Below are 117,006 nucleotides of genomic sequence, written 5' to 3'. Positions count from 1 at the left end.
CTCCTGACCAGAGAAGCCTGCTGTGTGATTAACTCCTACTGCTTGAACTGCTTGCTCTTCCAAATGGCAAGTTACAGCCTATTCCATGGAGTTTAAAAATACTAGAAAGGTTGATTTGGGTGAGATTGATTTTGGTATCTGTTAAGGATGAAGATTTGAAAGGGAGAGAGACAGAGAAAGATCTTCCACCTGTTGGTCCACCCTCTAATTGACTAAAATAGCCAGGACCTGGAACTCAGTTTGGGTCTCCACATGTGTGGCAGGGACCCAAATACTTGGGTCCTTATCTGCTGCCTCCCAGGATGCACATCAGCAGGAAGCTGGAATTGGAAAAGGAACCAGGACTTGAACCCAACCTGGCACTGTTTATGGGTTGTAGCTGTCTTAAGTGGTGTCTGAAATGCCTTGCCAAACGCCCACCAATCATGAATCCTGAATAGAAAACTGTCAGCTAGCTACCAAGAATAGATGGTCTGCTCACCAGCCTTATAGGCGTTTTTCTTATGCGAACATCCAGATGTTCATGCTCTCATTTAAAATGGAGAAAGGCTATGGCAATTGGATTTCAGACTGACAGAGCTGCCATCCACTGGTTCATTTCCCAACTGGCTGCAGTGGCTGAGACTGAGCCAGGCTGAAGTTAGAAGCAGGGAACTCCACGTCTGACACAGGGGTGGCAGAGACCCAAGTATTAAGGCATTCCTGTGCTACCTCACAGGGTGTGCATCAGCAAGAAGCTGGAATTGGGAGCAGAGCTGGAACTTGAAACTAGGCATTCTACTCCCCACAGGATGCAGCTGTCCTAAGCAGCATCATAACGGCCACTGTCCTCCAACCCCCAGGCCCCAGCTAAGTTTTTTAGAAGAATGTCTCGGGGCCAGCTTTGTGGCAGAGAGGGTTTGGGCCACTGTCTGTGGTACCAGAATCCCGTGTTGGGGCCCTGCTTTGAGTCTTGGCTGCTCTGCTTCTGATTCAGTTACCTACTCATGTGCGTGGGAAAAGGAGTGGAAGGTTACCCACTTGTACCGTGCCCTGCCACCCACATTGTTAGACCCAGATGTAGTTCTGGGCTCCTTTCCGGCTTTTGCCTGGCCTCCAACCTGGCCATTGCAGCCATTCATGAATCAGCATAATGGAATCTCTCTTCCCTGTCTCTCACCATCCCTCCCTCCCTGTCTGATTCTCCCTCTTTGTAATTCTTTGAATTAAATAAATTAATTTTTTCAAAAAAGTGTCTCACATTGTATAACTATAGAGCAGGAGCTGCTAACACACCCAGTCCACATCAGCTGTGTGTGAAGGGTTCTTTGTGATCAAACCATTTGGGGCAGTCTTCCTGGTTGGAATGGAGGAAGATCTTCAGCAGGACCCCCAGGACAGTATTGATCCCTTATGACCATGTTCTTACTAAGCTAAAAATGACCACTGGAAGGAGTTCCTCCTGGCAACCCATCGGGAAGGACCTTAAGTATGTGCAGTACGTACTCTTCAAGCTTAGTGAAAACAGCAATCCTATTATTTTTCTTCCTTTCTGATGAACACCTTTTCTGTCTTCCCGGCCATAGCAACCAGTACCACACCTTATTCATTTAGCCCCAACATTGGTCTCTATGTATGTAAGCTACATGCACTGTTATTCAGTCTTCCTGGCCACTCTGAGAGGAATAACTCTATTTTACAGACAAAATAAAGGCTCAAAGTAACATGTCTGCACCTTTAAAATGTGAAGTGTACAGGCTAGAGGCTAGGAATGGCTGAACTCCACAGCCCACATGCTGTACCATCCTGGCGTGCTGTTGCTCACACCACAATCCTGAGTCCTCGTGACAGATCAGCCACCTCTTCTAACCGTTGTCCAAATGCTGTTACATCTCAAGACTGTTTTCTTCTTATAACTTTCCTCCATCATCACAGGCCAGACTCTAACTTGCAAGCCTGCTCTTCAAGGTCATTCTTGGTCCTATTTAACCTTTATTTTGGCTCCTAGAACATAATCTTCCACCATCCTCCTCATTATTCCCGGAATTGTGATCTTTTCACAGTCTGGGCACTCAGAGGTAAATGAGCCTAACCCCCATGAGGTGTTAGGGTCCAGTTCTGCAGCACCTCTTCCCTTGCCAGCTGTGATCCAGCAAGTACTCATCAGTCCTTTGTATCCAATGCTGTAAAAGTTTATTTTGGAATAGTTTTTACAGAACTGCAGCTTCACTCAGCTTTCTCCAATGTCAACATCCTACGTAGTGGTGCTACAATGATCAGAACTGATAGATTAACATGGGTGAAATAACACTGAACTACACTCCTTATCCAGATGACACCTGTTCTCAGCAGTAGTGTTTTTCTGTATACAGTTTCCTCCAATCTATGAGAGCTCCTTATGCACTCCTTGTCTTGAATGACCTTCAGATTGAAAGGCAGAGAAATATCACCCATCTGTTGGTTCACTCCTCAGTGCCAGCAACAGCTAGGGCTGAGCCAGGCCAGAGCTGGAGCCATTGGCTCCACAAGGTTCCCCTACCTGGGTGGCAAGGCCCCAACTCCTCAAGCCATCCCCTGCCGCCTCCAGGGGTTCACCCCAACAGGAAGCCAGAATTGGCTTTGGCGCTGGAGCTGACACCTGGCAGCTGGGACTGACCTCCAGTATAGGATGCAGGCACCCAATTGACATCTTAACTGCTGTGCTGATCATGCCTTGTAAAATATTTTTCAAAATGTGTAACTAAGTTCCTCATGATTAAAGAGGTTGAATTTCATGGAAATTAATGGAGGCTTTGTGCCCTTAGCCCATCCCATTATTGGTAATGAAGCTGATGTCCTGGCTAAGGTTATGTCTGCTGGGTTTCTGGGCTGGAAAGTCACTGTGGACCTGTTAACATGCAGACAACCCCTGCAAAGAGCTCCAAGGCCTCCTCCATTAAGCACTCATGGAATGAAAGCGTTTAAGTTACATTAGCAGCCTTGAATGTAGCAAGGTCTTACAAAGTAGGAAAGCCAATACTTAGAATGCAGGCCCAGCATGGTAGCCTAGCGGTTAAAGTCCTCACCTTGCACGTGCACTGGGATGCCATTTGGGTGCCGGTTCTAATCTCGGTGCCCCGCTTCCCATCCAGCTCCCTGTCTGTGGCCTGGGAAAGCAGTTGAGGACGGCCCAAAGCTTTGGGACCCTGCACCCGCCTGGGAGACCCGGAAGAGGTTCCTGGTCCCGGCATCGGATTGGCACGTACCGGCCCGTTGCGGCTCACTTGGGGAGTGAAACATCGGATGGAAGATCTTCCTCTCTGTCTCTCCTCCTCTCTGTATATCCGGCTTTCCAATAATAATAAAAATCTTTAAAAAAAATAATTTTTTAAAAATTATATATACCTGTTATTTAAGAAAAAGGATGCTGAGTTGCTAGAGGTTAACAGTTGGAAGTGTTGTAGTACAGCACGTTAGGTCGTTGTCTGACACGGCCATCCCATCTGGGCACCCATTGGTGTCCCTGCTGCTGCTCTTCTAATCCAGCTGTCTGCTCGTGGCCTGGGGAAAGCAAGCGAGGATAGCTCTAGTCCTTGGGCCCCTTACACCTTACACCCACAGAGGAGATCCAAACGAACTTCTGAATCCTGCCTGGTCCGGCCTGGGCTATTGTGGCCATCTGGGGCATGAACCAAAGGATGGATGTGCTCTCTGACTTTCCCTCTGTTAACTCTGACTTCCAGATAAATACCTGAAAAGTGTTGAGCGTAGTAATGTGGCACCGGGTTTTCACTGCTTTCCTGCTGGAAAGCCCAGGAGTTTCTGTGCCCTGCAGGACAAGCGTCCCTTTGGTAGCACGAATGTGGGAGTGCTGGGCTGGGATTCCTGCATCTGTGGACTCCCAAGCCAGCTTGATCTACTTCATGGCATATTCCCAAGAGGGTCACTACAGAGATTTCGGAGATGCCTGAACTATCCAACCTGTCCTGGATTGGGAAGGGCGGAGTCTGTGTTCCTGAAGCTCCCCTCACTGCCCAGCTCCCTACTAATGGCCTGGGCGAAGCAGCGAAGATGGCCCCTGCACCCACGGGGAGACCCGGATGAAGCTCCTGATTTTATCCTGGCCCCGGCCTGGACGTTGCGGCCATTTGGGAAGAGAACCAATGGACAAAAGATGTTGCTGTATCCGCCACTCTATGTAACTCTCAAATCTTTTTTAAAAATCTGAAAACGAGCTCGCCGCTCGCCCGCCCCCTGCCGGCTCCTGATAGGCTCTCGAGCCTGTCCATTTTGAAGAGCCGCGCAGGCGCAGAAAGGCTCGGGACCGGGCCCTGTATCCGCGACACGGAGCTCCGGGATCTGTCTGAAATGGTGAGTGTGCGTCCCGGGCCTGCGGCTCGCGGCTGCCCGCCCGCCCCGCAGCCCGCGCCTGCCCTTCCGTCGCCGGGGCTTCTCGGAGTTTCTGGTTGTAATCCGCGGCCGGGGCGGGGGCGGGCTGCAGGGCGGAACCCGGGCGACGCGGGCCTCGGGACCCCGGCCGAGGCGGAGCTGCGGGATCCCGCTGCCCGGAAGCGGCGGCTCGGCCCTCGGGGAGGGCCGGAGGAAGGGAGGCGGGCGGCCCGCGCCGGTCCACGCCGGGCCGCGCCGGTCCACGCCGCACCAGCCGGAGTGGCAGCGTTCCCTCAGGCGCCGCCGGGCGTCGCCTCCCTCCCCGCGGGTCTGTGAGGTGGACGCCGCCCCTGGCCGCGCCTGCCGTGTTTTAGTCTGAAAGCCGAGAGGCTGAAGTCGCCGTCCGGGGATCGGGGCGGATGGGGCCCCAGAACCACCGAGCCCGAGTCAGGAACGGGCAGGGGCCGCCCTCGCCTCCTACCTTCTCCCGTGGGCAGGCTGACCGCCAAGGCCGCATGGAGTTGTTGAAAGGACACACTAAAAGTTCAGGTATTATCTTCTCAAACATCAAGGAAAACAGTGCCACCCCTCCTCCCCCCCGGGCAGCCACTCTGGGGCACGTTCTGGCCTTTTCCCACCTCTTTCTGTTGTTGTTCTGTGACGCTAGCTTCTGCTGAATACACATTGGGGGTTCTGTGCTTTTGTTGCCACAGAGAATGTCTCCTCATCATGCGGAGCAAGTAATAATGCTTCAAGTAACGTCACTTCATCTTTCACGTTATTTACGGGGTTGTAGATTGGAAAGGCAGGCAGACAGGCTGACTTCCACAGCAGCCGGGGCTGGGACCAGGCTGGAGCCGGAGCCACGGATACAGTGCAGGTCTCCCCGGGATGGCAGGTGCACAAGGGCTTCATCCTTCACCTGCTGCCCGCCAGGGTACCGAGCGCAGGCGTGGGGCCAGACCCTGGGACAGGGCTGCTGCTTCGCACTTGACACCAAACCCCATCCCCAACTCAACTTTTTTCAACTGTTAAAAAAAAACAAAACTACTTTTTCACAGGGAATACTTGCACGTGTGGAAAAATCCCAGCAGTATAAAAGCATTGAAGTGAAAAAAGAAAAAGATTCCCCCTCCACCGTGAATGCTCAGCCTGAGTCTCAGGAATAACCGATTGTTTTCCTGTGTATCCATACAAGCACGTGTGTCGCTGTTTTTCTTATGGGAATGGCAGCTCAGTACAGTCTGTACTGTGCTCTTGTGTGTTTATATTCCTAAAAGCAACACATGTTTAGACATGCCTTTTAGCAGATTCCATAGAAAAGTGTATGGCCCCATCTTAGTACCCGAAGGTCACTGCTGTTGACAGTTGTCTTCCCTGCAGATTTGTTGGATATATAAGCACATGAATATGTAAGTTGTTGGTTGCATGAAACTGGTATAAACATATTTATGCCCACCAAGTTTACCTTAAAGTATGTGTATATATACACTTCATTCTGCTACATGTTCTGTTCATTTAAAATCATCAAACGTTTTCTAAATCTGCATACTAAATTTGTAGGTTTTTTTCAAGGCTGTATACAGTTCCCATGTGTGCATTCAATGTGTCCCATGTGTCCATTCACTGGTTCACTCCCTAAGTAGCTGCATTAGCCGGAGCTGAATTGACCAGAATCCAGGAACCAGGAGCCTCCTCCAGGTCTCCTACACAGGTACAGAGTCCCAAGGCTTTAGGCTGTCCTATACTGCTTTCCCAGGCCACAAGCAGGGAGCTGGATGGGAAGTAGAGCAGCTGGGACACAAACCAGCGCCCATATGGGATCCCAGTGCATGCAAGGCAAGGACTTTAGCCACTAGGCTACTCCAGTAATTGTATCTTTTAGGCGCTCAAACTAGCATTCCTATGGGATTTGGAAGCAGCACTTCAGGCACACACATTGTACTTGTTAGTGGGTACTGTCTGTTGGGACGCTGGTATCAAATCTTCCTTGGGCAGGTATTTGGTGCAGTGGGGAAGCCACCCTTCTCTCTTGTCAGAGTGCCTGGGTTTGCTCTGTGCACCCTCAGAGGGTAACAGGTGGGGCTGCATGACCGCCATGGGTACCTGGGCTGATTTCAGCTGCATCCTGGCCCATGAGTGAGCTAACACCTGGGAGCTCTGTCTATAGTCTCTAGAAAAGCTCTTCATTCTCACCATTTTACCTCACCCCAGGATTCCAGTAATTATTTAGTAAAGATGCTCCTGTAATGGTGCAGCCGTGTGTGTGTATGTTTGTGTGTGTGTTTGTTTGTGTCTGTGATTGACTATTTGGTTTGCATTTTTGTTTGGTTTTTAAATTATTTCCTAGGACAAATCTCAGAAGAAATTTAAGACAGATACTTTTATGATTCTTGCAATGTGTTGTCCCGAAATGTATTGCTGTGTGCCAGTCTTGCTGTTAACGGTGCCAGCATTTAAATAGTACACTCACCATTGCTACAATGTTTTGTGTATTATTTATAGGCAATAATGATCTTTTTCCTACTGATTTCTCTTGGGTATATTTTCTACTGGAAACCTTATTCCTTACTACCTATTATAGAGTCACCATTTTTTCTTAAACATTTTGGAGATGTTTGGAGTTAGTCTTCTGTCTGTTACCTTTTTGTAAGGTTTATTTATTTATTGGGAGTTACAGAGAGACAGAGATCTGTCGTCCTCTTGTTCGTTCCTAAATGACCACACCGGCTAACGGGAACCAGGGGGCTCTTGCTGTGGCACAGCAAGTAAAGCCACGGCCTGCGGTGCAACAGGTTCAAGTCCTGGTTGCTCCACTTCCAATGCAGCTCCCTGCCCGTGTTTCTGGGATAGTAGCAGTGATGACCCTGTCACTTTGACCCCTGCACCCACATAGGAGACCTGGAAGAAGTTCAACCTGAGTTCAACCTGGCCGTTGTGGAGAAGTGAACCTGTGGATGAAAGATCTTCTCTATCTCTCCCTTTCTCTTTCTTTAACTCTGCCTCTCAAATAAAGAAATCTTTAAAGCAAAACAAAGCAAGGGCTTGGCACGGTAACCTAGTAGCTACAGTCCTCGCCTTGCATGCACCAGGATCCCATTTGGGCACCAGTTCTTGTCCCAGCTGCTGCATTTCTCAGCCAGCTCCCTGCTTGTAGCCTGAGAAAGCAGTTGAGGATAGCCCAAAGCCTTGGGACACTGCACCCATGTGGGAGATCCGGAGGAGATTCCAGGCTCTTGGCTTTGGATCGGCTCAGCTCTGGCCATTTTGACCACACAGGGATCAGTGGACAGAGGATCTTCCTCTCTGTGTATCTGCTTTTCCAATAAAAATAAGTAAATCTTAAACAACAACAACAAAGAGCCAGGAGCATCATCCAGTTCTCCAATGGGCCATCTTGTGCTGTTTTTCCCACACCATTCACACAGAGCTAGATCAGAAGTAGAACAGCCAGGACTGGGACTGGCATCTGTATGGGATGTCAGTGCCATAGGCAGCAGCTCAGCCTGAGCATGCCAGCCCATTAGCTTTCACCTTTGATGCAAGCATTTCTCTATCCTGTTTTGTTCATTATTGTTTTATGTAGTTTTTATGCTTAGAAGCCTACTGTTCTCACAGTTCCTTTGCAAGTTACTTTAAGATGATTGTCCTTCCTGTGCTGAGCCAATAAATAACCCTGGCGCCTCACTGCTGCTGCCTTTTCCATCAGTTGATAATGTGCTCGCGAGAACCGGAGCACCAAGGCCTCCCCTGGTCCCTCAGCCCTGGCCTGGAGGGCATTTCTTTCTCATCTTTTAGTTCTTAGCTTGCACATCATATCATCAGGCGTTCCTGACCATACTAGCCAAAGTAGCCCACCCGCCTTGCTTCCCGGCCCCCTCCCAGGACCAACACAAGGATCTGAAGTCTCACCAGCTTGGAAGTGCCCTGGGGACTGGGGTCTCAGCTCTTGATCATGGTGCCTTCAGCCCTGCTGCTGACCCACTGTGTGGCTGTGGTAAACCCTCTGCCTTTCTGAATGTCCATTCCTCCTGCCATGCCAGTGATGACAGATGCGAGGTTTGGGTGAAGAGTTTGTGTCTGAAGGACGCAGCGTAAGAGCAGGAGTACTGCCTAGGTGCGTGTGTGTGCTAGCACGTCCTCCTGTGGTTGCTAAGTGCTTTTAAAAACATTATTTATTTGAAAGGCATGACGACAGACAGAGAGGCAGAGAAAAAGGTCTTCCATCCAGTGGCTTACCCTGTAGGGCCACAGAAGCCAAGTGTGGGGCAACTGAAGCCCATAGCCAGCAACTGCATCAGGCTGACTCATGGGTGGCAAGGGTGCAAGCCCTTGAGCCGTACCTGAAGCCTGCTTAGGCCTATTATTGGAAAGCTGAAGCAGAACAGCCGGGACTCAAACCAGCACGCCAATGTGAGGTGGGGGCTTACCGTGCTATGCTACCAATATTAGCCCTTGTGTTTACTTTTCAAGCAGTCAGATCTTTGAGGGCTAGCACAGTGGCATAACAGGCTAATCTTCTGCCTATGGCACTAGATCCTATGTGCTATCTTGTTCAAGTCCCAGTTGCTCCGCTTTTGACCTGGCTCCCTATATGTGTCCTGGGAAATCAGTGGAGGATGACTCAAATCCTTGGGCCCCTGTACCTACAGAAGAGCTCCTGGCTTTTTTTTTTTTTTTTTTTTTAATTGGAAAGTCAAGATGTACAGAGAGGAGAGATAGACAGGAAGATCTTCTGTCCGATGATTCACTCCCCAAGCAGCCACAACAACCAGGACTGAGCCGATCCGAAGCCAGGAGCCTGGAACCTCTTCTGGGTCTCCCACATGGGTGCAGGGTGCTAAGGCTTTGGTCCGTCCTCAACTGGTTTCCCTGGCTACAAGCAGGGAGCTATAAGGGAAGTTGATCAGCCGGGATACAAACCAGTGCCCATATGGAATCCCAGTGCGTGCGAGGTGAGATCTTTAGCCACTGGGATACCGTGCCGGGGCTATATGACACTTTGATGGTGGTGTAATGTAGTCTGGTTACTACTGTTGATGTGTGCATTGTACTCCTAGAAGCAGACATGTCACAGTTTTCTTGACATTTTCCCTCAGTTTGGGGCATTTTAATTCTTTTTTCTTTTCACTGTTGCACATGTCACTACAGCAAAAATCTTGCTTTTTTTTCATTTTTAAGAACTTCCAGGGCCAGTGGCGTGGCCTAGTGGCTAAAGTCCTCGCCCTGAACGCGCCGGGATCCCATAGGGGTGCTGGTTCTAATCCCGGCAGCTCCACTTCCCAACCAGCTCCCTGCTTGTGGCCTGGGAAAGCAGTTGAGGATGGCCCAAAGCCTTGGGACCCTGCACCCATGTGGGAGACCTGGAGGAGGTTCCTGGCTCCTGGCTTTGGATTGGCGCAGCACTGACCGTTGCGCTCACTTGGGGAGTGAATCATCAGACGGAGGATCTTCCTTTCTATCTCTCCTCCTCTATGTATATCCGGCCTTCCCAATAAAAATAAATAAATCTTTAAAAAAACAAAAAAAGAACTGTTCCCTAGGGATGCATTTTTAGAGGGTTACCAGGTTAGACTGAGTGATGTACAGCATTGACCACTATCCCACCTGACCCCTGAGGAGTGCCTAGCATGCAGTAGAAAGTCCCTGAACATCTGAATGTCCCAGGATCTCACAGGCCTGCCTTTGCTATCTGCAATCAAGCCAGGCTCCAGGCTTTGAAAGCTCAGGCCAGGCCCAGCATGATGGCCCAGTGACTAAATCCTTGCCTTGCATGTGCTGGGATCCCATATGGGTACTGGTTCATGTCCCAGCTTGTGGCCTGGGAAAGCAGCAGAGGATGCTCCAAAGCCTTGGGACCCTGCACCCACGTGGGAGATCTGGAAGAGCTCGTGGCTCCTGGCTTCAGATTGGCTCAGCTCCAGCCATTGCGGTCACTTGGGGAGTGAATCATCGAATGGAAGATCTTCTTCTCTGTCTCTCCTCCTCTCTGTATATCTGACTTTGTAATTAAAAAATAAATAAATCTTTAAAGAAAAAAGAAAGAAAGAAAGACATGGAGACAGGGGGGTTAGGTGCATGTGTAGGTGGATCCTGCCTGTAGAGAAAAAGAAGGGCTTGCGCGGCAGGGTGATGACCCCAGCATCCGGTCCCGTCTGTGTGTTCCAGGTGCCGGGATAGCCTGCTCTGACTGCTGGGAATCAGGATTGATGAGTCCCTCCCCTTGCCATGTTTTCTGTGGCTGTGTGCCATGTGTCACACTGTATCAGATGCCAGCTAATTAAGTCACCGAGTCTGTCCTCATGGGGTCGTTTTGTTTCCTTTGAAGTGTTTTTCTGTGTACTGTTTGGCCCACAGATGACAAAGTGTCTTTCCTGTTGGACAGCACTGTTGGGATGTTTTCAGGTCGTTAGAGTCCTGTTGCCCAGCTATGCCAAGTATGTGAGTCACAGAGGTGTATATACTCCTGGGAGTGGTGTTTCTATTCTGCCAACAAGCTAAGACAGTAAATAGGGGCCAGGAGCTGCCTTCCCTGAGCTGGAGGTGTGAGCACCTGCTCTTCCAGAGTGCGTGCGACGGAACTTCGAGGCGATGCCAGTGCCTGGATGTTCCTTGTTTGTTGTTGAAGACAAGCATGTGATTCATCTGCGTAGGGTGTGAGGAAGCTAATTAAGCCTCCCTAGCCTCTCTAACCACGGGCTTGTTGTTCTGGCAGGCAGAGGTGGAGGAGACACTGAAGCGACTTCAGAGCCAGAAGGGGGTGCAAGGGATCATCGTGGTGAACACAGAAGGTACGCCCTCACTCCAGCCATGCCCAAAGCCAAACACAGCATCCAGCTCATTTGCCTGATCTGACATGAAACATTCTATAATGATTACTGGGATTCTAAATTACAAAAAAAAAAAAGGAAAATTTACGAAGTCTCACTTCCCTCACAAATCAAGATTTTTGTTTTTTTAGTTTATGTTTTGTTTTTAAGTACTTATTTTTATTGGAAAGGCAGGATTACAGAGAAAAGGAGTTACAGAAAGCTTTTCCATCCACTGATTCACTCCCCAGATGGCTGCAATGGCCCGAGCTGTGTATATACACAGAGTCGCTGTATATATAAACTGTAGTTCCTTTCTCTACCACGTTTAGTGCAGTTTGCAGAAATTAGTATCTTTACCCTTCAACTTGCTCAAAAGGAAAGTCATGGTCAGGGTTTGGGCCGAGAGGTTAAGATCCGCCAGTGCAGAGTGTCTGGGTTCATGGCCTGGCTCCACTTCCCTTCCAGCTAGCAGCTGTTGTGCACTCATGGTCCAAGCACTTGAGTGCTTACCACCTAGCAGGGTGACCTGGGTGACCTGGGTGAAGTTCTGCACCCCTGGCTTTATCCTGGACCAGCCCTGGCTGCTGCAGCCATTTGGGGAGTGAATTAGTGGATGGAAGGTATCTGTGTCTCTCTGCTTTTCAAATACATTTTTAAAAGGAAACTCGTGTAAACATAAGCAAAAGAGTTAACAGCCATGATTATGTCCGTCAGTAGTGTGCCATGTGGTTACAAGGGCTGAAAAGACATGAAATACTGAAAAACATGGTTCAGGGACCTGGTGCAATGGCTCAGTTGGCTAATCCTCATCTTGCGAAGTGCTGGCATCCCATGTGGGCACCAGTTCATGTCTTAGCTGCCCTACTTCCGATCCAGCTCCCTGCCTGTGGTCTGGGAAAGCAGCAGAGGACGGCACAAAGTCTTGGGGACCCAGAAGAAGCTCCTGGCTCCTGGCTTCAGATCTGTGCCAGGCCTTAGGCTGGTGCTTTACAAATGTGCTGTGACATTTATCCCTTAAAGCAATCGTGGTGGGAGCATTTTATAATGGAGAAAATAGAGTCTAAAAGTGAAACCCACTTGCCATCAGAGAAGCAGGCACCTGGGATCTGGCCCCACATGGTGCTGGAACCAGCAGGCTTGGGTGCTGTGCTGCACCCTCAGACACCTATGGCCAGGCTGCCAGATAACATCCCGGGTTAGGAACCCAGCAGTCACAAGCTTGAGTCCCGCCTTTGCTTCTTTAGGTTAGTCACTGAAGCCTATAAATGGGGAAATAATTGCATTTATTCCAAGGGTGATAAAGATGAACTAAGGACCAACAGGAAGCATTTTAGAGAATTGTCACAGCTCTAGTTCATAGCCCAGAGGCATCCACTGAGAAGGGGTCTGACCAACCACACCTTCCCCAGCCTGTAGCCTCAGAGGCCACTACTGAGCGGCCGGGAAGGTTTCTGAACAGGCAACCGGCCCAGGACCCATCCAGGCTCCGATGCTGGCCCTAAGCTGAGGGGCTTCCTGTTAGCCAGCCCCTTACAGGTTGCAGCCCTGGCAGGTGAAGCTGCAGTACCACTTGCAAAATAGTTCTGGGCCTGGTGCCATGTGTTTCCAGGGCCCAGCATTGTGCCCTTGTCACAGCAAGGCACTTGTTAACTGCTAGCCTGCTGCCCCCAGATTGTACGTAGGGTTAGGAGTTTGGCCCAGAGGGACTCCAGCATCCAGCCTCATCTCCCTCTGCTCTGCCCTCAGGCATTCCCATCAAGAGCACCATGGACAACCCCACCACCACACAGTACGCCAACCTCATGCACAACTTCATCTTGAAGGCTCGGAGCACCGTGCGCGAAATTGACCCACAGAACGACCTCACCTTCCTTCGAATTCGCTCCAAGAAAAATGAGATTATGGTTGCACCAGGTAAGGGGTCTCTCTCTGCTGCCTATTTACATGCATGTTGTCAGTGGCTTACCGGGAGGACCTGGCATGTGGTGTCTCCAGAATATGAAGGAGAAGCTGGGTAGCTGGAGAAGCCATGAGTAGTTGTAAGCAGCCGCAAGGCCTCCCTGTGCAGCCAGCTTCCCTGCATATTTTCGCTCGCAGTGATGGGGCTGCAGAAGTTGTAGGCCATCTTGAGGGGGAGGCAGACATGCAAGCCTACCCACAAAGTCCCCTCCCCTTGATGTGAGAGCCTCCTGGGCCTTCAGGAGAGGGGCGCCATCAGGTCTGCAAAGGCGTCTGGGAAGAGCTGGCTTTTCAGGGTCCAGAAAAGAGTAAGGAGGAGGGAGATGGAGAGCCGTGTATAGGGGAAGAACTTGCCAGACTAAAGCAAAATGCAGAGCAGAGCTGCCTGGCCTGTTGTCCATGGAAGTGGTGATGTGCCTGCGTGACGTCCGTGCTTGTCCCTGCGGCCGGCCTGCGCACAGCACGGGGCCGATTGCTGTCTAGGTTCTCCACGCAGGATCTGGCTTGCACTTGGGCAGTGTGAGAGGCAAGCAGGGCCCGCCCTCAGGCCCTTGGGACAGGGGCAGGTGAGATGGGGCCCTAGGAGGAGTGCCTGAGGAGGAGGAGCAGCAGGAGGAGGTGTCAGCGCCCTCTGCTGCAGGGTCTTAGCTCACATTCTCCAGGGCTGTTTGGACCGATGTCTCTCCCATTTTCTTTCATAGCTGAGCTGCATAACTGTGAGTTAAGTGTGAGGAGATGATGCATTTGGAAGGGGGGGCAGTGCAGCTTTCTGGGGTGTCCACATATGTTGGAGGTTGAAGTGGGAGATGAACCTTGGGCCCAGATCAGAGGGGAGCAGCAGCATTGAGTCAGGTGCGTGCACTTGATGCCATAAGCAGAGGCTTTTAGAGCAGGAGCTGATAGGCCTGGTCAGGGTGGTTGGGAACCCTGAGTGCCCTGGGCTTGGCAACACAAATGGCACAGCATCAGGAGAGAATTTGCTAGGGCAGGGGGAGGGGGTCCCAGACACTCCCGGCAGCTGGCGGGCATTGGTTCTGTTCCAGCTGCCTGGCAGGAGCAAGCCACAAAGCCCGTTGGAGTGGTTCCAAGTCCCCCTGGCTCCCTCCCAGAGTGGGGAAGAGGATGAGGATGGCTTCAGAAAGGCTTCTTGCTGAGTGTGTCCGTGACCGCTCCTGTGATGGCTGCTGTCAGGGAAGAAGAGACGCCGAACCACAGCGTCTGCGTTCTTGGCTGCACTTGTGTTTGTTTTGTTTATTTTACTTTGTTTTGTTTTATTGCAAAGTCAGATATACAGAGGAGAGACAGATCTTCCGTCCATTGATTCACTCCCCAAGTGGCTGCAATGACTGGAGCTGTGCCAATCTGAAGCCAGGAGCCACGAGCTTCCTCAGGGTCTTTCATGTGGGTGCAGGGTCCCAAGGCTTTGGGCCATCCTCTGCTGCTTTTTCCTAGGCCACAGGCAGGGAGCTGGATGGGAAGCGGGAATTAGAACCGGTGCCCATATGGGATCCCAGCACATGTAAGGCGAGGACTTTAGCCACTAGGCTACTACACCAGGCCCTCTTGGCTGCACTTGTTAATGACAGATTGTGGGCACCCCAGGTCCAAGTCTGTAGAATGCCAACCTGAGGCCTGTCCCCCGGTCCCTTACCATCCCCCAACTGAGTGTTGGCTTGGATCGATGCAGACTTCCCTGGAATCAGATGTGGGCTGAATTCTAGTCTGGAGCCCCCATGCCATGTGACTGAGGGAGAGATCTGTGCTCCCCCGGGACCACCCAGGAGCTCAGATGCGGCAGGGACACGTTTTATCAGAGTGTGTTGCTTGGCCAGAAGCTTCTGATAATCTCTCCTCTGGACAGACAGGGCTGGGTGAAAGCTCCTGGCCGTCCATGTCCCCACCTTGGCCTTGAGGCAGTGCTGAGTCCAGAATAGGAAGCTTCCAAGTCAGGGGCCTCCTTGAGGGCACTGCCCAAGGGCGCCTCAGCCTCTGCAGTGGAGAGTGAGGGCCAGTCCGCAGCTGCACAGCCCACGAGCAGCGTGCACACGCTCCCTCGGGCTCCTATACAAACCCTAGCCTGTGAGGTGTGTGGTGTGTGGCTTGCCTTACACCCAGCGGGTGTTTCTTCAGGTCACCGTGCAGAGCTTCCTTGTACCTCTGTGATGCCGGGACACTGTCCTTGTCACCTGGCTGACCAGCTCTTGTCTGCACTTCACAATCCTGTCTCCCTCACCAGACAAGAAGCTGGGGAAGGCAGGGGTTCTAAGCGCATGGTGAGCATCAAAGACGTACTGAGTAAATCGATGAAGCTCTATCACCGACACCCCTCTGCGGTGGGGTCAGAGTGGGGTCAGGGATGTCCATGGGACTTGGTTTTTAAGGTGAAAACCAGTGATCTGAGACTTTGACACACCCACTTTGATGCCCAGAAAGAAGAATTTTAGTGCCGGAATTTTTGTGGTCAGCAGCCAGTGACCAGTAGGAGGCCTTAGAACTGGATAAGTGGGCATCACCTTGACCACAGGCTGTGATTACAGCCCCTCTGCGGTGAGCAGCCTGGAGCCTCCCGGCCTGGATGTGAGTTCAAGGCCCTTCCTCCCCGCCTTCCCAAGCCATGGTCAGCAAGTGGTCTCAGCGTGCCCCTCATCATGTGTCATGCCATGTTAGGCCTGCGCAGCCCACATGAAGAGATTTTCGGAGAAACTTTTGCTTTTTATTTTTAATTAAAGATTTATTTACTTGAAAGTTACAGAGAAAGAGAATGTGAGCTCTTCCATCCACTGGTTCTCCCCCAAAATGGGTCAGTCAAGCCAGGAGCTTCTTCTGGGTCTCCCACGTGATTGCAGGGTCCAAAGCATTTGGGCCGTCCTCGACTGTTTTCCCAGGCCACAGGCAGGGAGCTGGACGGGAAGTGGAGCAGGCAGCCAGGACTTTGCTCAGATGGGACTCCACCCAGCTGTGCTACAGCTTAGCACGTCATGCTGCCGCCATCTGCCACCATCCCTCGCCCCTTGAAGGAAGCAGCCTTCTCAGTGAGGAAGTGGCTGCTTCCCTCACCGATGAGTGACTGAACAATGCATTCACGTTCTAGTATGTTTTTTTGCTACTTCACATGGTGACTTGTGTTTTTTCTCTTTTACAGATAAAGACTATTTCCTGATTGTGATTCAGAATCCAACTGAATAAGCCTTCCCTTGGCTCTGCACCATTCCTTAATTTAATGCCCCTGTGAGTAATAGTGTTAATGGTGTCAGCCAGCTGGCCTGTAGAAATTGGCTTGGAACCCACTCACTCAAACCAATCCATGACCAAAGGTGGGCTGCCAGCTCGGCCCCCCTCCCCGCCCCCTGCACTGGCCACTCCTGGAGAGGCCCTTGTGACTCACTTCCGGTTGGGAGCGAGAGCTCGTGAGAATTCCAGACCCAGCTTCCTCCTGACCTTCAGATCACTCTGTCACCCTTGGAAAAGGCTGTTTTTCTTTAACTAAAAATAACTGAGATGCTTACCATGCTGTTGTGTTTTTAAACACCAGGTTGAAAGGGCCCCTCTCTCCCTGCATGCTCACATGGCCTGCAGGCCACTTCCCTCCTCCAGCCCTGAGTGGCTTGCTGTTCCTTGCACCTATGGCTGCATTGGCCACAGCTTGGCATGAGTTTGCTACCCTGATTGCTGGCTCCTTTTTTTTTTTTTTTTTAATATTTATTCATTTTATTACAGCCAGATATACACAGAGGAGGAGAGACAGAGAGGAAGATCTTCCGTCCGATGATTCACTCCCCAAGTGAGCCGCAACGGGCCGATGCGCTCCAATCCGATGCCGGGAACCTGGAACCTCTTCCGGGTCTCCCACGCGGGTGCAGGGTCCCAATGCATTGGGCCGTCCTCAACTGCTTTCCCAGGCCACAAGCAGGGAGCTGGATGGGAAGTGGAGCTGCCGGGAATAGAACCGGCGCCCATATGGGATCCCGGGGCTTTCAAGGTGAGGACTTTAGCCGCTAGGCCACGCCGCCGGGCCCGCTGGCTCCTTTTTAACATGTCCTACGGTGGCTGGAGGTTTCTGCCAACTAAGCCAGACTGGGGAAGGAGGTGGGTCTAGCTCCCTACCCAGAATGCAAACAGGAGCACAGATAGGGACATTTGTATGGCTCTCCCGAACCTGCAAGTACACCTCCCAGTGTTTTATTACAAAGCTTCTCAACACAGAGAAATAGAAATAACTGTGTATCTACATCTGAATTCCCCAGTAGCACCAAGCAGTCCTCGTCTTTTAAACATTAATTATCTGAAACCAGAAACAAAAGAGACCAGGATCACTCTCCCAGAATCCCACAGCCGGGCTGGGTCCTGCCTTCTGAGGGGCACATCAACAGGAAGCTGGGCTGAGGGTAGAGTCAGGGGCCTGTGCAGGCACTGGTAGGGATCACCGGCAGCCCAAGCTGCGGCTTAGTGCTGCCGCATACTCCCAACCCCTGCGAAGTGTGTTGCAGGCAACACAGGCCCCAGAACACTTCCACAGACACAGCCTTACCTAGCTGCTTACGCTTTTGAAGGGGAAAAATTGTGCAGAAACACATCTAAGCTACATTTACCATTTAAGTGTAAATGGTGACCTTTAACCTCAGCCCACTTCAAGATCACTTCATTCCAGAAGTCCTGCTGCTTCCTGGTCAGTTCAGTCTGCCCAACCCACTCCCCTTCCTGACTTCATCCATGTCAGATTTCTGCCCTGCCGGGATCTGCCTGCTGTCCTGAGTGGGAGGCTGCAGTTCCAGGCAGTGCCTTCTCCCTGCCAGCCGTGCCGCCTCTGTGCTGGCCCTGCAAGCTGGGGCAGCCAGTTCCTCACCAGGACCCCATAGATGTCTGCTGTGGTGTGTGCGTGGCCCTTGGTCTGCCCACCCTTTAGCACTGTTTCTGAGTATCCAAAGCTGTCATTCTTTCCACACCAAATTCAGGTTCTGCTCTATTGGTCAAATCCAGAAAGAGGAAATATGCGAATGGGCAGGCAGAAAGGCCCAAGCTGCCTAACACAGTGAGTGGCTGTGTCCAGGGCGAGCGCTCGACAGGACAGCCTGCTCAGCACGGTCAGGTGAGCTCAGCTCTGAGGCAGACTGACCCCCATCTCCCACCATCTGCATGTTGATTCTGCGGGGCTGGGTCCCCTGCCTGGGCACGGGGCTCTGCACCTGGTGTGCCAGGGGTGCTCCCTCCCTGGCTGGACAGTGCCCGCGGCACTGCTGGGCCCTTGGCCTTGTCCCTCGCTGTTAAGAGGTGGGTGAGAAGGCTTGTAGTTCACTTTGTCCTTGCAGCTGGCTCCTGGCACCAAGCCTGGTGTGTGCTTTAGTGCTGGACTCAGTGCTGGTGCGCCCTGCAGGAGCTGCAGACTCCCTCGGGCGGCTCCCACTGTCTCCCTCTTGACTCCACTCCCCTTCTGTGGGCAAGTGGCGGGTGAGGCACATCAGCAGCCTCTGGAAGTGCCCCTCTTCCCAGCCCCAGGCTCCCCGAGTTTCTGAACCCTGGGATATGGCCAGGGACTCAGTCCTGGGGCCTCAGCAGAAACCAAAATGAAAATTACTCCACTTGACCCAAATAGGAACTCACAAGCACAGGACCCCTAATGACTGCCTCAAAGCCCAGGTGAGATTTTCTGGTGTTTTCCAGTTCCTGGGTTAATTCTGGGTGGCGTAGTGTATCAGTTTCTCATAGATTATTTAGAGAAAACAAGGACAGCAGAATGCTGGCATGTGGTTGTTACGTGACAGTCATCTCCCTCCGCTTCCCTTTACTCACACCTGGCAGGTGTCCAGTGAAGGGCGGGTCCTGCTGGTCCATCTACACATCCAGGATATAGTGACGAGAGCTGGTGATGAGGCAGCCAATTTGAAACAACAAAACTACGTCTGGGCTCCACCCTGGACCAATGGATCAGAATCCCTGAACAGCATTAGTTTTATATTTGTTTCTTTGTTTTAAGTTTTCTTTGAAGGCAGTGAAAGAACTGTGGAGTGGGGGCCCTTCTGTGGAACTCAGGGGCCACCTGTAGGCCCCCGAGTGACTCCTCCCCTGGGGCAGGCACGCCCCAGCGCCAGTGGAGCTCAGATGAGGTGGCTCCTGCAGTCAGGAGGGGCGAACCCAAAGGGAGTGTTAGGGTCCCCTGTGGGTTTTGAACATGGGGAGTGAGGCATCACAGGAGCCTGGGGGTGGGCTGCTATTTAACTGGGTGGTGCTGACTGGAGAACTTGGGAGACAGGCAGGGCTCAGCGTGGGTTACTAAGACGCGGGATGTGATGGCAGCCACAGTCCTGCCAGCGCGCGGGGGACTCAAGGCTGTGAGCTGTCGGCCCAGGCTCGCCCTAGGCTTCAAGTGAAGTCACCTGTGTGGAAGTGAAGCGCGTGAGCCGGCCTTCAGCAGCACCTGGGACGGCAGAGGTGCTGGCTGGGGTGGGGCTGGTGCAGAAACTGCTCCAAGCAAAGTTTAGTTCAGGACAGAAAACCCAAATAGCAGAGGCTTAAAAGTTGCCATGGGGACAGGTGTTGTGTCCACTCTACTACTCCCTGCTGATGCGTCTGGGAGGCTGCAGGACGTGGTTCAAGTCCTTGGCCCCTGTACCCATGTGGGAGACCACAGGGAAGCTCCGGCTCCTGGTCTTGGCCCAACCCAGCCATGGCAGCCATCTGCGCAGTAAGCCAGCAGATGGAAGATGCTTTCTCTCTCTCCCTCTGTAACTGCCTTTCAAAGGCATAAGTGAATCTTTAAAAAAAAAAATCAAAAACATCTTGGCCTGGAATGGTGACCTCAGCCTCAGGGACCCAGCCGCCTTTAAACTTTGAGCTCTACTGCCTGCTGTGGCCCCACGATCACACAGCTGTTCAGGCAGCTGACACAGAGTGGGGGTGAGCGGAGGACACCCCTTCGCCTTTAAGGAGAGTTCCCAGAAGTCCCTGCAGCACGTTCCACTCAGGGATAATTGATCACCTGCGGCTCCCAGGGCGGGAAGCTGGGAAGTCACTCCCAGCCTCGTGCAAGCAGCCCAGCACTCGTGGTTCTGTGCAGCGCAGTGGGGTGCTGGGGCCCCAAGGAGGATACCCAAGGAGCTGGTGAGCAGCCAGAGGGGTGGGCTCAGGAGAGACCCAGGGAGGGGGCCGGCCTGGGGGGCTTAGGGACAGGAACCGATGCCACTGCCGCAGCAATGAGCATGGCGTGGACGAGGGCCCTGCTGGGCTTCGGCGAGTGGGCCTCGGGTATGAGCCAGGCGTGGCGAACTCAGCGGTGAGGGGGTGCAGGGTGCTGGGCCGGTGCCTGCCATGCTGGCCAGGTGCGGGGTGTGGAGAGACCTGCTGCCGTGGGCAGGCCGAGGGCTGGTGGGGGGAGCTCTCAGGTGTGCCGTGGTCGGGGTGGGGGCAGGTAGGGAGCGCTGGGGGCATTGAGTTGGGGTTAACTTAGGGACTAGCGGCGGTTACTGTGCCTGGGCCAGCTTCTGCTGGTGAGGGGGTACAGGCTGGTGAGGCAGAGAAGGGTGGGAGGAGACGAAGGCAACTTGGGGTGCACCTGAAAGACCTTGGGGCCAGCCCAAGTGAGGGGACTCGGCGTGTGTGCAGTGGTGTTCGCCGGAGGCACAGGCCAGGGTGTACAGCTGGAGGATCCTAAAGCTCGGGGTGACCCTCGTCTAAGGGAGAAAACTCAGACCCTGAGACTTGTATGGGAGACCTGGAGGTGCAGAGTTGGGAGTCACTTCCTGCTGGGGACACTGGGAGGGCCATGGGCATGACCTCTGGGTGGGGGGCGAGGGGCAGGGAGTCTCCCCGGTGCTGGGGGTGACAGGCCAGCTGCGCTCAAGGATTAGCCCAACTCTGCAGGGCGCTCAGGGCAAGGCAGGGCCATGTGGGTGTTGGTCTTGACCTCTGCCTGCTAGGTGAAGCCAGGCAATCTAGGGAGCCAGGAGCACAGACTGGCGTCCTTGGGGATTTTCAGCTGCAGCCACCTTAGGGGAAGTCCCACTTGGAGCCCATAAAGAGGACTAGCCCCTCCTGACCCAGCGACTCTAACTCGGGCTCACCCTCCTGACTCCTGTCAGCTGTGGCCACTTTCCAGCAAACAAGCGCTGCTGTCCATTGGTGCGGCCGGTTCGGAGCCTGCCTGTGTCCCGCAGAATCCTCGGCCTCAGGCTCTTACACCAGCGCCATTCTACAGATGCAGTTACTGAGGCCCCAGGGCAAGAGAAATGGCCAGAGCTCCTCAGTAGGTGACCCAGAGGTGGGTCTGGCCTGCTTACCCTCCTGTGAAGGAGCCCCTCTACCGCCCCTGGTCACACAGCAGTCATCACCCTGGGGGCCAGGTCAGCACCTCTGATGTTAGGGTCCAATGCGGGTTCAGACCCTGTCCCTGCGCGCAGTCGGGGGAGGGCTCCCCCTGGTGGTCAGTGGCAGGGAGTGAGGACTGGGCGAACCCAGCGGGGAGGCTTTCGCCAAGCCTCTTACAGGGTGCCACACCTGCCCAGGGGCTGGGACAGCCACGTGCAACAGTCCTCCCTCACGGGGCTGCCACTTAGAAAAAAGATCCACAGCAAGAAGCCATTCCCCCACTGGTTGACAGTGAAGGCACGGCCACTGCGTGTGGACATGCGGCAGCAAGGGCGCTCTGGGGAAGGCAACGCCTGTGGCTCCCTCTGAGGGCTCACGTGAACACAGCGAGTGCAGAGGCTGTAGAGGAGGCTTCACAGCAGGTTTTTGTTGTTGCTGTTGTTTGTTTTTGTTTTCTTCAAGATTGTTTGTTTGAAAGGCAGCGTTAGAGGCAGATCTTTCATCCACTGCTCCACTCCCCAGATGGCCGGGGCTGGGCTGGACTGAAGCCAGGAGCTTCCTCCGGGTCTCCCTCATGTATGCAGGGCCACAAGGACTTGGGCCATTCTCTCCGCTGCTTTTCCAGGCCATGTAAGCAGAGAGCTGGATCAGAAGTAGAGCAGCCAGGACTGGAACCAGCACAATATGGGATGCTGGCACCACAGATGAAGGCTTGGTAGGGTTTGCCACAGATCCCACCCCTCAGATCTTTAAAATGTTGGGCCTGGCACGATGGCTAAGTGCCTGAAGTCCTCACCTTCAACTACCAGGATCCCATATGGACACCAGTTCATGTCCCGGATACTACACTTCCCACCCAGCTCCCTGCTTGTGGCCTGGGAAAGTAGCCAAGGACGGCACAAAGCCTTGGGACCCTGCACCCACATGGGAGACCTGGAGGAAGCTCCTGGCTCCTGACTCCAAATTGGCACAGCTGCAGCCATTGCGGCCACCTGGGGAGTGAATCAATGGGTGGAGGATCTTCCTCTCTCTCTCTCTCCTCCTCTACATATCTGACTTTCCAATAAAAACCTATCTTAAAAAAAAAATTTCTTTTTTAAAAAAGAAGTTTACAGAGAGAATGGGAGACAGATTTTTTTACTGTTTCAACTCTGCAAGTGGCAGCAATGGCCGGAGCTGAGCTGATCCGAAGTCAGGCACCAGGAATCTCTTCCGGGTCTCCCACGCGGGTGCAGGGTCCCAAGGCTGTGGGCCGTCCTCGACTGCTTTCCCAGGCCACAAGCAGGGAGCTGGATGGGGAGTGGAGCTGCCGGGATTAGAACCGGCATCCATATGGGATTGTGGCACGTACAAGGTGAGGACCCTAGCTGCTAGGCTACTGTGCTGGGCCCTTAATCTGCCTTTTTAATTAAAAATAAATCTTTAAAAGGAAAAGAACCAGAATAAAGCACAGCGGCAGCCTCAGCCAAAGCCTAAGCACTGGTGTGCAGTGTGAAGTCGGGGGACCACATGGACTGCTGTCGACAACCTGCTTGAAAAGCAAATAAAAGCCAGAGCTGTGATAAGGGCAGTTGCACAGGCTGCGGACAGAGCGTGCCGGGGGATGGGGCTCACTGTGGACTTGCTGCACTGCTGCACGCATGCGCGTGCCTCAAAAGGGCCTGTTAAGGGGAATCAGGCAGCCCTCGCACTGGTGGTAACGGCATGAAAGCCAGAATTGAAGGCGATGGAGGTGCATGGCAGGAGGCGAGGAGGGCCTCAGCACTCATAAGGCCTCTCTGAGGAGATGTTGGAACCAAGACTGGAGCGAGATGAGTGTGTAAGCCAGAGAGAGATGATTTAAAAAAAAAAGAAAAGGATTTGTTCATTTATTGAAACATAGAGAAAGACAGATAAAGAGCTGTTGGCTGCAATAGCTGTGGTTAGGCTAGATGAAGCCAGGAGCTTCTTCCAGGTCCCCCATGTGGGTGCAGGGTGTCAAGGCCTTGGGACATCATTCTCTGCTTTCCCAGGCCGGGAGCAGGGAGCTGGAGGGGAAGTGGGGCAGCTGCTCCTGGAACCCTGGGATGCCAGCACAGCAGGCAGCGGCTACACCTGCTTCATCAAGCACTGGCTGCTGACCCACAGATCTTAGGGAAGGTTCCAGCACAGGCCTCCGGGCATAAGCAGATCAGGTTCCTGGGAGAGGCTGGCGTGGCTGAGGCCAGTGGAGCAAGCAGCTGGGAAGCAGTCATTGGCCATGCCTCTGCAGGAATGGGGCACAGTGCACGGGACAGTCAGTTGGATGGCAAAACCTGACTGGGGCTTTTTAAAAAATTATTATTTTTCTTAAAGATTTATTTATTTTTAATTGGGAAGTGGAGATTCGGCTACTTTCAATGTCGTCAGACTGAGCTTCTCCTGGTGATCAGGGTGATCACAGCTTTGAGTCACTGATTAAGTGTAGGCTTAGTAACTCATAGTTCGCCAAACTTCTGAGGAGCTGGTGAATTCTAAAATCAGGCTCTTACAGATATTTAACCAAGTGACCCAGTAATTCCAGAGAGGAGAAAGAGGAAGATCTGTCCAATGATTCACTCCCCAAGCGGCTATAAAGGCTGAAGCTGAGCCAATCCGAAGCCAGGAGCCAGGAACTTCCTCCAGGTCTCCCACATGGGTGCAGGGTCCCAAGGCTTTGGGCCATCCTTAACTGCTTTCCCAGGCCACAGGCAGGGAGCTGGCTGGGAAGCAGGGCAGCCGGGATTAGAACCGGCGCCCATATGGAATCCCGAGTGTTCAAGGTGCTGGGCCCTTAAATTATTTTTTAAATAATTAGTTTTTAAAATAATGGATACTGGCACCACAGGTAGAGGATTAATGCACTATAACACGGTGCTGGGCCCCCACTATTTTTTTTTTTTTTAAAGAAATGCTTTGGGCCAGGTGCAATAGCCTTGTGGCTCAATCCTTGCCTTGCACACACTGGATCCCATATGGGCTGAGATTCATATCCTGGCAGCTCCACTTCCCATCCAGCTCCCTGCTTATGGACTGGAAAAGCAGCAGAGGATGGTTCAAAGCTTTGGGACCCTGCACCTGCATGGGAGACCCGGATGAAGCTCCTGGCTCATCTCCAGCCATTAGGGTTAATTGGGGAGTGAACCATCGGACAAAAGATCTTCCTCTCTGTCTCTCCTCCTCTCTGTATAGCTGCCTTTCCAATTAAAAACATAAATTTATACTTACATAAAAAGATGTATTTATTTATGAAGTCAGAGTTAGGAAGAGACAAGAGATACTCCCATAGGCCAGCACTGGCTGGGCTGAAGGCAGGAGCTCCATGCAGGCCTCCCTCATGGGAGGCAGGGGAGCAAGCACCTGGGCCGTGTCCTGCTCACCCAGGCCCCTAGCAGGGAGCTGGGTCAGAGGGGGAGCGACCTGAACTGTGCTCATAAGGGTTTGCAGTGGGTGCCTATGCCCACTACTTCACAATGCTAGCCTAGCGCAGCACACTTTTAGGGGAAGATTGTGGGTTAATTCTGAGCAGGTCAAGTTGAAGGTGTCTGTTAGCCATTCAGATAGACGGGGATAGAGGCCAGGCAGCTGGGTTCAGGGGAGCTGGGACAGAGGCAGACCAAGGGTTGATGGCAGGAAGGTCTGCTGAGTGACAGGTAAGAGGAAGAGCTAAGTACAGACCTTGGGCCACGGGCCACATGCTCTCCTGCCCTGCAGCCTCAGCCCAGGCTGGGTCTGATGACAGGTGTGACGCCATAAATGCCACAGCAGAGCCAAGTCTAATGCCTCTGGCTCTCCTGGGTGTCCAGGGACCTTGTTCCTGAGGTTTATCCACTCGATACATGTGGCCTAGTCAGGAGTGCTCAGACTTAGGCTCTAAAGCCAGCCCGTCTGGCGTAGCAAGTGCAGGTGTGCTGGGGTGTAGCCATGCCCGTCAGGAGGTGTCTGGCTACTTTAATGCTGCAACAGCCCAACTGGTAGCTGCCAGAAGCTCTGGTCTGCAAAGCCTAAGTAATTTACTAACTGGCCCTTTACTTAATGATTTATTCATTTGAAAGTAGTGGCAAAGAGAGAGGGCAAGACAGATCCTGGATCTGGTGGTTCACTCCCTAAGTGGCCGGAGCTGGGTCACGATGAAGCTGGGAGCCAGGATCTTCTTCCGGGTATCCCCAGTGGGATAATAGGGTCTCAAACACAGGGCCATCTTTTGCTGCTTTTCCTGGACCATAAGCAGAGAACTGAAGAATAAGTAGAGCAGCTGGGACTTGAACCGGCACTCATGTATGACGCCGGTGCCACAGGCAGAGACTTAAGTACTATACCACGGCTCCACCCTGCCACCCCTATGGGCCCTGTAAGGCCTCTGAAATCATTTGGTCTGGCCCTGCCACAGCAGCTACAGGTGGAAGTTGAGATTCAATAAACACACAGCAGGCTACAATTTTTAAAAAGATTTATTTTACTTGAAAGAGGTAGAGACAGAGGTTTTTTTTTAAATTATATTTTGGCAATCTTTACACTGTTGATTAGGGTAAAAAAGTTACAAGGGCTAAAGGGAATATTGAGGAGAAGCTCCACCCAGTCTCCCACCCACCCCAGGTCCCGGCAGTTCACCAGTTATGCATTGCGGCCAATCTCGCCACTCCAGACACAATGAGGCTGTTGAAGAAGGTTTTTTTGTGTTTTATTTATTTATTTATTTTTAAGAATTATTTAAGAGGCCGTTGAACTTGAACTGGACAAGTGGGATGCTGGACTCTGTATGGTGTAAACTTTTAATTAGGGAATCTCAACGGAACTTGAGCTGTGGTTATGCATCAAGGTGAAGGAATTCATGATGGGGGAAGGGTTTGGGGTGAAGGGGGGGAATCCCAGTACCTATGAAATTGTGTCATGTAATGCAATGTAATTAATGAATAAATGAATATTAAACAATTAAAAAAAAAGAATTATTTATTGCAAAGTCAGATAGAGGAGAGAGAGAGAGGAAGATCTTCTGTCTGATGATTCATTCCCCAAGTGACTGCAATGGCTGGTGCTGCGCCGATCTGAAGCCAGGAGCCAGGAAGTTCTTTCCGGGTCTCCCACGTGGGTGCAGGGTCCCAAAGCTTTGGGCCGTCCTTGACTGCTTTCCCAGGCCACAGGCAGGGAGCTGGATGGGAAGGGGAGCTGCCGGAATTAGAACCAGTGGTCATATGGGATCCCAGAGGATGCAAAGTGAGGACTTTAGCTGCTAGGCCACTGCGTTGGGCCCAAGACAGAGAAGTCTTATATGCAGGTTTACTCCCCAAATGGCTGCAATAGTTGGGTGCTGGGCCAGGCCAAAACAAGGAGCTAAGGAACTTCCTCCAGGTCTCCCAATGGGTGCAGGTGTCCAAGTACTTGGGCCAGCTCCCTCAGCTTTCCCAGGTGCATTAGCAAGGAGCTAAATCAGAAGTGGAGCATTCAGGTGTCAAACTTGTGCCCGTATGGGTGGAATGTATTGCAGGCAATGGCTTAGCTTGCTATACAACAGTGCCAGCCCCCTGGCTAATTTTTAAGCTGATAAACTTTTTATGGCCCACAGATGATACTATAAATATTCAAATTGGGCCCAGCTCGATAGCGTAGTGCTTGAAGTCCTCGCCTTCCACATGCTGGGGTCCCATATGGTTGCCAGTTCTAATCCCAGCGGCCCTGCTTCCCATCCAGCTCCCTGCTTGTGTCCTGGGACAGCAGTTGAGGATGGTCCAAAGCCTTGGGACCTTTCCCCCTGCGTGGGACACCCGGAAGAGCTCCTGGCTCCTGGCTTCGGATTGGTTCAGCTCCAGCCGTTGCGCTTATTTGGAGAGAGAACCATCGGACAGAGGATCTTCCTCTCTGTCTCTCCTCCTCTCTGTATATCTGACTTTCCAATAAAAACAGTTATTTAAAAAATATATTCAAATGGCTATTGGGCAGCAAAAGGCTCCCCACTCCTGGCAGAGACACAGCAAGATACTTAAGGCATTTAAGTGGTTCCCAAGTTGTGCTGGTAGGAAAATGATACAGTAAGCTTTATTATCTTACTCAATTTCTTTATTTGAAAGGCAGAATGACAGAAGTGGAGACAGTTTCCATCTGCTGGTTCACTTCCCAAATGGTGCTGTAGGCGAGGCTGAAGCCAGGACCTTTAAGTATCCTGAGGGGATCTACCTAAGTGGCAGGGGTCCAAGCCCTGGCCGTCCTCCGCTGCTCTCCTAGGCGCATTAGCTGGGCGTTGGACCAAAAGCGAAGCAGCTGGGATTTGAACCAGCACCCATGTGGGATACTAGTGTCGGCACTGCAAGCAGTGTTTTAACGTGGTGCCATGGTACCAGCCCCAGTAACCATTCTTAGCCAAGTTCCCTGGGTTCCTGTGTGTTTACAAGCTGCTCGTCCCTTGGGTAGATTTTGTTGAGGTGCTCTCCGCTGGCTGTGCTGGCCTTCCTGCTTCTCCGTCTACATGTGGGACTGGCAGGCGGTAGACCTGCCTCTCGTGGCCGGACCCTCCTTTGATCTTTACTTGTCCCCTTTCCTGTGGTACTCTGGGCCTCCGTGGGCTCAAGGGCCCTCGGGCTCTGGCTTTAAAGGGAATACTGACTGCTTCATGTTTCAGAAAGTTCATGAAAAATGTGTGAATGAGAGAAGTGTGTCTGGATTATCAACTTTGGATGCCAGGGGCAAGTTTGCTTTAATGCACATTTACACAGGGTTCCAAAGTGCCCAAGCAGAGCAGGGCAGGTCACCGTTTTGCATAGTTTGGTAGAATGAAGGAACTAGGTTTTGAAGGGTGTCCTCAGTTTCCTTAATAGACATGAATAAGGTTACTGTTTGTGAATTAACTTTTTGGTGTATTTTTCCTAGAAAATGGTCAATTTAATGCAATCTTTCACTTCACTGGCCTAGCACTGACCCTCCTCTCCCGCTGTAACCACAGTTGTGTCTCTTGTGTAGCTGAAAGGCCCAGCTCTGCTCTGGTGCCTTTCCCAGCCCTCCCTCTTCCTCTGGTTGTATACTATAATGCCTTTTATTAATTGTAAGATTTGTTTTTATTGGAAAGACAGAATTTACAGAGACAAGGAGAGACAAAGATCTTCCATCCGCTGTCTCACTGCCCATGATGGCCACAATGGCCAGAGCTGAGCTGATCTGAAGCCAGGAGCTTCTTCCAGGTCTCCCACATGGGTGCATGGTTCCAAGGCCTTGGGCCATCCTCCACTGTTTTCCCAGGCCACAAGCAGGGAGCTGGATGGGAAGTAGAGCAGCCGGGACATGACCCAGTACCACCTGGGATCTCTGCAATTTTAAGTGCAGGATTAGCTAGCCAGGCCTCATGATACTTTTCAAACTCAGCCCTGGCTCCTTTGTTTTCTAATTCCCTCTAATATAAGTAAAAAGGTTATAAAACTTATAAATGCTGCTTTTGTTGCTTCCCATCCCCCAGTTTTCATAGTTTGGTTTTGATGTGCATATTTTCATTACAAGTAGGTTTATCCAGACATTGGGAGCTTATTTGGCTCTTGTCATACAGGCTGTATTCTTTTCTTTTTTTTTAATATTTAGTTATCTTTATTGCAAAGTCATATATAGAGAGAGGAGGAGAGACAGAGAGGAAGATCTTCTGTCCGATGATTCACTCCCCAAGTGACCGCAATCACCCCAAGTGATCTGAAGCCAGGAACCAGGAGCTTCATCCGGGTCTCCCACACGGGTGCAGGGTCCCAATGCATTGGGCCTTCCTCTACTGCCTTCCCAGGTCACAAGCAGGAAGCTGCCAGGATTAGAACCGGCGTCCATATGGGATCCTGGCGCGTTCAAGGCGAGGACTTTTGCCACTAGGCCAAGGCTGTATTCTTCAAGCACAGCCATTTCCTATTTGCTATCTGCCGAGGAGACATGTCTTGGTCACTTTTTGTATTGTCCCTTCCACACTTGGGTGAGGGTTCTATTGGTGTCCACTGATCAGGATTATTAATTGTATCAATATCCTCCAAATCTGTTGTTGGATGTTCAGTTTATTGCTGAAAGAGGTCTTAAAACTCTCACTGCAGGGGCCAGCAACAATGGCATGGCAGGTTAAGCTATGTCCACAATGCCAACCTTCCACATGGATGCCAGCTGGTGTCCTGGCTGTTCACTTCCAATACTGCTCCCTGCTAAAGCACCTGGGAAAGCAACAGAGAATGGTCCAAGTATTTGGGCCCTGTACCTAAGTGGGAAGCCTAGAGAAGCTCATGGCTTTGAACCAGGCTAGTCCTGGCAGTTTAGAATGTTAGGGGAGTGACCAGTGAATGGGAGGTCTTGTCCCACAACTCTACCTTTCAAATAAGTCTTAAAAAACAAAACAAAACAAAACAAAAAAAACCCCTCCCTGGGCTGGCGCTCCCTGCCTTTGATTGCATCCCCTATGACACCAGCCTGTCCTGGCCACTCCATTTGTGACCCAGCTCCCTGCCTGTGACCTGGGAAACGAGAGGAGGGTGGCCCGGGGCCTTGGGTCCCTGCACCCACGTGGGAGGCTGCGGTCAATGAAGTTCCTGGTTTTGGATCAGCTCAGCTCTGGTTGCTATAGTTTTTCTGGGGAATGAACTAATGGATGGAAGATCTCTGTCTCTTCTTTCTCTGTAAAAATCCTTCCAATAGCAATATCTTAAAAACACACACAAAAATTTAAAAATAAATCCTCCTACTACAATGAAAGGATTAGCTGTTTCTCCTAGTATTCCGTGATGTTTTTCTAATATTTTCAGCACTTTGAACGTTCGGTTCAGAATGCGTTCCTCCTTTCTGTCATATGGTGACCCTCTTCACCTCTAAAGACGCCCTTCACCGTAAAGCCACTTTGTCATGAAGGAATCTTTTGGTTAGGTTTGCTCTATACTCTTTCACTTTGGGTGGTTTTTTTATTTCAATGACAGCGTTACAGAGAGTGAGAGACCGCGTGTCTGATTTGCCGCTTCACCTCCCATATGGCTGCACTGATCTGAAGCCACGAGCTGCCTTGGGGTCTCCCATGTGGTGCAGGGGCCCAGGGCCCTGGCCCATCCTCTGCTGCTTTCCGAGGGCATAAGCAGTGAGCTGGACCAGAAGTGAAGTAGCTGGGACATGAGCCAGCACCCTACGGGATGCTGCCACTGTAGGTAGAGGCTTAGCCAACTACGGCACGGTACCAGCCCCTGCTTACGGATTTTATTTGTTTAAAAAAATTTGTGGATTTTAATCCTCTTGTAAACCACACAGAGGTACATTTTACTTTTTCTTGCCTAACCTGATAATCTGTTTTGATAGGTTTATATAAAATACATATTTTCCCTTAGGTTTTGTCCCTCAAATTTATCATACTTTTTACTTGTTTTTTTAAAATATTTATTTTATTTTATTACAAAGTCAGATATACAGAGAGGAGGAGAGACAGGAAGATCTTCCATCCGATGATTCACTCCACAAGTGACCGCAACGGCTAGTGCTGCGCCAATCCGAAGCTGGGAACCAGGAACCTCTTCCAGGTCTCCCACGCGGGTGCAGGGTCCCAAAGCATTGGACCGTCCTCGACTGCTTTCCCAGGCCACAAGCAGGGAGCTGGATGGGAAGTGGAGCTGCCGGGATTAGAACCGGCGCCCACATGGGATCCCGGGGCTTTGAAGGCGAGGATTTCAGCCGCTAGGCCACGCCGCCGGGCCCTACTTCAGTTTTTAAGTTTTATTTATTCGAAAGATATGGCAAAAGAAATCTCCCAGGCACTGGTTCACTCCTCAGATGGCCACCACAGACAAAACTGGGCCAAGCCAACGCTGAGAGCAGGCACTGGAAGCTGGCATTGCAAAAGGGGCTGGGACTCGAACCCGGGCACTCAGAGGAGGCACGCCCACTATCCCTGTGCCAGAGGACGGCCCCTTTGCTTCCCGTTTCCCTTCCTCTGCTCTTCCTCCCCTTCTCTGGGCTCAGCCCCAGCCCACCTACCCTGTGACAAGCTGCCTGGGCAGCGGCCTGCTGTCCTCTGAGCCCGCGTGCCTCTCTGCTTCCTGGCTGCCAGCCCTGCTCGCCTCGGCTGGGCTGCTGTGTCGTGTTCTCTGGGGGCGCCCGGGGCGAGGCGATTCACCGCCGCCCTGCACCCCCCCCCCCCCCCGGCTTCGGGAACGTCCCCGGCCCGGGCCTTCTTGGCTGCCGGGCGCCCCTCACCTCCTTTCCGCAGCTCTCGCGTCAACGCTGCAGCGGATTCCTCCCTCACGCCTCAAGGTCACGCTGTGGCGTCTCGGGCCTGTGTCCCCTCGCCCAGGCCTGACGCGGCGCGGAGGCCGCAGCTCCCCGACCCGCCGCCGGCCTCTCGGCCTCCCTCCGCCCAGGCCCTCGGAGAGCCGCCGGGGCCATGGCGTCACTCAACTGTGACGCGCCCGCACGCGCCCCAACACCAGCCCCTGCGCGTCCCGCCTGGAAGCTCGGCTCGCGGCGCCGTGACGTCATGATCCGGACGGGCGGGTTTTGCGTCGGCCCAATGGGAGAGACGCGCCGGCCTCCCCTTTAAGGAGTGTTGTGGCCTGACGTCACCGGGCGAGTTACCTCCCGCAGCCGCCGCCGCCGCCGCGCTCAGCCGAGCCGCAGCCCGTGAGCGCCAGGCGCGGAGTCCCCGGAGCCCGCACCCCGGAGCCCGCACCGCAGTCACTTCGAGCCGCGCGTCCAGCCCCGGCTGCGCGCCCACCGGGCCGTGCGATGCCCTCAGACAGGCCTTTCAAGCAGCGGCGGAGCTTCGGTGAGGCCTGGCGGGCGATCCGCAGACGGGGTGGGCGACTCCTGGAAGGGGCGATGGCCCCCCACTGCCGCAGGTGACGTCAGCCCCATGACGTCAGGCTGCGGGGACCGGGGGTGTGGGCCTGCCCGGCCCGGGTAGGGGCTGTCCGCCTCCCCAGCGGGTCCCTTGCCGGGAGACCCAGGCCTGATGGCTGGGGGCGGGTGGGGCGGAGCCGGGAGCCGCCCCTCGGAGACCGGCGGGCGGAGCCGCGGGGAGGAGGGCCTGGGCCGGCTGGCTCACTGCCCCGCGCTGGGCTCACTGCCCGCCGCTGTCTGCAGCCGACCGCTGTAAGGAGGTGCAGCAGATCCGTGACCAGCACCCCAGCAAGATCCCGGTGAGTCCCGAGTCCCTGACACACACCCCTCCCTTGCCGGTCCGGCCCGGCCCCGGCTCACTTGTCCCACTCTCAGGTGATCATAGAGCGCTACAAGGGGGAGAAGCAGCTGCCAGTCCTGGACAAAACCAAGTTCTTGGTCCCGGATCATGTCAACATGAGCGAACTGGTTAAGATCATCCGGTGGGTGTGCAGGCAGCAGCTGCCGGAAGGGGACCTGGGTTAGGTCTCGGGGAGGAGTGGTAATGGCCTTGGGCCTCTGTGCTGGGAGGGCTGGGAAAGGGGTCCCAGCTTGAGCCCCTGCGGGTGGGAGCCCAAGGGACAGGGCTCAGGAAGGTCTGCCCCTCCTGCCCCCTCAGACGCCGCCTGCAGCTGAACCCTACGCAGGCCTTCTTCCTGCTGGTGAACCAGCACAGCATGGTGAGCGTGTCCACGCCCATAGCCGACATCTACGAGCAGGAGAAGGACGAGGACGGCTTCCTCTACATGGTCTACGCCTCCCAGGAAACCTTCGGCTTCTGAGCCAGCAGTAGGGGGGAACCGGCCTGGGGGGGGGCCCTGGTCAGGCTCTCCCCAGGGAGCCTCTGACTCCTGAACTAAGCTGCCCCTGATGGGCTGGGCAGGAATGTGGCCCCCCCAAGCCAGAAGGGCCTGACTAGCCCACCTTGCCCCTCGGTGGATCTTGGCCAATCACCTTAGGGCTGCCCTTCTGGGGTGCTGGCTGGGATGGGGGAGGGTGGAGAGCACCCCCAACACCCCTGCTCTGTGTGGTTTTTTTTTTAGGCCCCTGCCTGTCTGCCCATCTGCCCCTCACCCTTCCCAAGGCTCTGTTCACTTGCCTGGACCTGCCCATCCCTGAAAGACCGGCCCCGTCTCCCCTGTCTCCCCCCGGTGTGTGGATCTGTGGTCACTGTCCCTCTGCAGAATAAAGATTGCTCAGGCCTGCCTGGCGCTCTGCCTCCAGCTGCTTCTCGGGCGTGGGGAAGCCAGCCTGAGCCCACCAGCGCAGACGTGTTGACAGGGTTCCAGGGCAACTTATTTATAACAAAAAATCATTTATTAAGCAGCCACAACCTGACAGCCCTGCTCACCTGCTGCCAACCCTCTGTTCTCCAGGTGGGGGGGGGGGGCTCCTCGGTGTGCAGAGCCACAAAGGCTTCTGAGGCGTCCAGCTCCTCCCCACAGGCCTTGCTCTCAGCCAGAGGGCTCCTCTGGTGCCACAGACTGGTGATCCTAGACTTGAGCCTTGTCTGTCGGCGACTCCGCATAGAGGGCTGGGCCCAGCTCCAGGCCCTCCGCTCTGTGAGGTCCGTGCAGCCTGTGCCCGGCAGGCCTACTTGAGCACAAGCATGGCCTCCGTGCCGTCCTTGGCAGTTAGGTAGAGGCCGTGTGTGAGGTAGTACTCCCGCCGCAGGAAGGCGTAGAAGTAGTCGGAGATGAGCATGATCTGGGGGGGAGAGGAAGTTAAGAGAAGCTGTGGGATATCTCCCATGAAACCTGGGGGTTCTGGGGATTTTGAGGGGCTAGAAAGGTCTGGGCGGCAAGAGCACCCCACATGGTACCTCCCATCAAGGTATCAGTCTGTCCCTGGGCCAGCCACCATTGGGGGCGTATCCAGGGACCCAGTCCCCCTTCAGGGTCCACACCTGACCTGGCCCAGCAGCACTGCCCATACTCCTGCTTGCCCCATGGGCCAAACCTCACTCCCAAGCTCTAGTCTCTCAAGCCCCGGCCCCTCTTGCTGACCTCTCAGTGCCCCCCATGTCATCTTCCTGTCCAATGCACTCTAACTGGGCACCCAGGAACCTACCTCCCTGCCAGGTCCACAGGCCACACAGTTATCTGATCCTTCTCCCGGTACCAAGCCAGCAGAGCCCGTTACTAGCCCCACGCTCTCAAACCCACCACATCTGCCCATCTCTGCAGCTCCAGCCGAACCTCGTCCTGGGTTCCCTGTGCTCAGAGCTGCCCCGCCCACTGCCAGCCAGGGGAGCGCGTCCAGACACAGGTCTGATCCCGTTACTTGCCAGCTTCGGTTGTTCCAAGGTTCCTGTGCTTTCACAGTGAAGCTCGAAGTCCCTGGGACTCTGGCCTTGTTCCTGGCGTACACACACACACACACCCACCCCACCCCACACTCCACCTCACTCCTTGCAAGATCTGTGCCATTTCCTCTGAAATGATCCCTCTCCTCCAGGTCTTGGGAGAGATCACATGCCCCTAGATTAGGTCTCGGCCTGGTTAAGCTCAGTTTGCTAGCACAACTCCTCCAAACTACAATTTTACACTCAGCTGTACGGCTGCCTAGTGACTGCCTGGACTGGGGCAGGCCCCCTGAGCAGTTGTGCCACTGTGGTGTGTCTACCAGACTCACTCCGTCCCATTCTGGGACACAAGATTATGAAGGGCCTAGGAGCTCAGCCCAGCATCCCTGGCAGGGGAGGTTGGGGCAGAGCACAATGGGCTTGCTCATGTCTCCACGCCAGACGGCTGTAAGAAGCCTGTGACTGGGAGGTAATGAGAGGGCTCGTGGCCGTGAACGCCTCAGTTCTTGGGCACCTTCCAAAATATGAGCACCAACCTCCTCTCAGCACATCTGGGGAGACTGAGGCCCAGACCAGCAGGCACTGGGGTAGGGGCTTGGTCCCAACTGGAAATGGGGCTGAGTCTTGGGATCCAGCCCTCCATGACCCCAGAACTGTGTCCTGAGCAGCTCTTCACTCACCTGACGGTAAAGTGAGCAGCTAAGGGGCCCGGCGGCGTGGCCTAGTGGCTAAAGTCCTCGCCTTGAATGCCCCGGGATCCCATACGCTGGGCGCTGGTTCTAATCCTGGCAGCTCCACTTCCCATCCAGCTCCCTGCTTGTGGCCTGGGAAAGCAGTCGAGGACGGACCAATGCTTTGGGACCCTGCACCCGCGTGGGAGACCCGGAAGAAGCTCCTGGCTCCTGGCTTCGGATCGGCGTGCACTGGCCGTTGCGGCTCACTTGGGGAAGTGAATCATCGGATGGAAGATCTTCCTCTCTGTCTCTCCTCCTCTCTGTATATCTGACTTTGTAATAAAATAAATATTTTTTTTTTTTTTTTTAAAAAGCAGCTAAGGAGAGCTGGGAGAGCCAGAGGAAGTCGGGGGCGGCAGGGGAAAAGGCCTGCATCACCGACCCCACTGCTGGCCTTGGGATGTGACACCTGCTGTTGTAGCACAATAATGGCCTGTCAGAAAGGTGTGACAATCCTTCCTACAGATGCGGAAACCGAAGCTCAGGGGGCTCAATAGTCTGAGACTGCACTCGAGACGGACCAGGGACCATAAGCACTGTAAGCCACACTCCGGTCACCCAAGGCCATTGTACCTGGCAAGGGGCAGGAGAGCAGAACAGACCAAGTCCAGGGAGCCCTGGTGGCTTTGCCCCACGCTGCCCAGCTGACAGCTACAGGCTGTCTGGGGACAAGGAACCTGGCGTAGCAGCTGAGGTCAGAGGCTGATCCCTGAGCCAGGTCAGATGACAAGCTGAAGTCACAATTCACAACCAAACAAAGGGAGGCCATTCAATGTCACACAACACATGGCCCAATGAGTTGCAGTGGGAAGGCAAAACACAAAGTCAGTAGGTTAACCATGGGAAACTGCCATGTTTTCTTTGCAGATAAAAATGTTAAACATTGGCCATTTATGATCCAGTCTCATAAAATGGGAAAAGAAAAAAGAATACGAACAGTGGAGTGATTACTCAGAAGTGCCAGAAGACCAGTAAGATCTTAAGATCTTAAGGAGCTAGTCTTCTTTCTTTTTTTAAGTCTTAACTTTGCAAAGTGTGTACATGTACCACCTGGATACAATAAAAATCAAGCTAAAAGCAAAATGGTACCTAAAGGATTGAAATCAACAAACGGGGAGAGAGACCAATTTTCCCACCCATATGGGGGGCAGCCACCACCCCCTCCAGAGGCAACCTGACTTGGTGCTCCCTCCCAGGGTGGCCTGAAATCAGAGCTTAGGAGGGGAAGTAGAAACTTACATGCGAAGTGCTGAAGGTCAACAGCTTTAGATCACGTGACTACCAGCTGCCTGAGATAAGGTGGGAAGGGAAGAGCACTACACCCAGAATTCCTTCCCAAAATCTGTGACCCCAATCCCACTGTCAGGCCAATCTGATCTGGGGGGTATTCTACCAGACGCCCAGTCAGGGGAACTCGGGCACTGTCAAAGCCGTGAATATTAAGGAAACAGGACCAGAGAGAGGGCTTGGGGCTATGATATGATAAGTAACATGCTTCCTGAACTCGGTCCCAAGAGAGAGAAATGACATGTCTGTAGAAACTGTGAGATCCTAATCAAGTCTGGGTTTAGCAGCACAATCAGTTTCTTAGTTTTGACAGGTGCATCGTGATAAAGATGCTAGACACCACAGGGAATGGGGCATGGAGTTTCTGCAAACCCTACTGTATGCAATTTTTCTCTAAGTCCACACTGATTCCAAACAGAGTTTATATTAACAAGCACAGGGGAAGGCATTGACCTAGCAGGTGCAGCACCTACTGGGATGTTCACATCCCATTTCAGACTATCAGGGTTGAATTCTGGCTCTGCTCTGGATTCCAGCTTCCCGCTCCTGCAGACCCAGGAGGCAGCAGGTAGTGGTTCAGGTAGTTGGGTCTCCGCCATCTAGGAGGGTGAACTGAACTTACCTCCTGGTTCTCCACGTCAGCCTTCCCCATAGCCAGCCATTTGGGAGAATTGACCAGTAATTGAGAGCTTTCTGTCTCTGACTCTAGCTCTCTAAGAAAATGGATAAAAATTTTAAAAGCAACAAACTACCGCTAATATGTAACAATAGGGATGAGTCTCAAAAACATTTGGCTGAGAGAAAAGGCTACAGCAAATGAAAGATGGGTATTTTTCAGTATATGTAAAGCTTAGGAAAGAATAAATATTGAATTCTAGCTAATGACATGCACACTAAAGTATTTAGCAGGAAGTATGCTGTTCACCTCGATTTGGAACACATTTTTAAAAATGAGCTGATCCAACAAGTACAGTCCAATGTCAGAGTCCAGGTGTTGTCTGGAGGTTGTGAAATCTCAACATTACCGTGCACCAATATTTGCCTAATAAAGAGGGCAGGGGAACAAGCCGCTGAAGGCGCGTGGACATGCAGTCCTGAGTGGGCACCAGCCCCCTGGGAGACCTGGCTCTCTGAGGGAAGCCTGGGGCTGCGGGCAGGCTGGCTGAGACAAACTCTTCAGACCTGGGGCTTTCTGTTCGGGCTGTAAGGAGAAGGGATTTCCCAAAGGCCCCAGGACTCAGCCAAGACAGCAGCTGCGAGATCCAGGATCCCTCTGTCCAGGCTGTGCCATGCAAGTGGGCAAGGGGTGGTGGACTTGGCCCAGCTAATGCCCATGAGGCTCTGGCCAGGGCACTGCCTGTTCCACAAGCTGCATTCCCTCCCTTGTGAAGTCGGAGTGCCAAGTTCCCACCTGTTGCTCACGATCGTCAGACTCGGGCTCAGAATATGCCAGTGGCTCGAGGGCTTATTCTTGGGAGCAGCCCCAGCCCAGGGTCTGTCTGTCTCCCATTTCACAGGTCATCAAGTCCCATCAATTTCTTCTCCTTTTGCAAACTCTCCCTCACTCCATTTCTCTCCCTCCCACAGTCCCCCCTTGCTGGGAGGCCCCCTGACCTTCCCACACACACGTACCCAGCAGCCCCAGCTCGTCCTCCCAGAGAAATCACGTGCTCCTCGGAGATGTCCTCTCAGCACGCTCAGGTATGTGATCTCGAGGTGAATCACTTCCCACTGGCCTTACCACCAACTGGCTGGCATGTGACCTGCCCAGAACTATCCTCTCAGCACTGCCCTACAAGGATGGCTTGGTGGGATTCCGGCCCTCACTCACAGCATTCCCTCTGGGTCACGGGAAGATGATAAAAGGGCAGTGGGGACAGAGATGGCCGGGGCAGAAATGGAACCGAACTGCCAGAACACACTCTGCTGCAGGGTGGGGGACAGAGACGCTTCCCAAGCACCTGCCAGTGCCCTCTGTCAAACAACCTGCCAACACTCACGACGCTCGTGGATGGGGCTGGGAATCCCCGAACAGACACCTGGAAACTCTGAGAGGGTTTTGCCCCGAGCCTGACCTTCAGTCCTGCCTGAAGCCTAATCCTGAGTTCTCAGGGTCTACACCCACAGCGCCTCAGGGTCTACACCCACAGACTAGGCATGACACTTCACAAACCACCATCCGTCCACGCTGCTATTCTCCCATCTTACAACTGCCATTCAGCTTTACTTTCTAAAGAGAATGAGCATGGGGACCTTCCAAATCATTGACGGTCGTTAACTCAACTTGAAGCTGTGTAAAACCACAGAGAACAGCTGCCTCAAGGCCTCTGGAGAAGCAGGTGCCAGCACCCAGGGTCGTCCTGCTGACACTGGGCAGCAGGAAACTGAGGGGAGAGGAGGCTGGTGTCCAGCTGTGGGACTGGATGGGGCTCTGGCATGAGCTGCCAAAGCACTGCCTGAATGGAGCTATGCCAGAGCAGACAGCACTCCACCCTCCAGCTTGAAAGTGGCAACACTGCTGGACCTCACCCCTACGGGCTGCAGGGTCACAAGGTAAGCCTGAAGACCAAGGTTACAAAAGCAGCATTTTCTTCTTTAACAACTATTCTTTTCCAGCTGGATTCATACAGAATCAGACCCTCAGATTATCTGGTTAGGAACCTGAAATGGTTCTGGGTTGGCTGGTTCATTTGTTTTGAGCAGAGACAGAGAGGGAAGGAAGAAGGAAGGATGGGAGCTGGAACACAGTCATCCTCTGGTTAGGAGATGGAAAAGAATGAAAGAGCAAGTGTGTACCTCATGGGCCTACTTCCCAAAGGCCTTCAGGACAAAGCAGCTGGGCGAGCGCCTAAGCTGCAAGCTAGGGAGTCAACCCCAAACTTGCAGGTGAGTGGTGGGAACCACCTACCTTAGCTATCGCTGGCTGCCTGTCGGGGTGTAACTTAAGCACTTGGATAAGGGATGCAGGCATCTTAACTGCCCACCCCCATATGGCACTTGCCCCAAGTCCTTAAAACCACCATCCCAGGTTGAAGAAACAGGCTTCCCTCACCTCCCTCCAGACCTCAACAGCCAGCCTGCTCCCTGGTGCTGGTCTGAATTCCACTCAAACCCCTCACCTCTTCCTGTCCTGGCTGAAGGAGGTTTCCAGAATAGGAATCTGCCAAGATTTGGTCCCAGCTTAAAGCCCGAGGCTTGGCCTGGACATCAGCATCACAGGGTCCTGTGGGCCGTGTGGCTCCACACTGCTGGCCTGAAACGGCCCCACTCATTATCAGGAGGAACAGCCAGAGCCACGGAGAGCACACAGCATTCCTCCCCCCTCTCCCACAGCCAAGTCTCTTTAGAACCTGCTTAGATCCAGAACTTCCCTCAAGACTCCACTCAGCTCTGGCTTCTCTTTGCTATTCTGGCTCCTTCAGAGGCGAGCTGCCCAGGCTGCTTCTGTTTCTTTCCCTCCATGGGCTCCCTAGAAGCAGGACTATGTCTCATCAGCCCCAGTGGATAACCTGGCGCATGAAAGTTAATATTTATAAATAAAGTAACCCTCAAGGAGTGATGTGACTCAGGGAGGGCCAGCCAGACAGGCAGAGCTCCCAAAGCCCAGCCTTCCTGCTACCCTTGTCTGCTATAGTCACCCTGGGCCTTACCAGTCACTCTGGCTCCTGGGGGATGAGCCCGAGACAAGCTTGGAATGCTGACCACTGAAGGGACAAAGGAATGAACTGAGACCTTGACAGACTGCCACCAGTTGAGCACAGCAAAGGAAACACGCTCACCCAGCTGACGAGGACCAGGCCATGGGCACCTCACGTCCAGGGGCCCAGATCTTCCAAAACACAGACCTGAATGGGATCTTGCAGCCAAATACGAACAGAGGCTACACACCACCCAGCCACAGAAAGACCCTCTCCGCACATCCCCAAACATCTCCTCACTGGTCCCACTCCCAGAATGGCACAACAGGCCACCTGAGCGGCAACACAGGAGAGGGGACTTGGCTTCATTCATATGGGGGATCAGTGCATCCTGCACAGGGCTGTAGGGTTGGCCCCAGCAGGGCCCGCCCTGTATCTATATGCAAGGTGTGCCCGGCAGGGAGGAGGCTGGCCCCTCCCTGGAGGCTGGTGAGAGAGGAAGGGGTCTTAAGCCCAGAGGCCCTTTCACAGTTCTGATGCTCAGAGGCTGGAACTGGAAGGTATGCCCTATGGAGCTATGTTAATGACTGGTCGTAAAACACAAACTCGGATCCGGGCTCATTCCATTCGGTCACCTGTAATGAGTCACTTGGTGTTATTCTTGATGCTGAGGACACAGCTGCCGGGCCTGCCCTAATGGGACTCATGGTTTACTAAGATGATGCAATAAACAAGACTGAATAAACACACCCTCTCCTAGCTTTGGGACTCCGGTGTCTCCAGCCCTTCCTGGCTTCAGCTTCAACGGCTGCACCAACAGACACGTGCAGTGCTTCCCTCAAGGGTCCCTTAAGGAGATTAAAGGGATTCCTTACAAGAAAAATCACCCACAGGGTTGTCAATAAGGGGACCGGCTGCACCAAGTGTGGTGGGTCCTCCTATGCAGGGCTTCGAAAGGAGGCCCCCCTCTCATCCGTGAGCATAGAAAGATGTTTTGCTGGAAAGTCACACTTTCATCATCGTACCAATAACCACACACACACACACACACACACACACACACACACACACACTTTCTATGAGCATACACAAATGCTCAGGAACAAGTCCAGAAAGTCACACAAACACGTGATCCAGAAGAAGGACAGGACCACACATGGCTGGGGCTGGCCCCAGGAAGAAGTTCCCTTTAAAAAGGAGCCTTTATCAATCATAATTTTAGAGAGAAGCTCTCATTATGTCCTTATTTTTAATAGTGAATTGGATATTTTACCTTATTCTAAAAAAGCTACCCTTCAGTTCCTTGATGTTTACCCATCAATCTTGTTTCTACTGATCGCTGACCCACGAAAGGATAAAAATAAATTAAAAAAAAAAGAAGAAGAAGAAGAAGAAGAGAAGTGGAGGGAGACCATTCCCCCTGCCCCCTAGTTTCCGGGACTGAAGGTTGTCTGGGACTCTGCCCCAGGGTCTGCTGCCCTCACTGCCTCCCAGGCCAAGGCAGGCTAAAGGTGCAGCTGACCCTCACTGCATGGGAGGTGGGAACTCCAACACCAAGCACACTCATGGGTTCTGTGCTGTGCCATTTCCTGTTACTGACTCCGAGACACAATCCTAATTAGCAGATGACCTGCGCCACATCCTGAAACATCCTTATTGACCACCAGGGGGAGGGGAGGGGCCTTAGCCACTGGTTTGCTGGCTGGGGTAACTAACAATCTATATATAATCTGTTTTGTGTCAGGGTTTGGCACTGATGATCTCAAACAGAGTAAGACCTGGGAAAAAACCTACAGGCAACATTTACTTCACATTTAGCTCCTGATTTGAACAAGGACAATCCAGGCTCTGGGTACATGCTTGAAATGTGCATTTCTACCTAGTTACCAGGACAGCTCTGATCTGCTTTACCAGGGGAGGAAGAATGAGGCCAGGTGAACAGGACACACCTTCCCAGACAGAAGTGCTCAGAAGCGCAGGCTGCGGGATTGAAGACAAGTCCCTGAATACAGCACATCTTAACGGAAGCACTTACTTTGAGTCACGTGGACACAGGACTGGGCCCTGGGGAGCAACTCTTGCTGTCTGACACACTGATTTAGTGGTGTGGAAGCAGCAGGGTCAAGGCCCAAAGCCGGCAGCCCCAAGAAGCATCTGTGTTTGTGGCTCAGACACGGAGCTCACACCCAAAGAAATCAATGACCTAGGTGTGCCAGGTGTCCAAACAATGTGCCAGCTTAGAAGTCACTAGCAAACCTTGCTTGGAGACCTGGGGGCAGTACAGACTAAAGGGACCTTTGACAATACCTCCTGGAGACAGAACATGCATATTCCCTCCAACCCAAGAAATCTCACAGCCTGAAATCTATCCTGAAAAACACTGTGTGCACAAGTATGTAGAGAGAAATGCAAGGCCATTCCTTAACCTTGAGCAAACTCAATGCCCATTAACAAGGTATCCCTACCAAATACATTATAATATGTCCTATGGGATGCCACAATGCCACTAAAAAACAACAAGTCATAGTATTTGGGTTCAAGTCCCGGTTCTGTCTCCAATCTCTATTCTCCAGCCAATGCAGACCCTGCAAGTAACTGGGTCCCTGCCATCTGTGGGAGGCCTGGATTGAGTTCACGGCGCCTGGCTTTGGCCCAGCCCAGTCCTGACCATTGTGGGTATTTAGGGAGTAGACAGGAGGTTTTAAAAAGATTTTTATTATTTATTTGAAAAGCAGAGCTTCAGAGAAACAGATTTTCTATCCACTGGTTCACTCACCAGTGGTTACAAACAGCCAGGACTGGGCCAGGTCAAAGTCACGAACCAAAAATTCTATCCAAGTCTCCCTTCCACGTGGATACAGAGGCCCAAGTACTTGGATCTTCACTGCTTTCCCAGAGGTGTTAGCAGGCAGCTGGACCACAGGTAGAGGAGCTTGGGCTTGAAACAGCGCTCCAGCAAGGGACACAGCATCCCTAGCTAAGTAAAACCCACTGAGAGATTCTTAAAATGGTAAGAATGAATGCCAAGCATTCATTTGGTTTTTCTCTCTAACTCAGCCACCAATACACTTGATATACCTGCCCTTGGTTTGCATTTGCAATTCCAATCCTTCTTTTTCCAAAGTTCATTTTTCCTGCCTGTGGAGGCACCCAAGCACTTACAGACATCCCTTCTACCATTTACGAGACCCTGTCTTGTAGGCAGCCACAGCGGAGAGCGCGCTCATCTGCCAAGCTGCACGGATGCTTGTCACTGCAATTGCATATTCTGACTCAAACTGGAGACTCAAAACAACAGGCCATGGGCTATTTCAAGGAACTGGCCAAGGGGAGGTCCAGGACTCCTGGGATATAAGGAAAAGTAGGTGGATTCCAGCAAGAGAGCAGAGCCAGCACAAAACTGGGATTCCTGGAGCTATGCAGCTGCATCCTGGAGATGACGGCCTGCATGGGACACAGGCAGGAGACACTGCACACGCACCACCAGCAACTGCCATGCAGGCCAAAGGGGCTCCCTGCCTGCAACCCAATTATTTCTCTTCTTGCTGTTCACCAACCAAGAGGAACAGTTGGGCTGGATATTAAGCCTCCAGAAACATCCATACAGAAAACACCAGTCCCATCACTCACTGACAAAGCCTGAACTCCCTTCTTCAGACTCATTAGCTGACCTTGGAGAACCACTCACTGTTCCTCACCCCAACTCTTTCAGTGAGCCTGCTTCCCATCCTGTCCACTACACCGGGCAGCAGCTGGCTGTGCCCGTGGCCAGTGAAATGATCCATGCTACGACTGACTTTCTCAAGGCCTCAAAGATGAGGACAGAGCCTAACCTGGATGAGGGAACTTAGAGGAGGCTGGACGATGCTACAGTGGGGGCGCTAACTGGAGCCCCTGCCACGGAACCTCCCAAGAGAACTCGTTGAAACACAAATTTCTGACCATGTTTTCTACACTAAATTGATATTCTGAATGACAGTCGGTTCAATTTCCATTAAAACACACGGATACATCCCAAAGCCATGTGGCTCTAACAGTCACAACCACAGAGTTAAAGAATTTTAAACATGTTAAAAAGGACTCCGGATTCTCCCCAAGCTTCCCAGGGGACTTTGAGGTTAGTGATCCCTGCTCTGTGGAGGCTCAGGTTTCCCCAGGTCAGGGAAAGGGCCAGGTTCAAGGTTGGACTCCACTCCATGACCCTCACAGCCCCTTCTTCACTATTCCCAGCCCACCACGATGCTTGACTCATGTAATAGCCCAGAGCACCTCTCAGCCTCCCACCTTGCCCCTGCTGTTCCCACCTCACTCCGAGCACTCTCTGAGGGTGCCTCACACAGAGAAAGAGAGCCTCAGAAGTCAAGCGTCACCTGAGTTTGGCTCTGGGGTACTTCAATGACCTTGGGCAAGGGATGGTCTCCACTCCCATTTGTAAAGCAGGGCTAACACTGTGTTCCTAGGGAGGCAGTGGCACTGCATGGTTCTCAGCAAATGCCTGCCAAACTTCACTTCAGCGTTCTTTATTCCTTCTCTCTACTGAAATATGAGCGTCTTGGCAGGGATTGGGGATGTGGGCAGGCATGGAGGGATTGTCTCTCCTTTCATATACCCAGCCTTAGGAGGCAGAATCAGGCCCTTGGTTGGACACCCAAAGCTTCAAAATGAATCCCTGTCCCCAGGCAGCCCTCAACTCTTACCTGCCCAACATTGAAGGTCAGGGTGATGGCATAAAAGAAGTTAGAGTTGGCACTTCCCGCATAAATCCACAGGTGCCACAGCACAGGGAAGAGCAGGGAACAGACGATAATAATGCAGGTGAGGACAAAGATGTTCCGCAGGACTGCAAAGACAGATGGCCACTGTTAGTCCAGTGCTCCCTGGGGCATCCTCTTCTTGTTGAGATGGCCCAGGGAGAGCTGTGTGCACCTCAAAAGCAGAGCCCCCAGAGACACTGGGGTGAGAGGAGATGGACTGCAGACCCCCGAGTCAATGGTTCCTCAGGCTTGGAGCTGATGGAAATGCCTAGATCTGGATTTTCACCTCTCACCGTGAGCTGTACTGGCCCATCTGCTATAGTTAGCAATGCCCAGAGTGCCTCTGGGCGCCTTAGGAACATGATGCCCCTTTCCCTGGTATTTAAGGACACGGAGGGTAAATGCCTCCATTTTCCCTGACTGAGCCAACCTGGATTGTGAGTGGGAACTGCAGCATCAGCCACAGCGAGTCCCAAGGTGCCACAGCCCAGGGTCTTCGGGACACACTGTCCTTCCTCCCTACTTAGTGGGACAGGTCTCCCCTGTTCTTTAAGTGTTCCTTTCTCTTCCGCAGAGGATGACCTGAAGATCTTTTTGACGCCCTCCCTCTTGGGCACACCCTGAGGCACAGGAGGGACCTGTTACCCAAGGGGGGCCCACAGGCAGACAGGCGGCGTTGGCAGGGCACACACTGGACCTCGGAGAGACCCTGGTGAGAAGTCCTGTTCTGTCATTTATTAGCAAGGCTAAGCCCTGGCTTTCTCATCTCTAAAATTCCAATTTATTTATTTTAACTATTTATTTTACTTTTACTGGAAAGTCAGATCCACAGAGCCAAGAGAGACAGAAAGAAACACCCCCATCTGCCAGTTCACTCCCCAAGTGGCTGCAACAGCCAAAGCTGAGCCAATCCAAAGCCAGGAGCCTGAAGTCTCCTCCAGGTCTCCCACATGGGTGCAGGGTCCTAAGGCTTTGGGCCGTCCTCGACTGCTTTCCCAGGCCACAAGCAGGGAGCTGGATGGGAAGTGGAGCTGCCGGGATTAGAACCAGTGGCCATATGGGATCCCAGAGGATGCAGGACGAGGACTTTAGCCACTAGACTACTAATGCCAAGCCTTAAAATGCCAATTTAAGAGCAGTGTTGTGTAGATTACAGAATGGGCAAAAGGCACAGATGTGTGAGAGTACTTCAGAAAGCTTTTGGAAAATACATTTAAAACATAAGCTGGGCTTGGCAGCGTGGCCTAGTGGCTAAGGTCCTCGCCTTGATCCCATATGGCCGCTGGTTCTAATCCCGGTGGCTCCACGTCCTCTCTATCCCTCCTTCTCTCAGTATATCTGACTTTGTAATAAAAATAAAATAAATCTTTAAAAAAAAAAAAAAACATAAGCTGACTTGGTTGCAAAGAAATAGGAAATTCGGGCCCAGCGCCATGGCCTAGCGGCTAAAGTCCTCGCCTTGAACATACCAGCATCCCATATGGCCGCCGGTTCTAATCCCAGCTGCTCCACTTCCCATCCAGCTCCCTGCTGGTGGCCTGGGAAAGCAGTTGAGGACGGCCCAATGCATTGGGACACTGCACCCGCGTGGGAGACCCGGAAGAGGTTCCAGGTTCCCGGCTTCGGATCGGCACGCACCGGCCCGTTGCGGCTCACTTGGGGAGTGAATCATCGGACGGAAGATCTTCCTCTCTGTCTCTCCTCCTCTGTGTATATCTGACTTTGTAATAAAATAAATAAATCTTTAACAAAAAAAGGAAATTCATGAACAAATTTTTAAAAAGTTAATGGAAATACATGTTATAAAAACATTAAAAGTTTCAAATATTTTATACCATTTTTCATGAACTTTTATTAGATTTTTCATTGCTTTATTTGAAAGGCAGGGTTACAGACAGAGAAAGATTTTCCATCTGCTGATTCACTCCCCAGATAGCTACAACAGCTGGTACTGGACCAGGCTGAAGCCGAAGGCCTGGAACCTGAGTCTCCTGAGTGGGTGGGAGGGGCCCAAGGACATGGGCTATCTTCTGCTGCCTTCCCAGGGGCACTGGAGGCGGGGCAGCTGGGACTCAAAATGGTGCTTATACGGGATGTAGGTATCACAGACGCTGGCTTTACCTGCTATGCCACAACACTAGCCCCCAAAGAAGTGCTGTTATTACAACTATTATTATTAAACAATCTTTCTAGAAGAACAGGTCTGTTTGCTGCTCCTTCATGACATCATCACCATTTGGATTTCTCAATGGTTCTTTCTGATCCTCTAGAAATTATTCTGTAGAAAATATAAACTATTCCTACAGCAGTGCTCAGGTGGCCCTGTGCTCTGGGGTGACAGGGACAGGGTGAAGGAAGGAGACAGGCTCACACGCAGCCTCTGGGCCGCACAGGCACACTCCCACGTGCTCAGAGGCCTCGGCAGCAGCACGCAGTTGGCATCTGGCCTGTGGTGACCTTTGCAGGAACAGGGAGCCACTGCTCACTCTAGCTGGCTGACGGGCCAAGCAGGTTAAAGCTAGATGCCAGAGCAGATGGAGCTAGGGGCCCAGGGCACAGGACAGCTTGTTCCAGTTATCAGGAGGCGTCAGAGGTAACCAGGGCCCAAGGACACAAAAGCATTCACACTTCGTCAGACTTGCTAGACCAAAAAAGATCAGGTCCTCCCCAGCCACTGGGTGGTTTATCCAACCCTCTAAGATCACAGCCCCCTCTGAGCCTCAAGCATTCAGGAGGAAAATGTTAACTTGAATAACAAACTCATAAGGAGGGGCACAGGAGAGATTTGGGACTCTCAGAGGCCACAGTGATGCTTCCTTTCTTAAACTAGATGCTAGGTCATGTGAATGTACCATAGTGTTAGTCCTTATAATGTGTATTGTTAATCAACAACAGTTCATAAAAATAACACAACGCTGCTCTCTCACACACAGCACTCTGACAGCGGTTTTTTCAGGTGCATGGCTGCACGCTGGCTGGCACCGGCTCTGCCAGCAGGCTGCTCCCTAACACCACAGTTGGGTGTCCGGTGACTCACCCTGGCCCCATGCTCCAGCGAGCCCAGCGCCTGGGGCCTGTACTCAGGGCAGGGTCAGGTCTCTCTTTCACTCATTAACCAGAGCAGGAAAAAACCAGAAAGGTAAACATACAAGCAGGTCCATTAGCACTGGCAGCTAGCGCTTACACTAAATTCCTAACCACCTTGAACAGATCCAACCCAGCCTTACAGGCTTCAGTGTGCACTCACGGGTCTCTCGGACAGGGGCTGGAGGGAGGCCATGCTAGTGCGCTGACCACCTCATCCAGCTTCGGCGGGGATGCGGACTCCATGCTACCACAGCAGGGGCCAAGGACTGGCACCCCAGTTTTCTGTAGCAGCTTCCAGCACATTGAACCTGAAGACCGCTTGCCCCACCGGCCAGCAGGGGCATCTATTACATAAGCCAGGTTCTGGAAACTCTATATTCTTTTTTGTGCTTCATTAGGCACATTTTTGAAAAATGTTTATTCAAATTGTTTTGGCTACCAAGCCTGAAGATTTGACCATGGAATTACATGGAAGGTGTCCTGAATTCTTACTACGGTTGATGGTAACTACAGTGCTAGTTCATAATTCTTTCGCAAACCTAAAACACCCAGGAAAGACACTCACTTCATTTTACAGATGAAATAAATCAAAGGCCCAGAGAGGTTAAAAACATTTGCCTGCCAGCATGTAGCTATTAATGAGGAAGGCTAGGATTCAGACACATGCCAGTCAGTCTGTACACTGGGTTCAGCAGTCTGGAATGAAAGATAGTGACTGAGCCTGAGTGGGCCAGAGCTGAGAAACAAACATCTCTGAATTGGGAGAAGAAAGCAACGTCCCCAAGACCCACCCAGTCACAAATCTGGACAAGTCCACATGTTTTGGTGGCCTTGTGATGTGTCACTGGTCACTCTACCAATCAGCACCAAGCTCACTTGGAGCCACTGGGCTGGGTGATTCTCTTCTGGACAATGCGGATGTCACAGGCAGTTGTTTCCTGCTCCCAGCAGGCCAGCCTAGTCACTGTCCCACTACGCTGTCACCTGCAGGAGCAGCAAGGCTCAGTCCACCCACTTGGCTGTTTACCTTCACCGGGAGGTCGGCTGCTACAGGTACCTTTTTTTTTTTTAACTAGCAGCTGGTCAGTTTCACTTCCTGGTTGACACCCAGACAACCCCAAAACAACAACAAAGGCTGACTTCCTCTTAAAACCTGAATTCGTTCTCGACACCTACTTTGTGCCCACAGCTGGCAAGGAGTGCTTCACAGCTGTTCTCTGTTCTGCTGTGGGGAGTCTTGCGGTGTTGGACTCCACGATGTTTAAAAAGCATTCCCTCTCTGCAAACATTCGCTGAGCTGTGTCAGGTTCAGTCCTGAGTGCTGTGGACACAGAGGTGAAGGGGGACCCCAAAGCCCTAAAAGAGCCATCAGAGAGGGCAAGGAGTCACCGAGGAACTCACTGAGACATCTCCTGAGGAGGATGAGTGACATCACAGAGGCAGGCCATCCAGGGCTGTGCACCTGCCTTCTAGGAACCCTGGGCGTCACAGCAGAATGATGCTTGGGCCTAGAGTTGCGCTGTCCAACACGAACGTTTAGACACACATAGCCCCTTCAAGTTCACCTTCAAATCCAGTTTCTTGGTCACACTAATGGTTGTTCTACTGGACTGCACAGGAAGCGACAGTCCCATCATCCCAGAAAGCCCTGTGGGCGCACACTGGGCAGAAGGTCACAGATCCGCAGCTCAAGCAGGTGGCTTTACCTTTTTGCACCTGTGGTTTCTCACGAGGATACCCATCTCTAGGGTAGACATAAAGATAAAACTGGCTAGGGCCCGGTGCGATAGCGTAATGGTTAAGATCCTCGCCTTGAATGCCCCAGGATCCCATATGGGCGCCGGTTCTATTCCCGGCGGCCCTGTTTCCCATCCAGCTCCCTGCTTGTGGCCTGGGAAAGCAGTCAAGGATGGCCCAAAGCCTTGGGACCCTGCACCCACGTGGGAGACCCGGAAAGAAGTTCCTGGCTCCTGGCTTTGGATCAGTGTAGCACTGGCCGTTGCGGCCACTTGGGGGGGGGTGAATCATCGGATAGAAGATCTTTCTCTCTGTCTCTCCTCCTCTCTGTACATCTGCCTTCCCAATAAAATACATAAATCTTTAATTAAAAAAAAAAGAGAAAACTGGCTAATGGATAAAACATTGAGTCACAGTGGGCAGCTGCAAGGTAAGTGTTCAGTACACAGCACTTATTTTTTATCATCATCACTGGTCCTGGTACCCATGCCTCAGCTCCCACCCTAGTGCTGCCGGCCGGCAGACCCCCTCCCCACCCCCAGGACATATCCTCATGGTCTACTTTCTCTGGCTTTTCTGGTCGGGGCCAGGCTGATCCAACCATGTTCCCAGGGAGGAGAGCAGGGGTACTCACATCTGTAGAGATGGTTCCACACAGGGAAGAAGGCCATATAGAGCGCCACATCCCCCACAGTTGGGTAGGACTTAAAGATGGCAATGACGGCAATCTGGATGAACATGAAGAAGATGGGGTGCTCCCTTGGATGGGGAAGGGGAGACAGACAGAAGTCAGGAACCAGGCCCACTCCAGACATTTCTGATCCCCTACCCCTTCATGAACCAAACATACACCCCACAGGACCAGGCAGGGTCTGGCTCTGCCATCCACAAGGCATGCCTAGGCCAGCTCAGATGCAGTGAGAAGGGCCAAGCCCCACAAACTCCAGAGAAATAGCCCCCAGAGATATTTCCCATTTATAAACCACCCTCCACCCTCCCAAACCCCATCCAATTCTGGTCCCAGGAACCAGGGAGGAAGAAAACAAATGAAGTCAGCCTTCTTTATTGTTGGGCTTAAGTGACTGCTCATCAGGGTAATCACCAGCCTCCCTCGCCCAGGGCCCCTACGACAACTGGGCCCAGGACAGGAAGGGCCTCATGCCAAGGCTCTTCCTACTGATCATATGATCAGTGACATCTGCTCACCCCGATACCCAGAGAGAGCTGCACAGAGATGTCCACCGTAAAGAACGGGAACAACTACTGTTCCCTTCCATCAGTGACAGTCTAAACAGTGTCACACACCAGTAATGAGTGACAGCTGAAATTCCACTCATGCCGAGGTCCGCGCGTGGCCCTCTTCTGCAGCCCCTCCCGTGAGCTTCACAATGCCTCCCTTCCCTCCCCGGCAGGCGCTGTATCACTGCACTCCTCATGCTGAGGCCCTGAGGTGACTGGGCTGGTAAGCAGGGCCTTGGCCTTGGGGCCCAGCTACAATCAACACTGCTCTGAGTAACATGCCTCAGAGTTCTCCTGGGAGCTGGGCTTCCCAGCCCCATCTCAGCACTCCTCTGAGAGCGGCCAAGTGCTAAAGGGAAGTGGACAGGAAGAGGCCAGGACCATGTCCTCCTCAGCATCACCCACATACATGCCATGGCCTGAGTCTGCACAGCACTTGGATTCCCAGCTCATAAAGGTTTTCCAGAGCCAAGCTTCTCTGAAGCTACAACAGCAGAACCACTTCTGGATGTCTACAAGTGCTGGCCTCAGGAGCATGGTGGGGTGCAGGGGAATGAGTGGAGGTTCAAAACTGAATTCCAACTCCCCTGCTTAATGGTTGGCTGGCTCTGGGAGCTGCTTCTACCTCTCTAAGGTCATGGCTTGCATGTGATTGTTTTTCACAGAGCCTAGTGCTGCTGGGGTGGGGGCAGGCGCAATCGGTGTTAGATGGCTTGTTGAAGACAGGAGATCCATAAAGAATCCCCTTTTGAGGGAAATCAGCAGATTAACCGGAGCTCCTGAATCCCCTGAGTGAACTGTCATCGGGCTGTTGACAGAGGAAATCCAAACATGCACTTTTTACCCTCAACGCCCCCCTCCCAAAAGATGGAGATGGTGGCAATCTGGACAACCATAAAGATGACAGGATACTTTCTGGGGGAGGGGAGAGGGGAGTCAAAGATCAGAACAATCCCTACTCTTGTCTGAAACTGTAAGTGTACTCCAGCCCTTCAAAGTTAGGCCAGGAATAAATCCTAGGGTTGCAGCCTGGCCTGCCCTTGACTCCCCACTGCTGGCTCCGGCCACAGGCACCCAAGCAGCTGAGAGGAGGTGCTCTCCAGAAAACAGCTGAAAACCTAAGAACAGGTACTCCCCATGTGAGGGGCAGCTGTGAAGTCAAGGGGGCTGGGGGTCTATGCCGGTCCCGTCACTTACTTTAGCTTGATGGCTAAGGGAATGGTGTAGAAGAAAACGTTGATCTGAAACACACATACAAAGAAGAGGCTGAAGTGCTCAAACATCTCTGCAAAGAAGTACCAGAAAAGGCCAATGTTTGGAGTGAGATCTGGAACGGACAGTCTGGAATGAAGAAAACCAAAAGGGAGAGAAAAAAGAAGGCAAAGTTATCAAGGGTCCGCTTTGACGGAGCATCTCCTGAAGACTGACCACTGCTGGGCAGCCAAGGACACCAGGCCGGGAGGGCTCTCCAGGTTCCCTGGACAAAGGGAATGCACACACACGTGGGGTAGGGGATGACAATCCATATTAAATAAACAGCAGCTAAGCCAAACAAAATTCAAATGAAGCAGGAATTCACCTGAGAAACAGAGACCAGCCCTTCTCTATTGCCCAGCACAGTTTAAAAGGAGGAGACAGAACTTAGTGCTGTAACAAAGAAAGAACAGATTTTGTTTGTTTTAAAGCAAGATTTATTAGAAAAGCTGAGAAAGGAGGCTCCAATCCTAGTGAGGGGGCTTTGAGATAGAAAAGACCCTTACTCCCTGCCACAGTGGCAGGAAAAGAAACAATAGATTTTAAGCCAACACTTTTTTAGCAATTCAAAGACTGCCCAAAACAAGTTCAAAGATCCTGTCCCGCCTCCTCACAGTGGGGGCCAGAAGACTGAGTGCCAGCCACTGCAGTGAGATTTCTGGGACTTTGGGACACACTGGCAAGGTTCTGAAGAGGAAACATAGGGCCTCCAGAACTCTAGCAAAAAGTTGAAGCTTCACTGGAAGACTTTGGCTAAATAAAAGATTGCTGAAGTTCTGATTATTTTAAAACATTACATCCTAATTTTATTAAAAAAAAAAAAAAAGTGAAATTTTCGGACCAGTGCTGTGGTGCAGTAGGCTAAGCCTCAGCCTGTGGCCCTGGCATCCCATAGGACCACCGATTTGTGTCTTGGCTGCTCCACATCCAATCCAGCTCCCTGTTTATGGCCTGGGAAAGCAGTAGGGGGCGGTCCAAGTCCTTGGGGTCCTATACCCCCCTTGGAAACCTGGAAGAAGCTTTGGTTCCTGGCTTCAGATGGGCTCAGCTCCAGCCACTGCAGTCATTTGGGGAGTGAACCAGCAGATAAAGACCTCTCTGTCTTTCCCTTTCTGTAACTGCCTTTAAAATAAATAAATGAAAAATAGCTTTAAAAAAACGGAGTTTAAATTGGTCTCAACTCAGAATTCAAAAGGGTACCGAAGGGGGCATGGAGAGGAAGGGACATACAATGGCTCAGTCAGATTTCCCTGGCTGAGGCTTCTACTCTGGGTCAGCATTGGTCTCCTGCTGTTACTATATTTCCTTTTCTGTGAAATGAGATAAAGAACAGAATGCGAGACCCAGCAGAAAGCCAGGAAAAGCTTTGAGCAGGCAATACAAGCTCCCAACCAGGCAAAGCATAAAGATCTACAAGGAACCTCCTGCTAGGTTCAGCCAGAACCGAACCCAAGTCAGCAGCAGGGAGTCCCTGATGGCAGTTCTGCCATTCTACCGGCCACCCGCCGGGCTGTGAGCTCAAGCATAGGGCAGTCACCAGTTCTTCAGGCCTTATGCAGAGCTGGCACTTAGAAGTGTTTGTGGAATTCATGAACACACACTCAGGTAAGTTTGGAGCATTGCAAATACATTTGGCTGCTCTCTTAAGGACAATCACATCGCAGCAGGCAGTTAAAACTGCCAGGGAGGGTTTGGTACAATAGCCGGGTGCTTAAGTCCTTGCCATGCATGTGCCAGGATCCCATATGGGCTCCTGTTTGGGTCCTGGCTGTTTCACTTCCCACCCAGCTCCCTGTTTGTGGCCTGGGAAAGCAGCAGAGGACAGGCCAAAGCCTTGGGACCCTGCACCGCATGGGAGACCCAGATGAACTTCCTGGCTTCGGATGGGATTGGCTCAGCTCCAGGCACTGCGACCACTTGGGGAATGAGTCAGCAGATGAAAGATCTTTCTCTGTCTCACCTTCTCTCTGTAAATCTGTAAATTGTCAGGGACCTCCTTGAAGTACAGGAATATGTCCTCCCTCCCCAATTTGGACATGAACCCAGTCAGAGGTTGGTAGTTGGCTTTTTAATCCCACTGATCTAAGCTGTACTCCCTGGACCAGCATGATCATCTGACAACTTCAAAAATAAAATTCTTCGGCCCCTACCCTTGACCTACTTCACCAGAGCCTCGGGCCAGGTACACAGATCGGCCTTCTAACAAGCCCTGCGGCTGCTGCTGAGGCACTGTTCCTTCTCCCTGGTGACCAAGCCTCTGATTCCAGCTGGGACTACGAAAACCCCATGAGTGCCCGTGGTTTCCTAGCGAGGTCATAACTTACATGAAGCCATAGACCGCGGGGATGAAATCCCAGGAGCTGAGAAGGAAGAAGGAGAGGCAAACGATTACCACCAGGCTTCCCACATACATCACGGTGTATTCCCACAGGAAGATCCAGAAGGCCTTGCTCCTCACTTTCACAGGAATGTACTGCCGCTAGGAGAGAAGGCAGAACGGCACACTGAGCGATGCCAGAGCCAGAGAGGGCGTCACCACTGCAAAGAGTCTTCCTGCACAATCATGTCATGATGCATGGGCTACTTGCCACGGCCTTTCATGGAATAAAAAGGATATAAATGTTCACAAAACCTGCATCCTGACCGCAGACCTAGTGACACCATTTTTATACACACACTACATGCTGCACAAGAGAAAAAAATTCGTTGCATCAATGTTTAGAATATCAGAAAAGTCCTCAATAGAGGGACAAATACATTGCGGTATAATAACGTAATTATACACTGTTTAGCTGGCTATATGAATAAACTGCATATCAGATATCAGCATGGCTGGGCCTAAAATACACAGGGTTATACGGAAAAGTTTCTGAGCAATCCATAATAATAATAGTAACATTTATATAACATTGAGATCACAGTCAAGAATCGCTATGTATCTTTTATGGATAAATACATATCAATGTATCTATAGCTATCTGCGCATGATTAATTATGACAAACACACATTTGAAACAATACGGCAAAAATCTTAAATATTTGCTGCTTCTTGGTGATAGTCATATAACTATTATACTGCTTTTGTATGATTTTCCATCCTTAATTTTTCTCCTAGAAAAAGAAAATAAGATGCTAGAGGAAGAGAAATAATTTTAGAATTTGTTCTAAGAAAAACGGGAGAATTCAAAAATATGGTAAGAAAAATGGAGCAGCTAGGACTGAAACCAACATTCCTAAGAGGTGCAGGCCTAACACGTGCTGACTTCACATGCAGCACCACAAGGTGAACCCCAAACTCGTAAGATTTATATAAACAAAACATAGAATAATGTGCCAACAAGTGATGACATTCATCTCAAGTGTTTCTGGGACATCTATAAAAATACCACACAGGGCTGGCACCATGGCACACTGACTGGGTCTCCACCTGTGGCACTGGCATTCCACATGAACGCAGGTTGACGCCCCAGCTGTTGCATTTCCCAATCCAGCTCCCTGTCTGTGGCCTGGGGAAGCAGCATAGGATGGCCCAAAGCCTTGGGCCTCCACACCCACATGGCAGACCTAGAAGAAGTTCCTGGCAATGGCTGGAGTTGAGCAGATCCAAAACCAGAAGCTAGGAGCTTCTTCTGGGTCTCCCACACGGATGCAGAGTCCCAAGGCTTTGGGCCATCCTCTGCTGCTTTCCCAGACCACAAGCAGGGAGCTGGATGGGAAGTGGAGCTGCAGGGATTAGAACTGGCGCCCACATGGGATCCCAGTACACGCAAGGAAAGGACTTTAGCTGCTAGGCCACTGTGCCAGGCCTGTAAAATAAATCTTAAAAATCAACAGCAAACACTGCACATGTAAATGAGGGCATAAAAGCAATTTCAATGAACTTCCTAATACATATATCATATGGATCCCTTTATCTCACAGCAATGTAACTAATATGTCACTAATAAAAAGATAACCTAAACAAAAACATATGAAGGCATTTTTAACTTCCCATACTGATCATTTATTTGTGGTGAAATCACTTAAAAACTAGTTTTAGTAACTGTTAAGCATACAATACACTGCTGTTAGTGATAATCACTGCAGAACATAACAAATAATTTAATTGAACTACATAACAAATAATTTAGACATTTTTTCTAAATAACTCAGACATCAAACAGGAAAGAAAAAACTTAGAAATGAAGTAATAAAAATATATTAATTTTTGATCCAAGTATGGTAGCCTAGTGGCTAAAGTCCTTGCCTTGCATGCACTGGATCTTATATGGGTGCCAATTTTTGTTCCAGCTGTTCCACTTCCCTTCCAGCTCCCTGCTTGTGGCCTGGGGAAGCAGTAGAGGATGGCCTAAAGCCTTGGGACCCTGTAACTGTGCGGGAGACCCAGAAGAAGCTCCTGGCTCCTGGCTTTGGATCGGTACAGCTCTAGGAGTACCAATGCAAAGAAAAATCTGGAAGATTTTTTTTTTCTCTCTCTCCTCTCTGTAAATCTGACTTTCCAACAAAAAATAATAAATCTTTTTTTAAAAAATTTCTTTTTGTATAATACAGATAGGACAGGTATTCTAAGAAAAAAGTGCAGATTTAGAAATTTAAGAGAATAGAGGCTTCAAATATTCACCCTAAGATACTACAACAGAATACACCGTCAAAAAGGAAGAAAACAATAAAAGTAAAAGCAAAATTTGTTGAAACAGAAAATAGTTATAAGGGACCAACAAAATGAAAAACTAGTTCTTAGGAATGATTACTGTGTTTAAGAGACAAGAATAACTACCAGGAGGAAAATAAAAATTACTTCAACTGGTTTATTAAGAAATAAAGTAAAAGCATTCTGTAAAAAAAAAATGACTCAACTAAAAATGCCAGTGTCATAGGAAAAACTAAGCTGGAGATGAAAGAAAACGGTAACGAGGCATGGCGCATGTCCTTCGGCTCGACCCCGATTCCCACGCTCGCCCCCTCGTCATGTAAAGACCACAGATGCAGCAATGTGGATTTGCATCGTATACATCATAATTCTATCGAGGTTAAACATTTTAGGTTTGATGACAGAATTGTAATTACATGGAAAATGATCTAGACAGAGAAAGAGGAAGAGACACAAAGAGAAATCTTCCATTCACTAATTACCCTGAAACGGCCAGGATAGGGCCAAGCTAAAGCCAGGTGCGTGGGATTCCATCTGAGCCTCCCACGCGGTGGCATGAACCCAGGCACTTGGGTCACCTTCCACTGCTTTTCCAGGCACATTACCATGGAAATGAGTTCAAAGCACAGCCGCTGGGACACAAGCCAGCACCACACGGGATGCCAGCATTGCAGGTAGCCTATGCCACCATGCAAGCCACAGGAATGCCCTAAATCTTAAAAGTTACCTGCTGAATTAGCATTGATGTGTTTTGTCTGTGACTTCCCTGCAAATGGCTTGAGAATAAAAACAAAAGCAAAGAAAAAAACCTGTACATCTACCTAGGTGACTTAGATATAGGCAACACAACAAATGATGAGAACTTCTTAAACAAAGCAGCATACCAGCTCAACTTTTCAAAAAGTATGAAATAAAAAATTAGGGGAAAAAACCTCAAGAAAATTTAAGAACAGAGATATTGAATGGTCCTATAACTATTACAGAAATTAATAATGAGAAAACTTCCCAAAAGAGCAAACTCCTCTTACAGGCAAGTTTTACTAACATCAAGAACATATGATTTTAATCTTACATTAATTCTTCAAAAAAAAAATCTATTTTTGGGCCCGGCGCGATAGCCTAGTGGTTAAAGTCCTTGCCTTGCACGCTACGGGATCCCATACGGGTGCCAGTTCTAATCCCGGCAGCACCGCTTCCCATCCAGCTCCCTGCTTGTGGCCTGGGAAAGCAGTTGAGGACGGCCCAAAGCCTTGGGACCCTGCACCCACATGGGAGACCTGGAAGAGCTCCAGGCTCCTGGCTTCGGATCGGCTCAGCTCCAGCCATTGGGGCCATTTGGGGAGCGAACCATCAGATTGAAGATCTTTCTGTCTCTCCTCCTCTCTGTATATCTGCCTTTCCAATAAAAATAAATCAATCTTTAATTAAAAAGAAATGATCTATTTTTAAAAATTTACTTTAAGGGCAGAGTCAGAGAGAGGGAGGGAGGGAAAGGCAGGAGGGGGAGGAGAGGGACAGAGAGGGCAAGAAATGGATCTTGGGCTACTCCACAAACAGCGACAACAGCCAGGGCGGGGCGAGGCTGAAGCCAGGAGCTTCTTCTGGGTCCCCAAGCACATAGCAGGAGCACAAGCACTGTGATTAAGAGACAAGAATAACCACCATTAGGAAAATAAAAATTACATCAATGTGTATAAAGATATAAGCAAGGCACATAAGCCAGAGATGGCCTGGAAATGGAGCAGCCAATTCTTGACCTGCACCCATATGGGATGCTGGCATAGCAGGTGATGGCTTAACCTACTCTGCCACATTGCTAGCTCTTTATAGTATAAGCTTGACACCAAGAATGAACAGAAATGCAAAAAAGTGTTAAATAAAATTTATTTAATATGATTTAGTAACACATGAAAGAGGTCACGATGAAGTTGGGTTATGACCAGGTTTAGATTATTCCAGGAATCAAAGTTAGTTGAAAATAAGAAAAAGTCTCAATATAAAGAACATACCATACATAAAAAAGACATGCAATAACCCTTCATGATGAAAATGACTAAGAGGCAGTGTTGAGGCACAGCTGGTTACGCCACTGTCTGCAACCTGGACATTCCATTACAGCCGCAGTTCAAGGGCCTGGCTGTTCTAGCTCCAGCCCAGCTTCCTGCGGATGCACCTGGCAAGGCAGCAGAAGACAGCCCAAGTACTTGGGTCCCTGCCACTCATGTGCAAGATCCAGATGGAGGTCCAGGCAGCTGACTTCACTTCGGCTCACACCCAGCCGTTTGGGGAAGAAACTAGAAAATGGAAAAAATGGAAGCTACTTCGCCCTCCTTTCCCTCTCTGACCCATTCTCTTTCTTGTTTCCTAAGTCTGCCTTTCAAATCAATATTAGAGAGAGAGACCTCAACAAAAAAATTCAACAAAGTGGCATGGTGTGAAGTTAACACGCAAACATGCACAAATCAGAAGACACAGGGTACAAAAAGCCATGACTAATACAATAAGGAAGATTTAAAATTAAATTTAGTAAGTGCAAAGTGGAAGAAAAATTTTAATACACTGCCAAGAAACAAATAGACTAGAGCAAATGGAACATCCATCGTTGTTCAGAATTTTTTTTTATGGTTCAATGTTATAAAGATGGCTGTTCTTCCTAAGTTAATTTTTAAATTCAATGCAATAATGTGAACACGATAAAATCTCCAACATGGAGCCAGCGTGATGGCTCAGCTGACTAATCCTCTGCTTTCAAGCGCCAGCATCACATATGGGCAACCAGTTTGTGTCCCAGCTGCTGCCCCTTCCATCCAGCTCCCTGCTTGTGGTCTGGGAAAGCCGTAGAGGACCACCAAAGCCTTGGCTCCTGCTCCAAGTGGGAGACCAGGAAGAAGCTCCTGCCTGCTGACTCTGGATGGGCACAGCTCTGGCCATTGCAGACATTCAGGGAGTGAATTAGCAGATGAAGATCTTTGTCTCTCCTCTCTGTCTCTCTCTAATTCTGTCTTTCCAGTAAAAATATATCAATCTTCAGGAAGAAAAGCTTCAACAAGTCATTTCCTAGAGTTATACAAGATTTTAGCATTCTTAGAATAAAGAAAAAAAAGGAAAAAAGATTTTAGCATTGTTGGGGCAAAACTAATATGCAATAATAGCTCAGAAAACACTAAGGAAAATTTACAAATGGAAGATTAGTCCTAATAGACATTAAAAGACATTACAAAACCTCTATAATTAAAACAGTACAATAGACAAGTAGAACAAATTGAAAATTTCTAACATTAAATCTCTACTTATGCACACATATATACATCCATACATATGCATATGTGTATACAAATATGAACTTAAAGGAACTTATTTAAATGAATGGCAGAATAACAGAGAAAAATCTTCCATCTGCTGATTCATTCCCCAGATGGCTTCCTCTGCCATGGCTGAATTAGGCCAAAGCCAGGAGTCAGGAACTCTGTATGGATCCTTCCATGCCAGGGGCCCAGACACCTGCACCGTCCTCTGCTTCCTCCCCAGAGCACCAGCAAGGAACCGGATTGGAAGCAGAACGGCCAGCACTCCAATATGTGATGTGGGAGTGGCAAGTCACCCCCTGTGCCACACTGCCAGTCCCAAGAAGGACTTTTGAATCAATGGTGCTGGTGCAACCAGACCTTGTTTGGAAAAGATACAATTAGACCTATTATCTCATACCATTCATAAGAATAAATTCCAAACAGATTAGGGATTTAAATATTTATTTTTTAAAATGGAACCAAGGGCAGGCATTGCAGTACAGCAGGCTGAGTTGCCACCTGAGACGCCCACACCCCATGTACGAGTGCCTGGATTCAAGTCCCTACCTCAGCTCCCACTTCAGCTGGCTCCTGGTTTTGGCCTAACCCAGCCTCAGAAGTTGCAAACATTTGAAAAGTAAACCAGCAAAAGCGTATCTCCCTCTCTATTGATATGCCTTTCAAATAAACTTTTTTTTTGGGGGGGGGCAGCACAGGGGCATCACCAAGCTTGCCTTTCCTGAGGAACACAGGAGGATCCCTCTTCTTCCTCTTACCCACGTCAGGACCTCCTGAGTCCCACTTATGCCTGTTTTTCTGGTCACTGCGGCTCTGGACAAGGCACACAGGGAGCACAGGAGTCCTGGGGCTGTGACAGCCATCAACGCAGTGGAAACCAGGCCCCACAGTGCTCCCAAGGCTATAGTGGCGTAGGGTGTTTGATGGGGGGGGGGGGGGGAAGCAAAACAAAACAAACAAACAAAAAAACCAGGGCAGCAACCCTGTTTTTGCCTCACATGAAAGAAGAATTTTCATGTGGACAATTCCAGTTTTCAAAGTAGGATTTATTTAGGAAGAAAAGAGAAAAAGGGCTCCTGCCATGGTAGCAGGAGGGGCTCCATGTGTCCAGAGGGGAAAAAACAACCAACCAGATCTCCTGCCATAGTGGCAGGAGGAAGGAAGAAAAAAAAAAACCCCTCAAATACGGCCTGGTGCAGTGGTCTAGTGGCTGAAGTCCTTATCTTGAACGCGCCAGGATCCCATAAGGGCGCCAGTTTGGATCCCAGCAGCTCCACTTCCCATCCAGCTCCCTGCTTGTGGCCTGGGAAAGGAGCTGAGGATGGCCCAAAGCCTTGGGACTCTGCACCCGCATGGGAGACCTGGAGGAAGTTCCGGGCTCCTGGCTTTGGATTGGCGCAGCACAGGCCGTCGCGGTCACTTTGGGAGTGAATCATCAGACAGAAGGTCTTCCTCTCTGTCTCTCCTCCTCTCTGTATATCTGACTTTGTAATAAACTAAAAAAATAAATGTTTATAAAAGAAGCCCCTCAAGTTAATATTTTTTAAAGAATAAAATAAAGCCAAACCATATGGTACAAGAAAAAAAAATTGATGAATTCATACTTAAACTTGATGTAGGTAAAAGCTCAAAACCCAGATGCAACAGGCAAGACTGATGAGATTTGACTGCAAATACACCAAAAAATTTCAGAAACACTGTATGCAAATGAGAACACACGTACCACGAATATCCACAGTGCGTTAACCCCAGTACCAGGGATTAATGCTGCAGATACACGACAGTTACGCTGAAGGCCTGGGTTGGACAGCCAGCTCCATATGCTGACCAGACCTTCCTGCTAACAGTACCCTGGGAAGCACTGCCAACTTTTTGAAACTAATAAAACTTTAAAACCACAGTAATTTTATTTTATTTAATACTCCATGTATCCTCAAAAATAAACAATTAAGATCCAACTAGAATGCAGGGAGAATCCAAACTGAACACAAACGCTAACAAGTGAACCTTATTATATTACAAGCTAGTAATGTAATTGTACTGAAGGGCCACATGGGAGAAGAGGCGAGCTAATGTAAGAATCTATGAGAAACAGTAACTTGGAATACAACAAGTCAAAAACAAAGAACTATATATAAATGTTATAATCAAACCAGTAAGTATATTTCCCTCTTAAAATATTTATTTGAAGGGTAGAGAAGCAAGCAGAAAGGGCCAGTGAGACACAAGCATTCTAGACTCAGTTCCTAAGAACTGGATGACTCCCCAGATGCCAGCAACAGCCCCAGGCCATGAGCAGTACAAACCCAGACCCCCTGAGTGACCACCACTGCTTCTCTGGTGTCTGCCATCAGCAGGAAGCTGCAGTCAGGAGCAGAGGCTGGGTACTGTGTTTCAAGGTGGAAAGGGAAGTTTGGGCTGCTAAGCAAAGTTCCTACTCCAATAAACATATTTCTGGCAGGGATATGTCTCACAGAGATTCTAAAGCACTTTTATGTATACAAAAAAGGAACAAATAAGCAATTCGGTGCAGATAATGAAATGTTTCTTTCTTGCTGTTAGAGAAAGAATAAACAAAAAGGAAAAACTGAAGAGAATACTGTGTTGGTATGTTAGAACTAGGAGTGTCATTTTAAACAGGAATAGAGACAAGCACAGTTGTGGGGAGAGGAGTTTGGCATACAAGTTAAAATGCCAGCTGTGTTGCTGGCATTCACACATCACTCTGCCTGGGTCTGAAGCGCACCTCTGCTCTTGATTCCAGCCTCATGCCTGTGAGAACCTGGGGAGGCAGCAGGCAATGGCCCAAGAACTGGTGTTTCTCCCACCCACACGGGAGACCCAGACCGAGTCCCAGGCTCCCGGCTTGGCCGGGCCCAGGAGAGCAGTGAAAGAATACATGAGGAGCTCCTGTGCACTGCTGCACAAGCCAGCGGACTGTGCATGTATGCACAGACGAGCACGCATGCATCCCGCCACAGCCCTGCCTGCTCAGCCGGCCTCAGCGGCAAACCACAGCCAAGCACAACCAACACCCAGATCTCGGCAACCACGGGGCACTTTCCTAGGAGAGACATCGGGGTCCTTGGAGAAGCAGTTGATTTCAGAGCCGGAACAGGAAATACACAAGATAAGGAAAGAACATCTTGTGTCAGAAAGGAAATGTTCAAAAATAGCTCTGGGCATGTCACAACCCGGGGCAGCATCGTGAAGGAGATCCGAATGGTTGAAGCTGTCAAAAGTTCAGTAGGAAGGCAGTCATAATGTTAAACACAGATTTTTGAGGTGACATTCACGTAACATACACTGAATCATATTAAAGTTTGTAATTCAAGGACATTTTGTACACTCGGCATTTAACACCACCATCTTTCCTCTTGTTCCAAAATTTTTCCAGTGCCAAGAACGTCAAAACCCCCTAAATTCCTCCCCCTCTACTTCCCTGGCAACTTCTCATTTGGTTTCTGTGTTTACAGATCTGCCTGTCCCAGATACATAAAGAGTCACACAGGGCCTGGGGCAATAGCCTATTGGCTACAGTTCTCGCCTTGGAACACACCGGGATCCCATATGGAAGCCAGTTTGCATCCCGGAGGCTCCACTTCCCATCCAGCTCCCTGCTTGTGGCCTGGGAAAGCAGCTGAGGACGGCCCAAAGCCTTGGGACCCTGCACCTGCATGGGAGACCAGAAGAGGCTCCAGGCTCCTGGCTTCATATCAACTCAGCTCTGGCTGTTGCAGCTGCTTGGGGAACGAGCCAGTGGATCGAAGATCTTTCTCTGTCTCTCCTTCTCTCTGTATATAGGCCTTTCCAATAAAAATAAATAAAAATCTTAAAAAGTCTCACAGTATTACATTTGTATGAAGCTGTAGAAGAAAAATATTTATGAGACCATACTAACAAAAATAAATAATCAGGTAAATAAATAAAATTGGAGGAAGGGAACTACAGCTGTTTTCTCACATCAGAGTCCAATGAGTTGATGAAACAGAGGGCAGAGTTGCCAATGCTGTGGCACACTGAGCTAAACTACCAGCTGCAACAGCAACCCATGTGGGCACTGGTTCAAGACCTGGCTGTTCCACTTCCAATCCAGCTCCCTGTTAACGTTCCTGGGAAGTAGTGGAAGATGGCTCGAGTGACTGAGCTCCTGTGCCCACACGGAGACCCTCTGCTTCTGTCTATCAAGCCCCAGCCGTTGTAGCCATTTGGGGAATGAATCAGCCGACGGAGGATCTCTGTCTCATCTCCCTCTGTCTTTCCAATGAAAACTGAATATAATATATATAAGATTTATTTATTTAATTTTGGGCCCGGTGTAATAGCCTAGTGGCTAAAGTCCTCGCCTTGCATGCGCAGGATCCCATAAGGGAGCCAGTTCATATCACAGCAGCACTGCTTCCCACCCAATTTCCTCCTTGTGGCCTGGAAAAGCAGTCAAGGATGGCCCAAAGTCTTGGGACCCTACACCTGCATGGGAGACCCAGAGGAAGCTCCTGGATCCTGGCTTTGGAGTGGCTCAGCTCCGGCTGCTGCAACCGCTCGGAGAGTGAATCAGTGGACGGAAAATCTTCCTGTCTCTCCTCCTCCCTGTATTCTGACTTACCAATAAAAATAAGCAAGTCCTTAACAAACAGCACCGGTAGTAAGAAATATCTTCATAGGCCCCTTGAAACAGTCCACTGAAGACAATATTCTCATTTATGCCAAAATCAGCAACTTAGTCTAACAATGAGAAGACACACGTGGCCAGCACTGCAGTGCTACAGCTTAAGCTGGCGTCCATACGGGAACTGATGTGAGTCCCAGGTGCTCCACTTCCAGTCCAGCCCCTGCTAATGGACCTGGGAAGGCAGCCCAAGTTCATGGTTGCCCACCACTCAAGTGGGAGACCTGGATGGAGCTCTAGGCTCCTGGGTTCAACCGGGCTCAGCCCTGGCCATTGAGGCCATTTGGTGAGTGAACCCGTAGAGGAAAGATCTCTCTCTCTGTCTCTCCCTCTATTACTTCTTCAAATAAATAAGATCTAAAAAGAGAGAAAACATAATAATCTGATATATATATGACAAAAATAACCTCAAAAAATTGTGAATGACAACACTGAAGAACCAGCTCTGATTAGAGGACACTAAGAAAATTAACTAAATGCACAGCCTCTACGGTGGCTCCAAAGATTAACACTACCTGCAGGAGCCAGCAGCCCGAATGGGACCGGCTTGTGTCCCAGCTGCTGCACTTCCTAGTCAACCTCCTCCTTGTGGCCTAGGAAGGCAGCAAGGGATTGCCCAAGTCCTGGGGATCTGGTACCCAAGTGGGAGACCTGGAGGCTCCTGGCTTTGGATTGCCATTGAGGCTATTTGAGGAGTAAATTAACAGATAGAAGCTCTTTCCCTCTGTCTCTCTTCTCTGTAAACCTGACTTTCCAGTAAAAATAAACACATAAAACATAAGAAAAAAACAAACAGAATCTTACAAGATAACCGCAACACACCCATCAGAGCAACTAACAGTAACAAGACTGGCACCAACAAATGTTGATAAACAAGAGCTGCAAATGGACTGTCATATTTTCTGGTGAGGGTGTTAAATGGTATTAACACTTTGGAAAAAATTTCTAGCAGTTGCTGGAAAAACTTGACATATGCGTGCCCTGCAGGAAAGCATTAAGTCCACAAAAACACACTTGTTCCAAATATTCATAGTAGCTCCATTCATAATAGACACAAACTGGAAACTGGCCAAGTTTTCATCAATAGAACAGATAAAATGTAGTATATCCACACATCACAACTATCAAAAAAATCAAAAGGAATGCATGTAATGGCATGAGTGAATCTCAAAAACAAGCTGATTGAAAGAAGGCTTCCAGGGAAGGTTCAGTTCTATTCTACGTACATGTTATTGAGTAGGCAAAACTAATACACTCTTGAAAGAAATATTCAAAACAGTTGTCCTTGAGAAGATAGTGTTGAAGTTGAGGAAGAAGGGGTTTGAGGGAACTTTTGGTATCATTTAAAATTAAAAACAAAAAATTTAGGGGCTGGTATGGTAATCTGCCTGCAATGCCAGAATACCACGATGGGCACCCATTCTAGTCCTGGCTGTTCTACTTCGGACCCAGCTCCTTGCTTAGGGCCTGGGAAGGCAGTGGAGGACGGCCCCATCCCTTGGGCCCCTGCACTCAGGTGGGAGACCCAGAAGAGGCTCCTGGCTCCGGACTGGTTCAACCCCAGTCATTGCAGCCATGTGGGGAATGAACCAGCAGACAGAAGGTTCATCTCTGTGTCTCCTTCTCTCTACAAATCTCTTTCAAATAAAAATAAATCTTTAAAATCTTTACTGCATTTTTTTAAAGATTTATTTTATTTTTATTGGAAACTCAGATATACAGAGAGGAGGAGAGACAGAGAGGAAGATCTTCTGTCCAATGGTTCACTCCTCAAGCGGCAACAATGGCTGGAGCTGAGCCAATCCAAAGCCAGGATCTCTTCCGGGTCTCTCACATGGGTGCAGGGTCCCAAGGCTTTGGGCCATCCTTGACTGCTTTCCCAGGCCACTAGCAGAGAGCTGGATGGGAAGTGGAGCTGCCGGGATTAGGGGATTAGAACAAGCACCCATATGGGATCCTGGTGCGTTCAAGGCGAGGACTTCAACTGCTACGCTATCACACTGGGCCCTGTATTTTAACTTTGAGAAACTGCGTGTGTGTGTGTGTGTGTGTGTGTGTGTGTGTACATGTGCGTTCACATGAGGGAGGCAGAGGGAGGGGAGAGGGGAGGGAGGCAGAGGGAGGGAGAGAGGGAGGGGAGGGAGGGGAGAAAAGAGAAGAGGAGAGAAGAGAAGAGAATGAGACTCTGCTGATTCATCCCTTAAATCCCCACAAAAGTCTGGGTTAGGCAAGGCTGAAGCCAATAGGTCAGAACCCAGTTTGGGTCACTTGGATGCAGGGGACTAATTACTTCAACCATTGCACTTGCTGCCCCCAAGGGTGGGTATTAGCAGGAAGCTGGATTTGTAAGTGGCATTGGACTATAACCCAGACTTCCCCAAAAAGGGATGTGAATGCCCTAAGCGATGCCAACTGCCTTCTCCTTGCTGGATCTTGACAGGGGGGTGGGTTATACATGCATTTGTCAAGACTCAGAGACTATAGACTTAATACTTGTACATTTACTAGTAAAGCTTTCCTCAGGCAAAAATAATTATAAACCAATAACAAACTACTAATTTACCTTTAAATGCTTCAAAAGGGACTGGTGTTCTGATATAGCACATTAAACTGCTGTCTTCAATGCCAGCATCCCCTGTGGGAGCTGGTTTGCGTCCTGCCTAGTCCACTTTCAATCCAGCTTCCTGCTAATAGCATGGGAAAGCAGCAGCAGAAAGCCCAAATATTGGGCCCCTGCAACCAAGTGGGAGACCATGAAGAAGCTCCTGGCTCTGGATTGGCCACTGTTGCCATTTGGGGAGTGAACCAGTGGATAGAAGTTCTTTCAAATAAACAAACTTTTTTTTTTTAATTTAACAAAAATAAAATTAAACTGATACATAGCAAGTATGGTAAAAAGTATTAGTAACAGAATGTAGGTGTAGGTAAATAAATGGTTCATGTTTGCTCTGTAAAGTTTTTCATTATATAACACTGGAAAATGTAATATATAATATTTTGTTTAGCAACCCAAATGCATGTGACAAGACTCTTAAGGAAACCATGTTAACCAAATTATATAGAACGGAAATCCAGTGGCAACTCCTGCCGTGTGGCCTTCCTATTATAGCACTAGATGAGCACCACGGAATTTGGACACTTTTTAAAGATTAACTCACAGGTCACTGGAGCTGGGACTGAAACTGAGTAGCACATATACATATTTTAAAATGAATTATTGCAACGAGCACTGTGGCACAGCAACCTAAGCTCTTACTTGGCATGCTCACATCCCATCTAGATTATCAGTGAAAAAAACATGGCATGAAAAAATGTATCAAGCAGACTATGAAAAGCAGCTCTCTTTAGGAAAGTTTTAAACACATATCCAAGAGATGAGGTATCACTCTTCGCAAATCCCAGTAACAGCTTCCAAATTTCAGTCCCCTATCATAGCCTCAGGAATGTATTAGACCTAAAGGTACTGTGTAGATGTTAGAATGAAATATAAATTTTTTTCTTTGAAAAGTTGTGATTATAAAATATGTACTGGTCCAATGCAGTAGCCTAGTGGCTAAAGTCCTCGCCTTGCATGCACCAGGATCCCATATGGGCGCCGGTTCTAATCCCGGCAGCCCTGCTTCCCATCCAGCTCTCTGCTCGTGGCCTGGGAAAGCAGTTGAGGACAGCCCAAAGCCTTGGGATCCTGCACCCGCGTGGGAGACCTGGAGGAAGTTCCTGGCTCCTGGCTTCGGATTGGCGTGGCTCTGGCCGTTGTGGCTCACTTGGGGAGTGAATCATCAGACAGAAGATCTTCCTCTCTGCCTCTCCTCCTCTCCATATATATCTAACTTAGCAATAAAAATACATAAATCTTTTAAAAAAGGAATTTAAATCTAATAAAAATGTTATACCCACCCTTAGAATCCCAAGAACAGAATCAGGAGATATGCTTTGCACAGCAAATATACTAGAACCAACAAAGCTGTTTGAAGTTATTTGTAAATGCATGAGTAGCATTTTATATCCACCCTTTTTATCCCCAGTTTTACCTATTCTGAAAAGAAAAGGAGGGCCCCAAAGCAATGTCCTCGGAATATGCTCCACATCAGCGACCCTGGGATGACATCAGGTGGCAGTCCCCTATCCCCGGGTACTAAAGCAGCTGGGCTGCTGGGAGTGGCCCTTCCCCCTTCCTCTCCCACTTTACACAGATACGGAAGAAAAAGAGGTTGGAAACAACTGTCTCATCCACTTTGCCCCATTCCTCAACCCTCTCCATGCTAATCAATAGTTCACATAGGCACGCATCCTTCTCAACTATGTAAATATCATCAAAAATAATTAGAAAAAAATTTTTCTCTTTCAAAAAATAAATAAATCTTTAAACAAAATAAAAGGTAGTTGGGATTTTAATCTCTAGCTAGATGGACTTCTAAAATTTATCTGAAACTCCCACTCTGGGCAAGCACAATGATCCTACCACCAGAAATACCTTTGCATACAGTCGTTCATCTTTCCACTTCCTTTTGACACCGGTTTGGACACTGAAGTAATCTGGCTTCATCAAGCGCAATGGCCGGGCCCATGACCCAAGCTTTTACATCATCTAGCTCCTCTTATTCCTATCCACCCAACAGGCCTCCCCTGCCTGGCAACCATCAGGGTGCTCTCTCTTTACAGAGTTTAGAATGGTGTGCAGCTTCATAAACAGCACTAAATATTTAGGAAGTAACTCAATTAAGCGACTTCCTGAACTTCTTGAGTTCATGACTCAGCTGTACTATGCAGTGTTGTCAGCAGGAAATATCCCTGAGCTGTAAACAAAAGTGATTTTACAGAAAAAAGTGTTCAGAAATCTGTCACACTATTTTGTAATTTACATCAGTTCATGTGCACGAGTCAATTTTTCTACTCTTCTATTTTTTAAATGGTTGCACAAAAATTCTGGTTGTATGTGCTTCTCTTAGTATGCAATTCTCCTTAAGTGCTCAGATTTCCTAAAGAATAAACCATAAAGTTCAGAACAAAATGTAAACAGCATAGTCAACAAAAACAATGGAAGAAAATCAAGACAAAATAACTTCACAGCATAGTGACTATTATCTCCCTATTTAATTGGTAATCATGAATCAAACTTGAAAAGTCAGTGCCGAGCGGCTCAGAGGTAACTGGCTCAGGTACTGCTAATGGCCTTGCGAACAAGCTCAGGCTTTCTGATGAACAACTTGGCCTTGCAGAGTAAGAACTACAAAATTTCTCACACCCTCAGGTCAAGTGATAGGTCTGGATGAATGTGTCTTAAGGAAACAAAGACAAATTGACACAGCATTTATATTAGTGACAACTAAGAACCATCGCAAACTCCCCACACAGGATCAAACCGAGCTAACTGTGCATCACTGAACACATCAACACAACGCTATGAAGTGACTTTAAAATGACAAGTGAATGACCTTTTTCAATAATGGAAATAGTAGCAGCAGTGGTTAAGATGAGGACCAGGAGCTCTAAGATGGGGCATCTGAGTCTGAATCTTGGCACTGCCACTGGTACAAGAAACACTTCTCTTCTACCTACGGACTTGGTTCAGGCAAGGCCTGCAAGCAATGACCAGGCATATATACTTGTCTGAATGGAAAAGAGAGAAAGTTCTTGCATCAAACTGCCTGAGTTATGCTGGGCACTGTCATTCACTGGCTATGTGACCTTCGGTAAGGGACTTCACTTCCTTTATGAGAAACACTGTAATCGACCCCATAAGGTTCTGAGAGGTTGAAATGACCTGGTGCCTGGTGACATAGTGTCTGATGTATTACATGTTCAGCAAACGTCATCAATCTGCACCCTTCAATTAACACTGATCATGGCATCAGGTATCCTCGTTACTCTTAATTTCTACAAGAAGCCTACAAAGTGAGTGTTAAACACAAGTTAAAGAAAGGAGCTCCAAAAACTCTGTGAGGGGCCTTCAAAAGTTCACAGAAAATGCTCATTATTTTTAAATTCCGGTTTCTATGAACTTTTTGAAGCAGCCTGGTGTGTGCATAAGGAGAGAAAAGGGAAAATTAAGCTATCAGCTACATATACAGAAATGAAATGCATGTTCACGTTTGCAGGAATATGCATAATTAGAACTCCATGATCATTAGGTTCACTTTGTTTAAAATTAGTCCAAAAGTTTCTTTGGGTTTTCAAGCAAGTAGGTTCTGGTGGAACCCAGTCCTCCTGCCTTTGTAGACCCACGTTGTTCCTCCCCCCAAGCAGAGACCAGGCCGTGCATTCAACGACACTTGGCTGCTGGCTTCTGGCCAGCAAGCTTACCTGAAGGAGATAGAGCAGCCCTGGCACAAACAAGGTGAGTGGGTACAGAGACTGGTATGTTGCTAACGCAAGGAAAATTGCACTGAGGAAAGCACTGCCTGTGAAAAGAAATAAATGTATGGAATAATTCAGCCTCATTAATCAGGAATAGACTCAGCATATTCATCCACAATGTCTCAAGTAATCACCTGTCATATGTTGGCAGGCGCACAAGGCACCACACAAACTCAGAGTGAAAGCTGCTTGGCTTTGTTTCCAATGAAAGCAAACTAAGGAAGTCAAAAAAGTCATCTACCTTTCACAACTTAAGATACCAAAAGCATGTTTTATCATAAAATTTACACACTCAGAAAGGTTTTTAGGAAATTTCACCCCCACCCCAAAAAAAGAATCAAGTCTATTGACATGCATGTCCTATTTGACGTCCAAGTTTACTAAGCCTACGATTACTGCTTAGGATGTTCAGAGCCATGAAACTGATCCCTTTGACTCTCCGTAACACCCCCCTTTAAACACTACCTTCAGGTCACACATTTGTAGAGTGAACAGTAGTTTCAAATCAAGGTATATTAACCTATTAAAAACGTTCATTTCCTACATAAAATGAACAACTATGGAATCATTAACCATGCTATAAATACAAAAGAATCTAGCGGCTGACATTGTGGCACATCAGGCTAATCCTCTGTCATGGCACAGATAATCCATATGGGTGCTGGTTCAAGTCCCGGGTGCTTATTTCTGATCTAGCTCCCTGTCAATGGCTTGGGAGGGCAGTAGAGAGTGGCTCAAGAGTTCAAGTGGAACACTGGAAGAAGCCCCTGGCTCCCAGCTTTGGATTAGCTCAGCTCTGGCCACTGTGGCCGTTTGGGGAGCAAACCAGTAGATAGAAGATCTGTCTGTCTTTCCTTCTCTATCTCTGTTAACTCTTTCAAATAAGAAATAAATCTTTTAAATGGCATGAGCATATGTTTCTAAATCTTATTAAATAAGTACAATAAGAGATCTATACTATGATACCTTTTAAGAAAGATTTATTTACTTATCTATTTATTTGAAGGGCAGAATACAGAGAGTAAGGAAGAGACAAGGGAGAGGGAGAGAAACAGTTCATTCTCTGGTTCACTCTACAAATGTCCAACTGCTGGGACTAGAACAGGACAAATTCAGGAGTCAGGAATTCCTTGTGAGTCCCCCATGTGGGTAGCAGCACTTGGGCCATCATCTGCTGCCTTCCATGTGCATTAGCAGGAAGCACAGGTGGGACTCAATTCCAGGCATCAGAATACAGGATGCGGGATGCAGGCATTCCAAGTAGAGGCTTAACTCACTGTATCAAGATAAGGAGTCCCTTTTTTTTTTAAGGGGCCGGGGTGGGGTGGGATGGGGTGGGGGGAAGCACAAACATTTACAAAAAAGATTAAAAGTCTAAGCCATGAAGGGCACAATAGTTACCTCTAAGTGACAGGATTCTAGATGATTTTTTTTTTCATTTTTATTTCTCTGCATTTCTAAAAAGATTTTTTTTTTTTAATTTGAAATCCGAGCTACAGAGAGAGAGGGAGAGGAAGTATGGAAGGAGAAAGGAAGGAAGATACAGAAAGATCAATTTTCTATCTACTGATTCGCCTTCTAAACAGCAACTACAAAGCCTGGAGCTTCTTCCTGGTCTCACCACATGAGTGGTAAGAAACCAAACGATTGGGCCATCTCCCATTGCTTTCCTAGAGCATTAGCAGGAAGCTGGATCAGAAGCGGAGCAGCAAGGACACGAGTCTGTGTCCATGTGGGATGCTGGCATTGCAGCTGGTGGCTTTACTCGTTATGTCACACCAGCTTCTATATTTCTTTGTATTTTTTAAAAATTTGAGAGGTAAACATGCTTTGTTTTCATCATAAATACATAGCTATTTTCTTTCAAATGCCTAACAGGATACCCTAAAACCAAACCTAGAGAGACTAAGAGGTTTCAAAGTGGCAAAGAAAGTGGCAGGTTGTAATTGATGGTCATAGGCCAGAGTCTCATAATAATGATGGTCCCTAAAATGACTACCTATCCATGGTCACGCTCATCTGTGTGAGATCAATTACTTACTGAAAATAACTGACACCTTTTCAATGGTGTGTCATAACAGGAGGAATGAATCACTCCACTCAAGGCAAGCAGTTCTACCACTCTTAAGTCTAGCTCCAGAGACAATCAGAAGGAGATGATCCGTTGGATCTTTCACCCACCAAAGTGACCTACATACTTGAAATATCAAGAGCCATCATGAAAGAGTGAGAGCCATGCCTGCGATCAATTCATAGAAGATGCAGTGAAGTGAAAAGAACATTGAATGCTCTATCCCTCAAACCCTGGCAACTCGTTAGCTAAGCATAATCCTGGCAGGCAAAGAATGGAGGAAGTTACGTGAAGCTCAGAATCCCATAAGGACAATTGCTGTGCCATATTGATTATCCCAAGCAGGATGTTCTGCATCCAGATTAATTATAAATACAACCGAGCAGAGACAGGATCGTACCCAGATAAACCACTAATGCCACCATTCATGCCATTTCCATGGGGTAAGAAAAAGAGAACCGTGTATATATTACTACAGAACTGAGTACTGCTCCAACTCCTTCCACCATTCTTTCAAATGAAGTTAGAATAAACATGTTTTTATCCCTGTCTCCCCTAGAAATACCAGGGAGTAAAATAAACCCAGCCACTTGATGTTCTCATAACCTGAGATCAATAATTGCCTCTCTGGAACAGCTGACTCCATAAGGGCCAAGAGAAGAAAACATCAGTAGCCTTCTAAAATGGACTACTGAAGTCTGGCTCCTGATTTATGCCAATGCAAACCCTGGGAGGCAGCGAGTGATGAGTCAAGCGGCTGGGTCCCTGTCACCCACAAAGACATCTAGATTACAATCCAGGCGCCTGGCTCTGACCCTGGCCTGGCTCCACTCAGGGCAGGCATCTGGGAAGTTAACAAGTAGACAACAGTTTTCGCTCCATCTATCTTCCTCTCAAATAGTTTTTTTTTTTTTTTAAAAGGAAACCAGTGTCCTTAAGAAAACTCATGAAGCCTAAAACACAGGACAGTGGAACATGTGCAAAGCACTAAAAAAATCTGACTCCGGATAAAACAGAAGGTGCAGAACAGCAGTGACATGCTTGTTGTGGTATTGGACTAGGTCCAGGGAACGCCCTCTGGGAATGATCGGATGGCTGAGGCCCTCAAACTGTGGGCTGAAACATGGTGCTGAAACAGCCAGCAGCCTGGTGTGTAGGAAGCCTGAGTGTGGGATGTGCGGCACAGGTGTGCATGACCCACGTGTGCAGCCTGAGCAAAAGTAGGGGAAGGAGGAAGGTGCAGAAAGGACTAATAAGGCTTGAAAAAAGCTAGCAGACATTAAGAATAGGTTAGCAGCACAGAGACAGAATGCTGTGTGCTTGGGTCAGAGAAAGGTCTTGGAAGACAAAGAAAACTACAAGGTAATTTCAAATATTTTAGAGAAACTGAGCAACAAGCATACACAATGAGTGCTGGGAAGACGGGTGACTCAGACAGACTCTGTCCTCTAAAAGCTCTCAGTAAACAATCAGCAACTACAGGAGGAAAGTACAAACGAAGCAGACCCAGTCCATCAGGGCAAACTGGCACCTGACTTCTCAACTGTGAGTAGTCAGGTATGTCCAGGAAAGCAAGAGAGAGAATGGTGTACTGGGGGTGAGGGCTGGGACAACACTCCCCTCAACTTGGCAAGGACAGGTCCAAGTTGGGAGGGAGTGATTGAGGGGAACCTTATGGATGCTGGTGCCACTGTCTCTTAATCTAGGTGCTAGTTATCCATTACTTTGTGAAAACCCACTCAACTGTACATTAATGTTTAGCACATTTTTATGTCAAACTAAAACACCTTAGAGGTGCAATCAAAAAACCTCAGCAAGCAAGCAGGGTAGTAAGATCATGGAGGTCTTAGCTCACACACTCAGCCAAAAACATCTCAGGCAGGCCCAGGCAGGACATCTGAAATGCAAGCCCGAAATGGAGATCTCCTGAGAGGCCTAGGGCACTCTGCTGGCCCAACCAGGAAGGCCTGTGCCAAGAGGACCCAGAGTTTGACTAAAAGTGATCTTCTCTCTGCTAGCACAGCTGGTTTCTCTGTACAAAGCCAAGGTCTTTGGCCTAGTTGCAGGAATATGAGGGTAAATCAAATGGGTGTACACTGATTGTTGGCTCAGGGAGTTTTATTCTCCACCCAATCTAGCTTTGACCATGTTTTCCAGCTGCCTATTTGTGTGTCAGGGTGTGTGTGTGTGGGAGGGGGGTGGGGGGTTCAAAACAAGCCTCAGCAAGGACTAGGATAATGCTCTGCCTCCAGGGACTGCACCTTCAAGTGATCTGGGCCTGGGTAGGTAGCACAGCACAGAGCAGCAATGTAGACAAGCCATGCAGATTGATCGGAGAAGGAAGACAGAGACCGGCTCATAGGCAGCGACCTGTACCAGGACGGTCAGTGGGACACAGTAGATTGTAGTCAAAAGGGTCAAAGTCCCACAGGACAATCAAAAGTAGAAACTGTACCAGGGTATGAGGCAACAAGTTAGTCTGCCCAGGAGGAGGTGGTGATGCGGGGTGGGGGGGAAGGGCAGGATCAATGAGTGCTTGCCAAGCGTGTGCTTTTAACAGGCAGGCTCTCTCTGAGCAGCCCATCTATAGCAGCAATAGTAAGTTACTGAATATCTATCTATGCTGTTTCAGTCAACATGCTAAGCACTGTACACGTGAGGGGAATTCATAGGAGTTCCTCCAGGTCTCCAACATGGACAGAGGGGCCTGCTGCTTTCCCAGGCCATTAGCAGGAAACTGGATCAGAAGTAGAGCAGCCAAGACTTGAGTCAATATGGGATGTTAGTACCACAGACAGAAGCTTAGCTACTACGCCAGTGTTGGTCCCAAGTTTTTACAACGCAAATTTTTCATGAACTTTTTAAAGATTTCAAGATTTTTGGGGGGGGTGGAGTCAACATTCTGGTATGGTGGGAAAAGCCACAGTCTATGATGCTCATATTTATATGGGAACACCAGTACAAGCCCTGACTATTCCATTTTCCATTAAGCTACCTGGTAATTCATCTGGGAAAACAATGAAGATGGCCCAAGTACCTGAGCCCCAGTCACCCATGTGGGAGACTCGAATGGAGTTCCAGGCTCCTGGCTTTGGCCTGGCCCTGTCCTGTCCATCGCAGTCATTTGGGAAGTGAAACAGCAGATAGAAGATATTGCTGTCTTTCAAATAACTATTAAAAAAATAAAGATGGGAGCCACTGCTTCAGACACCTACATACCATACCGGAGTAATGGTCTGAGTACTGGCTACTCCACTTCCGATCCACCTAACATGCTTACTGGGAGCCAGCAGACAATGGCCCACGTACTGGGATTCCTGCCATCCATATGTGAGACCCAGATGAGCTCCAGTTGTTCCTGGCATTGGGTGAGTGAACCAGAGAATGAAAGAGCATGCTCTCTCTCTCCTCTCTTTCCATCATTCAAATAAATATTTTTTAAAAGGATAATTAAGAGTAACAACAAGTACCACCATAGGCTGAGTGTTTCAAATATGCACCATCCCATGTACCATCTCTTTGTTTACAGTTACTCTAAAAGGTAGGGATTATTTGAATCCCCATATTATAAAGAAGGAAACTTAGACCTAGAACTGCTAGGTGACTTGCAGACAGTGATAAGCTAGGAATGGGTGGATCTGGAACCAGCTGCTAGACCTATTTAACAGAACAGCCAGAACTCTTATTCACACTGGACTGTTTTCTGATAGGACACACTGATCCAACTTGTTCCTTGGCAAGCAATTCCTGTCATATAGCCTCTTCTGGTGAAAGAAGAAAAAGAATCCTAAGGCAGCTAAACTTCCAGCTTGGAGTATCTCCCTATTGACTAACACCAACAATGAATAAGCAGGAGCACCTATTAGCACGTCTGTTTTCTTTTTTCTTTTTTCTTCTTTTTTAAAGATTTTATTATTATTGGAAAGCCGGATATACAGAGAGGAGGAGAGACAGAGAGGGAGATCTTCCGTCCGATGATTCACTCCCCAAGTGAGCCGCAACGGGCCAGTACGCGTCAATCCGATGCTGGGACCAGGAACCTCTTCTGGGTCTCCCACGTGGGTGCAGGGTCCCAAAGCTTTGGGCCGTCCTCTCCTGCTTTCCCAGGCCACAAGCAGGGAGCTGGATGGGAAGTGGAGCTGCCGGGATTAGAACCGGCGCCCATATGGGATCCCGGGGCTTTCAAGGCAAGGACTTTAGCCGCTAGGCCACGCCGCCGGGCCCTGTTTTCTTTTTTAAAGTCTAATGAAGATGAAATGTTTCAATTAGCTTACTGAAAGGCAGAGTACCTTATAACAAAGGCAACAGCCTTCAAAGTGAGACCAAGCTGCTCCATAAATCAATATCAACCCTGGCCCCAGACCTGTTTCCTGGCCAACATTCCAATAAGGACATCACAATGCAGTTGCCAGGGCCTTGTCTTAACCTGTGTTTTTCAGTGTGTCCCAGGCAACCTCACTGCCACAAAGAAAGCCAACAGAGGACAAGTAGAAAGATTCACGGGGACAGAGTGTGGTACCTACTCCATGAATACTGAGGGAAAATGACCAAGTTTACTCCCACTGTTCTTTTTACCAATAGTTATTTCTAATTATTTATTCATTGAGGAAGCTTTGGCGCACACACACACATCATCCATGATAGTGAGTTTTGTGGCATAGCAAGTTAAACTACTGCCCAGGAGACCCAGATCCCCATTTTGTAGTGACAATGAGGGTACCAGCTACTCCAGATCTATTTCCTGTTAATGCACATCCTGGGAGGTAAGAGATAATGACTCAAGTACTTGGGTTCCTGCCAACTATGTGGGAAATCCAGAGTTCTGTGTTTCAGGCTTTGGTCTGACCCCAGCCCTGGCTGCTGCAAACATTTGGGTAATGAACCAGGAGATAGAAGATACAGCTCTCTGTGTCTCAAGTAGATGAAAACAAATAAAATGAAACATTACAAAAAATCATGCATGAGGGCCAGCATTGTGATGCAGCAAGCTAAACTGCCATCAATATCCCATGCTGGAATGGTGGTTTGAGGCTCAGATACTTCACTTATAATCCAGCTCCCTGCTGTGCTTGGGAAGGCAGGAGAGAATGGTCCAAGTGGTTGGGTACCTGCCACCCACGTGGGAGACCCAGACAGAACTTGGGGCTTTGCACCAGCCCTAGCTATTGCAACCATTTGGGCAGTGGAGCAGCTGATGGACGAACTGTTTTTCCTTTTCTCTGTGTATAAGACCCCCACCCTTGCTAAAAAGAAATCAACTATGAACTTAAGTCTACAGAGACAAGTATCCTTTTGGGAATCCATTTTTATTTTTTATTGTTTTCATATAGTTGAAATTAATTAAAATGCATAATTTTGAATTCCTATTTTAAAAAAATTTATGCATTATTATTGGAAAGGAAGATTTACCAAGAGAGGAGATACAAACAGAAAGATCTTCCATCCACTGGCTCACTCTCCAAGTGGCTGCAATAGCCAGAGCTAAGCTGACTCAAAGAAAGGAACCAGAAGTCTTCCCAGGGACTCCCATGTGGGTGGAGGGTCCCAAGGACTTACGCCTTCCTCCACTACCCTCTCAGGCCACAAGCATGGAGCTGAATGGGAAATGGAGCAACCAGGAAATGAACTGGCTCCCTTATGGGACCCCAGAGCTTACAAGGCGAGGATTTAGCTAGTTGCGCCATCAAGCTGGGCCCAATTTTGTATTCTTTATTCAATTATGAATATTTTTTCATATAATTTATAGATTTTTCAAATCTGTATTTATTGAGATACAGAGAGATGGAGAGGTTCCATCCACTGGCATGCTCCCCTAATACTCATACCACGACAGGAGCTCAAAGTAGTAAGCAGGAACTCAAACCAGGTCTCCTGCACGGGTGGCAGGAGTCCAAATCCTTGAGTCCTCATCGCTGCCTTCCAGGGTCTGCATGAGCAGGCACCCAGAAGTAGGAGGCAGACCAAGAACTGTTACATTCCAGTACAGTACCAAACAGCAGGTTAACTACTAAGGCCAAACACCTGCCCCAGAGTCATTTTTAATTATAATGTGCGAAATGTCTTACTTAACTACTATTTTCTATATTCTGAGGTCTTCTCCCATTTTTTCCAATAATAAATTCACAATCGGTGTCAGTGTTGTGGCACGGCAGATTAAGTCAACACTGTCATCCCATACCAGAGTAATTCAGTACCAGTGGCTCCAGTTCCCATCCAGTTTCTTACTATTATGCCTGAGAGGGCAAGTAAAGACGGTTCATGTACTTGAGTCCCTGGAATTCACAAGGGAGACCAGGATGGAGCTCCTGCCTCCTGACTTCCATCTGACCCAGACCTGCGGCCATTTGGAAAATGAACCAGAACATCTCTAGGTCATTTTGCTTTTAAGTAAACATATACATAGATTTTTTTTTTAATTCCACAGTTTGTACCAGAAAGAAATGTCTGCATATGCTGCATTCGTTTTAAGGTAGAGTCTCAAAAGCAGACGAAATCAAAAACACAAATTGGGCAGGAACCCAATTACTTGAGTCAGTAGCATTGGCTCCAAAGATCTGCACCAGCAGGCAGCCGGAGTGAGCAGCAGAGTCGAGTACTGAACCCAGGCACAGCAGCATGGAATGCAAGTCCCGACTGCTAGGCCCAATGCCTGCCCTTTAACTGCTTTTCATTTTTATTTTTGTTTAAGCACCTAATTATTTATTTGAAAGGCAAAAATGACAGAGAGAAGGAGAAAGGGGGAGGAAAGAAGGGAAAGCAGGTATGAGAGATGGAGAAGGGAGAGAGAAACAAAGAGATGAAGGTTCTATCTGCTGGTTCATTCCCCAGATGTCCACAAGAGACAGGGATGGGTCAGACGAAACTCTGAAGTCAGGAATTCCATCCAGGGCTACCATTTGAGTGGTGGGAATCCAAGTATTTAGGCCATCACTCACTGCCTCTCAGAAGCATTATCAGGAAACTGTAACCAAAGTGAAGGCAGGACACAGTTCTGAGTACTGCAGTATGGTGTGCAGATGTCCCAAGCAGCAGTTTAACCTGTGACATTACAGTGCCTACCTCAAAAATTTTTTATTTCTAACGGTATTTTTTTAATTCTATTTTTTTTTCATTTTTTTTATTGATTGCATTGCATTATGTGACAGTTTTATAGGCACTGGGATTCCCCCCCACCCCTTCCCAACCGCCCCCCCATGGTGGATTCCTCCACCTTGCTGCATTACCACAGTTCAAATTCAGTTGAGATTCTTTCATTGCAAGCATCTACCAAGCATAAAGTCCAGCATCTTACTGTCCAGATAAGTTCAACGGTTTCTTGGGGAGGCCATCTCTGGTCTGAAGGTAGAGCCGGCAGAGTATCATCACGAGCAATTAAAAGCCCCGACATTACATCAGTAACAATTTATAACGTTATGGAATTAGTTGGCATGGTATTAAGTAACCAATATGTTAAAAAAAAAAGAATGCAAGTTCTGAACCACATCCTGTGACTTCTACATTGACATTTCAATTAGTTTATATACAACCGGGTCCTATACACCTTAAAATGGCTATAGATTACTATTCAGCTGTCTCATGTGTATTTTAATTTTAGTATTAAGCAGTTTATAGCATTGAAGCATGATTTTGCTGAACCTGGCTGTTTTTCGGGTAGTCTAACTCTATAACTCTAACAAGACATATGTCAACAGTTTAGGTGAACAGTTTTAGGAGGGGTGTGCAGAGAAATCTTCAATACCCCAGTGAGGAGTAACTAAACTTTGTGTCCCACCCAGTGAGTTTTAAGTGCATCCCCGCTGACCGTTTCCTGTCTGTTTCTAAGCTTTCCTTGTTGTTCTCCATCTATCTATTCTAGTTTTTGTTTGTTTGTTTGATAAACTCTATTTTTATTTGAGAGGAAGAGCCACAGAGAGAGAGGGAGACAAAAAGATCTTGCATCTGCTGGTCTATTCCCCCATTTAATTTGAAAGGCAGAGAGAGACAAAACTATATCCTCTGGTTCGCTCCTGCCAGTTTCTGGAACTAGGCCAGACCAAAGCCAGGAGCAAAGAACTCCGCCTGACCCTCCCACATGGGTGAATCTCCCGCATGGGTGGCAAGGACCCAAGACCTTGTTCTGACACAGGCCGACTCCTAGAGCGTGCATGAGGAGGAAGCCGGAAAGGCAGGCAGAGCCAGGACTGAGATGGGGGCATCCCAGCCACGGCACCAAACACCCACTTCCAACTGTCTTTTTTTTTTTTTTTAAAGATTTATTCAGTTTATTACAAAGTCAGATATACAGAGAGGAAGATCCTCTGTCCAATGATTCACTCCCCAAGTGAGCCGCAACGGGCCGGTGCGTGCCAATCCGATGCCGGGAACCAGGAACCTCTTCCGGGTCTCCCACACGGGTGCAGTGTCCCAATGCATTGGGCTGTCCTCGACTGCTTTCCCAGGCCACAAGCAGGGAGCTGGATGGGAAGTGGAGCTGCCGGGATTAGAACCGGTGCCCATATGGGATCCCGGGGCATTCAAGGCGAGGACTTTAGCCACTAGGCCACGCCGCCGGGCCCCCAACTGTCTTTTAAATACTGAACTGTCCCTTCATCAACTTTGTTAAACATCTGTTAAATACTACAACTGTAAAAATGTAAGAATATGACTTGTAGACTTTAGAACTGAAGCATATATTTGACTGCCCGTGTACAAATACTATTACTAGGGATCACCAACGCATTCAAAGAGTGGCATAGAGAACTAGCTATAAGAGACTTCCTAGAGTATGTTAACAGATTAGAAGTGTGGTTTGTGATAGTCTCTATAACAGTCAACAATGGGAACAACTTAAACGTCCAGCAAAAGGGAAGGACTGGGACTTGTGGACAAACAAGCATAAGGCATGGACAGGCTGAGGCAACCTACATTTTTCATTTTATATGTTTGAATTTCTTTTACTGCTTACCAAGTGCTTGAACTACTTCCAAAACTAAAATGAAAGAAAATAGCAAACACGTGCCAGTGTCAAGCATGATTCATATGAAATAAGTGATAAAAGTTAAAAATTGTGTACAGAACATTAGAAAAAGTCTAAATTCTTTCAACAGAATTGTGAAGCGATACAATAAAAATGGTGATACAGCAACAACGTGGCTTTGAACAAGACTGAAGTAGCAGCTTAGCCACATTTTTACTCCCAAACACAACCTTTCCATGGACTTATAGGGTCACAGAGTACATATTTTTAATGGCACAGCTTATATTTTTTGGAGGAGACTTCTATTACACTGACCTTCAAGAGGCCACATCTCCAGTCTAGCTCTGTGCTTCGGTGCTTTTAAAGGTGACATTTCGAAAGGCCAGGGAGTGGTTCCTTCTGCTAGGCCATTGCATGTGTTCTGACTTTGATATCAGGCGCCCTGACAAAGGACAGCCTGTCCACACCTTCCTTAGAAACAGAATCAGAAGCAGGGTGTGTGCTCAGAGAGCAGTGTCTGCCCTTTCAGAGTTGTTTCTGACAGAAAGGATCGCAACCTTCAGAACAAGACAACTCAGGTTACCTAACGACTAATCTTTTCAAGTAACCTGACGACACATAAACTAAGGGACCTCTATAGAATGACCGCTCCTGACCACTCCGAAAGAAATAACGTCATGGTGATCTAAGACATTTTCATCTGCTACCCCAGCAAAGCTAACTGCACTAGAAGGGCAAGGTTTCACAGACAACTTTTAACTCAATTTTTAGCCTGCAAACTATTTTGCAACAAGGTATACAGATAAGTACTAGTGTTATCTTCTTATGGAGATGTAAATGGGGCAAGAAAGTTCAGAAATCCTAAAGATACACACCTACTACATGAAAATTCTATTTCAAGAACTTTATTGTAAGAAAACAACTGGATATAGGTGTGAAAATTACATTACAAAATCAATTTTAGTATTAATTCAGTAGATGAAGACCAGTAAAATCAAATAAAAATATAACGGTAAAAGTCCACTAAGTAACTTCCAAAAAAAAAGTATTTATTTTATTGGAAAGGTAGATTTACAGAGACAGAGAGGAAGATCTTCCCGCCACTGGTTCACTCCCAGGTGGCGATTACGCATAGAGCCCAGCCAATGCGAAACCAGGAGCCAAGGGCTTCTTCTGGGTTCCTCGCATTGGTGCAGGATCCCAAGGCTTTGGGTCATCCTCCACTGCTTTCCCAGACATACACAGGGAACTGGATGAGAAGTGGAGCAGTCAGAACATGATCCTGCACCAATATGCGATGCTGGTGCTTACTGGTGGAAGCTTGGCCACTTAAGCCATCGTGCCCTGGTAAATCATTATTTTACATCCATTTATATAATGGAACAGTATGCAGCTCTTAAAAATCTCAAGACCTGGGCCCAATGCAATAGCCTAGTAGCTAATGTCTTTGCCTTGCATATGTCATGATCCCATATGGGCATCAGTTCATAACCCAGCTGCTCCACTTCTCATCCAGCTCCCTGCTTGTGACCTGGGAAAGCAGTTGAGGATGGCCCCAAGGCCTTGGGATCCTGCACCCGTGTGGGAGACCACATGAGAGACCTTCACCATGTAAATCTGTAGAGCTTTTCAAGTTTGGAAAAGATGGAGAGCTCTACCTCTGGGACTCCAATCTGTGCTCCCTGTGCGCTTTGAGAGGCAGAGAGACAGGGGACAGACAGAGGAGGAGAAACAGACATGGTTCACTCATGAGTTCAGTCCCCAAATACCTCCGACAGCCAGGAACCAAGAGACAGAATTCAACCTGGGGCTTTCATGTGGGTGGCAGGGACAACTACAATTGGGCCATCATGTATGTCTCCGGGAAGCACACCGACAGGAAACGGAATCAGGAGTGACACAGGGTTTGAACCCCAGCCCTCTCGTGTGGGATGGGGCATCTCAAGAACCATCTTCTTCTTTAAGATTTTATAGAAAAGTCAGAAAATGGGTCCGGCGGCGTGGCCTAGCGGCTAAAGTCCTCGCCTTGAAAGCCCCGGGATCCCATATGGGCGACAGTTCTAATCCCGGCAGCTCCACTTCCCATCCAGCTCCCTGCTTGTGGCCTGGGAAAGCAGTTGAGGACGGCCCAATGCATTGGGACCCTGCACCCGTGTGGGAGACCCGGAAGAGGTTCCTGGTTCCCAGCTTCAGATCGGCACACCGGCCCGTTGCGGCTCACTTGGGGAGTGAATCATCAGATGCAAGATCTTCCTCTCTGTCTCTCCTCCTCTCTGTATATCTGGCTGTAATAAAATGAATAAATCTTAAAAAAAAAAAAAAAAAAAAGAAAAGTCAGACATTACAGAGAGAAAAAGAGAGAGAACCTCCATCCGCTGGTTTACTCCCCAAAGCTGGAGCTGGGCTGACCGAAGCCAGGAGCCTGGAGCTTCCTCCAGTTCTCCCACACGGGTGCAGGGTCCCAAGGCTCTGGGCCGTCCTCTACCGCTTTCCCAGGCCACAAGCAGGGAAACATGAAGATGCGTATCTGCTTGGACTTGCTCATATTACACCTCTGTCATCTCCATGAGAAGATCATGCTTCTCGCATTCCCTGGTCCAGTAGGATGACAGCCACCTGGGTCAGTGCCTCGCCCAGGTTTAGCCACTGAGGATGAAGGAGCCCCAACGAAACCAGCCAGCTGACTGCTTTACATCAGGCCATCCCTCGCTGATGCACATACAAGCTAAATCAATGCATACTGCTGCTTTAAAACCCTGAATAGGGCCTGGCGGTGTGGTCTAGCAGCTAAAGTCCTCACCTTGAAAGCCCCGGGATCCCATATGGGCGACAGTTCTAATCCCGGCAGCTCCACTTCCCATCCAGCCCCCTGCTTGTGGCCTGGGAAAGCAGTCGAGGATGGCCCAATGCATTGGGACACTGCACCCGCGTGGGAGACCCGGAAGAGGTTCCTGGTTCCCGGCTTCAGATCAGCGCGCACCGGCCCGTTGCGGCTCACTTGGGGAGTGAATCATCGGACAGAAGATCTTCCTCTCTGTCTCTCCTCCTCTCTGTATATCTGACTTTGTAATAAACTGAATAAATCTTTAAAAAAAATAAATAAAACCCTGAATATAGGTGTGGTTAAACGGCATTTCTGTGTCATTATATACATATACTTAATACAGTGCATAAAAGCTCATATGAAAAACAGAAAAATCTGGCGCCAGAGCCATGGCATACTACACTAAACCTCTGCTTGCAGTATCGACATCCTAAACTGGCAATGTTCAAGTCCCAGCTGCTTCACTTCAGTTCCAGCTCCCTGCCTGTGGCCTGGGAAAGCAGTGAAGGATGGCCCAAGACCTTGGCACCCTGCACCCACATGAGACAAGAAGAGGATCTTGGCTTCAGTTGAGCTCAGTTCTAGCCATTACAGCCACTTGGGGAATGAACCAGTGGATGGACAATCAGTCACTTCTCTCTATAAATCTCCCTTTCTGACTTAAAAATAAATAACTAGAAAAAGGCAATAGATCTTTAAAAGATTTATGGAAAAGCACATATAATGAAAACACTATTCATGAATTACACATACACACACATACAGTGTCAGAAATCTTTTGAAGTAGTAAGCAAAGTAGTCAGTTTTTTTTTTTTAAGATTTTATTATTATTAGAAAGCCGGATATACAGAGAGGAGGAGAAACAGAGGAAGATCTTCCATCCGATGTTTCACTCCCCAAGTGAGGCGCAACGGGCCGGTGCGTGCCAATCCGATGCCGGGAACCAGGAACCTCTTCCGGGTCTCCCACACGGGTGCAGGGTCCCAATGCATTGGGCTGTCCTCGACTGCTTTCCCAGGCCACAAGCAGGGAGCTGGATGGGAAGTGGAGCTGCCAGGACTAGAACCGGCGCCCATATGGGATCCCGGGGCATTCAAGGCGAGGACTTTAGCCGCTAGGCCACACCGCCGGGCCCAAAGTAGTCAGGTTTAATGTGACCAACCATCTGTCAGAATTGACGGGCATGTTTCCAAACAGATCTAAGAGAGTGTTGAGCCATTCATGCTGTGGTAAAGCAAGGCTATAAATTTAATGGAAAGAATACTGGGCCTGGCGGCATGGCCTAGTGGCTAAAGTCCTTACCTCACATGCGCCAAGATCCCATATGGGTGCCAGTTCTAATCCCGGCAGCTCCACTTCCCATCCAGCTCCCTGCTTGTGGCCTGGGAGGGCAGTCGAGGACAGCCCAAAGCCTTGGGATTCTGCACCCACGTGGGAGACCTGGAAGAGGTTCCTGGCTCCTGGCTTCAGATCGGCGCACCGGCCCGTTGCGGCTCACTTGGGGAGTGAATCATCGGACGGAAGATCTTCCTCTCTATCTCTCCTCCTCTCTGTATATCCACCTTTCAATAAAAATAAATAAATCTTAAAAAAAAAAAAAGAAACGAAAGGTAGAGAGACAGAGATGAGACATACAGGACATCCCCCACCTACTGGCTCGCACCCCCAAAATGCTCACGAGAGGCAGAGCTGGGCCAGGCTGGGGCTGGGGGCCAGAAACCTCATCCAGATCTCCCACCTGGGTGGCAGAGGCTCACGTGCTTGGGCCGCTTTCCACTGCTTTCCCAGGTACATTAGCAAGGCATTGGAATCAAAGCTAAGCAACCAGGATTCTACCCAGTATTCTGATATGGTATGCTGTGTCCTAGGTGGTGGCTTAACCCACTGCACAATGTTAGCTCCTAAACTAATCCTTTAAATTAATTTCCACGAATGTTTAAAGTACTCTATCCCAAATGCTAATGGAGAAACTTCCAATTAAAAAGGATAGATTGATAGCATGTTTATTATCATACCTAAAAAAACTTCACTGAGAAATAAAAATAAGAAAATGCTACTAGTATTAAACCAAAAAGAATAGGAGATAAGGCTACAGCAAGAAATTTTTAACACAATAGTGGAAAATATAAAACAAGTGAAAGAGGGATAAATGACTTAGCAATGTGGAAGAAATTAGAGCTCAGTGGCCTACCAAGAGGAGTATTAATGAAAATCAGGCCAACTCACACACCAAAGAACATTTAAGAAATCCATCCTGTAGGCATCAGGCACCCTGGGAGGCTAGGACATATCACAGAGACAAAAGCCAAGCTGTGTGTTAGTGTTCAAACCAGTAAGACTCTCAGGTCTCAGCCAAACGACATGCTCTCAGGTACATGTTGCACACATTCCATCCCTGTAACGTTGCATTCCACCTGCAGAAGACCACGGTTCTGGAGAAAACCAACTGAGGAACACAGACTCTAGGAGACGCAAAAGCACAGTGAGGGGCTGAGGAGAAAGGTGGACTGAAAAGTAACGGAATTAAGTGAAAAGACTAGAGACTAAAATCAGCCACCTCTGGCCGTATCCTCCCTTCCAATCCAGCTCGATCCCAAATCTCTGACAGGACTCCTCTTTGCAGAAACAATTTCAGAGGAAAATACAACCTAGAGACAAGGATATTTAGCGATGGTTCCCATAAAAAAGGCCAGCCCAATGCCTGATCTCCCTACACTGATACTGATCTAGCAATAAGCCCTCATGTTGAATGGTTAACCTGTGAGTGCCTTACTCATAAATATAAACAGCCAGGATCATTACACATAACAGGAATTCCTCTCATAGGCAAGGAAAAAAAAAGAAAAGAACCCAAAATAAGAAGGATAAAAACTAAGGATGAGGAAAAAAAATTGCTTGGAACAAATGGCAATGAAAAAATTATATATTCAGAAAAAAATAAAAGGATAATGTGGACAAAATAAAAACGTTTCAAAACGAAAAATCCAAATCTAAAATATTATGCCTAAAATCTAAGAGAAGATTAAAAACAAGTAAAATAGACTGGGAAAAAAATATTAGAAAATAAAATATGTACATTTGATCAATCAAGAAAGTCCAACAACCTATAGACATCTAAAATAAGAAAACAGAGAAAACTTAAGGAAGAGAATTTGAAAATCAGAACAAGAATACCATTGAGAATGAAGGAATATTAGTTTTCACACTGAAAGGACTTGTTAAGCAACCAGCATAATGAATGAAGAAAGAGCAAAGGTCAAGACATACCATCACGAATTTCAAAAAACCAAGGTAAAAAGATCCCAAATTTTTCAGAAAGAAAAATCGAGTTTCTCATAAAGCCATCAAACTGCTCAACTGCAATGAAAGTACTAAAAGATGGTGAAGAAATACCTTCAAAATTCTAAAAGGAAAGTTAGAAAAGTCTAGGAGCTGACACATTGGCTCAACAGGTTAATTCTCCATCTGCCAGCACTAGCGTCCCATGTGCATGCCGGTTTGTGTCCCAGTGGCATCACTTCCCATCCAGCTCCCTGTTCATGGTCGAGGAAAGCACAGGAGGATGGTTCAGGCCCTGCGGTCCCTAACCCATTGGGAGACCCAGAAGAAGCACCTCCTGCCACTGTGGCCATTTGGGTAGTGAACCAGAGGATGGAAGCTCTCTCTCTCCTTTCCTCTTTAAATCTTAAAAAAAAAAAAAAATTTCTCTAAAGTCTAGAATTCTTCCCTCCATCAAAATACTAATTCAGCATCAACCAAAAATATTTTTTAGACGTAAAATGCCTACATTATCTATTTCATAACCTTTTCTTGAAAATTAAGAGGAAGTACCTTAGCAAAACAGAACAGAAAACTATCAATAAATGAGAGAAGCCATCCATCCAGGAAAGAAGGGATACAACACAGGAGAATCACAGTAGAGTCCAGTATGACAGACAGCACTGACCCAGAGAACGAGGAGGAGACATGGGAGCAGGACGATACGTGAGGGACGTCTCTAGAAAAACAATGACATTAACAGACTATCTTACATTTTAGGCATTAAAATGTTGACAGATTTCTCAGATCTAATGGAATAACTACGGAAGGAAAATTAGGTAAAAACAATGACAAAAACACACAAATAAAGGAAAAAAGCATATAAGAAAAAAAATAGCAATAGTCAATATGTTGCCACCAGTCAATAATACACACAGCATCACAAAATACAGGCACTGATTACTTACTGTTACTTGAAAAGGCAGGCAAGGACAAAGTACAAATACTGGTGCGAGAGTGTTAAATCTTCAACAAGTGTAATGGACGTGCAATAAACAATGTCTACAAGTCATAATCCATCTGAAGACCAATTTAGAAATACAGATGCAAACGCTGGTAAAACTCACAATCTGCTTGGATGAAGTTAACCAAGGGTAGGAAGAGACAGGCAGAAAACTGCCATTTTCACTCTAAGTGTCAGAGAACCACTTCAAAAAACTATGTGAAAAGTGACCGAGTGGTAGATGGTCAGGACATTTCAATTTGTTTTCGTCTAAATTTTCTGTAATAATCTTTTATCATCTTCATAATTTTCAGAAATATTTTGATTAAGTGTTGCATTATCTTTTTGAAAAACAGTCGTAGCATGGGGCTGATGTGGTGGAAAAACAGATTAATCCTCCACCTGCCAGCACTGGCATCCCATTTGGCACCGATCTGTGTCCTGGCTGCTCCACTTCCCATCCAGCTCCCTGCTTGCGCCCTGAGAAAGCAGCAGAGTATGGGTCAAGTCCTATGGTTCAAGTCCACGTGGCTCCTGCATCCACGTGGGAGACCTGGAAGAAGCTCCTGGCTCCTGGCTTTGGAGGAGCTCAGCTCTAGCCATTGCAACCATTTGGGGAATGAATCAGCAGATGGAAGAAGATCACTGTCTCTATTTCTCTCTGTAATTTTGACTTTCCACTAAAATAAATAAGTCTTTAAAAAAAAATAAAACAACCACAAACAACCACAAGACAGTATTTCAAAAACCTTGCACACATCAAGAACTGAACTTTATCCTCTCCTTCCGGACCTTACCTTTTATAGTAGCCAATATGAAGAAAGCAATGAGGGTGTTGTTGATGGCGCAGGTAGACTTGGCAACACAAGACAAGATCGTGTAGGGATTTAAGAGATAGCTGGGGAAGAACACACACAGTGAGCATTAGTAACCCTGGTCAGTGGGCCAGGGAGTCTGGCCACCACAGCCAGGAAATTCAAGAGTCTTACTAAAAATCTACTCAAAGGAAATCAACTACTTGGTCAATGAGTTCTCCCAAAAGAAGAGAATGGAGTGGGGGGTTGGAGTGAGTGAGTAAAAGGTACTAAATACGGACCACCTATTCTGTGCTAAGCACTATGAGAAAACACGACCTTCAAACATCATAGAGATCCTATCCACCAGCAGTAACATTACTCTGGTTTCATCAATTTAGTGGTTAAGTCACTTCCCAGTCGACTCACGAGCTACTAAGCCTTCTCAAAATCGGCGCTGGCCCTACAGCCAATGTCTTCTCTGCTACTACAGATTAAAAATAAAAAAAAGAAAAATTCTACAAATTCTCATACTTATCCTCGAAAACTACACTTTTTCCTCAGTCAGATTCCTAGGCTCTGACAGGGGCCCCTCTAAGAGCAGCTTGGATGTAGACCTCTTCAGAGTCCTGTAAAATCTACTGAGCCACTCCTGAAGGACAGAGCAATCACATCTTTACTGAATTCAACAGCCAGTTGCCACAGAACTTAACAGGACTTCTTGACCTCTCACTAAAAGCTGAAACCCTAGTCTTCTGACACAGGAAAGAACAGACTGAGAAAATAAATTTTATAAGCCTGTGGGTAGCAAAATCTTACATACAACGGGTTATTTTTATTTTTTCCAATCCTACCTCCTCAAATTATTTGAGACAGAGAACAGGTGTTAAAAATAGTTGGAAAAAAACTAAAAGCTAAGGTCCTTCCCACTAAAGATGGCAGTGTCTGCCAGGAAGGGTGCCAGGGGCTACGGATGAATATTAGCCGGCCAGTTACTTTTGTCAGGAAAATTCCTTGGACCGCAGCTTTGAGTGTGCTGAGAGAACACGTTGCACAGTTTGGCCGTGCACGAAAGTGTGCTGTACCTCTCAATAAAGAGCCTGGCTTTCACAGAGGTATGGGCTGGATTCAGTTTTCTTCACAAGAACTTCAGAATGCATTACAACAGGAAAATCACATTATAGATGGAGTAAAGCTCCAAGTTCAAGCTCAAAGACCAAGAGCTGTGAAAGGGGATCAAACATCAGATGAAGAGAGAGGTTTTTGAGTTTTAATTACTATCTACTTAATAAAGTAAATGTAACCAAGGGAAAAAAAAAAAAAAAAAAAAACAGGCCCAGCACAATAGCCTGGTGACTAAGCCCTTGCCTTGCACACGCTGGGATCTCATACGGGCACTGGTTTGTGTCCTGGCAGCCCGCTTCCCATCCAGCTCCCTGCCTGTGGCCTGGGAAAGCAGTTGAGGACAGCCCAAAGCCTTGGGACCCTGCACCTGCGTGGGAGACCCAGAGTAAGCTCCTGGCTCCTGGCTTCGGATTGGCTCAGTTCCAGTCATTGCGGCCACTTAGGGAGTGAGCCAGTGGATGGAAGATCTTCCTCTCTGTCTCTTGTCTCTGCATATCTGCCTTTCCAATAAAAATAAATAAATCTTTTAAAAAGTAAACCTTTAAATACATAAATAAATAGAGAGATAGCTAAAATCAAGATAGATAAAATCAACAGCAGGGAAAAACGTAAATGAAAGTAGAAAGCAAATGTCAAGGGAAGACGACCACTCCGATCGTCCACAGCGCTGTAATAAGCGGCTTCAAATCTGGTTCTGAGTTTCCCGGCAGACAAAGTGAAAAGGGAGACCTGTTACATAATTCTGATTATCAGATGGGAAGAAACATACCAGTGGCTCAGAGGAAGATCAGAATTATTATTTGCAAATAAAGAACTTAAATGCAGTAATAGCTCCCGGGACTGTAAGATTAGCTTTTCTAAAGCCAAAGGCCTAGAAGTTGTTGAGGTTTTCTTCTCTCCCACCCTCTTCCCCCCAGCAATTAGACAGACTTGTTACACAACTTCTTAAGAAATGGCTGTTGCTATTACAAAACTACCCTCCCAACAAGGAGACATACAAGTTCATAGTAATTTACAGTATTTCCAAACTTCCGGGTCTATTAAGGTAGCTTCCACCAGTGTCTCTGAAATACACAAATGTAGACTGATATGTACAAATTATTTACTGGGAAGGAAAAAAAATGGCTCTTGCAAAAAATGAATGATATTTAAGAAGCAATTGTACTGACATCTATGCGGAAAAATTAAAAGGAACATCACAAACGAGATAGGGTTGAGAAAAAAAAAACTCTCCTCATAGGGTCCCTGCTCATTCTGAAGTTTGAAGGGTAGATTTTTCCATGAGGAAACTTGTCTTGTTTATTGTGTATCCCTAGAAACCAGCACACTGTAATACTCCATGACGATCAGTTGACTGCGTATTTACTCACATTTGCCTATCTCAGGAACATAAACAGGAAAAACCTGAAAGAACTCAACGCAACTGACAGCACTGGGTGCTCCTAAAGAATGCCCTCAGCGCCTCGGGAAGCTCCACTCCTCGACGCGGGCCGCGCAGCTGGAAGGGGCTACCTGCCACTTCACTTCCCTTTTCTGAACTACAAATAAATGGAGGACTAATCTGTGACAATGACACGAGTTCCAGCAAACAGCCACACAAAGAGCAGAATTTTTATTCAATCTATATATTACAAATGGAGATGGTTCCAGAGAGGCTTGGAGCCCTAAGCCAGCACTGAGCCCAACAGCACTTGTGAAGGGTCTGATTGTGCATGTCGCTGTGCGAGCCTTTGTCCCAGCACAGACAGAATGGCTCTGTCTGCTTTCCTGGCCAGAACCCTGGTTGTGCAACTGAACTACAGCAAATACTTGATGACTAAGACAGCAAATCTCCAAAAATACAACAAACAACATGGGAACGTCTCATCAGATTTTCCTTGCATTCATTGGCACTGAGCCTGGATCTGCCAGGAAATACTTACCACAGAGCCACTTTCAGAGGGATGTAACGCATTTCCATAGGGGTTCGGATGAGTTCGGCCACATCAGGGGCATACTGGTCCAGTTCTAGGAGGAGTTTTTGCTTTTTAAACTAGGAAAAAGAAAAAAAAAACAACGTGAAACAAATTCCACCCCCTTTTCAGGATGATTAAGTCCTCGAGGTGGCCTACACAGCCGTATGTCATGTGACCCTTGCAACCCGCGCCCAGGTTCATTTCACTCTTGCTCCCCCAACCTCCCGCTTTCTGGGTGCCAGTACCACGCACATGCCAACACCCGCTCCTGCTCTCAGGTCTCTGCACCTGATCTGCAGGAATCTTTCCCTAGTTAACTCTCACACGGTCCTGGGATTCCGGTTAATCACCACTTTCTCAGGAAGGCACACTTCCTTACTTCCTCTGATAGCACACTGTTCACAGTTTCAATCGCTCCAAGTATTCATGTAATTGCTGTCTGTTTCTCTCACTAGACAAGTTCCATGAGGGCTGGGAGTATTTTCAAGGAAGGTGGAAAACCCTAAATGTCGCACTATCTTGGGTTTTCTCCTTTATGCTCCTGTTTCAAGATTTTTCCCTTTCACACAGAAAGATCCAGAAGGACCATGAGGAAGAAAAGAAGAGATGGGTGGGGCTGGAAGGCCACACGGCAAAGACAGAGCAGGCTAGGGGAAAGTTCTTGCCTTCCCCTGATTTGCCCCCCAACAAGCTCATGGGTGTGCTCCTGAATGAAAAAGGACATGGGCTGGACAGGAGAAGGAAAACGTCTCCAAACCCAAAGCAGGTAGCTTTGCTGAGTTAAAGTTCAAAGAGTCTTATTTAGACAGCATAAAATCAACCCCGCAAGCTATCAGAAAACAGAGTAATTTGGAGGAGCGAAAGTAGTAACTATTTTGTATGATTAACAATTTAATGAAGAAGGTTACAACAGAACCCATATTGCATTGTATCATTTACATAAAGGTAAAAGTGAAGTAATACAAGACAATCTTCAGAGCTATTAACAAATGTAGTAAAAAGGGGCCAGACACAAAACCCTAGTGGCTAAATCCTCGCCTTGCATGTGCTGGGATCCCATACGGATGCTGATTTATGCCCTGGCTGCTCCACTTCCCATCCAGCTCCCTGCTTGTGGCCTGGGAAAGCAGTTGAGGACAGCCCAAAGCCTTGGGACCCTGAACCCGCGTGGGAGATCCAGAGGAGGCTCCTGGCTCCTGGCTTTGGATCAGCTCAGCTCCAACCACTGTGGCCACTTGTGGAGTGAATCAACGGATGGAAGATCTTTGTCTTTCCTTCTGTCTATAAATCTGCCTTTCCAATAAAAATTAATAAATCTTTTATAAAAAGCACTAAAAGGGCCATGTGTATGAAAATGATAACCACTAAATTCAGAGTAGTGGTTACTGGTAAGAAGGGGAAGAAGAAAATAGTGTTAACAGAGGCAGCTGCATGTGTAATTTTTTCAAGCTGAAAACTGGTTCATCAGTATATATTATTCTTTATTTTTGTATGTCTTAAGTACTTCAGAAAAAACTTTAGAAGAGTAATCATTTGTTTAAGAGAAAAAAGGTCATGACAGATTACAGGTAACCCCAGAGTTCTTACATAGGTTTACTTAGTAAGAAAATCTGAAATAAACCTAAAAACCTCTCTCTCTCCTTCCTTCTCGTGTTGGCGTAGTCCAAAATAAGTGGTGGGAATGATCACCAGCAAGACAGCTCGGACTGTTCAATTACAACGACAAAATAGAAAACTAAGGTGCTTTTTCCTTGCCTTGAACAGGCTGGGATCCCATATGGGCGCCGGTTCTAATCCCGGCTGCTCCACTTCCCATCCAGCTCCCTGCTTGTGGCCTGGGAAAGCAGTCGAGGACGGCCCAAAGCCTTGGGACCCTGCACCCGTGTGGGAGACCCGGAAGAGGCTCTGGGCTCCTGGCTGCAGATTGGTGCAGCTCCGGCTGTGGCGGTCACTTGGAGAGTGAATCATCGGACGGAAGATCTTCCTCTCTGTCTCTCCTCCTCTCTGTATATCTGACTTTGTAATAAAAATAAATAAATCTTTAAAAATAAATAAATCAATCAATCTTGAAAAAAACTATTTAGGCCACTTCCTGTGATGCCAGCATCCTATATGAGTGTACATTCACGTCCTAGTTGTTCTGCCTCTGACCCAGGTCGCTGCTAACGCACCTGGGAAAGCGGCAGCAGAAGGCCTAAGTCCTTGACCCCCATATCCCTACCCAGAAGGGAGACAGGATGAAGCTCTTGGTTCCTGGCTTCGACCAGCATCATCTCTGGCTTTTATACCCATTTGAGTAGTGAATCAGCAGATAGAAGATCTCTCTCTCTTATTCTTGTTCTCAATCTTTTCATTTTGTTTTGTTAATTGGAAAGTGGGGTTTACAGAGAGGAGGAGAGACAGAGCTTTCATTCACTGGTTCACTCCCTGGAGCTGAGCAGAGCTGAAGCCAGGAGCCTCTTCCTAGTCTCTCACGTGGGTGGTACAGGGTTTGGGCTGTCATCTACTGCTTTCCCAGGCCACAAGCAGGGAGCTGGAAGAACGGTGGAACAACCAGTGTCCATATAGAATCCCAGCGTGTACAAGTTGAGAACTTTAGCCACTAGGCTACCACTCCAGGCCTAACTTTTTCAAATAATAAAAAAAGTCTTAGAAAAAAAATAAAAGATCTTCATAAAAAAAAAAAAAAATTCTATTCTGATTACCGTCTTCCAGAAACAGAACACTGGGAATCCAATTTAACCTTTAATATAATGAACACAAGTGAGTTAAAAGGTGTATTCATTCTCCTTTGAGCAGAAAAACTGGTGAGAAGGAGAGGAAGATTTTGAAGGGTCCTCATATAACCAATACCTAACACAAAGTCCACAAAGTCTGAACACGCACAGGTGTGCGGACAGTAACAGTTCCCAAGAAGACAGACGGGTCACCTTTCCATTCCGCGGCTTCTATTAGTGAAGCTGTCCTGTGGGTTTGGGCTTGTCATTTCAGAGCTGGTTGAGCAAGCCAGAAGCTTCACTCCTACTGCTTTGCATTTTAAAGCAGTTGGAGCCAGTAAGTACAAGGCCTTTGATTCTTATTATAACAGCAAAGACCAACAGGTTACCCAATTCTATCCAGATTTGTCCCACCCACTAACCACTTACCACAACTTTATTGAAATCCTGGATTGCAAAATAGAGGGCAACAGCAGTGAGCGCATCGCTTATCTATCGGGAGAAAGAGAATCCAAAACAGAATAGAACTCAGTTAGTGCAGAGGTGATGGGATGCTGCCAGGGCCTAGGGTTTTAGGATTGGGGGGGGGGGGCAACTAACCAAAACCTAACCCTCCCAGTCAGGCTTTAATGTATGTCAAATGCCTAGCACGCAGTAAGTGCCCCCAGCCCCCAACAGACAGCAACTATTACGATGAAGGAAGACCTCAACAGTCTTGACTCACATCTTCAACCCTACACTAGACAAGTGTTTCAAGCCACTATGCTCCCACACCAGAGCCCTGTTATCTCAATGTTGAATGTTTCAATTGCTGGACACAGAAAATCCTCATGCTCAAGTCCTCATACAGTGACCTGGCTTGGGAAATGCGGGATGCCATTCACACTGGCATCACAGAATAAAGCCAGTCATGTCATTCTGGAACTAAAAAAAAAAAATTCAAGACTGTATGCACAAAAAAAATCAAATTCTAAAAAGAATAAGGAATTGGAATGGGTCAGATGTCAGAGATTATTCCTCATACTTCCAGAATACAGCCACAATTCCAAGAATTCAAATTAGATATTTAGGGTGAGTGTTTTGCATATTAGTTAAGTACCAGTTGGGACACCTGCAGCCTGGGCTGAAGTTGCAGCTCCACCTCCCACTGCAACTTCCTGCTAATGTGCACCCTGAAGAACAAGTGCCAGCTCCGGTGGCTCAACCTCCCACACTCCTGGGAGACCCACGCTGGGATCCCAGCTCCTGGTGCGGGCCTCGCACAGCTAAAGGAGGGATGTGGGGATTGAAACAGAGAGTAGATCTCTCTTGGTGTCTGTTTTCTTAAAAACAACAAATGAAAGTGAAATGAGAAATAGACATAATGATTTTATGTGAAAGATTACTTACCATAAATACCAACTCAGCATAATCAATTAGGAAATGAAAGAGATATATTATGAGTGGAGTCTGCAAGAGAAAAACATGTTGAAAAGTTGTTAATCCTTACTAGGCCTTATCATCAGCTTCCATACCAGGGGGTTTATAGGAAAACTCTCCTGTCACTAAAATCTTTCGCTCCTCAAATACTATCTATGTTAAGTTGGCCAGTATAGGTATAATAGTGTAATTCACTGGGTCATTTCTTGCCTCTAGCACTCCTGAATGAAGGGAATTAAAATCTGACACAGGATGAACATTTGTTTAGCAACTATTAACACTAAAGGCATGAGCTGAATTTTAGTTTTAAGATATATATATATATATATATTAGCTAAGGGGAACTCCAGAGTGCACCAGATTGCCTAAAATTAATAAGATGAGCTGGAAAATACTTTCTTCTGATCCCTGACAAATCTGTACAGAATTAATGTTATTTCCTCATCAAAGGTTTGGGGAAAACTCACTCCGTGTGAAGTCATCTTAGCCAAGGCTCTTATTTTTTTAAGATGTTAAAGATTCGGGCTCGGCAGTGTGGCCTGGTGGCTAAGGTCCTCGCCTTGATCCCATATGGCCGCTGGTTCTAATCCCGGCAGCTCCACTTCCTCTCTATCTCTCCTCCTCTCAGTACATCTGACTTTGTAATAAAAAAAAAAAAAAAAAGATGTTAAAGATTCCATTTCTTTCACAGATAAAAACACTATTCAGATTTGCTATATTATCTTTAATAGTTTAGATTTTGTTCTTCAGGAATTGGTCAACTACTATATAAAATGTCAAGCTTATTGAAACCAAGTTATTCACAATTTTTTTATTATTTAAAGTAATAAATTTTCTGAGTATGACTTTAGCTGCATCACACAAGCTAAGATACTGTTTCTCAATATTATTCAGTTGAAGATACATTCTAACTTCCAGATTTTTTTTAAAACTTTGTTTTCAAGATTTTTTTTTTTATTGGAAAGGGAGATATGCAGAGAGAAAAGATACAGAAAGACCCTCCATTCTCTGATTCACTCCCCAAATAGCCACAATGGTCAGAGCTGAGCCAATACAAAGCCAGGAGCCAGGAACTTCTTCCTGGTCTCCTACATGGGTGCAGCAGGGTCGCAAGGATTTGGGCCGTCCTCGACTGCTTTCCCAGGCCACAAGCAGGGAGCTGGATGGGAAGTGGAGCAGCCGGGACATGAACCAGCACCCTTATGGTATCCCAACAGTTGCAAAGTGAGGATTCAGCCAATTGAACCATCACATCACCCCCTCTTTGTATTTTTAAAATATACCTCTAGTTTACTGTGGTCACAGAATATGGATATCTTTCTATTGGCTTTGGATTCCACCACCTCCAAAGAAAATTAGCTTCCATTTTACTGTTATTCTTTAACAGCAAGTGATTCCTTTGGCGGATTTTAACCTCGTCTTTGGTTTTGAGCAGTTTCATTATAGTGTTATGTTTTTCTCTGAATTTATCCTATTTGGCTTTATGGAACCTCTTAAATAAAGTTCCTTAATTTACAATTTAAATTTAGAATTCATAAATCATTGAAATTCATAAATTCACAATTTACTTCTGAAAACTTGAGTCACTTATTTCTTCAACTATTACTACCTTATTGTCTTTCCTCATTCTGAAATTCCACTATTTATGTGGTATAATTATGGGTATCTCGAAAAGTTTGAAAGATGAAATTAAAAGGCAAGTTTAGGAGCGGGAGTCTAGTCTGGCAGAGTGCTCAGCACTCAGCTCTAGCTCCTTACGCCCAGGAGGGCTGAGACGCTCCAGTAAGGGCTCCTGGCACCGACTGTGGAGACCTGCGCTGAGCCCCTAGTTCCCGACTTCTGCCCCATTCAGTCTCAGCTGTTGTGAGCATCTGGGGAAGAAACTAGTAGTCGGGGAAGCAAACACGTTCTCTCTCTTCCTCCATCCATCACCCACCCCCTCTGAAATAAGGAAATATATTCTTCATATCTTATTTTGGTGCAAAAATTGTAAAACCTCATAGTTTCTCATCATAAGCGTTCTGCACGAACATCTGAAGCGTTCTCATGTTGGACCTTTCCACTGTGTCTCAGATCCACGAGTTCTCCTCTGTATTTTCTATCCTTTTCTCTCCATACTTAGTCGAGGTATTTTCTACAGACCTTATTTTCCAGATAATTTCCTCTTCAGCTCCATGTAATCTGTTGCCAAAGTCACCTATTGCATTCTTTTTCTGTTTTTATTCTAAAACGTTCATGATTGTTTTAAAATACTTCTTTTACTTGAGGGCCCAGCGGCGTGGCCTAGTGGCTAAAGTCCTCGCCTTAAACACCCCGGGATCCCATAGGGGCGCCAGTTCTAATCCCGGCAGCTCCACTTCCCATCCAGCTCCCTGCTTGTGGCCTGGGAAAGCAGTCAAGGACGGCCCAAAGCCTTGGGACCCTGCACCCACGTGGGAGACCTGGAAGAGGTTCCTGGCTCCTGGCTTCGGATCAGCGCAGCACTGGCAGGATTGAATCATCGGATGGAAGATCTTCCTCTCTGTCTCTCCTCCTCTGTATATCTGACTTTGCAATAAAATAAATAAATCTTTTTAAAAAACACACTTCTTTCTTTTACTTGAAAGGCAAGAGCTACAAAGTGAGAGAGGGAGAGACAGAGATCTTCCATTTGTTGGTTCACTTTCCAAACAGCCGTAATTTCCAGAGGTGGGAGATGGGGCTTCTTCTGGGTCTTCACATTGGCTCAGGGACCCAAAGCCTTGAGCCATTCTTTGCTGCTTTCCTAGGAACATTAACAGGAAGCTAGATGGGAAGTGGAGCAGCAGGAACATGAACTGGTGCCCAGGATTCACTTTATTTATTTATTTTTATTGGAAAGGCAGATTTACAGAGAGAGGAGAGACAGAGAGGAAGATCTTCCATCTGCTGGCTAACTCCCCAAGTGGCCGCAATGACTGGAGCTGAGCTGATCTAAAGTCAGGAGCCAGAGCTTCCTCTGGGTCTCACATGGGTACAGGGTCCCAAGGCTTTGGGCCGTCCTCTACAGCCTTCCCAGGCCACAAGCAGGGAGCTGGATGGGAAGTGGAACAGCCAGGACACAAACTGGCACCCATACTGGATCCTAGCACATGCAAGGCAAGGACCTTAGCCACCAGGCTACTGCACCAAACCTCATGATGTCTGGTAAAATTCTCTTGTCGTTTAATTTAATCATTTGGTGACATTTTGTCCAAATTTTACTGCCCAAATTCAGTAATTTGCAAATCTTTTTATGGTCTTTTCTTTTGAAGATTTCTTTATCCTTTATTTGCAAGTCAGATTTACAGAGAAAAGGAGAGACAGAACTCTTTCATCTGCTGGATTACTCCACAAGTAACCCCAACAGCTGGAGCTGAGCCAATCCAAAGTCAGGAGCCAGGAGCCAGGAGCTTCTTCCAAGTCTCCCACACAGGTGTAGCGTTCCAAGGCTTTGGGCCCAGGCTTTTGGGAGCTGGATGGGAAGTGGACCAGCTGGAACACGAACCTGTGCCCACATGAGATCCCAATGATTGCAAGGCAAGGACATTAGCAACTAGGCCACTGCACTAGGCCCTTTCATAGTCTATTTTTAAATCTCTTCTCTGTATTTGGCAATTTCTGATCACACAACAGAAAAGTTACAGCACTCCAGGTGAGGTTATTCTCTTTCAGAAAAAATTTCCTTCAACTTCTGACAAGGAATCAGAACTGTATCACTTTAACCTAACTGGGAACAAAGCTAATTGGAATCTGGATTCAATCTTTGCAAGACTGGTCTAAATCTGATCTTCCCTTATTCCTCCAGTGTAGTCCTTCGGATGTCTCATCAGAAATCCATGTCCTTTCCATGGCCTTGTGACTTTTGCTGGTTTCAAGTTTTTACTTCCCCAGCATCTAAGACTACCAAAAATAGCTCTGCTTACCTCCTCGACCATCTTAACAGCCAATCTCTGTTTTGCTCCTTGGCTGAGAGGCCACTTACAGACTGAGAAGGCAGGGCACACCGCTGGGCTCAACTGTTTGCAGTTTCCTGGCTGGAGGCTGGCCCCTCAAGTCGGGGCTATCTTGGTACTTTCCAATGCATTCAAACAGATGATTTTTCTGTTCATCCTGCTTTTCTAGCTGTTGTTGGCAGGAGGGTTGGTCTGCTACTACAAGCTGTTCATCAACCCACCAAAACCAAAAAGGAAGTACATGATTTGGTTTTAGTGAGCCCATGCTGATGACTCAGGAGAATCTCCAAATTCCAACTATATGAAATGTGTCCTAAAAGACTGTGACAAGGCCCGGCGGCGTGGCCTAGTGGCTAAAGTCCTCGCCTTCAACACCCCGGGATCCCATAGGGGCGCCGGTTCTAATCCTGGCAGCTCCACTTCCCATCCAGCTCCCTGCTTGTGGCCTGGGAAAGCAGTTGAGGACGGCCCAATGCACTGGGACACTGCACCCGCGTGGGAGACCCGGAAGAGGTTCCAGGTTCCCGGCTTCGGATCGGCACGCATCGGCCCGTTGCGGCTCACTTGGGGAGTGAATCATCGGACGGAAGATCTTCCTCTCTGTCTCTCCTCCTCTTTGTATGTCTGGCTGTAATAAAAAATCAATAAATCTTTAAAAAAAAAAAAAGACTGTGACGGTCAACAGACGGCTTTTTGATGAGGTCAGGTTAGCATGGCAGAAAGAACAAAGGCTTTACAGTCAGACGTGGACTTTCTGATTCACTTTTAAGCATCATTTATTTGAAATGATCCTTAAAAAGTCTCAAAAGTGGGCCCGGCAGCGTGGCCTAGCAGCTAAAGTCCTCGCCTTGAAAGCCCCGGGATCCCATGTGGGCGACAGTTCTAATCCCGGCAGCTCCACTTCCCATCCAGCTCCCTGCTTGTGGCCTGGGAAAGCAGTCGAGAACGGCCCAATGCACTTGGACACTGCACCCACGTGGGAGACCTGGAAGAGGTTCCAGGTTCCCGGCATCGGATTGGCGCGCACTGGCCCGTTGCGGCTCACTTGGGGAGTGAATCATCGGACAGAAGATCTTCCTCTCTGTCTCTCCTCCTCTGTGTATATCTGGCTGTAATAAAATGAATAAATCTTTAAAAAAAAAAGTCTCAAAAGTGACCGAGAGGGAGGAAGAGAAGGAAAACAGAGAGGAGAGGGAAGGGAACAGGAGGAGAAAAGAGAAAAAGTTGGAGGGAGAAAGGAGAGATAAAGACAAGAGAGGGAAGGAGGAGGAGGAGCAAGCTCCAACTTCGCTCCAGAGGCCTACTCATGGCTGCTGCAAGCATCTGAAGAGTGAACCAATGGATGGAAGAAAGATTAATCAATCCATCTCTCTCTCTCTCTCTCCTAAATGGACAAGAATAAATGCAACTTAAATAAATGAGGAGGCTCTAAATTGGTCTCAAAAGTGCCATAACAAAGATCCCAAAAAGCGTATTAGCAAATAGGCCAGTTTCCATAGTAAGTTTGTCACTGAAGTAGTACTACAGAGAAGCATATGCTCAATATAATTTGCTTTTATTCTGTATTTCCATTTGAGTGACCATTCCCAGACGCGTAGTCTGATATACTCTGAATTTTACTATTAGTACATGGTGAAACACAGAAAACAGACACATGTGTGAGAGCAGTCAAAACCTAAATTCACTATCACCTATGCAGACTTTTCTTCTCTATTTTCACATATTCTTACCCTTCCCTAAGAACTGAATAATAAAATCTGATAAAGATTAATGAAGAAACAGCACAAAATCATGATACACTTCTCACTGTGGCACAGTAAGTTAAGCTGCCACTTGCAACATCAGCATCCTATATTCAGGCATCACTGACAGTCTGGCTGCTCTGTTTCCAATCTAGCTTTCCCCTAATGCCCAGGAAGGGCACTGGATGCTGGCCCAAGTACTGGGCCCCTGCCACCCACATGGGAGACCCAGATGAAGTCCTGGCTCCTGGCTTTGGCCTGGAGTTTGCCTGGTTATTGTAGCAATTTGGAGAAGGAACCCCAGAGGATAGAAATGCTCTCAATTCCATGTGTGTGAGTGTGTGTGTGTGTGTGTGTGTGTCTTCGTCTATCCCAACCCGCTCCTCAGAGGACAGAAAGCAGAACAGGTTGGACAATTCTCCTGGCCAAGCTTTGCAGCACGCTCCTGGGTCTGTGGATGCACTAAGGTGGACTATGTCAACCAAAGATCTTGAAAAGAATTTCTCAACCCTGCAGCAATGAAACCAACATCTCAGGGCCACTGAAACCACTTAAGTAATACCCTTGGAACCGTCTTCCTTACACTGAGGTCTCTAAGATGACATCAAATGACGACCGCCATCCCCGGCTGCTGATCTAGTTTGACAGCAAGGAGCACCCCCCCTTCTCCCCTGTAGACATAGGAGAAAAAAACATTGAAACATCCATCCTATCCACCTTCCTTCTTATCTGACCCTCCCCACCCTAATCAGAGACCCACATGGATGTACATCCTTCTCAATTATGTAAACAGTATTAAACATTTTTTTTTAAAGTAAAGCAAACACAAGCAATTTCAGAGTAATAAAAGCCATAAAAAGAGAAAGCATAAGATTCTTTGGGAGATATAAGAGGAACATCCAACCGAGTCCAAGGAAATGATGGCTTTCTAAAGGAGGTGAAACCTAGACTAATATCTGAATAGTAAGACCAAAACCAATCATTAACAAGAGGGAAGGCAGGCCCTCCACAAAGAGACCATAGCAGAAGCAAAGACACTTGGGTAACAGAGAATATGGAAGTCAGAGTTCTCTCAGAGCATTCTCAGTCTGTCTAGGAAACACAGCACCCTGTGGTTAGCAGACTGCTCTTTGACATGCCCACATACATCTGTTCCCTGTAATTCAAATATGTGCTTACTAAGTCTTTTAAGTGGTTCCTCTTTCTGCAGTAGTTCCTGTTATCATGGTTTGATATTAACATAAAGATAATAAAATATGGACGCAAAAGACAGTTGTTCTACCTAAGAAAACCAAGCTGAATTATTTTAAAAGACTAGATAGGAAAGAAAAAAAAAACTGTTCTCAAAGTACTACAGGGAAGATAAGGAGATAGCTAAAATAGGACGTAAGTAGGCAGCCCGGGAGTGCGTTAGGCTGCCACCTACAACGCCTACATCTGGTTAATGTCCAGCTGTTCTTGCTTCCGATCCAGCTTCCTGCTAATGTGCCTGGGAAAGCAGCAGAGGTAACACCCATGTGGCAGAGCTGTGTGAGACACATAGATGGAGCTTTGGGCTCCTGTCTTTGGCCTGGTCCAGCCTTGGCTGTAGTAGCCATTTTGGAGTGAATCAGGGATGGTAGGTCCCCCTCTGTATTTCTATCTCTATAGTTCTGCCTTCCAAATAGATAAAACAAAAAATTTTTAAGGAGATAAATTGTCAAATATGACGACGTCTAGCAGGCAAATGGAAAGTCATGTAGCTGGAATGGTAAGGTGGCTCTGCAGGGCTCTCTGTGCTCCTCTTGAGTGCTTGCGTCACAGCAGAGCATCCAGAGGGGCTGAGCAAGGCAGTGATGGAATTAGATTCACTTCAGAAAAAAGCTTCTGACTACGGAATCAAGAGCAAACAAGCAAGGCTGAATACAGCAGCAAGCTGTGGCTGAAACTTAATTAAGATGACGGTGAGGCTGGCATGGTGGCCTAGCAACCTAATCCTCTGCCTGCAACATGAACATTTCATATGGGCGCCAGTTCAAGTCCCATTGCTCCACTAACAATACAGTCTGGAAAGGCAGCGGAGGATGGTCCAAAGCCTTGGGACTCTCTACCCACACAGGAGCAACAGGCTCCTGGCTCCCAGCTTCGCACCTGGCCAGCTCTGATCACTGTGACTATTTGAAGAGTGAATCAGCAGACGAAAGACCGGCTCTCCTTCTCTGACTCTTTTTCAAGATTGTTTATTTTTATTAGAAAGGCCAATTTACAGAGGAGAGGCAGAAAGTTCTTCCAACAAATACATTTTTTTTTTAGTTACAGTCAACTAATTAGGGGTGTTTTTTAATATTCTTAAGAACAAATTTTACAGGTTAAGTAAGCTGTTGCGGATTTCTAAGGAACTAAAACCACTGTCACAACTGTCATGGGAAACCATGATGACACAGTAATAAACAGGCAACCTATTTATAGATTGGGAACTATTTACAACTTAGTTGTCATTAAAAAGGGTAACTTCCCCAGAAGCCTCATCCACTCCCCACCCAGAAACAAGCTTCATCCGGGCCATTTCCACTGGATTGTGAAACCGCTCTCTCATGTGCAGTACAGCTAAAAAAGGATTGTTTCTAAATATAATTTTCTGAAACAGATCTTTTTAGATGTTTGTACAAAAGAGCAGTTGGGCTTTGGCACCTGCGACTGTAAATACTCTCTTAATATCTGGAAAAGGAAGCAGGAACACTTACTTCATGGAAGACTGCTCCAGAATATGGAGATATTCCCAAGTCCAACAGTGACAGGCCTTCAACCACTGCAAAGGAAGACAATCACGTTGACTCAAAGACACAAACGGATGCGCACAAACATCCCAGGACCAAAAGGGAGCCCAGCATCTCAAGGCGCCTTCCACTTCATCCCGACCGCAGCACTGTTGGGGACGAGGAACTCTCTTCCACAGTGAACACTGCACAGCAATGTGCTCCCTGGGAAAGCTTTGTCAAACTATACTGGTTCCTTCCGTCTCCTGGTATTTTTCACCCACTCTAAAAAAGCACTTCAGCTATGCATATTCTGCTCCATTGCAAAAACAAAAAACAAAAACAAAAACACACAGGAGAAGCAGGTAAGAAATATCATCCACAGAATGTGAAAATGGGCAGTCACACTTACATACTGTCTGTTTCAGTCACATTTGTGTAACTGCTCTATAAGGCAATATGCAGTTTAAAAATTTTTTGTTGGGGAGAAGGCAGCACCATGGCTCAACTAGCTAATTCTCTCCCTTGCAAGTGTCCACATACCACATGGACACCAGTTTGTATCCCATCTGCTCCACTTCCAATGCAGCTCCCTTTTCGTGGTCTGGGAAAGTAGAAGATGGCCCAAAGCCTTGGGACCCTGCACCCACTTGAGAGACCTAGAAGAGGCTCTGGGCTCCTGGCTTCAGATGGGTGCAGCTCTGGCCATTGCGGCCATTTGGGGAGTGAAACAGTGGATGGAAGTTCTTTCTGTCTCTCCTCCTCTCTGTAATATGTGACTTTTCAATAAAAATAAATCAACCTAAAGAAAAATAGGGACTGGCATTGTGGCAAAGCCATTAACACCACTGCCTGTGATGGCATCATCCCATATGAGCATCAATTTGTGTCCTGGTTGCTCCACTTCCAATCCAGCTTCCTGCTAACAGCCTGGGAGAAGCAGTGGAAGAAGGCACAAAGGCCTGGGCCCCTGCCACCCAGGAGGCAGACCCAGACAAAGACTGTGCTTCCTACCTTGGGCCTGACCCAGCTCTAGCCAATGTGGCCATTCGGGGAGTGGACCAGCAGATGGAAGTTTCTCTTCCTCTTTCTCCCTTCTTCCCCCCTTCCTTCTCCCTGTCTCTCCTCTCTTTCAAGTAATAATAATAGCAATAATAATAATTACAACATAAAACCATTGCTTGGCAGATCCACAATATGAGAAGCAACTAGCACAGATGGGAGCTGAAATCAGTAGGGTAAAATATGAGGGGGAGAATTTAGGGTATTGTGGGTAAAGCCTCTGCATCCCATGCAGGCCCCAGTTCAGGTTCTGCTGCTACCTTTCCAATCCTGCTCTCTGATAATGGCTTGGGAAAAGCAGCAGATGTGGGCCCCTGCCACCCAAGAGCAACATCTGGATGAAGCTCCTGGCTCCTGACTTCCAACTGGCTGTTACAACTACTTGGGGACTGAACCAGCAGCTAAAGATCTCTCATCCTCCTCTCTCTCTTTTTCAAATAAGTTAATCTTTTTTCTTTAAATGAGAAACAGAACATTTTCAAAGAGATTAATAATAATTTCACACAAACAAACCTGGGATTCCCTACTTAAATTATGCACCAAAATGAACATCAGTGATATGTCAACCAGTTGATTTAACATCAAGGACCTTCCGATGAGTCACCAAGACAGAGATAAAGATGCTTCTTTGACCCTCACGCCAATTTTTTGTCAGAAAAGTAAAAACTTTAGTCTCAAGACAACATCAAACAAACCCAAAATGAACTATGAAACAACTAGCCAAGGGCTTACTGATAATGGCATAGCGAGAAAAGCTACCAACTACGATTCTGGCATCCCATATAGGGGCCGAATTGTGTCCCCATTGTCCACTTCCAATCTAACTCCCTGATAGTGGTCTGGGAAAGCTGCAGAACATAACCCAAGTTCCTTGGCTCTGCATCTGCATGGGAGACCTGGGTGACTCCCCCTGGCTTCATTGTGGACCAGTCTTTGCTAGGTCAGCCGTTTGAGGGGTGAACAAACGAATGGAAGAGCTCTTCCTGTATAACTCTTTAAGATTTATTTATTTTATTTGAAGGGCAGATGTACAGAAATAAGGAGAGAGAGGAAGATCTTCCGTTCCATGATTCACTCCTCGAGTGGCCGCAACAGGAAAGAAGTCAAGGATGGCCCACAGCCTTGGGATCCTGCACCCACAAGGGAGTCCCTGAGGAAGCTCCTGGCTCCTGGCTTCAGATCAGCTCAGCACCGGCAGTTGCAGCCACTTGGGGAATGAACCAGTGGATGGAAGATCTTTTTCTGTCTTTCTCTCTGTAAATATGCCTTTCCAATACAAATGTATAAATTAAAAAATCTGTGGCAACCACAGAGCAAGAGCAGGCACTTTATAAACGATCGCACATGGTCCTCAGGCAGGGCCAGAAACTCCCATAAGGGAGCAGCACCAGCCGGTCGCTGTGTCACAGCCAGCAGCCCTGGGCTCAGGGCTGTACTGGAGGCCTGAGAATGACTCCTCAGGCCACCTGACACAGTATCTATCTCAAAGTCCACCCACGCATCCTCTCCTAGAGTAACGAAAGCAACTCTTCAGACCACCAGAGCGTGGCTATTCAGGAACGCCATTTTCCACAAACCTACTTTAATCCAGAGGGAGATGTGTCATTATATAGCTAAAAGATAGGCTGCAAAACTTTCAGAAAATTGTCTGGGCTTGTAACTTCGCTAAGCCAGGCTCTTACTGGGTATTATACAATGATGAGCTGGTTAACACATTTTCTGGCGAGTGCCCAGAATGTGGTTCTGCTATCTTGATGATTAACCCTACTCTGTATTACTTCACAGATAACAGATGTAGGAGAAAGGTCAATCTAATGTAAAAACCTTAGGAAACCACTACTGGGGCCAGCAGGGCGAAGCCACTACTTGCAGTGCCAATGTCCCACAAAAAAGTGTCAGACTTGAGTCCTGGCTGCTCCGCTTCCAACCCAGCTTCCTGGAAAAGCAGAAAATGATAGCCCAAGTACGCCACGCCAGGGGGAGACCTGAACAGAATTCCTGATTTCTGGAATTAGCCTGGCCCACCCCAGGCTGGCTGAGGACATTTGAGGAGCAATCAACAGGTGGAAGTCCTCACTCTCTTAACTCCCATTTGCTCTTAACATTTAAAACTACAGGAAGGGCATAAACTATTTTAAACTGATCTCTTTCTTTCGTTCCTTTTTTAAAGATTTATTTATTCCTACTACAAAGTCAGGCATACAGAGAGGAGGACAGACAGAAAGATCTTTCGTCTGATGATTCACTCTCCAAGTGAGCTGCAACGGCCGGTGCTGTGCCAATCCAAAGCCGGGAACCAGGAACCTCTTTCAGGTCTCCCACACAAGTGCAGTGTCCCAAGGCTTTGGGCCGTCCTGGACTGCTTTCCCAGGCCACAAGCAGGGAGCTGGATGGGAAGTGGAGCTGCTGGGATAGAAACCGGCGACCATATGGCATCCCAGTGCGTGCAAGGCAAGAACTTTAGCCACTAGGCTACCGCATCAGGCCACAATACTATTTTTTGACAGATTTCTAAACACGAGAGTGAACTCTGGGCAGCAGCCACGCCCAAAGATTGCTAACTCCTCACATAAAACATCCTCAGCTCTATGAACCTGAGCATGTGACTTAGTCTCTCTTGCCACAATTTTCTCATCTATAAAATGGGGTGAATGATGACATTTACATCAGGCAATTATAGATAATAAACTGTTTTATTAACATATTCCAAATGCTTTATTTAACACTATGCCTGAAAGACAGAAAGCATTATGTCAGTGTTAATTCTTCTTATTTTTATTGGACTGAGAAGCCCAGGCTGGGCCCAGCACAATAGCTCAGTGGCTAAATCCTCTCCTCACACTCCCAGGATCCCATATGGACACCAGTTCATACCCCGTCTGCTCCACTTCCCATCCAGTTCCCAGCGTATGGTCTGGGAAAGCAACAGAAAATGGTTTGGACCCTTGCAACCACATTGGAGAGGTAGAAGAATCTCCTGGCTATTGGCTTCAGATCGGCTCAGCTTCAGCTTATGTGGCTACTTGGGAGTGAACCAGTGGATGAAAGATCTCTGTTATCTCCTTCTCTGTAAATCTGCCTTTCCAGGGCCCAGCGTGGTAGCTTAGTGGCTAAAGTGCTTGCCTTGCATGTGCTGGGATCCCATATGCGCATCAGTTCATGTCCCAGTAACCCTGCTTCCCATCCAGCTCCCTGCTTGTGGCCTGGGAAAGTAATAGAGGATGGGCCAAAGCCTAGGGACCCTGCACCCACAAAGAAAGCCTGGAGGAACCTCCTGGCTACTGGCTTTAGATTGAGCTCAGCTCTAGCCACTGCAACCACTTAGGAACTGAATCAGCAGATGGAAGATCTTTTTCTCTGTCTCTTCTCATCTCTGTATATCTGACTTTCCAATAAAAATAAATCTTAAAAATATTCTGCCTTTCCAATAAAAAAATAACACTTTAAAAAAAAATAATGTGTAGCCCAGGCTGTATTCCACACACGGGAAATTCATATATTATTTTAACTATCCATATACTCAGACATTAGGCTATCAAACACACAGCTCTGCAGACACAGGTGACTCAGCAAAGATCTCGTTGCTGTATGAGTGGACATCTATTGTTTCTGAATGTCCAGCACCAATCTTCCCCTCTTCTTGACAGCACCCTCATTTTTCATATGGGGTATCCAATTCTTCCACATTTCGGGAGAAGCTGTGGATGCTTGATACCCTCCCAAAAACAAACAAACAAAAAATAGATACACAATTTAATCAGTTCACTGTGTGTGATTCAATCAGAGCTTCTGCTGTATTCCTTGAAAACAGTTGCCACCTTTCCACCGGACTTGACCCTGAGGGTACTAATTCCAGAGCTACTAGGCTAGGCATTCCTGTCCACAGCTGGGAAGAGTCTACCTGAGACAGTCAGCGCTGACCGGGAGAAATAATTAGTCCTGATGAGATCACTGAGTCTCTGGATCCAACTAACCCTGAAGTCAGTATCTGTCTTTCCATCGTGCCAGGGATAAAGGTCAAAAAAACCACACTATCTGACCAGTCTGAGTTGGGTTCTGTCACTGCCTAGGAAACAACTGACAATGCAAACTCAAAACCTTCAGCTATCTAAACACATCCACCATCCCTTCCAACTATACAACTGTCCATTTATCTTCACTCTAAAAAGAAAAAACAGTTGAGGCTAGAGTACTGGCAGACAGGCTAATCCTCAACCAGTGACGTCAGCATTCCATGCAGGTGCTGGTTCGAGTCCCAGCTGCTCCACTTCTGATCCAGCTCCCTGCTTACAGCCCGAGAACACCGTGGTGGATGACCCAAGTCCTTGGATCCTCTCACTCACTCAGGGGACTTGGAAACAAATTCTAGCTCCAAGCTTCAGATCAGCCCAGCCTGGCTGTGGCAGCCTCTGGGGGCAGTGAACCAACAGATGCAGACCACTCTCTGTTTCTAATTCTTTCAAAGTAGAATAAATATTTAAAAACAAATCAGGTAAACTTGTCATTTGTGATTTAAAAAAAAAATCAGTCCACATTACAGTCGATCAAAATCTATTCTTAAGATCCAGAGCCTTTAACCCAAATAACTAATCACCTAAAAACCTAAATGTTGTATGAAATCAGAATTCCTACTTCAGTATTTTAAAATGCCTCTTTTAAGTTCTTGATGTTTCCTCCGCCCTGCTTAGGGGGATTTAGTACAATTGCTTGACTTTTAAAATATCTTGTTTAAGGTATGTGCTGAAGACAGGACCTACTTACAGATATCATTCCTTCTCCCCAGAAATAAGCAAATAATTATCCTAATAAGACCCAGCTGAATGTCATTACCACCTCTCCCTCCAACCCGAGGACCTAAACCTTTCAATATCACACTATCAAAGATTGCTATGTACTTTCTGACTCATCTATTTTAACCAGGATCACTACTGTTCTTCCTTGTATCCCAGCTCAAACCCTTACAATCTTCTCTTTTTCCGTTTCTTGACAGAGCTTCAACATGGATTATCTCACTGAACAGGATACAAAACTTCCTATTACACAGATAAGAAGATTTATCAGAGAGGTCACACAGCTACCAAGGAGTAGACACAAACCTCGCCCTTAACCACTGCACAACACTGCCTCATCTCTGGGTCCCATAAGCAAGTGGACTGCTGGCTTTCTTCTCTACACACCCACTCCGAGCCAGAAACAGAAGAACTCAGAAGTGAACGGAACACTCCTCTGAGCTCACAAAACAGTGGAAACACTAAACAAATCACTAAGTATAGTAAATTCTCTTAAGAGATGAACGTACAAAGTGCTAAAAGAGCACAGGAAGACAGGCCGCCTACTGCCCAGGGCCTGCCGCTAACCAGAAACAAGCAGGAACCAAGTGGTTTCAATTCCTTCACTAACTGGCAAACCTGGGCAAGTAACGCTCCCTCAACCCCAGCTCCATCCTTTGTAAAACAGAGAAAAGCACACCCCCTGCCACATGCAACTACTGTGAGAGCTAAATGAGAAAAGGCACATTAAAAGGCCTACCTGCTATTTAGTATCTTCAGAAAGTTACCTTAACTATAATTACTCATAAAACTCCCATTCATTATGCCATTCACCTTTCAGAATGTCCATGGGAAAATACTAAACACCGCAGCATTTTCGAGTGGGCGTTTCGCCTTCCAGTTAACACCCACATTGCAATTCCAGGGTCTGGCACCAACCTTTGCTCGCTGCTATGCAGACACTGGGAAAAGGCAGTAAGGGCTTAAGTAGCTGGGTCCACTCCACTCACACGCGGCACCTGGATTGCCTTACAGGGCTATTCCAGCATTTGGGGAATGAAATACAGATGGGAGCGCTCTCTCGCGCACACTGTCACCGCCTCTCAAACACAGGGGCGTCTTCTGAGAGGCTGGTAATGCTCTGCTTCTCAATCAGGGTACCAGTAACATGGGTGCAGAGTTCACTAAATTCACCAAGCCATACATTGATTAAATGTTCATTGTGACAGATGATGAACTTTAGCTGAAAGTTACTTTTCTGTTTATCAGCTTCTAGTCCCCATCTAAGCCCCCTCCAACTACTTTGGGAATTTCACATCCTTAAGCATTTCCTAACTAGGTCACTTTCTGCCACCTGGAACCCTTGTTTCTCAAAAATTTGTTTCCCTCAAACATCTTTCCAAATACTATGTCTTTCCTGAGTCAGCTGCAATCATTCATGCCCTCGGGCCTGCATGATGGCTTAGTCGATACAGCTGCCCCCTGCAGTCCCCGCTGTCCCAGTTCACATCCAGCTCCCTGCTAACGTCCCTGGTAAAGCAGCAGCAGATGGACCAAAGCCTTGGGCTCCTGCACCCAATGTGAGAGACCAGGAAAAAGCTCCTGACATCCACCTGGCCTAGCTCTGCCTCTTGCCGCCATTTGGGGCGTGAGCCAACCCAGTAAGACCTCTCTTCCCAGGTCTCTCCCTCTCACTGTAAATCTGCCTTCCAAGTAAAATTTAAAAAGGAAACCTCACATCCTTAGGAAACTAGGAATGAAGCTTTTTTCAGGATCAGAAAACTAAGGAAGATACTGGGCGGCCACAAGAAACATACTTCTCATAAATTACTCCTCCTCTAGGTTTGTCTCCCTAACTACCCTACCCTAAGCTCTGCCTCTCATAGCAGGCGCTCGGATAAAACAAGGTTTCGCTTAGAACTTCAGTTAAGAAGGAACAGTACGAAAGACGACTGCCAGTCGAAGCCCAAGAGGAGTCTGTCTACACACGCTCACCACTGAGGCAAGGTTGTCTCACCTCTACCTTCTCACACACCAGCCCCTAAGGCGAGGGTCAGCGCTCGCGGCATCAGAGCCCTGGCCTCTTGACCCAGACCCTCGACGGACCACCTCCACTGAGGGCAAACAGCGGGACACGCCCCCTCAGGTCGCCACCCACACGTATTCTGGCTCCCACTGCCCAAACCTGAAGACATCAGCCCTACCTCCACCCACTCCTCGCCCCTCCACAGCCCGAGAACCCCAAGAGCCCATCATCCACGAGAACCACTCGCTTGCGGCCACTGCTCCTGACTCCCATTCCGAGAGCTCGGGGCAGCGAAGGCCGGGGCCTGACCGCCGACTCCAGCCCGTGGCCTCACCTCGCTTCCACGAGCTCAGAGGGGACACCACCTCTACCCGCTCGGAAATGAACTCGGCCAGACTAGAGCGGAATAAGGCGGCCCGCACGGTCACGGCCACCACCAGAACCAGGGCCAAGGGAGCCGCCATGATATCTAGGGCGGGCGCGCAGGCGGCTGGGGCGGGGAAAGGCGAGGCGGAAGAGGCTTGCGCGCTGTGCGCCACCCGCTGTAGTTTCGCGGTCGGGCGGACGCCGTAGCGGGAGCTGCAGCTACCCGATGTGGAAACTACCACTCCCAAGAAGACTTGCTGCAGGGAGGGTGGGATGACGGAAAGCGGGACGTCTCAAGATTGTCGCAAAGTTGGATGACACCGCCTCCCCCCCACACGCGCCTAGGGTCACAGGTGAATGGTATTGCTCAGGTGCTGAAAAAAGTACCACGGAAGAAAGTTACCTCAGACTTGTGATAGAAGCTTCGAGGTGTTCGTCTTACTGTGATTTGCGTGCTTCTAATGTTTGCCTTTTATGCTTTTAAAGAATGTTATTCATTTGTTAATTCTTTAACTTTATTAAATGCTGACTATCGCTGCCCGTCAGTTGATAACATGCCGTTATCTTTTGCTTTCTGAGATATCTAGTGACCTCAGGTTGGCAACTTGAAATCCCTCCCCATGGGAGTGTCCACATCACAGAAATTGGCAAGCGCTACACATCACACTGTGTGAGGTTTGGAGAGTCATACATAAGTGTGAAGCAGCACGCGGCTTCAGTCACGTGTGGAAAGTGTTTTTTATAAGTGCTTAAAAATTAACCCTAAGAATATTAAATGAAAGTACCAGGAAATGCAAATCCATGAAGAAAAGCAAGCAGCGTGCATGATAGGAAAGAACTGCTTGAGGAAAAGATAGTAGTAGCATGTCGGGGTGATCAGGGAATAAGACACGGATCAAGAGTAGGTGTTGTAACAGTGTGTGCGTTTCCACAGTGCCTGGGTTCAATTCCTGTGTCCAGGTCCTGATTCTAGCTTCCGGCCAATGCAAACCCTAACAGGCGATGGTGATGGCTGTTGCACAATTGAGAGTCCTGGATTGAGTTTCTGGCTTGTGAATAATTATCTCTCTAGTGTCAAATATATTTTTAAAAAGAAAGCAAAAAAGAAAAAGAAAGAAAGAAAAACACTTACCAGAGCTTTCAAGCAGAGGGAACAGACTGAGTCAGGAAATAACATTTGAGTTTGAGGATAAGAAAAGAAATGAGGGTCCAGCACGTAGCCTAGTGGCTAATGTCCTCGCCTTACACGGGGCAGGATCCCGTATGGGCTCCACGTTGTATGCCAGCTGCTCCGCTTCCCCTCCAGCTCCCTGCTTGTGGCCTGGGAAAGCAAGAGTGGATGGCCCAAAGCCTTGGGACCGTACACCCACATGGGAGATCCAGAAGAGGCTCCTAGCTTTGAATCAGCTTAGCTCTGGCTATGGCAGCCCCTTGGGGGTGTAGCAGTGGACAGAAGATTCTTCTCCCTGATTTCAGAGAGGGCATGACAAAGGAATAGAAACGTGCTTGTTCTTGCAGTCCCCACTCTGTGTTGAGCCTTGTGACATATTCTTCACACACATGAGCGCAGTGTCCTCCCTAAAAATGTAGCTGTTGCTATCCCCTTTAACATACAAGGAAAATACAGATATATGCATTGTCTTAGAGTGAAATTAATTAATTACAAGTAGAGGTGACCTAGATTATTCAACATCCAATGCTTAGCACACATGCCCAGTGGTCATTACACACTAATTAACAGTTATACTGTACATCATCCTAACAGAGGACTTAAAGATTCTTCTTAGGATGTAGATTGGGAAGAACAGTGATTAATTTTTGTAGAGAGGGGTGACCCAAACTTAAGTGTATGTGGGGTATCTGTAAGAGCTAAAACTATAAAACTTATAGCAGAAAAAATAGGTGCCTATCTCCACGACTTTGAAGTGGGCAAATGTGCAGGTAATAAAAAAGAAATAAATTTCACCTCATCAAAATTAAGAATTGGGGGTAGTGTGTCAAGTGTTTTGCACAGTAGTTAAGACTGATTGAAATGTCTGCATTCCACATTGGAATTCTTAAGTTGAGTTCTGTCTCCACTTTCCATCTAACTTCCTGCTACTGCCTGGAAGGCCACAAGGATGGCTCACGTACTTGGGTTTCAACCATGTGAGAGACCCAGTTAGCATTTTTAGATCCTGGCCTCTTGGCCTAGTCTCAGCTTCTGTGGGCATTTAGGGAGCGAAGCAGAAGATAGAAGATCTCTCCTTCTCTCTGTCGCTCTGCTTTTCACGTAAATAGAAATAAACATAGAAATACATGATCTTGCTCCGACTCCACTTGAACCCTTTGCAAGGACTGCCCACTATTTGTAGAATGACTATGGCTTCACAGCCATCCCTTGAATCTGCATACCTGAATGTGTTTGTGCAGAAATCCTAGAAAAAGCTGGCAATAGTAACACCATGTTACGAGCCTTAATGACATTAGTGTTATTAAGGTCCCTGAAAATGGTTACATGTAATCAAGACTGCAAAATAGAAGCTCAGTAGTATGGTTTGTGGATGTTAAGAAGTTGTTCTTTCTTTTCAAGAAAAAAAAAAAAGAATTACTATGGCTTCACATGATGGTCCATAAAAGCCTCTGATCTCCGCTTGTCTCTCCAGACTCACCTCTTGCTCATGTGCGCCATCCCCACGCCAAGCTCACTGCAAACCCAGCACCCTCTTCCCCATACACATCAGTACCTGTTCTTGGTATAAATGGTTTCTTCTCCTTTATGTATTAGCTCATATATCACTTCTTGACACAGGCTTTCCTTGGCCATCTAATCAATAGTAGAGTAGTGAGTCCTCCATTATTCATCATTATTGTCCCTGGTCTATGGCCTTTGTAAGTCTCATCACTCATAATTATCTTATTTGTCTGCTGCAATTCTGTGTGCCTGCTCCACTGTAAGCTCCAA

The 117,006-nt window shown here is 48.1% G+C and overlaps 3 protein-coding genes and 1 non-coding gene across 5 annotated transcripts; 3 read left to right on the top strand and 1 right to left on the bottom strand.

Moving 5' to 3' along the window:
- The first annotated feature begins 4,247 nt into the window (after nucleotides 1-4,247).
- DYNLRB1 (dynein light chain roadblock-type 1) lies at nucleotides 4,248-16,623 on the top strand. The gene is made up of 4 exons (XM_004585739.4): nucleotides 4,248-4,329; nucleotides 11,063-11,138; nucleotides 12,906-13,073; nucleotides 16,261-16,623. Exons 1-4 carry the CDS (start codon nucleotides 4,327-4,329, stop codon nucleotides 16,302-16,304), a joined length of 291 nt encoding a protein of 96 aa, XP_004585796.1. The 5' UTR covers nucleotides 4,248-4,326; the 3' UTR covers nucleotides 16,305-16,623.
- A 15,234-nt stretch (nucleotides 16,624-31,857) lies between these two features.
- MAP1LC3A (microtubule associated protein 1 light chain 3 alpha) lies at nucleotides 31,858-33,481 on the top strand. Its single transcript, XM_036497144.2, has 4 exons — nucleotides 31,858-32,157; nucleotides 32,475-32,530; nucleotides 32,607-32,713; nucleotides 32,890-33,481. Exons 1-4 carry the CDS (start codon nucleotides 32,118-32,120, stop codon nucleotides 33,050-33,052), a joined length of 366 nt encoding a protein of 121 aa, XP_036353037.1. The 5' UTR covers nucleotides 31,858-32,117; the 3' UTR covers nucleotides 33,053-33,481.
- On the bottom strand, nucleotides 32,500-114,354 carry PIGU (phosphatidylinositol glycan anchor biosynthesis class U). 2 transcript variants are annotated; one of them, XR_009247427.1, is made up of 13 exons: nucleotides 114,031-114,206; nucleotides 105,828-105,892; nucleotides 97,380-97,439; nucleotides 96,420-96,482; nucleotides 93,241-93,350; nucleotides 90,197-90,297; nucleotides 71,234-71,331; nucleotides 54,630-54,784; nucleotides 52,249-52,392; nucleotides 50,447-50,571; nucleotides 44,932-45,074; nucleotides 33,622-33,977; nucleotides 32,500-32,758 (listed from the first exon to the last, which is right to left on the bottom strand). XR_009247427.1 is itself a non-coding variant. In XM_004585741.4 (12 exons), exons 1-12 carry the CDS (start codon nucleotides 114,158-114,160, stop codon nucleotides 33,864-33,866), a joined length of 1,308 nt encoding a protein of 435 aa, XP_004585798.2. In that variant the 5' UTR covers nucleotides 114,161-114,354; the 3' UTR covers nucleotides 33,566-33,863. The 2 variants fall into 2 exon arrangements, 1 of the variants encoding a protein (XP_004585798.2); XM_004585741.4 differs by lacking the exon at nucleotides 32,500-32,758 and having other exon boundaries at nucleotides 33,566-33,977; nucleotides 114,031-114,354.
- A 2,078-nt stretch (nucleotides 114,355-116,432) lies between these two features.
- On the top strand, nucleotides 116,433-116,563 carry LOC118760193 (small nucleolar RNA SNORA33). The gene has a single exon (XR_004996636.2). It is a non-coding gene; the product is annotated as a small nucleolar RNA SNORA33 (small nucleolar RNA).
- The last annotated feature ends 443 nt before the right edge of the window (nucleotides 116,564-117,006 follow it).

Source organism: Ochotona princeps, chromosome 22 (genome assembly GCF_030435755.1).
Source record: "Ochotona princeps isolate mOchPri1 chromosome 22, mOchPri1.hap1, whole genome shotgun sequence".
Classification (NCBI taxonomy): Eukaryota; Metazoa; Chordata; class Mammalia; order Lagomorpha; family Ochotonidae; genus Ochotona; species Ochotona princeps.
This window is presented reverse-complemented; position numbering and strand designations above follow the sequence as displayed.

Excerpts from the sequence above, each read along its gene's own strand:
- MAP1LC3A (XM_036497144.2), top strand. The coding sequence starts at position 32,118 with ATGCCCTCAGACAGGCCTTTCAAGCAGCGGCGGAGCTTCG. Across the intron at positions 32,158-32,474 it reads CAAGCAGCGGCGGAGCTTCG|CCGACCGCTGTAAGGAGGTG; the intron begins GTGAGGCCTGGC and ends CGCTGTCTGCAG. Across the intron at positions 32,531-32,606 it reads AGCACCCCAGCAAGATCCCG|GTGATCATAGAGCGCTACAA; the intron begins GTGAGTCCCGAG and ends TCCCACTCTCAG.
- DYNLRB1 (XM_004585739.4), top strand. Across the intron at positions 11,139-12,905 it reads CATCGTGGTGAACACAGAAG|GCATTCCCATCAAGAGCACC; the intron begins GTACGCCCTCAC and ends CTCTGCCCTCAG. Across the intron at positions 13,074-16,260 it reads TGAGATTATGGTTGCACCAG|ATAAAGACTATTTCCTGATT; the intron begins GTAAGGGGTCTC and ends TCTCTTTTACAG.
- PIGU (XM_004585741.4), bottom strand. The coding sequence starts at position 114,160 with ATGGCGGCTCCCTTGGCCCTGGTTCTGGTGGTGGCCGTGACCGTGCGG. Across the intron at positions 54,785-71,233 it reads GGCTGCTCTATCTCCTTCAG|CGGCAGTACATTCCTGTGAA; the intron begins GTAAGCTTGCTG and ends CTTCTCTCCTAG. Across the intron at positions 45,075-50,446 it reads GTGGAACCATCTCTACAGAT|TCCTGCGGAACATCTTTGTC; the intron begins GTGAGTACCCCT and ends CTGTCTTTGCAG.